General features: G+C 39.2%; 1 protein-coding gene across 1 annotated transcript; it reads right to left on the reverse strand.

The window, feature by feature from the left end:
- Positions 1–86,340: 86,340 nt before the first annotated feature.
- LOC111917128 (uncharacterized) lies at positions 86,341–87,164 on the reverse strand. Its single transcript, XM_023912787.3, has one exon. It carries the CDS (start codon positions 87,147–87,149, stop codon positions 86,481–86,483), a length of 669 nt encoding a protein of 222 aa, XP_023768555.1. The 5' UTR covers positions 87,150–87,164; the 3' UTR covers positions 86,341–86,480.
- Positions 87,165–144,179: the final 57,015 nt, after the last annotated feature.

Consider the following 144,179-nt stretch of genomic DNA (forward strand, 5'->3'; position numbering starts at 1 on the left):
ATAGCTGCCTCTAGAGTAAGTGCCTGACGTACTGGCACCTCGTACTCCCATGGAAGTCCCTTCGCATACCGATCCACCTTTGTCAGCTCGTCTGGAATGATACGCAAGGCAAACTCCATCTTATCGGTGAATTTATTGGTGTACTCATCAACTGACATGCTACCTTTCGTCAATGTCAAAAACTTATTCTCCAACTCCAACAGATTTTGAGCCGAACAAAACTTGCGCTAGAACTACACCAAGAATTCTGCCCATGTCAATTGCAGTGGCTCATTAGGGCTTAAGGTCTTCCCTAGAGTGTTCCACCAACAAACGGCTCCACCTCGGAATTGTCGCACGACATAGATAGTTTGCAACTTACCTCTGCAGCCACAAGTCATGAAGGCTAGCTCTATTTCGGAGATCCAATCCATAACCCCAATTGGATCCTCCTTTCCATTGATGGTCGATGGTTTGCAAGTCAAAAAGTCCTTGTACTTACATCCCATTCCATCATTCCTTCCTTCATGGTTATCTTGCCTAACTATCGGTGGATTGGCTGGACCAACAGACCCACTGAAGTTTCCACCTTCTGAGTGCCCTTCATTTAATTCAGGCTCTTCCACACGAATCGACAGTTCTTCACGATTTTGTTGAAGCAACCGTCTAGTTTCATCCATCTGACGATCCAACATCGTCTGAATCATCAATTGCACACTAGCCATGGTTATTGGCTCAGGTGCTGCTGCTACGACAGGTATTGGCTCAATCGCTGGTGGTTGATTCCTGTTTTCGTCAGCATTTCCAACTCCACTTCTTGTTCTCACCATTTTGATCTACACACCAAATAAGGTGAAATTAGATCCTCAATCATGATGGATATTCAAATCATCCTTATCACTCTGAAACGTTTACATGCTAGTTCTAATATCGTAGACGTACGCTTAGAATCCTACACACATAAGGTTTCTAGATCCGGTCGGCAACAGACCATAGATCCGAACAAATAATATCATATATGGCAACATATAACATTTAGCATATAAAGCATTTTAGGCAACTTTCCAAAAATAAACTAGTGCTCGTGTCTAAATCACAACAGACACACATCTCAAAACTTCACTTAGCATTCTAAGTTTAAGTCTATAAATCCTACAAATTCCTAGTTCGCTTAAACTAATGCTCTGATACCAACTGTGACATCCCCAAAATCTCGGCCAGAAAAGACCGATTTTCATTTATGCTTTTAAATATTTTCAGAGTAAATCCTTTTGATTTGAAAGAGTTGCGGAATTTGTTCCCAAAAACAAAACATGATAAAACATTGTTTACCGAAGCATTTCATAAAAGAAATGTGTTTTCATTATAATCAAAACTCGGGGTGTCATGTTCCAATACAGACCAATAAGCATAAACGAATACATTACAAGTCATATAACAAATATAAACATATGCAGACTTGTAAACAAAAAAAATTGATGGTTCATCCATCTCATGCCCTTCCGCCACTACCTGTAATACAATTTAAAACTGAGTGGGTCAGGCTTGGGAGCCTGGTGAGCATATAGGGTTTTCAACCCACAATAAATATCATATTTAATTTTCACCAACCAACAATAACCCAATTACCCATTCCCGTTATTCTCACTTTAATGTCCCTAAAACAACTAACATAAGGGACCTAGTCTAAGAATATTTCATCGGGGCGACAACACATGCTTCGGGGGTACCTCAGCAATATAAGTCAAATAAGGCAACCATGAGGGGGATGGAGTACAGCGAATGAACACCCAAGTTCATTAACACCTACAGGTGGCGAACCTGCTAATGTTTCCACAAGACTGTCTTGAATAGCCAGTGGTCATCATCTAAACTCCGCTAGATGACTCAATCAAACAACAACGAGGCCTCTCATCTGTTTATTACACACCAACTGTCTACCCATGTTCTACCCAACATATTAGTAGATAAAAATATACATTTGTATACATAGTTTAAAGAAAACCTGTAGAGCATGCTTTAATCAACACATATATCACAAAACAGATGAGGCACACACACACATAACACATATCTCATAAAGAAATAAGCAGATCTATAAGATAGAAGAGAGTGAATACACATTCACACATAACACAACCAAATATATGCACATAGCACGTATTTTTATATAAAACACTTCGTATTATTGTATTAGAAAGAAAATAACTACACACTCACTTGATCAGAAGATGATCCGACAGCACTACGGCTTATAGAAGTAGTAATCCACAGCAGATCTGGAAGATCTTCACAAAAATCGAACTTCTCGCCGGCAGAGCTTCGACTCGGGAACCGCACTTCTCGGGATCTTCGGGGTCTCGGGACTTGCCTCGGGGCTAGAGTATGATACCGGGGCTTCGGGGTATTTCTGGCACGCAAAGCGATGCAAAACGGGAGAGAGAAGAGAAGAAATTGGCAATTGGGTCGGCTGCCTTCGGTTCCTATTTATAGGAAGCTAGAGCCTCGGAGTACGCGGGGCGTACTGCCCAAAACGACATTGCTTACGTATCCGAAGTGCTCGAGTGCGAGTGTCGACATCCCTCGGAGTACGCGGGGCGTACCTCGGATCAGATCGGTGACTCCTTCGGATAATGCTTCCGAATTTTGATTTAAATTTAAATACAAAATGATTAATAAACTTCAGAAATTCATAACTTCTTCATACGAACTCCGTTTTCGACGTTCTTTATATCCACGGAAAGGTGAGACCATGCTCTACGACTTTCGTTTAGACTCCGTCGGCTAATTTTGACTTTATTTTTATTAATTATTTTTAATAGGCCGCGACAGAAACTTTCGTTATAAATTCATAACTTCTTCGTTTGACGTTCGTTCTCGCCTAACTTTTTATCGCTTCGATACCAACAATGAGATCTTCGATTCTCATTTAGATTGCTTCGGCTAACAAACGCTCGATCTCAAATCGAGTAAAACAGGTTGTATACCGCTAAGCCGGAACTTCGATAAATCATAACTTCCTCATACGAAGTCAGATTTGGGAGTTCTATATATATTCGGAAACCTCGTTTCAATTACTACAACATTAGTCAAATATATTAAGTTTATTTTACACTTAAATTTTGACGCTTATTTTTATTCTTTATTAATCAAACCACATAATTAAGCAATTAAGCACAAAACACAAAATACTCAAATAATACAATCTCATTACTTCAAAATGGGTTACAAAGGTCAAGCTAGACTATTACATTGCTACAAATGGCAAGCCCGAAACACAGGCGTTACATTTATCCCAATGTCATTGATCCCAAAACAAATCAGCCTCTTCGATCTATCATGTGGCCCGCAACAAATCAGGTAAAGCAGATTCCTATCCTTCAGAATCATCCAAATGGATCTCTGGAATCCATGTTATATTGGGTGTTTGATGAAACTACAGCTTCTGCTGTCATGAAACTCAAACAAGGATGTATTCGCTTATATGACAAAAGGGATTTGCTACAATTCAGAAAGTGGGATATACATCAACTTTCTATTCATCAGATCAATGTGGTTGAAGAACTTTTTGAGCCAGCTACTAAGGAATACACAAGTTTGGTTGCTGACATTATACAGAAAGAGATGTGGTATGGAGCTATGGGAACGTCAGATGTGCTAGCCCCAAACCAAGGGGAGATTGAAGGACCAATATATTAGTTTGGGCTAGGAATTAATGCATGGATGGATTTGGGTTGTTCTTATTGTGTTTTGGACATCTTATGTGTTTTTATGACTTTTCGGTATAGGTAGGTTTTCGGTCAAGCTTTGAACAAAAACCTATTTTCGGTCTTTGTGTGTTACTATATATAGTTGTCAGGCTGTCAGAGGTGTTCAGTTATTGCAAGTCAGTTTTCTGTCTGTCCAAGTTGTATTCGACATTTCATGTTTTGAATTGTATGCAAGCTTGCTTGTTTAATCTTCTTCTTCTTCTTCATTTCTATTGAAAATTGATTGATCATTAGATTGATCCCATAGATTTGGGACCTAACAATTAGCTTGATATTTCGATTTCAGCATTAAAAGACATGCTTGGGTGAAAAAGGAAGAGGATTGAGTAATTGGATGCTTAGAGATTGAAGATTAAAGAAAGAAGCTGAAAAAAAGAAGGAACTCGACGAGTTAATAGCACAAACTCGACGAGTTGGTTAGAATATTCACAATTTAAGGATGTCTTGCCGTACACGTTGTATACACGAATATTGAAGAAACTCGTCGAGTTATTCTAAAAAACTCGACAAGTTGGATCGGTTTTTGGTAACTATAAATAGATAACTTCTTGGCCCAAAAACCTAACTTTTGCTGGAGGCTAACTGTGACTTTTGAAGATCAGAAGGGTTCTTGGAGCTGTTGTTTTCGATATTTCAACATAAGAGACAATTTCAAAGAGAACTAAAGGCAAACAATCATTCTTCTTTTATTAATCATTGTTTTGAACCATGTTTGAATCATTAGGTTTTGAAATTAGGTTATTATTTGATGTAGATATGAGCTAAAAGATTTTTACTTCTGTTTGGATGAGATAATCTTATGAACATGGTTTGATTGAGTGGTTGAGTAGATATTAATTTGGTTATTCATCTTGTTAAGCTTATTAAAGATCCTTATGTGTGGATGATAAATGTTTTCAGTTAACAAATAAGTGATTGAATTGCATGAATATCTTCTTGATTACTTGATTCATATAGTTTTATGAATACAAGATTGTATGCCTAGGAATAGTGAATATGAAACTAGGGTTAACTAGAAAATGTGTAAATCAATGTGTGAGCATGTGTGATGAACAACCATACATGAGTTGATTGAATTGAACAAATTTGATTAACTATTGCTATAAGTCTTGCTTGATACGAACTGAACACTAGGAAACTTGTTGATTTAATCACTTGATCACTGTTTGAATTAACTTGTCTACTAAAGGATTGGTAATGATGAACATGAACCCAATCACATTAGCAATCGGTAACCATTGACATATTAATTCATTGCACTTGCCACAAAATCAACCATAGGAATAAGTGAATCAAAGCTAAACAGAAGTCTCTTTTATCATTGAATCTGGTTGTCCTTTCTTGTTCTTCTTAGTTGTTAATTGTCTTTGTTTGAGTTTTAAAGTCTTTGTTTAAGTTTCTAGTCTTGCAAAACTAGAGAAAACCCCCCTCTTTTATTAATTGTTTTATTTAGATAATATTAGTATTAATTTTAGCTGTTACCGTTCCCTGTGTTTCATACCCTACTTGCTTGAACTAAACTACTATCGATAGGTACACTGCCTGCGTGTGTTTGTTTAAATTTGAGTTTGTTAGGATTAAAACTAGTTCGATTTACACACATCAGAGCAAAATATTACTATATCTCCTCTTACTGATCAATCCCGCAAACTGACTAACACCAATAAAGATAACTCCTTAATCCACAATCGAAAACCTCCAAGTTTTACCTGAGTTAAAACTGGTCAAAATTTAACAGTAAACATTCAACCATGTCAACAACCACCAAGACATGAAGGCCTCTTGGACACGTCGCGTGTAACACTCGTGTTCCTAGGTATTTTCATTTGCAGCTTAAATTGTAAAAGGGTTTCCTCTTTGGTCCTTACGTAGGGCGTACTCCATGAGTATGCCTAGTGTAATTCATTACAAGGATGGCTAGACCTGTTGGTTGGTGAATTCTTTTGTGTTTTTGGTCTCAAGGATGTGATTCTTGTGAGTATGAGCTATTCCAGAACCTTTAAGCAAAATTTCTATCCATTTCTGAGGTTGTTAAGTCAAAAATCGAATCTTGGGAGTTATTGTCCACCCATGAATGAATTGTTGGCCATTTTGTGAAGTTATGAACCTAAGGTTTGGTTTTGGACTCTATTAAGCCATGTAAAATCCTAAAGTTGTCAACTTTATCAAATAAGATGTTCCTAAGAATTATATCTGTGAATTGGCCATTTAGAGTTTAGGTATTAAGTGCTTAAAATGGATTTTTGGAATAAAGGTGGTACGATGGGCATACCCCTGGGGTACGCATGGCGTAACGGGCTTTGCCTTGTTTCCGCTTTTGCTGAAGCCCAGTAGACATGGCGTAATGGGGAGGTACACATGGCGTACTCCTAGAAACCCTTTTGGGCCATTTTTAGGCGATCATTATGAGTTTTAGGTCTTGCTTAGTTGGGTCTTGCTTGGAGAGGGTAGAATGGTCTTTTATCCATAGTAAGAGAAATTATGTTTTAGAAATTTGATTATGGGTTATTACGCTGATTATTAATTAGAGTTGATTTTTGGATATGTTCAGTGTGAGGAGCAGTGGTAGCAGCAGCTTGAGTGTGTGATTTGTTTATCACTAGATTGAGGTTAGTCTCCTTACAATATTTACGAGTCGAAGGCACCAATTCCGTCCAATTGATTTATGTTTATAGGATACTAGTTGTATGTGTGAATATTGCATGTATTGTATGTGTTTATATGTATACCGGGTGGGGCCCGATGCCAGGTGAGGCCTAATTAATGTGTTGGGCAGGGCCCATCGCATGTTACTGAAAGATCAGTACCGAATACGACTTATTTTATATGTGGTATGTCGTATTTTAGGGGAACTCACTAAGCTTTTTTTCTTTTGGTTTGTGTTTAAAATGTTTTTCAGGTATTTCCGGTTTGAAGGGAATGGCCCAACATGATGACACAACATCCACCCATGTTCTCCATTTTATGATTTTTGGATTGTACTATGATAAATATTTTCTACATCAACATACTTTAATGGTTTATGCAATGAATGGTTGATGGTTTTGGTTGTTTTAAAACAAAAAACTTTAATTACAATTTTACGACGTTACTAGTTGATATCAGAGTCTTCGTTTGAGGGACTTGGGCACACTCTTGGGTGTGTCTGAACTCAAACTGAAGAATTAGTAAGAAGAAAAAGATTTATCGAAAGAGTTTTTAAAATATCAGGGTGTAATGCGTGCAATCGGTCGAGCTCAATGAAGTATTCCCAAAATACCTATACATGTTTATTTGATTCAGCATATGAAAATGTGTATACCATGCTAAATTAGGGCTAAGGATCTGCTCATAATTGTATGTTAAGAGAGATTCCTTTCGATGCATATTGTGTGAGCCTCTAGAACTACATGATAGTATGGATTACAGATGACATGATATGAGGGCGTGTTAGGTAGTGCCCTAGTTAGACCTCGATGCTCAAATGTTGCATGCTTTATGATTTTAGGAACCATTGTTAAAACCAGATAACTATCAAGTCGATATGCTAGGTTACATGTGACATAAATTAGATAATTTTAGAAGGTTAGGTTTAACTCTATTGCAGAACTTTTGTTTGATTCCAACCGTTGTAGTGTGAGAATTTGCAGTCAAAGAATTCTCTAGTGTCTGTTGCATGTAATTATATTTGGAAGTTTGTTAGTGGGTGTTACTAGGGGTTTCTTCTACAACTGATGGCAGATAATGGTGGGAAAGGAATCCTAAGAGAACCTAGGAAGCATGATAGCTTGGCAGATGCAATGTTTAACAGGAATAGAGAATGCTTGGTAGTTAGGTAGTCACTTAGGGTAACCGAGACGATTCTTGAGGAAATTACAGATAGGTGTGGAAGGTAGTATTAGGCTTGTACTATTAGAAGCACTAGGTCAGTACTTGAGTTATAGGGAGCCACGAGGATGCTAACGAATTCGTACGAGTGTGAGATTCTTTGAGTGTTTTTTGATGGTTTGTATTGTTTGTTTTTAGTATGGTGGTTACCCAAGGTTGTTGTTGTCCTAGTGAGGGATCGAGTTCAGGTTATGGAGTCGGGCCCTTCGATGATCATATGCAAGAGTTTTTTTTGTTAGAGATCACTCGCAGCATTCTGGAGCAAACTCCTGTGATCTTTGGTACAATCAAGGAGGGCATTATGGAGGTTTTGGATGAGCGTCTGGGAGCATTCCATACTGAGATGGTGGCTATGGTGGATGCACGCTCTTTGACTTTTTAAGAGTTTTGCGCATGTGAGGCTCATGTGTTCTTTGGGAAGAAGTACCCTAATGTTAAGAGACGATGGTTGGTGGACAACACAAATGCTTTTCCGACTAGCGCATGTTCCGAGGAGGTAAAGGTTAGACTTGCATCCTATCTTCTGAAAGACAGAGCCTAAGATTGCCGAGAGGAGGTAGGCCATGCCTTAGGAGGCGAGGCTGTCAAGAGTTGAGATGATGACTTGAGATGATTTTGTTATGAGGTTCAGGGTTGAGTTTGCACTAGTGATCAAGGTTCAATAGTTGGCGAGGTAGTTTCAGGACCTTCGCTAGACTACTAAGTGTGGGGAGGAGATCACCGCCATGTTCCGTGAGAGGGCTTTGTTGGTTCCACATAAAGTAGTAGATGAGGAGATAGAGTAGGCTAGGTACAAAGATATGTTAAAGGATGAGATATGGGAGTTTGTGAGCATGTCTAGCTACAAGACTTTGGAGGACATGATAACTCGAGCTTGTGAGTGGGTTATTGATCTGTAGACAATGAGGAAAAGGAAGTTGGTTCAGGCCCAGATATAACATGGCTCAACTAAGATGCCCAATGTTTTTGATTATCGATCGAGGGTCCAGAAGGGCTGTCACCACTGTGGCAAATGCGGCAAGACGCATGATGGGGTTTTCAGGGTGGGTGGTTCTAGCTACTTTAGGTGGGGATAAGATGGGTCACTACATTAAGGATTTCACCGCCACCACCACCAACCATGTATTTGATATGATTTGATTTCATTGCAACCAGAAGGGCCATGAAAGGGCCAATTTTTCAAGCTTAGCAGGAAGAGCGGTTGTAGCTCACGCTCCGGCGAGATTGAGGATCACTAACAACTGCTACGGCAAACGGATACACTGGTTGTGAGCAATCGAGCTTTCAAGTTGACAACCGAGGAGGCTCGCCTAGCACCAGATGTGGTTACCAGTATGTATCCTTCCTTTATTTCATTTAATGATTTGATGTTTATGTTTACTTTATATGATGTTGTATAGGGACGTTCCTAGTGAACAATGTACCAAATTTAGTTCTATTTGATTCAGGCGTCACCCAATCGTTCGTATCTCTTGCACTTAGCAAGAGATTTGGTGACACACCAGGGGAGCTTGAGTATCAGTTAGAGGTAGAGATTAATGACGATCGTACAATGTGATTATTAAGGGTTCATCAGGGTTGTGTGATGGAGTTATTTGGTGAACAATATTTGACTAATTTGGTTCTTATACCTCTACGCGAGAGCAAGGTGATCATGGGGATAGAATAGTTGATCCCTAAAGGGGTGATGATTGATTGTGGGAACCAGTCAGTACGGGTTCGAACCCCAAGTAGGGGAGAACTAGTTATTCATGAAGAGGGTGCTCAGCGTGAACCAACTCTCTGTTCAGCTGTGAGAGCTAGGAGATATCTACGACATGGCTGTTTTGATTTTGTGGTTTATGTATTGGATACTAGGGAGGAGATAAAGAGGACGATTGATGATATGCTGGTTGTTCGAGTGTAACGTCCCAAAAAATAAGACTAAAAATTTTGATGTTTAAATTAATAAAACCATTATCCAAAACAACATCATAGAAACCACGGTGAAACATAGTGTATAAATAACATCGAGGTACACCAGAGTAATAAAAATGTGGAACGACGTGTTTTGTGCACTGCAATCATCCCAAGCTCTTCTCTTTCGAACCAGAAGTACCTGCAGCATAAATTGAAAACCGTAAGCACAAAGCTTAGTGAGTTCCCCAAAATACCCATACTATACATATGAAACATATAATGGGCCCCACCCGACATTGAGCCCAGCTCAGAATAGATCTATTAATCATCAGGCCCTGCCTGACATCAGGCCATGCCTGATATGCATAAAACATATAAACACCTGCATAAAAATCACAAAGATAAATATCATATAATATAATCATCAGTCCCCGCCCGACATTGGGCCTCACCCAATAAACATATAATCATATAACACATGCAAGATTCACATAGACAAATAGCATCCTAAACATAATAAACCATGGGCCGACATTAGTGCCTTTGGCCTACTTAACATAATAAGGAAACCCACCTCAAGCTGCAGTATTTCTCAGATAAATCTGAGTCAGCTGGTCTGAAAAATCCCAGCGCTAACATCATCAATAAATATCTAATTAATAATTATATCTCAACCCATAATCAAGAGTCTAAGTTACTTGACTAATAACCAAGGTAAAAGACCATTTTACCCTTTTTCTTACTTGGCCCATAACCAAGGCCCGACCTATTTGCTCAAAAGGCCTAATATCCTAAATGACATTCCAAGGTCTAATATGGCCCAACTCCCCAATTAGGCCCAAAAACTATCATGGACCTAATTCCAAGAAGCCCATAGCCTATCCATTGCCCAAATTCAGAAGTCCATTGGCTCAATAAGGTCCAAATCCTAAAAGCCTAAAATATGGCCCAAGCTCGAGGAAGTCAGCCCAAAAGTCAAACAGCTAAGTATGTTGGGCGTACTCAGACTTACACTTGGCGTACTCCAACCATGGCCCATACGCTAAATGTACGAGCTAGGTACGCCTCGCATGCTCCGCAAACAGCCAACCCAACTCATTAAGCACTTAATTGGTTAAGAAAATATGCCAAATTCTCAGCTCTGATTCTAGGAGGTGACTTAACAAGTAACGTTGGCAACTTTACCCGCATGCGTGACTTAATGGGACCCAAAACTCAAAAAGAAGCTTATTAAGAAGCTTAACACTTTCATAAACCAATATCTCTCATAAAGATTACATATTTATGGACAAGGGACCTCAATGGAGCTAAGATCTAATATCCATGGTTTCTGAAGTAGATCATAAGCTCAACTTTAGCTCAAAAGATCCAAAAATGCATAAATAGCACCCTAAGTTGGATCTACCATAATGAATCATGAAGATTGGAGCTTTTTTTTCCTTAAATGACTTGCTAAGATTAAGATCACTTTGGATCTACAAGATCAAGCAACTCCCAAGCAATATCCAAGTCATCATCATCATCTTCTTCTTCTTCTTCTTCTTCTTCTAAAAACACCACCAAATCCCACATTCAAGCTCAAAACTCACCAAAAACACTTAGGGTTTTTTTTAGGGTAGAGAGTGATGGGGCATGATTAATAGAATGTCCAAAGGTGATATAAGTTTAAATATTGGACAGGCCATGCGTAATCCCACATACACCTAACGTACGTGGGTGCATGCATGATCCGGAAGCGGGCAAGTACACTAAGAGTACTCATAGAGTACGCCCCGTGTACTAGCTAAGGATTATAATGAGATGATTTTTGAATTAAAGGGTAAAAGTAAACATACCAAATTCTCAAGTGTTACATCAAGTTTATTCAGATGTGTTTCTGGAGGACTTGACTGGAGTGCCTTCGGAGAGGCAGGCGGAGTTTTGCATCAATCTGGTTTAAAGTGTAGCTCCAATAGCCAATGCACCTTATCAGTTAGCATATTCAGAGATGTAAGAGTTATCTACATAGATGCATGAATTGTTAGGCAAGGGGTTCATCAGACTGAGTTGTCCAGCCTGGGGAGCGCCGATACTGTTTGTGAAGAAGAAAGATGGCGCTTACAGGATGTACATCGATTATTAGGAGCTGAACAAGTTAACGGTGGAGAACCGTTATCCACTTCTAAGGATTGATGATTTTCTTGACTAGTTAAAAGGTGCGTCTTGGGTCGTTGATTATCTCCATCGATGATATCTTGGTCTATTCTTAGACAAAGGAGCAGCATGAGGATCATCTGTGAAAGGTTGTAGAGACTTTAAGGAGGGAGAGGCTTTATGCCAAATTCTCCAAGTGCAAGTTCTGTGTGAGGTGCAATTTATGGGGAACCTTGTCAAACAGAAGGGTATATTGGTTGATCTGGCCAAGATCGAGGCCGTGATGCAGTGGGAGGTCTCCAACTGAGATTCAATGTTTCATTGGTTTAGTTGAGTATTATCATAGGTTTATTGAGAATATCTCCATGATCGCAGTTTCATTGATCAGGCTGACAAAGAATGTATTTGCTTTTTGTTAGGGCCTGAGCAATAGGAGACATTTGAGACTTTAAGGCAGAAGTTATGTGAGGCTCCGATTTAACACTACCACAGGGTGTGGATGATTTCGTGGTATACTGCAATGCTTCGATTTCAGGATTACGTGCAATATTGATGTGGATGGGTCGTGTGATAGATTATGCTTTGAGGTAGCTAAAGCCTAACGAGCGAATTATACCACCCATGATTTGGAGATGGGGGCGGTGGTTTTTACCGTCAAGATTTGGTGTCATTATTTGTATGGGGTTTGTTGTATCATTTACATGGATCATAAGAGTTTGAGGTACTTGATGGATCAACCATATTTGAACATCAGGCAACACAAGTGGCTCGATGTGGTGAATGATTATGATTGTGAGATCCTTTATCACCCTGGGAAGACCAAAATGATGGTTGATGCTCTTAGCTTCAAGGCGGTCAGTACACCTATTAGGGATTTATTTTTTATGGATTATAATGATTACCCCATTCTCGAAGCACATCCGTGTTGCTCAGGTTGAGCTATAAAAGAGGAGCACTGGAATAGTAAGCACATACTGGGATATGTGTCATCTTTTTAATATGATATCTGGGGATTATTGACCCTGCTAGATTAGGTGTCTAAGCTAATAACTAAATCAGTATAATCTTGAGTTATTAGCAAAGTTCTCTTGTGTTGCCCAAGCCTAATAATTGACAGGATTACTAAATTATTTAGAAATCAAAATAAATGATTTATTAATTTATTATTGGAATAATATATCCATTATAAACTGTATTGTTTAATTAAAAATGAATTAGAAATTAATTGGAATTGACTTAGGGATTAATTGGATTCATTAAAAATGGAAGGACTGAAGGCGAAAATATTCAAAAGTTGAGCATCGACCAGTTCTAGAACCTCTCTAGGAGGGGGGACGAAATTGTTGATGGCTATAGGGTTTCTAGAGCTTTTCTTGGGCTCTAAGGAAAGTTGGATGCCTTAGGGGAAAGCTAAAGGAATAAGACTTACCCAAGGAAAGCTGTCTTATTCTAGCTCCTCTAGTCACCTATATAAACCCTTCTACAGGTTCATAATTTTGTTCATCCCTTCTATAAGAGTTAGAAACAAAAATCCTTCTTCTCCTCCTTTCTCATCTTTACCCTCCAATTTGCTAGGGTTTAGGGGTGAACCATTAGACACACGAGATTTATGGAGCTTGCTTTCTAGAGCTAGATAAAGAAGGAATCAATGTTTAATTACAAAAATAAACATAAGGTATATATTTTTAATAAATCTTTGGTATTTTTTTAAAATAGCAATGTAGTTCTAGGGTTCTTGATATTCAATAGTTTTTTAAAAATCATAGTGGGAGCATAGATCCTTTAGGGTGCATGTGAACTTAGGGTTTATATTTTCCGCCAAAAATAGATTTTTTGTAGCATATAAAACCCATGAGTGGTATCAAAGATTATTGTTCTCGTTGATATTGCACAAATTTGAATAGATCAAAATTAGTGTTTATAGAAACTAAACACTAAGGATGCAATTTTTAGAAATCCATAGGCTTCTTGAAACACTGGCCTCCACCCTTAGTTTTTTTTTTCGATTTTTACAATTTTAGAAACCCTAGCTGCCTCATTATTTTCAATTACTTAGAGAGAAAGTTTGGGTTTCCTTATTTGATAATTATTGTTTTAATTAGTTAAAATAGAATAATTAAAATTGGATAACTCCAGTACCTTTATTTTTCGAAAAATTAGTATGGATTGGATTAGGATTAAATTTAAATTATTTAATTAATAGTTAATAGTAAATAATTATTTAATCTTCATGAGATTTAAATTAATTTAACTAATTGTTAATTAAAAGATAAAAATAAAATCTTAATTGGTTTATTTTTAAATTAAATTAATTTTACATTGATTTTGAAAATTTAAACTTAAACCTAGTATTTTGAAAAGTTTTTAAAATACACCTTACACACACACACACACACACACACACACACATATATATATATATATATATATATATATATATAAAGGTTTAATATATTATATTTATAAGAAAAGTCAGTCAAATTGTTAGTACGCCTCATTCACGAAACCATGCTATAAATATGGTATAAGGAAGCAACCTATTAAATGGTCGTTGAATGGGTGTCCACTCTCACCCATCGCGCTTCTGCATGATGGAGGGTCATTAGCCGAAAGGAGTTGATATGGCATAATCTCTTTAATAAGTATAATGATATAAAGTAACTAAACTATTTTTAAGAATCTCACTCTTAGTTACTTTAGGAAAAATGTGAAAAGTATGCTAACCCATGAAAACACACATCATGCTTTATATGTCGTTAGTGAAGTGTGTGTGGTTAACCGACACACAAATAGGGACTATAAAGAGATATGATGGGCATCTCGAAGATTATCATTTTTGATGGAGCCTGTATGGTTAACCGCCACATCAATATGAGATGGTAAAAGACGTTGAGGTTGCCAAGCAGGTTTGCATGATTATTAACATCTTGTTTGTGATCCTCGGCATCCCATTCATATCATACTACGAGATTAAACATGAGCTTAATAAGAGTCAATGAATCTCAAAATATCTATGGGTTTAATAAGATTGAAATTGGCAAAAGTCTTACCTACCTAAAATAGATTCGAATTTGATTACAACATCCCTCTTCAATGTTCGAATCGAAAATATGGATCCTAGCCTTAATTTAATTTAAATTTACGGGTTAATAATTATGGATTAGCAAAGTCCTTTTGGGTTGCTCTCAAGCCAAGTAATTAACTGGATTGCTATTTGGAGAGAGAGACTAATTTATTAATTTGTTATATGATTAATAAATTAATTAGAAATCAAAATAAATGATTTATTAATATATTATGAGAATTATATATTAATTAGAAATTCTATTGTTTAATTAAAAATTAATCAGAAATTAATTGGAATTAATTTGGGATTAATTGGATTAATTAAATGTGGAAGCACTGAAGGTGACAGCGTTTAAAAGTTGAACATTGACCAATTCTAGAACCTCCCTAGGAGGGGGGAGGGGGACAAAACTCTAGATGGTTATAGGGTTTCAAGAGCTTTTCTTAGGCTCCAAGGAAACTTGGATGCCTTAGGTGGAAAGCAAAATGGCAAGGCTTATCCAATGAAACAAGAAGGAATCAGTGTTTACATACTACAATAAACATAAGGTATGTATTTTCTAATAACCCTTTGGTATTTTTTGAAACTAGCAATGCAGTTCTAGGGTTCTTGATATTCAATAGTTGTTTGCAAATCATAGTAAAACATAGATCATTTAGGGTGCATGTGAACTTAGGGTTTATATTTTCCGCCAAAAATAGATTTTTTGTAACATATAAATCCATTAGACCCTTCATATGAGAGTTTGGGTTCCGTACTTCGAGGTTATGCAGCATATTTTGATGGATGAGGTGCATAAGTCGAAATTTTCTATTCATCCAGGTATGACCAAGATGTATAAAGACCTCCAACTTGATTATTGGTGGCCTTGCAAGAAACGGGACGTGGCCTGGTATGTGGAGAGGTACTTGACTTGTACAAAGTCAAGGTTGAGAATTAGTGACCTTACGATAAGATGGAGCCATTGGGTGTTCCCGTATGGAAATGCGAGGAGCTCATAATGGATTTTATCATGAAGCTACTATGAATAATGCGAGGTGGTGGATTTGATTTGGATCATCGTGGATCGATTGACTAAGAGTGCACATTTCATTATTGTTTAGGAGAGCATCTCTGTGGAGAAATTAATAGATGTATATATCCATGAGGTGGTGGCATGTTATGGGGTCCCAGTCTAAGTGGTTTCTAATCGGGATGTTTGATTCACTTCCAGGTTCTGGAAGAGATTTCATGAGGATTTGGATACGAATCTGCACTTCATTAAGAGTTTTCATCCACAGACTGATGGATAGAGTGAGCGGACCATTTAGACTTTAGAGGACATGCTTTGGGCATGTAAGTTGGATTGTGGCAGTAGCTGGGATACGTATCTTTCTTTGGCCGAGTTTTCTTACAATAACAGCTACCACGCCAGTATTGATCAACCTCTTTTTGAGATGCTCTATGGGAGGAAGTGTCAGATCCTGATTTGTTGGGGTGAGGTCGGTCAGTGAGTTATGGGTAGCATGGGGGTGGTACTCTGGACTACCGAGTTGATCCAGCACGTGTACAGGAGATTACAGATGAGGTAGAACTGGTTGAAGAGTTATACCGATAGACGCCGATCAAATTTTGAGTTTCAGGTCAATGATATGGTACTCCTGAAGGTGTCACCTTGGAAAGGAGTCATACGGTTCAGGAAGCAAGGCAAGCTGGGTCCCAAATATATTGTTCTTTTCAGGGTTATTTCCCGGGTGGTTAGGGTAGCATATCTTTTGGAGCTACCTGAGGAGCTCAGTCAGATTCACAATACTTTTCACATCTCTCAGCTGCAGAAGTGTTTGGTTGATGATTCCGCAATGGTTCCATTAGAGGATATTCAAGTGGACGAGCACTTAAACTACATAGAGAGACTAATGATGATCTTCGATAGGAAGATGAAGACCCTGCGAAACAAGGAAGTTGGTTTAGTGAAGGTGCATTGGCAGCACCAAAAAAGTTTAGATTGGACTTAAGAGCCTGGGGTGGATATAAGGGAGAACTATCCAAAGTTATTTGTAGAGGCGAACTTCGAGGAAGAATTTTGATTCCTATGGAGTAGAATTGTAGTATTCGTGTTCCTAGGTATTCTCATTTTCGGCATAAAATATAAAAAGGTTGCATTTTTGGTCCTTATGTGGAACGTACTCCATGAGTACGCCTAACATAACTCATTAAAAGGATGGCGGGAGTCTTTTGAATACGCAGGGCGTACTCAAGTGGTACGTAGGGCGCACTCATGTAGGTCCCAAACCCGAATTTTTAGGGTTTGGATCCTATTTAAAAGAACCTTAAGTAATTGAGGCATGTCTCATCACTAGCCCCTACTACTGCAAAGCACCATTTCAAAATCCTAGCCAGCTTATGAGGTTCTTGAAGATTTTACAGTGATATATTTGTGTGTTTGTGAAGAATCTGATCTTTAGAGTAGCTCTTGGAGGTCCATTTCTTGTAGATCCAGATTGTGTTGTTCATCTAGCTTCTCCAGAAGGTAAAAAGCTCCTACGTTGATGGTTCATTTGCTAGATCTTGTTTCTTGATGAATTATTATGAGTTTTTGGTCCCATGGCTTTGGTTCTTGTGAATATGAGTTATTACATAACCTTTAAGCATCATTTCTAGCCATTTATGAGGTTGCTAATTCATAAAAATCGGATCTTGAGAGTTATAGTCCACCCATGCATGAATTATTGGTCATTTTGTGAAGTTGTGAACCTAGGGTTTGGTTTTGGGCTCTATGAGTCAATGAAAAAGCTTAAAGTTGTAAAATTTATCAATCAAGACCTTCCCAACAATTAGATCTGTGAATTGGACGTTTAGCTTTAAGTATTAAGCGCTTAAAATGGATTTTTGGCTTTAGGGTGGTACGTTGGGCGTAACCCTAGGTTACGGATGGCGTAACAGGCTTTTCCCTGTTTTCCCTTTCTATTGAAGCGCAATATTTAGGGTGTAATGGGAAGGTATTCATGGTGTACTCCTAAAAGCCCTTTGGGCAATTTTTTTGGCCTTAGTTCGTTATCGGTTTTAGGCCATGCTTAGTTGGGTCTAGCTTGGTGAGGGTGGAATGGTCTTTTACCCTTAGTAAGAGAAAATATGTTGTGGACCTTTGATTATGGTTTATTACCCTGATTATTTATTAGGGTTGATTTTTGGATATATTAAGTGTGAGGAGTAGCAACTCGAGTGTGTGATTTGTGTATCATCAGATTGAGGTGAGTCTCCTCACAGTATTTACGGATCGAAGGCACCAATGCCAATCCAATGATTTATGTTTACATGATGCTAGTTGTTTATGTGATGCATGTATTGTGTGTGTTTGTATGTATACCGCGCGGGGGGGGGGGGGGGATGCCATACAAGGCCTAATGAATGTGTTGGGAGGGTCCCATCGCATTTTACTGACATCTCTGTATTGCGCGGGGCCCATTGTATGTATTGGATGTGGTATTTTAGGTAACTCACTAAGATTTGTGATTACAATTTGTGTTTAAAATGTTTTTTAGGTACTTTCAGTTTGAAGGGGAAGGGACCAACATACAACATTCACTCGTGTTCTGTGTTTTATGATTTTGGATTGTACTTTGATAACTATTTTTGTCACACCCCAAAACCTGAATGGCGGAAACATTCCAGGGTAGAGGACGTCATGTACAGTATCACAACAAAGCATAATAGTAAACAAGCAACAACATCATCCATTGCACTAATAATATAATTTAATGCAAGTGTGTTTTGTATAGTTATAAGACACCAAAAATATGAATCAAAATAAGAGATGAGTCTTGAACGTGCTCCATCTTCACAAAACCTGGCATCGGTACCTGTCTACTAACGACCTGAGAATACAAGTTATTTTGAAAGAGTTTATCAGCTTTAAAGCTGGTGAGTTCATAAGCATTTTAGTTTCATTGTTTGTATAAAAAATTTTGTAAGTGTTTGAAGTATAAGTTTGTAAAAGTTTGTAGTAAATGTTTGTATCTCCTAGAAAATCCTATATTTTCTACTACCTCCGTCCCATATTTATCATTTTTAACTTTTGAAGTCATTATTCTTCAACTTTGACCTTAAATATTTCTGTTTTTGATACATAATATTTGATGCAAAATATATGAATGGATTGTATTTTAAATGTATTTTCATTGTTATAAGTTTCATAAAGTAATATATAGCACAAATAAAAATATTTAAGGTCAAAGTTGACGAATAAAGACTTAAAAAGTCAAAAGTGGACAATAATTATGGGACGGAGGGAGTACTAAAAAGTAGCCTTCTACCAAGGCATCAAATGTTTTGTATGTTTCTTTCTTGTAAAAGTCTGTATTTTTCCCAAGTATGACTATCATTAATAAAATATAGTTTTTACATTACTATTTATGTGAGAAGATCACAATGTGAATGCAATGGGAAATAATAAAGTACTGCAGTGTTGTAGATAGTAACTACTGTTGTACTAACTACGTTAAACCAATTGTTAATTAAGGTATAATGTGATATGATTTTAACCATACTTGATCGACTAGTAAAACACGACGCTCGAAGACGTCGAAATGGTATGACATTCATAACCCGTAGAACTGCCGGTCCCACTGTAGCTAGCAGCAAGGTGTAGGACATTCAGTCCCGTATATATACACAAATTCATGCTCTCTCTCCAGGAGACCCTGGTTACAAAACGAGCCATAGCTGTGATGCCATCCCCCGAAGTAGCGACTCACATTTATATTATAGTATTATTGTATATGTATTGTATGTACTAGTGTAGTGTATGTTCTCTCTGTCTAGTATGTAGTATGTTCTCTTTGTTTCTCATCATAGTATGTTCTCCTGTATAGTGTATGGTATGTAGTGCTTCTCGTTATAGTATTCTCTATCTGTTTCTCTTTATAGTGAGTATTGTTTCTCGTTATAGTATGTATTGACTCATGTTTTCATTGTACTAGAAATAGTGAGTAGTGACTTCCTAAACTATACCTATTATAGTTTACTAGTGGAGTTGTTTGTATAACTAAACATGTTTGTACACCTTTGCTACCCAAAGGTATTGAATTGAGATAAAAGTTTTTATGTCTATACATATATACATAATATATAACTAAGGATCAAACGACACTTGGACAAACAACAGGGTACTCTAAGTCCACAACCAAACAAGGAACAAGAAATAAAGTGAGTTATCAGTCCTAAGTCCTTCCAACCTTACTTGTATAACTATATATGCATTAGACATGGTTTTGACAATATATAAGTTTGAAATAGTTAAAAAAAGGTTTGGCATATAAGAGCAAGTTTGATAAGGAATTTAGTATGTAAAAGGGTTTGATAAATATTTTGAAGTAGTTTGTTTGATAAAATAGTTAAAAGTATAGTAAATCCATTTGTTTGATAGTTGTTAATCACATGTGATTGATATAATAACTATAATGTTTCAACTTGTATTCCCCCCCCCCCCCCCATAAAAGCATTTAAAATGATTTAAAAGGTAGATTAAGGGGTATGAACTCACTTGTGGTGAGTGGTTTTGATGAACAAGTGATATAGGATGCTAAGTGCCAAGTGAAGACTTGAGCACACACATGGATCCTATTTACCATATAATGATACATATATGTATATAATTAGTGTTTAAACAACTAATTATGCAATGAAAGACACCCTAGGTCATAAAAACACTTAGATTCAAGTGCTAGAAGTACTAAGGGTTGCGTATATTGTGTGTATGGCCACACATTAGTGTGTACGGCCAAGAGGTTGTGTTTCATGTGTGTGTACGGGCAGAGTGTATGGCCCAAATGAGTGTACAGCCATACACTCATGGTGAAATACGCCATTGAGTGTTTTAAAGTCCTCTTAAGCATCTAGGTAGTATGTCTTGACCAATACTTAACCTTATTGAAAGTTGAATGCCATTTTCGACCCTAAAAAGGGTGTGTACGACCATACAAGGAGTGTACGTCTGTACACCCTTGATAATCATTTAAAAATGGTCAAAAATGTATTACAAGTCTCTATCTTGTATTCCCTAAGTGTTCTTGATCAAGCGCTAGCATAGAACATGAGTTTTAAGGCCATTTTGCACTAAATAAAGGGGTATACGGCCACATGGAGTGTGTACGGCCATACACTCCTTTATGATCATGTATTGGATGGTTTCTAAGGATTATAGCTAGTAAACAACAAGCACAAGGAGTGGTACTTCCAATAGAGAAGCCTTTAGGGGTGTTTGAGGTCCAAAACTTAGTAGGTGTGCTTAGTGTTCTTGGAAAACACTTGAAGATGTAAACAAATGAGTAATTTCATGGATGAAATGATAGATCCTCACTAGATAGAGACTTGGAATACATGATCATCAAGGATTGTACGGCCGTACTCACACCATGTGGCCGTACACCCCTTTATTTAGTGCAAAATGGCATTAAAACTCATGTTCTATGCTAGCACTTGATCAAGAACACGTAGGGCATACAAGATAGAGACTTTTAATACACTTTTGACCATTTTTACATGATTATTAAGGGTTTACGGCCGTACACTCCTTGTATGGCCGTACACACCCTTTTTAGGGTCCAAATGGCATTCAACTTTCAATAAGGTTAAGTATTGGTCAAGACATACTACCTAGATGCTTAAGAGGACTTTAAAACACTCAAGGGCATGTTTCACCATGAGTGTATGGTTGTACACTCACTTGGGCCATACACTCTGCCCGTACACACACATGAAACACAACCTCTAGGCTGTAAATGCTAATGTGTGGCCATACACCCATTATATGCAACCCTTAGTACTTCTAGCACTTGAATCTAAGTGTTTTCTATGACCTAGGGTGTCTTTCATTGCATAATTAGTTGTTTAAACACTAATTGTATACGCATATGTATCATTATATGGTAAATAGGATCCGTGTTTGTGCTCAAGTCTTCACTTGGCAGTTAGCATCCTATACCACTCGTTCATCCAAACCACTCACTACAAGTGAGTTCATACCCCTTAAACTACATTTTAAATGATTTTATGGGGGGGGGGGAGGAATACAAGTTGAAACATTATAGTTATTATATCAATCACATGTGATTAATAACTATCAAAGAAATGGATTTACTATACTTTTAACTGTTTTATCAAACAAACTACTTCAAAATATTTATCAAATCCTTTTACATACTAAACTCCTTATCAAACTTCTTCTTATATGCCAAACCTTTTCTTGTAACTCTTTCAAACTTATATATTGTCAAAACCATGTGTAATGCATATATAGTTATATAAGTAAGGTTGGAAACACTTAGGACTGATAACTCACTTTATTTCCTGTTCCTTGTTTGGTTGTGGACTTAGAGTACCCTGTTGTTTGTCCGAGTGTCATTTGATCCTTAGTTATATATTATGTATATATGTATAGACATAAAAGCTTTTATCTCAGTTCAATACCTTTGGGTAGCAAAGGTGTACAAACATGTTCAGTTATATAAACAACTCTACTAGTAAACTATAATAGGTATAGTTTAGGAAGTCACTACTCACTATTTCTAGTACAATGAAGCATACAAAGAGTCAGTTCATACATGAGTCAATACATACTATAACGAGAAACAATACTCACTATAAAGAGAAACAGATAGAGAATACTATAACGAGAAACACTACATACCATACACTATACAGGTGAACATACTATGATGAGAAACAAAGAGAACATACTACATACTAGACAGAGAGAACATACACTACACTAGTACATACAATACATATACAATAATACTATAACATAAATGTGAGTCGCTACTTCGGGGGATGGCATCACTGCTATGGCTCGTTTTGTAACCAAGGTCTCCTGGAGAGAGAGCATGAGTTTGTGTATATATACGAGACTGACCGTCCTACACCTTGCTGCTAGCTACAGTGGGACCGGCAGGTCTACGGGTGACGAATGTCATAACATTTCGACGTCTTCGAGCATTGTGTTTTACTAGTCGATCAAGTATGGTTAAAATCATATCACATTATAGCTTAATTAACAATTGGTTTAACGTAGTTAGTACAACAGTAGTTACTATATACAACCCTACAATACTTTATTATTTCCCATTGCATTCACATTGTGATCTTCTCACATAACCGGTAATGTAAAAACTATATTTTGTTAATGATAGTCACACTTGGGAAAAATACACACTTTTACAAGAAACAAACCTACAAAACATTTGATGTCTTCGTAGAAGGCTACTTTTTAGTAGAAAATATAGGATTTCCAGGAGATACAAACATTTACTAAAAACTTATACTTCAAACACTTACAAACATTTTTATACATACAATGACACTAAAATGCTTATAAACTCACCAAATTTAAAGCTGATAAACTCTTTCAAAATAACTTGTATTCCTAGGTCATCAGTAGATAAGTACCGATGCCAGGTTTTGAGAAGATGGAGCACGTTCAAGACTCATCTCTTATTTTGATTCATATTTTTGGTGTCTTATAACTATACAGAACACACTTGTATTAAATTATATTATTAATGCAATGGAAGATGTTGTTGTTTGTTTACTATTATGCTTTGTTGTGATACTATACATGACATCCTCTGCCCTGGAACGTTTCCACGTTCGGGTTTTGGGGTGTCACAATTTTCCACATTGACATACTTTGACGGTTTATGAAATGAATGGTTAATGGTTTTGGTTATTTTAAAACAAATATTTGTACTTAGAATTTTTAGGACATTACAAGTTGGTACCGGAGCCGTGGTTTGAGGGACTCGGTAACACTCCCGTGAGTGTCTGAACTCAAAATAAGGAATTTGTAAGAAGAAAAAGATTTATCTAAATAATTTTTATAAAAATAGGATGTGATGTGTGCAATCGGGCGAGCTCTAGTAAGTATTCCCAAAATACCCATACATGTTTATTTGATTTAGTATGTTAAAATGTGTATATCATGCTAGATTAGGGCTAATGATCTGCTAAAAATTGTATGTTAGGAGAGATGCCTTTGTATACCAAAACTTCAGATATATTCCTTCTCAATGACTTAAGGGATAAAATTTCCAACTTTATCCACTAGGAGCTCACCCCAAAGAAAGATCTACAAACCTAAGTCTAAAATGTCATAAATCCTTCACAAAACATGCATGGCTCCATGGACAAGATCCAGCTGCCAACTTTCGAACAAGAAAAGGTCCAAAAGACAATCCTTAGTACATAGAAGGGGATGGGGTCATCTAAATTCCAAGCACACCACCAAAAAGGGACCAAAAGTATAAAAATGGAGCTTAAGCTAGATCTAACAAACTAATAGTAAACCTTGAAGCTTTATAGTCACAATGGTATAGAAATGAAGTCACTTTGCTTGATCTATACTTGAGCTCTTCACCAAAATACTTTGAAAGCAACTTGATCTCCAAGCTCCACACCAAAACATGATAATTGAGCCTTCAAGTTTCCAAGAAAACCTCAAGAATACTTAATGGGGCTAGGGTTTCGATATAGGAGGGTGGAGGATGAAAAGAATGACCTAACCCTAAAGTTAAGGTCCTTAAATATGTGAGAAACCCTAAGAAATCATGGGCTTAGGATGCAGCAGCCACCATGTCGTGGTAGCCTTCTTGCCACATCGTAGTGCTCATCAGAAATACACGATCATAAAAGCCATGCTACGATGTGGTCATGCTTGCAACACGTCGTGGCGTCATGGTTTTCTCCAAAAACCACATCATTGATCTTATTAAGTCTTTAGTCGGTCCATTCTGGAAAATGTGTGTAACATATCTCCCCCACTTAAATTACATTTCATTTTAAAAATCTGTTGTTACAAATTGTTCTTAAAAGACACTCCAAGCCTACACTCATTAGCACGAGCCGATTCCACTCAGGATGCCAGAACTTGTAACTACTAACACTAGGATTTCCAACATCATATATATAAGCCAAACCTGAGCGAAACCTCCAAAGGTCAATATCACATCTGATGCAGCACTCGAACAATGCTCTATACATACACTTCCTTCAAAAAAAATCTAATTTAATCCTTAGCGAGTAATATGCAAACCAATGAAGAGATGAACACCAATACATCATGACTAAATCACATACAGAAGAACTAATTTTCTTATTCACAATCGAAGAATTCAAGAACGTGCCTAACTTCCAGGGAGATAGAGCCATCCCATACATCAACCATGTTGACCAAAAATGCATGGATCTGACCTAATCAATACCTCCCCAACCTCATTTCGTGCTACTAATAAACTGAAATAACGTAATCCATGATTAGCCATTGGGGCTGATAACCTCTCCCACGGACGCAAAAGAAAAACCCCAACAAAAAGCCTAACATGCATTTGTAAACGGGTCTCGCCCATTAATCTTACCCAAGATAACATATAAATGGGCATCACCCACTGTCTCAACGAAGATAACATATATAAATCACTCTCGACCATAGGTTTCAATCAATAAACATGGGCCTCACCCAACTAAAAAATCAACTCCCTTTGGGGAATAAGGAATCGATCCTAAACGTCTTCCAATCAGTCGCGAGGGTTCCGGGCATGAGAACGCAAGTGTCGGAATCAAACAAAAGGTCCTCGGACGTTCGGACCTTTTGTTTGATTCTGGCACTTGCGTTCTCATGCCCAGAACCCTCGCGACTCATTGGGAGACGTTTAGGATCGATTCCTTATTCCCCAAAGGGAGTTTACACAAGCCTAGACATCAACACAACTCTAACAACCCTTCCACCAGAAAAAAGGAGCGACTAAACAATCAAAAATAGGTCTGACTCAACCCAAGTGAATGTTGTGGTCCTCCCACAATCTTACTATCACCCATGCAATAGCTTATTTCAACCAAGTAAATGATACAAGCCAAATCATAGTCTTACAAAACTCATGCGATTAACATGGGCTCCCAATGGTCTTTCTAACAACCTACGAAAATACCAAGCAAAACTAACACAAGACGGACCCTTAGTCTACTAGACTCTCTCAGGTGTTTGGGTAGTGCTTCGAACCCAAAGCCTAATCAATAACCCTAACTTGTGCACCCAAAGATGCTTCAAGCGTTTAGATGAGATAACCTTGAATGCTCATCATCTGCTCCCTATTCACAAGTAACTACTAAACCGCATTCCTTGCATAAGCTTCATTTCTGATAAGAACCAAAACATGCTATTTTCTTATCCTTGAATATGAAACTCCGGGATGACCTGCACTCTGAAGTCTTTCCATTTGACAAGGTGATTCCCCCCCCCCCCCCCCCATGTGGAATTGACTAAACTTCACTAACTTCATAACCATTTGAACCTCTAAGCTAACCTAATACCTTCACCACATGGTTCCTAACAAACACGCCTAACATCACCAGGCATACAAGAATTTGAATCAATAAAACAACACCAAAGAGCGCTAACATATACCCACTCTTAGTTACATTAGGAAAAATATATATATTTGATGCTAATCCATTAAATTGCACATTTCACCTTATTGGTCATTAGTGGAGAGTGTGTGGTTAACTTGCACACTAATATTTGACTAATATTGTTGGCAATGGGAGAATCGTGAATTATTATTGATTAATGGAGCGTGTGTGGTTAACCGACACATTAATTAGATAATAAATGACATCGAGAGTAGAAAGCTAATTTGCATGGTTATTCACACCTTGATTGTGATCCTCGGTATCCCAGTCACAAATGGAAAGGGCATAATAGAGATTAAACATGCCATTGAAAAGTTCAATGAATCTCAAAAGATCTAGGAATTTCATTTAAAAACCTAATTCTTTCAAATTTTGTTATTCATGGTGAAATTGGTAAATCATCATTTATCTACCTTTAAATAATTTGCAATTGAATTATGGCTTTCCGCTTCTGAATTGTGAATTATTTATTTAGATCCTAGCCTTGATTTAAATTTTGGGTTAATAATCATGGATTAAAATAAACTAACTTGAATTCTCTTTTCCCCTATTATAGATGTCAAATTCTGACATCAATGGTCTTCCTCGTTCTTCTGGAAATGTTTTTCCTTCTAAAGATGATCTTCCACATGTTGATCAATGTGAAATAATGTTACCTTCTTCAAGCAAGGGTGGTACTGGAAATCATGCTTCTCCAACTCTTCCTCCACATCCTCTAATAATTCTCATTGAGCCATTTTTTCTTCGAGCTGAAAAATACATGGTCAATCAAGCTATATTAACAAGCAAACATCAAGATGGAGAGTTTGTGTATGTGTGTTGTTTTCCCAAGGAAACAATCCATTGACTTGGTTCTAGTTTTGCTTCCTAAATCATATAGTCAGTTCATTAAAGACTACTATATGAGGGACTATGGCATGACCCTAATTTATATAAAATATATATTGATTGATGCTAAAGCAAAAATTCATAAAAGCACAAGTCAAGCAAATTTGTTTGAAGGATCTGTCTCCTAAATTTCCATGGATATCGATAACGGCAGCATTGGTAGTTCAGAAAAGGTTTTTTTCCCAATGTAAAGGGATCGGAAAAGGTCAAATTGTTTGTCCATATGGTAAAGAGAAAGGCTAATTCTAAGATACTCCCATGTGCTATTCTTGAGAAATCCGTATGTTTGTATTGCCAATTAAAGGTGCATTGGATGCGAAGCTACCTAGATTACCTAAAAGATCTTAGAGATAGTAAAGTCAAGTAGTGTGACTCTACTTCAGGTATATCCACTATCTAACTCCATTGTTAAGTTCCTATTCATAGATTCACTAATACATGATGTGAGAGTCGCATTTTAATGTTTTGGGGGATCTAAGAGAAAGAAGGAAGCTTAAGGATAGTGAGTTGAATCTGATCGTGAGAGATGAATTTCGATCGCATGGTTCGATGATCAGATTTTAGAAGCTACTCTTGGGAGTTGTGATAGATTAACATATTAGTTAGGAAATATCTATAAATATAGTTTTCATACATTTACATTGTAAGGGCAAAATATTCCGCTTATTATCAATAAAAGTGAATTTACTTTATATTTCCTTGCATTGGCATTTATGAAAATTGGTGGTTATATTTGTATTATTAGCAATGTTAAATATGGATCTGATTCTTAATTATGTCATTTGTGAAAATGTCATAATCAACCAAGTGAAAAGGAATCCTCATCACCCAAGTTTCAATTGGATAGAAACTTGGAATAATACAATTCAAATTGTGTGATGTATGAGAATCTGTATCTTTGGAATATTAAGACTAATTCCTTGATCACATGTTTATGCGAGTTAAGTGAAGGACTAAAGGATCTAGTACACAATGATGTGGACTATTTAGATCTACTACAAAGAACGATAAGTCTATTCTTCATGATTTTCTGATGGTTCAATAATTATGAATACGTTTATAAGATTAAACATAATACTAACACTTTGAAAAAGATTTCAAAGAGTAGTAGAACGAATATTAAAAATCTGTTAGACAGAAAGATAAAAGTATCTCCAATCTAAAGAGAGAGGAGAGTACTTTAGTATCATGTTTGATGATCATCTTAATGATTATTGAACCATGTCACACATTATCCTCATAGAACATCTTAATGCAATTGTTTGACTAAGAAGAGGAATCAAATATTGTTGAAATGGTTTAATCGAAAAACGGGTCATACTTCGCTTCCAAATCAAGTTTTAGAGTCATGCTCTAGTAACTTCAAATCGTATCTTAAAGCTTATTTCAAACTATGTACTTTTATAACACCTCATGAAATGTGGAGTAGTAATGTTTTCTTACTCTAGCACATTTGGAATTGGTAGTTGTAATGTTTTGGTTAAAACAACAAATGAACTAAGACCAATTCCATGAGATGTTTTCTTGGCAAGAATCCACAAAAACTTTTGAGTATTTGTTTTTTCTTCTTGAAGTATGTTCCTTAACATAAAAACTTATATGTCAAGAAGTTAGCGGGAGTCTTGTTAATATTGAAGAGTTTCAAGAGTCAATCGAGAATAAACCTTTTTAGTTATCACTAGCACACGACCTGAGGTTAATGACCAATCGTGTTGACACATTATTGTTTTTGTGCACCTTACAGTTGAGTTTGCAATACTTATGGGTTCTATGGTTCTCATTTGACTGCAAAAGGTAGAACACGTTGGTCAGTGATAGTACATTGATCAATATAAGTGAGTTGTTTAACAACTTGGAAGCATTGGTAGGCCCCTGTGCTACCAGATGGCAAGAAATTAAGAATAAGTAAAGTTCAGTCCATGAAAGGAAAACAAAATTTGATTTTGGTTTGTCCTCAACATTATCTTATGATTGTAGGTTGGAATTGATAAATTCACATGGATAGGAACACATACACCATGAAATCTAGTTGGCAAAAAGTTTAGCTCTAATTCATGAAAATAATTATGAGGAAATATTTCACTAGTAGATTTTAAATCTGGTTAATATCATTATGGTTAGCAATTGTGATAACTGCATTCTCCAATTCGCATATGACTACGACATCCCTTTTCATAGTTCAAATTGTGAGAAATGGTAGGAAATAGTTTAAACATTTAGGACTTACAACTATAAGTTTTGAAAGGGTTTAAACACACACATATGTTATCTAATGAATTTGTATGAGCTTGAGAAGTCTAGATGAAGACTTATCAAAGAACCACGTATCAGATATATGAAATTTAGTAAGAAAGTCAAAAATATTGATTTCTGGAATTCCAGTTGATTTCTTGATACATGTCATAGCTAGTGGGAGCATAATTGCTATACAAGTGGGAGCATAATTGTTAAGCTAACTGTAGCAAGTTGGCAATACTATTTGTAGGAAACAAAGTTTACAAATTTGCAAGTTGAAAAATTTGGAAATTGTTTCGATACAAAAGGATTTAAGGGAGAGGACACTTATACTTCACTTCATATCTAAAAGTTTGGATTCGAAATAACTTAGTCATGCACATATATGAGTATCGTGTTGAAATGATTCAAAATAGGAAATTCTATATATGAAAATATCATAGCAAGAGACTGATAAAGTATCATGTCTTTATGTAAGACATTATGCATCGAATCCCATATGCTTCAGATATATGATTGATTATAGATGCTATAATATTCACTTATTCTAATTTTCTGAATGCCTAGGGTAATAAGAGGGAAAAGGACTAGAACTTGGTATGACTAGAGTTATTGAACAACTGTCAAGAACATTCTAAGGTTATTCCAAAAGATTGGTTGCTTATGGACAGTTTGAAGTATAGTATTTGGATGGACCATATTGACATAATTCTGAGTGGAAGTGACTCTTATTTGTAATTGATTCTTATTCAAAATTGATTGTCTTATGGAAATCTGGAAAGGTTTCCATAGTGGGAGTTGATGACCAGAATTTGTATGTAAGTTAGGAACCTTAATGCAAGAAGGTGTTCAAGGAGTTATCTTGAAATAGAGACTTCTTTACCATTAAATTGTCTGAAGTAACAAAGTTTCAATGGAGCATTTTGTGAGATCGTTGGCCAAGTCTCGGTGACTTTGACGGCACATCATCACAAAATAATATTACATGCAAGGTTAGACTCTAACACATTTAGTGGTGACTAGAATTTAGAATTCTCATACTTGTAATAAGGATTTGGAATTGTGATATGAGTATCTTTGGAATTATGTCCAATTGATCTATTCACAAAGGAAGAACCATAGAGAGACATAGTATGCATGTTTATAACATGGCAAGACTAATGTTTAATTCAAGTATTTAGTTGATTAGTCGAAGCATTATAAAATTAATAAAGTCTAATTAATATGCTGATTAAATAATAAGTGTTTTATTTATATTCAATAGGTTTGAGATAATAGTTAATTAGGTTATTATTGTGTTTCACTTTGCGTGTTTTACTTCCCGAATAATTGGATTATTCAAACATCCACAGTCGGTCATACTTTTGGAAGTAAATAGTGAATCAAGACTGTCATGAATTTAATTGTAGATTATCTATGGAGATTAGACATAGCAATGGTTTTACAGCAATGTTCATGAGTACTTTTGAAATGGGATTTTAAGTATTGGATTAACCCACGCTCAGAGAATTACTTCATGTATTTTATCACGAGTAATTTTGAGACGATAATATCTTATATTATTGAAACGGAGATATATGATTTGTTGTTTACAAGTTGGTTGTGCATTGACAATACATAAACACATTAGTAACTTGATGTTATAATAAGCATTGTTGTGTGTGATTTGATGAGTAAATAGTACAAGCATGTAAGTCAAAGTTTATCCTTTCCTTTTGACCTAAATGGGAAATAGCAATATATATGGGCCCCTCGATGATTTGGTGGTGACATCTAAAGTGCTTGGCCAAGCCTGGACTGAATCGATGTGTTCAATTAGTAGTCTGATATCAGTTGTCATAATTTAGAAATCGGGAAACAAATCTTGGACATAGAGATTGATTATAATCCATGTCTCTTGTCCATATGATATCTTGTAGAATGGAGGAATATTTGATCACTTATCTAAGGACACGTAACTGACTAGGTCAGAGTTCGACAACGGCTTTGAGAGCTACAATTTGCTAGTCAATTTTTGAGGTCATACTTGTAACTATAGTTATTAGAATTATCCAAGTGGGAGACTATTGAACAAGGTGTTTAAGCCCATAACTATAATTGGTATATACTTGAATTGATGGTAACACAGTCCTTTTAGGATGTCTTCAAACCTGGCAATTGAATAGGATGATTGTTAGAGAGAGAATAATGATTTATTAATTTATTGCTTGGTTAATAAATTAATTAGAATAATATACTAATTAGAAATCATATTGTTTAATTAATATTTAATATGAAATTAAATTGGAATTAATTTTAGGATTAAAGGAATTAATTAAAATTATAGGGACTAATGGTGACAATGTTCAATAGTTGAGCATTCGAAAATTCTAGAACCTCCCTAAAGAGGGGGGGGGGGACAAATTCTAGATACTCTTAGGGTTTGCTTGTGTCACCCCTTGAAAACCGAAGGCATAAACATTTTCGGGGTTGACTCCACGTTGAGTATCAAATCCAATGCACATAGTAAGTAAAGTAAAACAACCGTTACATTACATATAGAAAAGTTTACATTTGTTTCAAAAGTAAAGTTATACATGTGATACATAGTATATATGAACAACATGAGACGAGTCTTCTACGCACTCCATTTTCGCCAAAAGAGATCGTCGGGTACCTGTCTAATGTGGACCTGAGAATACAAGCGGTTTGAAAATTAGCATAAAGTTGGTGAGTTCATAAGCGGTTAGTTTTCTGAAAATGTACGAGTTCCTTTGGTTTCCTGAAAAAGTAGTTATCCAAGAAAATCCTATATTTTCTTAAAAGTTGGTTACCAAATCCAAAATGTAATGTAAAAGATGTACACTGAAAACATGATTGTTCTTGTGAATTGTAAAGTTTAGTTATCTAACTTGTTACACATTTCTGGTTACATACTACTATTACCCAGGAAAATCCTATATTTTCCTACATGTGTGTGGGTGTGAACTGTTACCAATTCTGATTATGTTCAATGTTATCCCCAGTAAAATCCCATATTTTCCTGAATGTGTGTATGTGCGAATTCTCCTGAAAGTCTGGTTATCCTTAAATGTACATTAGTTTTATTACGTACATAAAACTAATAATTAAGTGTGAAGTGTTCATAATCTTGATTGCGAGTTCCATAACCATACTTCAGACCAGATATGACTCGAGTCGGGGCCAGTATCCTTTTTATGACTTTCGTCACCCTTGAACCTTTCGGTTCGGCTGTAGCTAGCAGCTAGGTGCGGGATTGTCAGTCCCGTATAGATCTATACACTCAAGTCACGCTCCCTATCTAAGATATTTTGGTTACAGGTGCGGTCCTCCACTCGTATATCTCTGTGGAGTGTTCACCGAGGACATGTCTCCAAATTTTAAGATTTCTCTTTACTCTCGTGTCTAGGGAAGTAGTATCTATGACTAACTAAGTTCTAATGGTGCCTGTCCTTTACACTCGAGCCTAGGTGTTTTGTTAAGGACATTACAAATGTTTTATGTTTTATAATGGTGTCTGACCTTTACACTCGAGCCTAGGGTGTTTTATTACAGACATTACAAAGGTTTTATGATCTCTATCAATATAAGTGTGAATAATCAATTGTGAAACATAACAGTATATAATAAGAATTGAAATCGTTTAAACAAACAACTCTGCAAGCTAAAACAGTTTGGTAGTAGGTTTTCAATTCTTAAAAGTGTGCGAATTATGAAACCATTTAAGTAAAATAATGAATTTAAGTACAAGATATTCTTGTACTTTTGCTTGTATTCCCCCCTGAAAACATTTAAAAACCATTGAAAAAGGGTAGGGGTATGAACTCACCAAACGAGAAAATGCGACGTTCCGGATGCTAAGTGTCGATTCAAGACTTGATAACACGCAAGGTTCCTATGTAATACGAAATGGTATACAAATATATCTAATTAGATTTAAAATTACTAATTAGATATTATATTACACTCCAATGAGCGAAAACACTTCAAAACGAGTGTTTGGAGTGATCCGGGTGACATATACAGACGTGTATCGATGCGTGGGACTTGGGAATTGAGTTTACTCTTCAAAAGTAAACTCCTTATGGAGTTTTCGGCCTCTTATACCATACACACATGATTTCATGGCCGTGAACTCATGTTTGGGTGTTTTATGGTGCTAAAATGGTCAATAACACTTGAGGGATAATTGGGATGAATTTATCTAAGGCTTTGGAAGGAATTAAATCACCAATAATACTAAAAAAGGGAGTTTACGGCCCTAAACAAGGAGTTTACAGCCATAAACTCCTATCCCCCTTAGATTGATGATTTAATGGTCTTAGCTTAATCATATGTGATTCCTATAATTTTTACAAGCCTTGGTATGAATTTAGGGCACCAAATGACTCATATTTAGGAGTTAACGGCCCTGGAACATATTCTTGAGGTGTCATGGCCGTAAACACCTAATTGGAGGGTGTTTGACATGTTTAAGGTCCCCAAACTATTTTTAGATGATTCTAGGATTTATTTCAAGGCTATTGGTGAAGTTATATGGCTTTTTAACACTAGAAAATGAGTTTACTCCCCATGTATGAGGAGTTTACGGCCCAAGCATATTCCTTGGCCGTAAACTCTTATTTTCTCCTCAAAATTCACGTTTAGGGTGTTCTAAGTCCGGATTTGTAAGCCATAAGGTCGTATCTAAGTCCCAATGTTGGTTTGGAGGGGTTAAATTGCTCAAAAACCCATTTATTAAGTGTTTACGGCCCAAGCAGGCTCCTTGGCCGTAAACACATGTTCTAGGTCCAAAATCACATTTTAAACACAGATTTGAAGGCCTAAGAGGTTGAATAACAAGTTAGGGAAGTTACCTCTATGATTTGGAGCCTTAATTCTATGTTTTTGGACCTTAATCTTGGATAAGGAGAGAGGTTAGAGAGAGAGTAGTCAGATGAAGCAAAAGCTTCAAATGGAAGCTTAGAACACTTTAAATAGTGTTCGGTATTTGGACACAGTGGAATTTTACCCGATACCAGCATTAGACGGGGCTTTTGGTCGCACCCGATCAAGTTGCCATAACTCGATATGGTCGATTCTAGAAATGTTCCGATTACTAATATGGGGTGTTAGAATGAGTTCTAAATGTACTAGGACATCCATTAAGTCATTTTAGATAATTTCAATTTAATGACTTAATTAAATTGCCAAATCGGAAACGAATTTGAAAACGGCGATTGGTTGATCGAAATGGATTACGAAATGGGGTACAAGCAATGATACGAAATTTCGGGTTGTTACACCTTGGGCTCTAAGGGTGCCTTCGATTCCTTAGGGAGGAAGTTAAGGGATTAGGTTTATCTTGGATACACCTGCCTTATTCAATACCTTCCTAACACCTATATAAACCCTCCTTAGGTTTAGATTTCATCCATGCACTCCTCCAAAAGGCTTAAAGCTGGAATTTCCCTTCTCCTCTCTCTTTCTATTGTTTTCCTTGGTTGCTAGGTTTGTTTGTGAGCCATTAGAGGTGTGACATTTGTGACACTTGCTCTCAAAGTCAAGATCTTCATAGGAAATCATTTTTATTACTAAATAACAATAGAGGTATGTTTCTAATCCTTCTTATGTTGATTTCGAAAATACTAGGAGTATGCTAGGGTTTTTAGTTTTCGTGTTCAGTGCTTGTATGTCTAATAGTGAAAACATAGATCCTCAAATTAGGGTTACATGCACACATAGCATTGTTTGCTATGTATAAAACCAATTAGTTTTCTAGTTAGATGAAGCTAGCTAGAGCTCTTAAAAGCACAAGGCAAGCAACATTTGAGCATCAAGTAATCCAAGCCAAGCATAACCTTATTAGGCCACCCTATTAGTGACTGATTAGTACTAGCATGCATGTCTATAAGCTCATACAACAGACATACAAAGGCATCTCTCCTAGGTCCTTAGCCCTAATCTAGCATGCGATTCATAATTCACAGTTCAACCATATTATAAACATGTATGGGTATTTTGGGATAACTTACTTGAGCTCGGTTGATTACGCACACCATAAACTTTCTTATTTCACAAAATATTTTCTTAAATATGTTTATCTATTGAAAACTTATCAACTCCTCGGTTTAAGTTCAAACATACCCAAGAGTGTGCCCGGATCCCTCAAACCAAGGCTCTGATACCAACTTGTAACATCCAAAAAGTTATGACCCAAAAATTTCATTTTTGATTAAAGTAAAACAGTTTTCCAAAACATTTTTCATACATCCCAACAGAATAAATATGTCAAATATCATCAAAATCAGAGTATGTCCCATAAACAGAATACACATGGTATGTGCGATATAGTCAACCCGAGCTCTTCCCCTTGGAACCAAAAGTCACTGAAACATAAACTAAAAACCGTAAGCATAAAGCTTAGTGATTTCCCCAAACTACCTCAATAATAGAACGGGCCCCGCCCAACATACATATAACATATATCAAATAATCACGTACGCATGTAATAATCACAGATATATATATATATATATATATATATATATATATATATATATATATATATATATATATATATATATATATATATATATATATATATATATAGCATACAAATGCACATCGGGCCCCGCCCAACATCAGACCCTATCCCGACAAGCATATAAACACATACACATGCAAGAATCATGAAGAAAACTAGCATACTAACATAGCATAAACATGGGCCGAAATCGGTGCCTTCGACCTGCTAAACCCAGTAAGGAAGACTCACCTCAAAAAGCTGAAACAACAAATGATCCCTAACTATTGGTCCTACAACTCCCCAAGCTATCAATTGCCAAATAAAAAATAATTAACATATGGGATCTACATCTTAACTAAAACATCTACTTGGGGTAAAAGAATATTTTACCCCTAACCTAGCTTGGTCCAAGAATGAAACCCATATGTTACACCGTAAATTTTCAAATAAAATTTTAATTTTAAAATCACATAAATCTCGTCAATACACATCAAAAATTTGCCAAAATGTCAAATTATCAAAAACACATGTTCATATTTATTTGAATAAAATCTAGGATCCTCATAAGCTTAACTCCATCTCGTGTGTACAATCGAACCAGCGCCTTCCCGTGATCCTGGGAAGTACCTGAAACACATAACACATAACATGGTAAGCACGCAGCTTAGTAAGTCCCTAAAATACCACACATATCTCATTAGCCTCTCATGGCTATATCTCGAATAAGACCCTACGGTTGTTGTGTCTCTGTGGAACCCTACGGTCCCACAACTCGGGTGGACCCTCTGGTCCTATCTCAACAATGTACATGATAATATACGGTATAAATCATAAGACAGGATGCATGATATCACATATCTCAATATAAGCACATAAGATCAACATATGCACAGAATACTATAACAACATAAGTCACAAAGACAGTATGCACGATAACACACATCAAATTATAAACAAATAAGACCCTCCGGTCAATAAAGTACTAAGACCCTCCGACCTACAATGTACTAAGACCCCCAGTCAATAATGTACTAAGACCCTCCGGTCTACAATGCACTAAGACCCTCCGGTCAATAATGTACTAAGACCCTCCGGTCAATAATATAAATAAGACCCTCCGGTCAATAACACGAATAAGACCCCCCGGTCACACATAAATTACCACACGGGTAAGTATAGTGAGAAGACTCACCTCAGATGGCGAACAAATCCTGTAAACATTGCTTTTGTACTCCGGCCTCTAACACTGAGCCAAACCCACAATTAACCCCATTAGGATCTAAGACCAAACCTTCACATATTAGGTCTAAATATGGTCCACCAACCCGGCCCATAAATAACCCAAGCCCATTGGGCCCACCAAGGCCCAATACCAAATGGGTCCATAAAGGTCCACTAATGGCACAACTATGGCCCAATTTTCCAAATTGGGCCCAAATCCTCATATGGGCCTTACCCTAAAGCCCATATAAATATTCTAGTCCACATGATTGTTCTTGGATGACCCATCAATAGCCCAATTAATCACCAAAGCCCAATAGAAAGGCCCAACTCAAGGCCCAAGTAAAATTAGGGTTTTCACATAAAATGACAATTAGGGTTAAGTGTTTCTCACTTCACCCATTAAGCCTATCACTCCACTAGTCCATTCATACAATGAAGTCGAACATAATTCACAATATCAATTTAACAGTCCAACAGCGGGTCTTGGTAAATACCATTCATGCATCACCCACTACCACCTCGGGTAGTGGTGGTCAGTGGCCACTCACGACGACGGCCACCACCTCACAATGGCGGTGGGTTTTCCTACCACATAAACACACATATAACCTCAAAAATACCGAAAACAGCAAATACACTCGAAAACACACCCATAGACACACCCATAGCCACCTCCCACGGTGGCTGATGGTGGCAGAGCATGGCAGAAGCGACAGCCACCATGGTTGGCTGCCATGGTGGTGCGCCTAAGCTCCGGTCACGATCCTCACGAGCTCCAACAGTATAAGACGACCTAAAACGATCACTCTCAGCCACCCACATGGTGTTTGACACCGTTGAGGTTAACAGAAACGGCGGCAAACACCGATAGCAAAAGCAGCGACCATGTCGCGCACACAAGGAGGTACAAGGAGGCTTACCGGGAGCTCTGGCGTTGGAACGACATGACGGCGGGAAGCGAAGGGGCGGTTAAAGCGGAGAATACTGGTCGCGTCTTCACCGGAGGAGAGCAACAACGACCCACTATTGGCGTCATTGTGCTGCTCATCGTCGCTGGCAGTAGCTTCACAGACAGTTGGCCTCGGTCTCGCCATCCTCGATTTCGCCGACAATGAAGAATGGTGGCGGCAGAAGGAGGACTCCCATATGGTGGCGGCTAAAATGGAATAGTAGGGTTAGGGTTACTCGACGTTACATATTCAAGTGGGAAGGAATGAGCATCGGGTCTAAACCTGTGTTCTTACAAACTTCAATCCAATTTTACAATATTGGCCCCTAGTCCAACAAAACTTCTCAATATAACTCCAAAATTTTAGCATTCAGCCCTCGAAGCCTTCAAATCCTTTCAATTTAAGTCCATTAATTACCAAACACACCCTGACTTCTGAAATCCTTTTTAAATTAAATCCTGAACTTTCTCTTTTAACCCCCAATAACCAGAATTATATCAATTTGCTCCCTAACACTAACATCCCGCTAAATATTATTTACTTAAGACTATTATTCATTTATAAATCTTTATCTACTTATTTATTCAATAAACAATATGTTAGACCATAACCATAATCCAATGGGCCCAAAAGTTAAACAATCCATCAAGGCCTAAAATATGGCCCGATTTCTAATTGGGACTAACTCCTTCACACGGGCCTTAGCCTAAGGCCTAATAACATACTTGGCCTAAAAACTACCAAAATCAGATGGCCCAACTAACCCTAACCTTCCAAGCCTAAACCAAGGCACAAACTAAAAGTCCATTATCGAAATGCCATCAGACTGAGTACGTTGGGTGTACTCAGCTCGTACGCTAAGCTTACTGTATCGAGGGCTTGTATGTTGCTCGTACAAGCTTGTACGCCCAACATACTCAACCAATTCAGCCAACTTAAATATTAAGCTCTTAACCCTTTAAGACTTTGCTTCATAATGTAAATTTGATCCCTTTAAGCTGAAATATCACGTAAAGTTGCTAACTTTATGTCTATGTATGACCATAAGCTCAAAAAGGACCTAATGAACGACTTAATGGATGCATGAAGCCCCTAAACTCCATAAAGTTGGCACCTTTATGCCAAAGGAGTCCATGAAGACCTTCGATCTGAAAGAACAAGCCTTTGGGATGTCCTAATCCCAACATCCATCCAGACCATCGCTAAAAAAAAACTATCTAACCAAAATGGAGTTCAAAACATCTAGCAACTAAGAAAAGAACTTGATACCTCAAACTTCTTGCAAAATGGGTAGAGGTTCTGGATCCAAGACCTCCTCTTCAAGCTAAGCAACTTCTAGCTTCTTCAATTCATTAAAAATGCACAAAAATGAACACCAAAAGCTCTCGAAAAGCTCACACGCACTACAAGGAAAACAACATTTTACGATACAGAAGGCGTGTTATAAAACGCTTAGACGACGCACAAATACGTGTCAATGAAGGCCTTGTCATAACGAAAGACGACACGTAAATGCGTGTCGTCTATTTACGATGCGCTCTTACGACACACAATGCATGTCAAGGAAGGTCATGTCATTTTTGCGTGTCATTAAAGCCCCTGTTATAAAGAAAGACAACACACATTTTTGCATGTCATAAAGTTAAATGTTTTAAAATTATATATTTTGATGGATTTAGTATTTTTCAAATTAAATAAGACATTAAAAATATCATAATACAAAATAAAATACCATAAATAACAAAGAATTCATTTCACTAATATGTCAAATACAAATAATTATTCCAATAGTGAGTAAATGTAATAAAAAAATAAACTCAAGAGAAGCAAAACTTATATACAGTTGCATTGTCTAACTTACTATGTGCCAACAACTCTCTGTGTGTTTGCTTTTGCTTGAGTCTCGTAAGCTTATAGCCATGCCAAAGTATTATATCTTAGGGTTCATGTCCAAATCAAGTAAAACTATGCTAGCTTAAATGCATCAAGTCCTTGGCGTGAAGTCATAGATAAATGCTTAACTGCAATCCCAATCCTTCTAGCAGACCCTAGAGATCATTATTGGCCAGGTAGTAGGATCAATCTGTCAATCCTTCTAGCATACCCTAGAGATCATTATTGCAAAAGTAGTTCTTTAAGTTTTGAGGATTTAAGTGTTGCAACGTGATATTTAAGCTTTAACAAATATCATGTTTCTTTTTTGTTTTGATTTTGTTTGATGTTGATTACAAATAGTTGCCTAAGGGCATCTCCAACCCACCCCCAAACTCCATTTTTTCTTCCATTCTTCTCCAACCCTACCCCATTTTCACCTCCATTTTTAGAGATATGAATAGTATTCCCCCATATATGGGGGAATACTATTCATATCTCCAAAAATGGAGGTGAAGTTTGGTTGTCAACTTTAGTCCCTCTCATTTTTATTTTATACATGTTTAGTTTATTTTATCTACTAATTCTAATTTAAATGCAATATTTAATATTTATAATATCATGTTATATACTAATTTATATTAATTAATCATAAATATAGAGTTTAATTAGTAGAGGGGTGTATTTGACAATATATAGAAGTTATAAAAATGGAATATTCTAGGAATATACTTTTTGGGGTAAAAAATGGGGTAGAAAATAGAGTAGGGTTGGAGATGAAACACTATTTACTACATTTTATACTCCATTTATGGGGGGGGGGGGGGGGGAATGGAGATGGGTTGGAGATGGTCTAATGAAGAGGATGGTGGATGTCGGAGATGCTTCAAGCAAGTCAGAGTGATGCAGGTGGTTGGTGTGGGTGGTCATGGTGGAGAGGAGACCTGTTTAGGGTTTAGGGTTCAATTCTTTTTCTAAAAGCAATAAATAATTATTTTAGATAATAACCAATCAATAAATAATTAATAAATAATAAACAAATACAAAATAAATGAAAAAAGAAAAGAAAATGGAAATATAGTCGTTTTATGTTTGTCAGGAATGAAACGCTCAACTTTTAACGGTGCAAGAGATGGTCCGTGTTAATTTTTAAAAATATAAACTAAACACGGGTTTTGACACCTGCGCAAGAGACGGATCATGAATCATGTTATTTATTTCATTTGTCATTTACATATCTTTAGTTGGGTCATTGTCAATTATTTTTTGTAGGGTGGAGAGTAAAGTTCGTTTCTTTACGTTCGAATATCATTTTCAATTAGGCAAGATGGACATGTCACTAAGTTATAGATCTCAATGCATGACCCTTCAACATTGGAACTCCAACCTCTTTTTCGTCAAACAATCCATCCAAAATGTCTTTTTGAGACCTTGCATGGTGACCTTAAGATCATGTTTACGCTTGTAAACCGACTTAAATTCTACAAATTAAAAGACAACTCATGAGTAGGATTTGTCCAACTTAACTTGTGAATGACTGATAAAAGAGAAAACACAAAAAATACTAAAAACAATCTTCACGTTATGTTTTAAGGCATGAATTTTGAATATGGCATTACCGAAGATTTAAATTCTATATAAAACCACAGGAAAAGACACCTTGGTAGCGAAATTATTACCATTTATTCCATTAATTAACACACCCTCTGTTATGCATTGAATATTACAATAGTATAAAACATACGATGTTCATTGTCTTTAATAAGTCCAATTATTTAGAAAAAAAAAAGCACAATACCCAAATTAATATGTATGTACTAAACTAGCACAACTATAGAATAAATTTCGTGCTAAGACTAAGATCGTTGGTAATCTACGACCTTAAAGATAATTACAATTTTTTTTATTCGTTCATACAGTAACATATACCTTAGGAAATGAACTTACCATCAATGTATGAGAATTCAAACTCAGAATTTGATTAATCCTGAGTCAGACCAAATACTTGGACTTGGACAAACTAAAGCATGAGATCGATCCTTTTTAAACATAACCGTAAGAAGTTTCTATTAGATCTCATATAAAAATCATTAACAATCATAAATACTGATTTTTTTCAAAAGCTAAATGATAATTAATTAAAAAATGTTAGCAAAAAGCTAACATAAACCTATTACAACGGAATAGTTAAAATATGGTTTGAATATCACGATAAGCGACTAATATTTACCTTTTTATTGCTATAAAATAAAAAATGATAAGAATAATTAACCAAACTATCTCTTAACGTATTCGGTATAACTCTTTGATCACTAAAAAGAGTATCATTTCGAATATTTCATAAAAGCCACTACATTTCGCAAACACCAATATATGCTCCTCGTTTCATGTTAGATAAATGAAAAGAATCTAAGTAAGGGAGTGTTTGAATAGGAAAAACATAGGCTACGTATTGCTTATTGCTTAATTCCACAGCAATAAACAAATTTAAGTGTTTGGATAGAGGTCTTTAAAAATCAGCTTATTGCGATAGGAATAAACCAAATAAGTTGATTTTAATAAGCAAGAGGGGAATGTTTATTGTTTATTGGTCAATCTACTCATATAAGCTGTTTTGTTTGCCACACACTTAAAATGTTTATTGTTTATTGCTTATTCCTACCATAATAAGATAATCCAAATACATTTTAAAAAAAAATGTTTATTCTCACTGCAATATGTAAATAAACAATAAGCTAATAAACTAAAAACTATTTATCCAAACACCCCTAAATAATATCGTTTCATGTTAGATAAATGAATAGAACCCTAAGCAGTAATCGCAATCGTAATTTCAATAGCGGTCAGATGCCGCTATTTGAAATCGCGATTATCGCGGTGGTATAGCAGTGATATAGCGGCTTTTTAATATTATGTATAATTTATATTATATATCGATACAAAATTTATATATTAAATTAATACTATATAGAATCAATATCATAAAAAATCATATAAAAACATAACATAATCTATATATAATATTCTAATATAGTTATATGGAAACTAAAAGTGTCAAACTATCATCGCAACTCAAGTCGTTTGTGGTTTCTAAGTAGTTGAACAGATGCAAAAAGGAAGTTGTCATTTAATGCTTTGTAGTTTTGTAATTAATCATATTTATTATTTTGACATATCAAGACAAAAAATAAAGATTTAATATTGAAATAACACACACTCGTATTTTTTTTCTTTATCAAAGTAGCCCAATATGTAGGAAATTGTAAAAGCAGGTGTAGCGTCGTTATAGCGCTGATGAGATTTGCAGAAAATAATGGTCAATAGCGCCGCTAATAGCGTCACCGCTATTCATTAACGCTATTTCAAAATAACGGTTCAGTAACACCGCAAAACGCTATAGCAGTGCTATAACGCGTTATTGATAGCATAGATAGAACCTAACCAATAAAAAATATTTACTTTCCGAAAGAAGCTAATTCACAAGTAATCAATAATATTTTATTTATTTTTTTAGTTAATTAGAAAAATAAGCCTTTCACAATCATTTGCTAAAACAAGCAAACAAATAAAAGTCTGCGTGTACAACAAAAATATGTTACCCAACCCGCAACACAACCAATCGCGAAACGATACAAACAACATTTTCTTATTAATATAAAACTATATATCTCATACACTAACATACCTTTTTTTTTTATGTAATCATTGTATAGTTTTGTATCACAATAACGAGATAGATCGAGTAATATATTATTCATGATTTATAAAATGTTTTTAATATATAACAAAATAGCTATTAGCTAATTAGTGGGTTTTCTTTTGACAATGCCATTGTCTTCGACATGCTTATGTCCTTCACCAGGACTTGGACCCGAGCGTGCAACCACAACTAGGCTTCTACGGAGGCCTCTTGCTCTTGGCGCCGGACTTGAAGTCTCTGAGAGTACTTGAACATTGAGGTCATCTGTCTCTTCTGTTCTTGAGTCAATGAGTCGACAACCTTTAATTGTTGAGAATGTTGCATTAATTAGGAAGAGGATGAAAAGGAGAAAGAGGTAATATTGGTGTTGTCTCGACATATTGTAATGAGGGAAAGTTGAAAGCAGCAATGGGGAAGGGTTTATTGATGGGTTTTGTCATGAGTTGAGCATGTATATATAGGAGCCAAAGGGTGGAAGGGGGTGTTTGATCTGGACAAGCATATAATTGTTGAACAATTAATATTATTTAGTTCAATGTCTTTTTATAAAACAAGTAAACAACCATGGGAATTAATGCATTTTTCTTTCAACCTGTAATGTTTTTATTATTTATTATTATTATTATTATTATTTTATTATTTTTTTAGAGCTTTTTTTTTTTATCTAATATATGATTGATTGTTAAAAAAAATAATGTAAAAACCTATTAAACAAAACCATGTACAGAACCAGTTATTATATTTGATTATATGTTAATATATAATACAATTAATTTGTATGCTAAAAGATTTTGAATATATTATACAAATGATTTCGTATGTTTATGTTACAACACCCTAGAATTTCCAAAGTCATGTGAGATGTGACTGTGTGAGGGCCGCCATCTCTTTGGTCATATTGTTTGGTATAATCCAACATTGTACGTTCCTTAGGAACGTCAATTGCATGAAATTATTAACTTCTTTCTAAATCCTAATATATTTTTAAATTTTAAACGTCAATAGCATGAAAAGATTAATTTCTTTCTAAATCCCAATATATTTTAAAAACTTTTTATTGACAATATAGACAAAATTGCAAAGATGGTCCCTGTGGTATGCATTTTTTTAGGGTTTTAGTCCAAACCACAATTTTTTTGGATTGGTGGTCCTTTTGAGGTAGTTTCGTTGCGTTTTTGGTCCCTTAGTAAACTGAAATGGCTGTAATGCCCTTGGGGTATTTATTTTTCATTTTTCTTTCATTCTTTTAAAATCTAATTGTTTTCTATTTATTTTAATAATTAAAAAAGTGGGGCTCTCTCTCTCTCTCTCACTCACTCACTCTCTCTCTCTCTCTCTCTCTCTGTGTGTGTGTGTGTGTGTGTGTGTGTGTGTGTGTGTTATCATCCCACACTGATGAACCTAAATCTGATGAGGTAGTGTCGAAATCTGATCAAGGAAAAAGCCATGATTCAAAAGACACAAAGATGAACTATTATTCAACATACATACATTGATCACACATATATTGATGGACCCTTAAAAAATGCTAAGTTCTCAGATCCGAAAAACATATTCATCGCACAACACATCGTTCAACAAACTGCACACATCGATTCAACTTGTTATGAGGTTTCACAGACTGGTGAACTTGATTCAACACACACACACACACACACACATAGGGGTGTTCAAAAATATCCGCATCCGAAATATCGGATCCGAAAATCCGAAAATCCGATCCGAAATTATCCGAAATTTCGGATATCCGGATTTTCGGATATCCGAATTTTGGATATCTGATTTTTCGGATTTGGATACGGATAGTGAATTTATAAAGTTTCGGATATCCGATATCCGAAAAAAATAATTTTTCTTTATTTTTTAATATTTTAAAAAGAGAAATTAGAAACATTGACATGCTTATGGACTAATGTCCCCCACCATTTTCAACTTTTTCGTGACCATTCTTTCCAAACTTTTATTACAAACCTTTCCATTTACAATCGTTATATATTTGTTTGTTATAATCCTGGTTCGTTGGCTTATAATCAAAAACTATTAACTAAATGCTACATATATTTATTTGTTGTTATCAATATTCATCTTTGTCGCAAGATTTAACATAGTTGCTATTATTAATTTTAAGAGTTGCGGTGATTTTACGGATCGGATGTTCAGATGTAGATATTTATTTAAAATTAATGAAATTCGGATATCGAATTAAATATCCGAATCCGTATCCGAAATTTCGGATATGGATTCGGATATCAAAAATCAACTATTCGAATTTTCGGATATCCGAAATTCGGATATCCGAATTTTCGGATATCCGGTTTTGAACACCCCTACACACATACATACTGATGAAACCAAATATCAAACACCGGACCGACCTGTTGCACCTATGATCAGACACATCACACCATTCTTTCACCTTCATCTCCCAACAGTTCCCCTCCCCTGTACAAACCACTTTTGGAATTGATTTTTCTAGATACAAAAAGGGGAAACATCATAGGTCTGACCTAAAATCAAAATAAAACCTGTTGTAGAGCCGGTGAGTTCCCCACCCACAGTGGTTAGTCTCCGGTCAAAAAAGCACAATGCTCCAACACCTACACCCATAATGGCGTCATCACGTGCTCCCACCGAATGTCCTGGGTCGAGCATCGATTCTCCTTCTTTGTTCAAGTTCTAAAAAACGTAACAAAAAACTTCTCCAGGTTGCAGTGGATTTGCGGTTTGTTTACAAGAGTCAAGAACACGAACCGGGTTGCGGGAGCTATATTGATGAATTCCATGCAAAAATAGTTGTGCTTTCGATAGTTTGTCATTGGTGCCTGATGGAGAGAAATCAGTGAGTTGATGTGAGGATTTAGGGAAAAGAAGGGAAAGAGCAGGCCTATTGGCGACGATGAGAGAGAAAACGGGTTAGGGCAAAGAAAGGAAGGAGCAGGCGGCGACGATGCGGGAGGAGGAAGTAGATAACAGTCGTGTGGTGAGAGGGGGGGGGGGAGGAAGAATCGTCGACGATGATGGGTTATTCAAGGGTGGAGATCATCAAAAACATTGCGTCTTCAGTGGTTTATTTGAGATGGTAGATTAGAACAAAGAAGGAGAGAGAGAGAGAGAGAGAGAGAGAGAGAGAGAGAGGGAGAGGGAGAGAGAGAGATGTGGGCCCAAATTAATTAATTAATTTCTTTTTCATTTAAATTAGGTAAAAAAACATAAAACAATATATCAGAAGGGCATTTCAGTTATTTCAATTTTACGAGAGACCAAATTTACGTACAAACATGGTCAAAAGGACCATTAATCTAAAAAAGTCGAGGTTTGGACTAAAACTCCAAAAAATTGCATACTACAAGGACCATTTTTGCAATTTTGTCGAGAATATATATACTTTTAAAAGTTTAGAAGTTCGTGAACTTTGTTATTAATATTAAATTGCGATAGAAACAACTTTATTTATAAGATGAAGAACTATAAAAACAAGGTTTAACAATATTTTTAGGAAAAAAAAAAGAATTTTATATGTTTTTAAGCTGTTAACAAACTAATTTTTTCTAAAGTTAACCAATTCATGTTTTGGCTTGAACAAATTAGTTTTTCTTATTTAAATTTAAGTTTTTAGCTTAAATTATAATTTTTGCTGTGAATTTAGTCTAAATATTTATTTTAATACGAATTTGTCTTAAATTTAGTTTAATATACAAATTTATTTTTCTATTATTTTTTAAGAAATTTTAGACTTTTAAAACCTTTTTTTTAATTTTTAAAAAAAAATCTTTTACATCTTTTTATAAAGATATTTACTATTTTTCATACTTATTTACAAATATATTGTAAATTTATTTAACTTTTTATTACAAAGTTTTAAACTTGAGATATAGATTTCTAATTTTTTAAATACTTCCATATAGGTTCAATAAAACTACTTTTAGATAAAAGTATTTTTTTGAGAACTTTATAAAAAGAAAATTACAACTTATTTTATACATTTCAGATAAAATGTTATAAAATTTTTAAATATTTTTTACATTTTATAAGACTTATCTTTAAAAAACGTATTTTTAAATGTTATAAAAAGTATAAAAAAGGATGTCAAAATCTATAAAAAGTTTTAAAAATATTTAGAAAAGTTGTATGAAAGTTATTAATAGTGTACAGTGTTGACGCATACACGTAAATAGACCGACTTAACATGGAACCCCCCAACCAGGCCCGGCCCAAGGGTAGGGCGACCTGGGCTATGGCCCAGGGCAGCAGTGGGCTGAGGGGCATCAGTTTTTCAATAGCTGTAATGGGTATTGGGTACGTACGGGCCAAAAACGATAATCCATTAAACCATTAATCCTATTAGCAACATTAAACATAAGAAACATAAGGCCATAAGGGAAAAAGGGCACGAGATTGGCTGCGACAATAAAAAAAATACGCAGTCATCTTTCTTGGTATTGTAAACTCACATGCTTAAATCAAAATCGAGGAGTCGCGGCACATTAGACGAGTAGAATCACAGGAGATGGCTTATGATTATACGATTATTAATTCGGTTCTCCTTCCTGTTTTCGTAAATTAATCCCAAAATCAAAAATCCCCTTCTCCTTCTATACTTTTTGAGTTCCGAGTTCTCCTTCTCCGTCTCGGGGTTTTGACCGATGAAATATTCCGATAGATTGAAAATTTGTATTATACTTCAAGGAGAGGCATTACTAAATTCTTTGACCAATTGGAACATAATTTCTTGACTTCGTACCCTTATCGCAAGAAAATATGTTGTTTATGACTTAAAATCCTATAGTTGTGGTTATTATTGTGATGTGGTTATGCTTTTGTAAGTTGTAACATGAGTGAAAGATTATATGTTAAACTTTAATCTATCTTGGATTTGGGAAATGAGATCCCTCTCTTGCATATAAATTCTAGAGCGGTTATTTTGTTTATTAACCTTTAACCAAAATCCTTATCATGCTATCAAAACATTATACCTTCTCACTACTGGTGATTTAACTTTTTTGATATTAAGATTAGTATAATCTATTTATTCTGATTAAATGTATTCTATTAGTGTTGAACCAATCTGTTTCAAACCCTATGAACTTAAAATCTAATGGTCCATTCAAATATGCAATTGTGAGCTTGGGTCAAATATCTGTACAAAACAGGAAATATGAGTTCTGATATTTTAATCAACTGATTGACATTGCAGAGGAGTAGAATTTGTAATGTCTCCATCAAGTTAAAAGATCGTAGGTTAAAGGACAGTGGGAAAAGTTCAATAGAAAACTTTTGTGAAAAGAATGATTTGTTAAACAAGTTATTTGAAAACCATGAATTATAAAAGACTTGGAATTTGCAATGGCTATTTTGATTTTGTATGTGATTCTAAGTTGTTATGTGATTAGGTATGATATTTTCAACTTCTTGATGGTTTGTTGATCATAAGGACATTTTTTTATTAAACACACTCATTTACCAACCTTATCAACAAACGTCATTTATATATATATATATATATATATATATATATATATATATATATATATATATATATATATGTGTGTGTGTGTGTGTGTGTGATTTGGTCCATATTACTAGATAGATATAAGGGCATTATTCTATTGTCTAGCCCTGGGCATGAAAAATCAATGGACCGGCACTACCCCCAACCCGGATGGCAACATCAATCGTATCGGATTGTCCAAACCAATTGGTACTACATCTATCCAAAGATGCATCTATTCAAAGACCAACCCCATTAGACATGTCCCAATAAAATATACTTTAATAATACTAAATCAATATCCCGAAAATTCAGGAAAAACTTTATTATACTATACGTAACATCTTCAAACTATGATAAAAAAAATTCATTTTAAAATCAATTGTTTCAATCATCAAATTTTTCCAAAGCATTCACAATGAACAATATCAATATTATTAGAGTAATAATAACCAAAAAGTACGGAGATCATGAGGGGAAGATTTTGTGTCATCACGTGGGGCCCTTCCCTTTCAAATCAGAAGTACCTAAGACCATAAACATAAACCGTAAACACAAAGCTTAGTGAGTTCCCTAAAAGTACCACATACCAACATACAATTGGGCCTACCCTCTGGTATATGTCAACCAAATAAAAAAATTTGGGGCCCGCCCTAGGGTATATTTCAACCCAATAAACAAATACGTCCACCGCCCAGGGGCCTCGCCCTGGGTATGTTTCAACCCGAACATGCCATAGTGGGCCCCGCCATGTGGTGCATTTCAACCTAATAATATGATAGTGGGCCCCTCCATGGGGTGTATTTCAACCCGATCATACAATAGTGGGCCCTATCCTGGCGAGTATTTCAACCCTATCACACAAACAAATATATATCACATAGCAGCTAGCATTCTATATAATTGAATAATGGCCCGACATTGGTGCCATCGACCCATGTATACAGTGAGGAGACTCACCTCACAGATAGACAAAATAGCTATAACAACACACTGCTTCGAAAACCAACTTTACCGGTCACCTTTACAATTAACAGTAACCAAAACTTATACTACAACCCAAAATACCCCTAAGTCAAACTTAGTTAAATCCTGGTTAAAATCAAAAGTTATCTCAGCTAGTCGCCACGTTGTGGCCTTCTTGGGCATGTTGTTGCCGTAAACCGACAAACATGATGGGTCTTGACCAAATCACCACTGATTGGCGACCTCAACCACGTCGTAGTGATGCGTCCGGACAACTTAAACCATTAAATGATTTTATTCAACTACCAAAACTCCAAGGCTCAAATCTAGTCCTTCCCATTCTTTTAATGGGTAAAGTTTCCAACTTTATCCCTCAAACCCTTCCAAAAGCCAAAGTCCCAAACCCAACCACTAATGGTAACTTAGTGCATCAAGATTCTCATTAAGAACCAAATCCTTAGAGTTTCACCTCTAGAGTTTCTAGAAACCTTTCACACTCTAAAATCGCCTTAAAAATCGTGGATTTATGGACTTGCATGTCGAATGCATGCCTAATCCATTTTAGGTCAAAAATAGGGTTTAATGACTAAAATCCCATGCATGACATCAAAACTTGATTATAATTTAGATTCAAGATACTAAATGCTCAATTTGACTTGGAAATTCATAAAGTTGCAAACTTTATGAGATCCTATCACTTAAGTCCATCAAAATCATGGAAAAAGGGAACAAAAACAAGAGATTTAGCAACATCGAAAGAAAAGGTTGAGTCTTTGGCACTCACCAAGGTCCAAGTGATAATCTTAGCCGAAGAAATGATGATTGCCATGTAATCACCTCACCAAGAGCATCCATCGCCTTCAAAAATTACCAAAAAGCACCAAGTATGAGTTCATAACTTCAATGGAGGCTACGGTTAAGGTTTTTGAGGTTGGGAGGAAGATGGAGGCTGAAGCCCAAGCCTTAATGTTCCTTATACTAGGTCCAAAACCTAAAATTTGGGTTTTCATTTATAACACCTGCCACATTGTGTTGCCACATGACCACATTAAGGCGGGTTGTTAAAATCCCACAAATCCAAAGTGTTCCCCCACGTCGTGGTGACACTCCATCACAAAGTGGTCTCCTAATTAGAATGCAAAACATACAAAAATCAATTTATACATGGACTGGATGTTATAATTCTCCATTAATTGAACTAGACTTCATCCTCAAAGTCCGATGTTGCAAATAACTCGGGTTAATGCACCCGCATCTTTGTAATGCCGTGTTTCGGATCATTTCGCATTGTGGGGTAGTGATCAAGGAGTGGGTATTAGTAGACTTAAAACCCTTGAAGAATTTAGTGTGGGCTCATTTTCAGGTGGATGATGTAGTTTGGATGATCTAGGCATTCAATTTGGGTTTTGGAGCCCAATGGTATCGGTAAAGGCGTTGGTTCGGGCCTTTTATAAATTTTGGATTTAATTTCAGTTGTTTTCAGACAAAATAAAGTTTATATAAATGTAGGGCTTCTCTTTATATTTTCATGGATATAAAGAATGTCAAAAATAAATAAGGGATGTAAAAGTTATGACCATTTGAAGTTAGAGGGGTGTTGGGACAAAACGGGTACGCATGGCGTACAAGGGAGGTATGCATGAAATACACGAGAATTTAGATGCCGCATTTTTCAGGCCAGATTAAAACAATAAATTAGGGTCTTGGATCCTATTTAAAGACCGTAACTCACCTCCACCCTTCATTTCCTGCAACCTCCATCCTCTCTAATCCTAGGAATGAAACCCTAGCCTCCATTTGAGTGATTCTTGAGCTTCAAAGTGATTTATGTGTGTTTTTGGTGCTTGAGGAAGAAGAAGGACCATCTTGAAGAGTCATTGCTTGACTCGGAGCTTTTGGATCCAAACTTTGTACACTTAGATTTATCTTTTAGAGGTATAATCTTTCAACCTCGAAATTTTTTTCATGTAGATTTAGCTAAGTGGTATTTTTATGGTTTTGGTCCCTTTGAGGTGGTTCCTATGACTAGAAGTTACCCCATAACCTTTTGAGCTTCATATCTGGTCCTTGTTGAGGTTATGAAGTCATAAAGTTTGAATCTTGATGGGTATAAAACTTACATGCATGATTTGGTAGTCATTTGATGAAGTTTAGGACATAGGGTTTTGATTTGGCTCCCATTGTGTTATCTTAAGTCATAAAGTTAGAAAATCTGATGGGTTTTGAGCATAACTACAACCTATATGATCATGCAACCCTAATTGCTTTGGATCTAAGTTTTTCACTAGTTGAACATGCAAATTGAATACCAAAACAAAAACCCTAAGATCTAGTATATAAATTGAAATTCATAGGGTTTAGAAGTTTACCTTGCTTGTTATGTTGTAATAACAAGAATAACTTGTAGATCTTGACTATTGAAAGATTAGTGCCTTAAATGTTGCACCTCTAATGGGTTACAAACACCACTAGCAAAAGGATGAGAGGAGAGAGAGAGAGAGAGAGAGAGAGAGAGAGAGAAAGAGAGAGAGAGAGGAGGGTATGCACTTATAATCTTGGCTAGGGGTCAAATTAGTAAGCCTAGGCCAAAATCCCTAAGTGGTGGGTTCTTTTTATAGTTGAGGGCTTCTAGGGTTTGCTGGAGGAAACCCTAATTTCCTACTTAAGGCTTAAGCAGTCCATGGAATCTTATTAGGAAGCCTTGGATGAAACCTATAGGGCCTCCCTATAGTTTTCGTCCACTCCTAACTATGGAGTCTAGTAGCACAGTTTCACAATTATCAATGATTTGCAAAATAGCCCATGCTCCTTTAATCAGTTCCTTTAATCCTGAAATTAATTCCAAATTAATTTCCGAATAAATACTAATTAAATAACATGATTTCTAATTAATATATTATTCTCATAATACATTAATAAATCAATTTAGAATTCCAAATAATAAATTCAACCAATCTCTCCAAAAGTCATCATGTCTACTTGCTAGAGTGAAGGCAATCCAAAATGACCATGTTACTATCAAATCAAATGCACAACAATTATAGTTATAGGCATAGACATCGAATCCAATAGTCTCTCACTTGGGTAAGTCTAATAACTATGGTTTTAAGCATGACTTCAAATTTTGACCAGCAATCGTAGCACTCAAAAGCCGTTGTTTAACTCTGAGCTAGTCATTTATAAGTCCAAAGATAAAGAATCATATAATCCTCTGTTCTGCAAGATATAATATGGACAAATGACATGGAATAAAATCATTCTCATTGTCAAACAGTTTGTTTCTTGATTTTTGATTTGTATGACAAGAAACTTAATTAAACATATCAATCTAGTCCTGACCGGGCCCGATACATAAGTCAACAAAAAATCATTGAGGGCCCTAAGATATCGCTTTTACCCATTGGGATAAAAAGAACATATAAACTTTGACTTATATGCTTGTACTTTTTATTTATCAAATCATACACAACAATACGTTTTATAACATCAAGTTACTGATGCGTTTACACATTATCAATGCACAACCAACTCGCAAACAACAACTCATATATCTCGATTTAAAGACTATATGGTATTATCGTCTCATAATTACCCGTGAAAAATTCCATGAAGTAATTCTATGAGCATGGGTTTAATCCAATACTCAAATCCCCATTTCAAAAGTACTCATGAATGTTATAGTAAACCATTGCTATGTCAAAACACTTAGATGCTCTACAAGCTAATTCCTGACAGTCTTAATTCATTATTTACTTTCCAAAGTATGATCGATTGTGGACAACTTGAACAATCCAATTATTCAGGAAGTAAAACATGCAAAAGTGAAACACAATGATAAACAATTGACAAAAGATAGTAAACAATACTTAGAAATAAATCTCAATTATTTAATCATCGAATGTCAATTACATTTTTATTGTTACAAGTTTCTAAATGTCTAATCAACAAAACTAATATCGTCCTTCAGACCAATGCTCCTCACATGCTGAACGTGGTTAATCCTACTTAGACACTTTGTAAGGGGATCTGTAGGATTCTCTTTTGACAATATCCTATTGAAACCGAGGAGCCCTTCTTCTACCCTATGTCTGATGAAATTATATTTTATATCGATATGTATGGACCTTCCATGATCCCTTGGTTCCTTGGTCAAGGCAATCGCTCCTTCATTACCACAAAAAATCTCTGTAGGCTCCTTTATGGTTGGCAGAACTCCAAGGTCTCCAATAAAGTTCTTCAACCATATAGCCTCCTTTGATGCTTCGCTCGCGACTATATACTCTGACTCACATGTGTCATTTAGCCACGGTCTCCTGCTTATAACTTTTCCAAGTCACAACTCCTCCATTAAGGGTAAACACCTAGCCTAACTGAGAGCTGAAGTTATCTTTGTCGGTCAGAAAGCTGGCGTCACTGTACCCTGTAACCCTTAAGTCATCATTGCCACCAAGCACAAGGACCCAGTCCTTAGTCTTTCCCAGATACTTAAGAATGTTTTTAACCGCAATCCAGTGAGCTTTACCCAGGTTCCCTTTCAACTAACCATGCTCAAAGCAAAAGCCACATCAGGGCGAGTGCATGTCATAGCATACATGATCAATCCAACGGCGGAAGCATATGGAACTAGACTCATTTTTTCTATCTCGGCATCGGTACTTAGACTCTGAGTTTTAATCAGTTTGGTGTTGTTCTGGATAGGTAATTCTCCTTTCTTGGAATTCTCCATGCAAAAAGTCTTTAGCACTTTATCCAACTAAGTACTTTGACTAAGTCCAATTATTCTTCTGCTTCAATTTCTTAAAATCCTTATTCCCAGAATATAGGCAGCCTCTCCTAGATTCTTCATCGTGAAACACATTCCAAGAGAGGACTTAACCTCATGGAAGGTTGGAACATTGTTTCTTGTGAGTAGTATGTCATCAACATACAATACTAGAAAGCTAACTATACTCCCACTAGCTTTTACATATATATAGGACTCATCCTTACTCTTAGAGAATCCAAACTATCTGACCGTCTCATCAAAGAAAAGATTCCATATACGAGAAGCATGCTCCAATCCATAGATTGATTTCTCAAGCTTACACACTCTATTGGGGGTACTTAGCATCCATAAAACCCTCGAGCTGACTCATGTAAACATCTTAAAAAAACTTTCCATTAAGGAAAGCAGTTTTTTAACATCCATCTTCCATATTTCATAATTATGAAACACAGATATGGCTAGCATAACCCTAATAGATTTGATTTTAGCCACCGGTGAGAGGGTCTCATCATAGTCAACACCCGGGGTTTGAGTAAATAACATCGCAACTAGCCGTGCCTTGAACTTGTGTACCTTTCCATCAATGTCGGTCTTCTTCTTGAAGATCCATTCACACCCAACTATCTTATGACATGGTATATTGTCAACCAAGTTCCAAACATGATTGTCATACTGGATCTTGCTGTCCATTGCCTCTTTCCATTTTGCAAACTCAGGGCCCGCCATGGCTTCCTTGTAGTTAGAAGGCTCATCCAAATTTACCAGTGTAATATCACTGATAAACGTATCACCATCCTCGGTAATATGAAAACCATAAAACTCTGGTGTCATTCTAAGTCGAGTGGAAGGCGTAAGAGGTAACAACTTGTCAATCGGTTCAACACAGATTTCTTCCTCAGGTTGAGCGCTAATATTAGAGGTTCTTTCATCGCCTGACTCTTGAATTTCTTCAATATCAATTATACTCCCACTATCCTCTTTGCATATGAGTTCCCTCTCGTGGAAGACTCATCTTCGTGCTACGAAGACCACATTCTCACTAGGTCTGTAGAACAAGTATCCAAATGACTTTTGTGGGTAGCCGATGGAAATACATCGCTTGCTTTGAGGTTAAAGCTTATCATGAGTCTCTCGTCTAATGAAAGCTTCACAACCCCAAACCATGATATGTGCCAAAGAGGGAACCTTCCCTGTCCACATTTCGTGATGTGTTTTGGCAACCTTCTTTGTTGGGACTATATTAAAGATATGGGTGGTAGTCTCCAAGGCATACCCCCAGAACGATATCGGTAGCGAAGCTCGCCTCATCATGGAATGAACCATGTCTAACAACATTCGATTAAGCCTCTTTGCACACCATTAAGTTTGGTGTTCTAGGAGGAGTCGGTTGTGAAACAATCCCACATTCATTGAGGTAGTCATGGAACTCGATACTAAGATAATCAGATCTGAGCATCTTGATCTTCCTGTCCAATTGATTTTTAACTTCAAGTTTAAGCTCTTTGAACTTTTTAAAAGGTTTTTGACCTATTCTTGATTAAGTAGATATATCCATATCTACTACACTCATCGGTAAAAGTCACATAAAACCGAATTTTATCCTTTATGGCGGATCTGAAGGGCCCATACACATCGGTGTGTATGAGATCTAACAATCCATCACCTATTTCACATGAACATGTGAAAGTTGATTTAGTTATCTTTTCAAGCAAACAAAATTCACATGTATCATCCGACCTTAGGCCAAATGATTCCAATACTCCATCCTTTTGGAGTTGGGCAATGCGCTTCTTGTTGACATGTCCAAGATGACAATGCCATAAGCATGCTTTGTCTAAACCATTAGATGAATCAATATGCAACACACTATTTCCTAAATTGTCTACAACCATCACAGTTTCATATACACCATCACAAGGCAATGCTTCAAAATAAAATACACCATTACCATAAGCATTAATAGATCCATTCTCATTATTAATGAATATCTAAAACCTTGTTTATACAAACCATGAAAAGAAATTATATTCCTTGTCATTTGTAATGAGTAGCAACAATTATTCGAGTCTAAACACAACCCAGTACTAAGCATAAAAGAATAAACACCAATCTTGGTAACAGGTGATGATCTCTTATTGCCCATTATCAGGTTCATCTTCCCAAGCTCCACATTCTTACTTTCTCTTTGTCCCTGCAAGTCAGAGCAAATGTGAAAACCACATCCTATATCAAGGAACCAAGAATTAGAATGCGATGAGTTTTCAGACAAAATAGTGTAAATACATGCTGATGTAGGCTTAATCTTGCCATCCTTAATGTCATGTAGGTACTTGGGGCAGCTTCTCTTCCAATACCCCTTGTCTTGGGAGTAGAAGCACATTGCCTCTTTTGGATCTGAAGCAGGGGGAGCAGAACTGGATTTTCCTTTGGGTCCAATAGAAGACCCTTCATGATAATTTCCCTTCCAGCTATGCTTAGAGGGAGCTTTCCTCTTTTTCCCCTTTCCTTGTCTAGTAGCCACGACAGAAGTAGCAGCAGTAGTAGAAGGAGTGGATTCAATGGCTTTTCCTTTCAAGCTAGTTTCAGTGGTTCTCAACAATCCTTGAAGTTTAATCAATATGACTTCCTCTTTGCTCAAATGATAAGTCATCTTGAACTTATCATAGCAAGAACATAAAGAGTGCAAGACTATGTCAATAACCAACTCTTCATCAAAGTTCACATCAAGCTTCAAGAGGCGATCTACATAGTGCTACATGCATTTCAGGTGGGTAATGATGGACTCTCCATCCTTCATCTTGGTGGTAATGATTAACCTGACTATCTCATACCTTTCTTGGTGTGCTCTTTGATGGAACTTCTCCATTAAGTCCTTGCACATCTCGTAAGGACAATAGTCCTCATAGAACCATTGTTGCTCAGGTGTTATGGTGGCAACCGTAATGTAGGATACTTTGGTAACATCTTTGTAGTGCGCCCTATACTTAGCTATTTCTTCCATACTAGATTGGGACTCATCTATCTTGTTCAGCTCTTTTTCAAGGACATATTCCTTATCCTCAAAATCACAAAGCCATTCGGATATTACGGATCCAATCATTGAACTTGGAACCATCAAATCTCACCTCGGTATAGATGTTCAAGAGCGAGAAAGTGTTTGAGGAGTTGTTGTTGGAGGAGCCGGAAGCATTGTGGGAAGTTGACATTTGCGAAAGAAGAAGGACAAATTTTTGATTAGATAAAGAATCGTTAATATGACACTCAAAATGAAATATGAAGTCTAGGACCCAACACAATAATTCACAATTCAGAAGAGGGATGCCATAATCCAATTAATTATTTGAAGTTAGGTAAATGACGATTTACCAATTCTATCATGAAAACGGAATTTGAATTGAATTAGGTTTTAAATGAAATTCCTAGATCTTTTAAGATTCATCGAACCATTCAATGGCATGTTTAATCTCAATTATGCACTTTCCATTTGTGACTGGGATATCAAGGATCACAAATATGGTGTGAATAACCATAAAAATTAGCTTGGAACTCTCGATGTCATTACCACCAAATCAATGTGTCGGTTAACCACACACGCTCTGTTGATCTATGATAGTTTATGAGCTACTCATTGCCACCCTTTAAAAGTCCATATTAGTGTGTCGGTTAACCACACACGCTCCACTAACGACTTTCATAAAGTGCAACATGCAATTTCATGGATTAGCATCAAATTCAAATTTTCCTAAAATAACTTAGATTGGGATTTTTATCAAAACATTCAGTTGCTTTATATTTTCATTATACTTATTAATGATAGATTAATGTCCTATCCTACCCATTTGGCTAACGAGCCTCCACCAATCAAGGAAGCGATGGGTGAGTGTGGACACTCATTCAACTACCATTTTATAGGCAGTTTCCTTATACCCCCACTATAGATCGGCTTCGTGAATTAGGCCCACTAACGGTAAGACTGACCTTTTCTTACACACATACACACACGCATATGCATATATATATATATATATATATATATATATATATATATATATATATACTAAAGTTTTTATTTTATAATAGTATAAAGTGTATTTTAAACTTTTAAAATACTAGGGTTCTAAAATTTAAGATTTCAAAATTAAACTATTTAATCAAATTTTAAACTATAAAACCACAGGGTGTGTTTTTAAAACTTTTCAAAAATACTAGATCAAATTTTAAATTATTAAATTAACCAATTAATTTTCTCTTTGTCTTAAAATTAACCAAATCTTTTATTTTGGTAAGGTTATACATTTATGTTTTTAGAAAATTCAATTTTAAACAGTTAAAGTGAATTAAGGTAATTATCGTAATCAAATCAAAATATAAAAATCACAAAAATTAGGCATATGATGAGTCAACTCGTCGAATCAGGCAATAAACTCGTCGAGTTCCTCTATGAACTTGTCAAGTTTGTAGAAAAGATTGAAGAATCTGCTCCCTTCTCCTTTGGGCAATTCACTATTGCATCAAATTCAACTGAAAAACATCCTAGGCTCTGATACCAATGATAGGTTTTGAGCATAATTACAACCTATATGATCATGCAACCCTAATTGCTTTGAATCTAAGTTTTTCACTAGTTGAACATGTAAATTGTATACTAAAGAAAAAACCCTAGGATCTAGTATATAAATCAAAATTCAAAGGGTTTAGAAGTTTACCTTAGTTTTTGTGTTGTAATAACAAGAACACCTTGTAGATCTTGACTCTTCAAAGCTTAGTTCCTTAAATGTTGCACCCCCAATGGATTACACACACTAGTAGCAAAAGGATGAGAAGATAGAGGAGGGAATTTACTTAGAATTTTAGCTAGGGTTCGAATTAGTAAGCATTGGCCGAAATCCCTAAGTGGTGGGGTCTTTATATATCTGAGGGCTGCTAGGGTTTGCTGGAGGAAACCCTAATTTCCTGCTTAAGGCTTAAGCAGTCCATGAACTCTTATTAGGAAGCCTTGGAAGAAACCTATAGGGAATCCATATAGTTTTCATCCACTGCTAAATAAGGAGCCTAGTAGCCCAGTTTCACAACTATCAACGATTTGCAAAACATCCCATGTTCCTTTAATCAATACCTTTAACCTCAAAATTAATCCTGAAATTAATTTCTGATTAAATACTAATTAAATAACACATTTTCTAATTAATATAGTGTTCTCTTAACACATTAATAAATCAATTTACTATTCTAAATAATAAATTAAACCTCTCTATCCAAACGTCATCCTGTCAAGTTGCTAGAATGAAGGCAACCTAAAAGGACCATGGTACAATCAAATCAAGTACACACATATTATAGTTATGGGCTTAGTCACCTAATCCAACATTTATCACATAAGAAGTCCCTTGAAATCAGATCTGGAAGTTTGGATTGAGGTCTTAAGGTATAAAGAAGTTTTTAAGACTTTTTGGGGTGATTTTGACCCTTTGGCTTCATCTTTGGTGTTGAGGTTCATTAAGTCACGCAAAGACTTAAAGCCTTTGAATTTTCAGATCATGTCACTTATATTTAGTTATTCTGAGGTTTTGTACGTTTGGCTTAAGGATTAAGTCATTAGAATGACTTTTGGGTGGCCATCGGGAACGCCACGCGTTCCAGCTTTGATGCCCGTTTTTGGACCGACGACGTAAGCTTTGCGTATAAGCCAGGTATGCCATGCGTACGTCTGATGTGATGATAATTGGGATTTTTGTACTTAGACTCTTTTGGTATGGGCTTCGGTTGGGCTAAGTTGTTTCTTTTGGGCTTAATTGACTTGGGCCCTATTGGGCCATCAGGTTTTGGGCTGATAATTATTTTAAGAAGGCCTACAATGGGTTTGGGCCTAATTTGGAAAATTGGGGCACGGGTTAGGCCTTGGATGGTTATTAGTATTTAGGCATTTTGGATTATTAGGTTTGGGATTAAGTCTTAGTCCAACCTAGGTAAGGGTTAAATTGGTCATTTACCCTAGTAATGGATTTATGGTTATCGATTAGAACCTAATTGTTGATTGGGTGTTGTTTTGACTTTCTTAGTTCGGGGATCTGTTAGCCAGCAACCAAGGATTTTCTATTTAATTCCGCAGTGTGAGGTGAGTCTTCGTACTATAACCATGTGTCGAAGGCACCAATGCTTTCCCATTACGTGTTATGTGGTATGCTAGTTGTCTTTGTGATACTTGCATGGAATACCTCGGGGGAGCATGTGGAACTTGGATATCAGACCATGTGGGGGAGAACATGACATTCCAGGTAAAGACCATGGAGGGGGAGCCCGTGGTACTCGCAAATCAGACCATGTGGGGGAGCCCATCACATTCAAGGTCAAGATCATAGGGGAGCCCTTAGCAACTGTATGTATGTTGCATGATATTCTTTGATTGTATGTTATATGGTATTTTGGGGAACTCACTAAGCTTTGTTATTAAGATTTTCAGTTTATGTTTCATGTACTCTAGTTTTCAATTGGAAGAGCTCTGGACGATTGCAGGGCACACGCCACATGTTTTTGTATTCTGCGTATTACTCTGATTTGATGATGTCATGTTAAAGTTTTATTACCTTGGTTTTTGGGGAAAATATGTATTAAGAATTTATTAATCTAAAATCAAAAATATTTATGTCACTATTTTTGGGATGTTACAAGTTGGTATCAGAGCCTTGATTTTAGGGATTTGGATATACTCTCGGGTGTGTCTGAACTCAAACTGAGGAATTGGTAAAGTTTTCAAAAAGAAAACTATTTTAATAAAAGAGTTTTCTAACATAAGAAAGCTCAAGTAATTTTTCCCAAAATACCCATATGTGTTATTTGATATGACTTGATTTATGAATCTATGAATCGTATACTAGTTAGGGCTAAGGATCTGCTCAGTTTTTGCAAGATAGAATGCTAGGAGAGATGCCTTGTATGTCTATTATATGAGGTAGTAGACTTGCATGATAGAGATGATTAGTCGGTGATAGATTTGCCTGATATGTGATGCCTTGTAACCTTGGGAGTATTGAATGCTATGCTGAAATGGGGATGTCTATTGGTACAGTAAATGCTAAGTTTATGCTTTAAAAAGTGTATATGGTTAGGATCTTATAGCCCTAGAATAATTGATTTGGCCTTATTTTTTATTCCTTGTCTGGTTGTGGTACTAGGGTAGAGTCTTTTATTCGACAGTCTACATGATCTTGTTTTGTGTATAATTTGCATGCATAAGGCAACCGACAGTAAGGGTGGAATTCTAGCATGAGTTGTGGTATGTGGCTTGCACGCCATATGATCGTTCTATAAATTAGAGTGTAACTGGTCGAATGATGATCGCTTTGTGCTTTATGGAACTCTTAGGTAATGAGAGTTAACTACTAAGTGAATAGGAATTTATTCATGAGGTAGGTGACTGGCATTATAGGGAGTTCTTTAGCAACTGATGGCAGGGTGATGTTAGGAATATAGGAAAGACTAGGGATTGCTTTAGTGGGTTCTGTTGTGCTCTTTAGTGAGTTTTTGGGTGGATCAGATTGAGAAGGTGACTTAGAGGATTCAGGATGATTCTTGAGGAAAGTATGGATAGGTGTGGAAGGTAGTATTGGGCCCGTAATACTAAAAGCACAAGGTCTATAATCGAATCAGGGAGAGTCTTGGAGAATCTAAGAAGCTTGTGGGAAGAGGATTCTTAAGAATGTTATGATCTTTTGCATATTGTATTTCAGTTTGGTGATGATCTCCCAGGAAGGAGGTTTAGGCTGTGGTCCCGGCTAGGGTGAGGGTACTGAGCTGATTAGGGAGCAAATGCGGGAATTCATATCTTCAGATACTACCTGTAGTATTTTGGAGTAGACTCGTACGATCTTTGGTTCAGTTAAAGAAGAGATTCTAGAGATCTTGGATGGGCACTGGGCACAATTCATGTTGAGGGTATGGGTATCATTAGAGCTCGCACTCTATTATTTTCAGAGCAAGAGATCTATTTGGAGCACCTAGGAAAGAGGGGGCCAAATTAGGTGCATGAAAGGGAGGGTCACAGGAAAATACACAATACATCGGATCAACGATTGGGAGGCCAACAGGGATGGAGTTAGTGTGGCATGTGTGGAAAACTGCATGATGGAGCTTTCTGTTTCAGGGCTATAGGTTGCTGCAAGTGTAGCAGGATTGATCATGTCTATAGGGATTTTACTTAGGGGGCAAGCTCATTATATTTTCTCTACTACCAAGTAGGCCACAAGAGGGTCGTCTGTCCAACGAGGAGAGGATGAGTAGTAAGTGCACCTGCTCGGGCTATTTTATAGATCTCTAATAGTAATGAGGATATGGCAGGAGACCCAACAGAGAGGAGCTAATCGTTTCAGTGTCAGGCAGGGGAGGCTCGTGCTCCAGTAGGTGATTTTATGGGTATGTCATCTTTTGCGTTGTCTTGAATTGTTATCAGTATTTATGTGCTTAGAATTCTATATTGTTTTGGGTAAGCGTTATCTTTGGTTTATTTCTATTTTACTCGTGGGTTATATCCTTGATGAATTGTTATATGCCTTTTTCATGCTGTGATCATTAGTGGTTTATTGAGGGGTTATATCTCGTGTAGTAAGTCCTAATGTGTTTAGTTGTTATTATGTTTTCGGTCGAAATCGCTTCAGGGTTATTGTGGAGAAGGTGTGTGGTCAGGTTTCACTGGGTTAGTTCTCCGTTGTCGATTGTGTTCAGTGATTTTAGTAATCGTTTGGATAGGAGTGGCAGTTGCCTATGGAAAATTGTTGGGTTCAAGCACTACAATTTCTATGAGAGGAAAGGTAGGAAGAAGATGGTGGTGTCAGTTGCATGAGTTATTTGGTCATCAGAATGATAGGGGAGTTTCAAATTTGCTCAGGTTATAGTCGATTAGGATTTAGGGATTCTTCGAGAATGGGATTTAGGATGAAGATTCGTCGGTTCAAGGAAAGGGTTATGGTTTGTAGTCACCAACATAAGAACTTAGGGAAGTAGTATGGTATCATGGGAGGTGATTTGGATTATCAGACTGGCTAAGCTTTCAATAGTATTCTTCAGGATTTTAGGAATTGGGTGATCATTGACATTGGCTAGAAATGGAACGCTAGTATTGTTTAGCTTTGGTTATGAGAGCTTCATGCTAGTTGAGGGAGATGGGTCGGGGATCCATAGGGATCAAGAGGTGAGAGAGATTCGTTGAGTCCAAGTGGGGGAGAATTAAATGGCTGTTCAGATTGAGGTTGTTTTCGTGGGAATTTAGGAAACTTCCAACCACATGTCGCTATCTCCATTCTGATACATAGTAGGCTATGGGATTCAAATGTGTGACTCAAAATCCTGACTGGTTGCAAGATTCATCTCATGATGCATAGTATTGTGATGGTTTAAGTGTGGTAAGTTTAAAGGTGGTAACCATGGTTGGTATGAAGTGTTGTAAGACTGCGACCAGATCATAACATTCATCAGTTCAAGGTAGACTATTATTAGGGATGGTCACGAGCATGGAAGAGGAATCAGTTCGTTCCTTGGAAACGTCGGCTAGGTTTGTCGAGGAATTAGTCTCTATTCTAGGTTGAGGACTATTGGGGTCCAAGGCGGAGCCGGGTTTGAGTGGCTCTTGATGGTTTGGGCTTGTGTGATTTTGGCAATTCAAGTGGGTCTCGGTAGAGACCTTTGGGTCAGGGTTTCGATTTTGAGTTGCAACATCAAGTGGGAGGTCAATGTGATGTAGAAGGTTTATAGGCTGGATACCCTTGTTATTTGGTCTCTTGGGAACCTTGTGTTTGGACTAGGTGTGAAATTGGTAGTCTCAGAGATGGCATGGGAATATTATTTATCGGTCAAGTGAGGGCTCTTCGCGAATCAGATGGTTGTGATGTAAAATGCAAGTGCATATTCATGGGTCTTGGGTTATAAGTTGTGTATCTAATTGTTTTTAGCTAAGATCTCGAGTCGGGTATCGCGCATGTTTTGTGCAAGATTCTTCTTTGATCGGGATAAGTATTAGGATATCTATATGCCAAGGGCATCAATCGCAGGGTTTAAGGTTAATGAATGAGTTCAGATTTGATGACAAATCAAGCAATTACGTTGTGTCTTGGCATGGTTCTATCTGTAGGAGGGCCACCCCATGTTTGGGAATTAGGAGAAGGTAGGTCATTGGGGACCGGGTATGATATGAGACTATAGTTGGTCTTATGGTATTCTTTTAGTAGTAGGTTTGATGGCAAGGTGGTTTGGGTAATTATCAATGTAACATCCCGTTTGTTAAATTGATAAATAAATAAAATTTGGTGAACGAATAGTAGCACTAAAATCCATAATATTTAGTGGGGTGTTGGCTTTGGGGAGGCAAATGTTATAACTTGGATTATTCGGGGGTTAAAGTCTAATTTCGGGATTTATTTTGTGAAAATTTTAGAAGTCAGGGGTGTTTGGTAAGTTTTGGACTTGATTTGAAAGGGATTTCAGAAGGCAAGGGCTAAATGGTAAATTTTGTACTTAAATTGAGAAGATTATGAAGGGGAGGGACTAGAGTTGCCAAATTAGTTAATAGTTTGAATGAAGTCACGGGACTTAAACCCGTGCCTTCCATTCCCAGTGGACGGTCTATCATTAAGCAAATCTAACCCTAATAGTAATCCTCTAGGCGCCACCTTCCATATGGGATCTTTCAACTGCCACCTCCCTACCTCATCTTTTCGATCAACTCCAAATGTCGGAGATGTTACTGCAACCATAGGAGCTGCCAAAGACAGATGCAGAATGCTATGAGCGTCATCGTTGCGTTGGCCATGAACGAGTGCTTTTCCGACTCATGACTCCTCCTCCATTTCTTACTGCCGATACGCCAATGTCGTCGTGGTTACTGCTGATCAAGGACGGAACGATCACCATGCGTCCGCTGCCGTCGTCATTCATTGCGGCTGTTCCTTGGTGCAGGTTACTTTCTGGTCATGGTTGCCGCCAAGATGGTGGTTGTGGGCGTGTTTCTAGTGATATCCCGTGTTATGGCGTGTATGTGTGTGTTGCATCCTTATTTTGCGTTGTTTTGTGTGGTTGCTTCACCAGGAACCCAAAAGTGAAGCTATCACCACCACCGTGAGGTGGTGGCTACCATCATGTACCAGCATCGGCCACCACAAGGGTGGCTATGTGTGTGTGTTTATGTTAGTGTGTGTGCGTGTTATTGGTATTTGTGTTGTAAATTGTAATCGGTATTAGTAAAATTAAAAGAAAACTCTTAACCACCACCGTGAGGTGGTGGTTGCCGCCTTCTGCCGCCACCATCCGCCGTGTTGGGTGCCGGTGTGCTTTTTCTTGTGTAGAGTTGCGTTTGGGATGCTTGGAAAAAATAGACTAGAACCATAACTACCACTGTGAGGTGGTGGCCGCCGCCGTGAGCGGCCGTTGACCACCACTACCCCAGGTGGTAGTGGGTGGTGCCCGACTTAAAAAAACCCTAATTGACCTAATGAGGCCTTAATAGGCCTAAGGACTTAGCTTTTTGTCCTAATTGGATTGTGATGGATTGGAAACCCTAATTAGGGTTTACAAAACCTAATTTTGGATATATGAGCTTTAGACTGCCAAGACCTGCATTTTTTTTAGATGACTAGATTGGAATTATGTATTAAGCCCGGCCACATTATATGATTGACCAAAATAGATTGATGGACTTAATGGATTAAGTCCTTAATGGGTTAAGTAATAAACACTTAACCCTAATCATCATTTTGTGTGAAAACCCTAATCTTGCTTGGGCCTTAAATTGGGCCTTTCTATTGGGTTTTGGTGATTGGGCTATTGATGGGTCATCCAAGAATAATCCTATGGACTAAGAATATATAGATGGGCCTTAGGGTAAGGCACATGTGAGGTTTTGGGCCCAATTTGGAAAATTGGGCCATAAGTGGGTCATAACTAGGCCTTGATGATTATGAGAGGTCAGACCAATGGAATACCAAATGGTTGGACTGGACTAAATGGTTGGGCCTTAAGATGAGCCCATGTAGAGGTTTGGGCTTAATTTGGAAAATTGGGCGATGTGTTGGGCTTTGGTCTATAGTTTGAATTTTAGGCCTTTGGATTAGGCCTTGGACTAAATAAAGCTAAGTTAGGGGTATAGTAGTCTTTTTACCCCAAGCATGGACTTATGGGTACGTATTGGAACCCAATTATTGAATGGGTTTTGTTTAGATGTTGACAGTTCGGGATCCTGTCAACCAACAGCTAGAGTTTTATCCGCAGAACTTCAGCCGTGCGAGGTGAGTTTCCTTACCATACCAATGGGTCAAAGGCACCAAGGCCGGCCCATTTATGAAGGATCCAATTTATGGTTTGGTCTAGGCTTTAATGTATTTTGGTTAAGTATGAGTCTGTAATTGTGTTTAAGGGTTGTTTGTTAGGTTGTTGGAACTTTTTGGGTGTTTATGACCGTAAACTGAGTTTACGACCGTAAATTGAGTTTACGGCCGTAAACTCAGTTTACGGTAGCAAACTATGTTTATGATTCATGTCTAGTATATATAGTGGAGGTGTTAGTCATTTGAAGGTTGTTGATGCCATAGAGTCCTATCAAGTTGTACCAGATGATTTTCTGAATACAATCGTGTACAAGCTTGATTTCTTTCATCTTATTCTTCTTCTTGTGATTGATTGTTGTTTAACTACTGGTAAAGATCCTTATTTGGACCTAACAAGTGGTATCAGAGCAAGAACCGGTGTTAAAGCTTCTTTCAATCAACTTTTGGGCTATTTTTGGGGTATTTTAACCGTTTCATTTGAAGATCGAACCTGCTATGAGTGTTTTCAAGGTGAAGGGAAAGTGACTCTACTGAGAAATCGTGTTTCTGAGGATTTCTATGAGCTTACGGTGAACCGTAATCTCCATTTACGGTTGTTGAATCAGGAACATCATAAACTGTAAACCTTAAATATTCATAGACCGTAAAAAAAACCTTCAAGGACCGCAAACGCATAAACCGGAATCTCTCAAACCGTAAATTTTGAACTTGATTTGCTTAATTTCAAAAGGATTCTCAAAGTCAAACTCAGTTTCAAGAACTTGATGCTGTTATGGGCACAACTACACATATTCCAAGATTGATGTCTGCTGAAGGTTTTCCAGAATGGAAGTACAGAATAGAGAAATATATTAAAATGAAAGATTTCAAGATCTGGAGAAGCATTCTTAGAGATCCTGTCAGAATTACTCTGGCTGTTGGAGGTCAATTGGTTGACAAATCTATTAAAAACTACACTGATGAGGATTTTGAATTGAAATATTAGACTAAAATCTAGTGGTAATAATACTAGGTTTCGTCGAAGGAAATTATTTTAAAGTAAACGAAGTGCTGTCCGAGTACCGAGTCACCATCTTATCAAGTGAGTGCATGGTCCATTTCATCTTACACATAGATATGAAGTATTTTATATAAACTACGTGCTTTGTGAGCAAATTATCTGTATAATTACTATCTATGCTGGATGAATGATTTTATACAAGTTTTATATGATTTAAACTGTATATGTATTTATATCTACATAATATGTTGGGTAAAACATGGGTAGGTGAAATATGAGTTGGATAATGAGTTGAGAGGTGATATCGACCATGAGGTAAGGGTGAGAGGTGGACGATGTGAGAAGCCTTTCTCCCAAATGTTGGCCCCATCATCTACCAGAGTATGGATGACAACCACGGGCTATTCTATACAGTCCAGTGGAACATTAGCAGGCTCGCAACCTGTAGGTGTTGTGAAGGATGTGTTCACCCGGTGTACTCTAAACCTTGGCGATCATGCAAACTTGATGCCTAAACCCTGGTGACTATGCAAACTTAGTGCCTAAACCTTGGCGATCATGCAGACTTGATGCCTAAACCCTGGTGACCATGCATACTTGGTGCCTAAACCCTAGCGACTATGCAGACTTAGTGCCTGTTGTGTAAACTGTGGTAACGAAGGACCTCGTGCTGATTCCTTAGGATGATCCTTAGGAATAAATGAACGAGGAATAGATAATTCTTAGGGTAGATCCTTAAGAGTAAAGAAGATAATTGGGTTGTGTAATTTGTAACATCCTGAGTTCAGGAGTGCAAGTTCAGGGTTCAAAGTGTAAATGTGAAAGGGCGACTTGGCGAGTCCATGGGTGGACTTGGCGAGTAGGGTCGCGACTCTGGTCGCGTGTTAAGTGGCCAACTCGGCGAGTCGGCGGCTGGACTCGGCGAGTTGGTGTTGAGTGGAGAAAACCCTAATTTCGGAGGATGAGCCCTATTTAAAGGACATTATACCCTCTCCCCAGCCTCTTTACCCTCTCTTCAAGTCCAGAAAATCCCTAAGGCACGTTTGTGAGTGGTTTAAGAGCTTTTGAACCTTAGAGAAGAGATTTTGGAGGAGATTTTGGATAGCTAAGAGGCTTGGAGCAAGGGGCTTTGCAAGGATTTGGATTTATCTTCTTTGGAGCTTTCCTTTGAGGTATTATTTCGTTGCTTGGGCTATTATTCATCATTTTGGAGTTTTTGGAAAAGATAGCATGTGGTGTTTTGAGTTTGGAGGTTAGATCTGAGGTTGCTACCTCAGATCTGGAATGGAGAAGGTCTAAAGTAAATTAAAGTCCCTGTTCTTGAGTGATTCATGAAGCCATCTTGTTGCTGTTCAGAGTATGTGTGGTGCATGGGATAGCGGTTATGCTACAAGGAAATGGTGTAGTATTGGGCGATCACCGTGGCACTTGTGGTAGTGTCAAGACAACCAAGTGGTTTTCCTTGGTAAGGAAAGGGAAAAGAATGTAGCTCCGAGAGGGAGTGTAAGTTCGCAGAAGTGAAAGCAGTAGTGCGGAGTTATGATTGGGGTGCTCCAAATATGGTCATTGAGCAGCGTGTTTGCGGCAGTGGTATGGAATCACATCCGGATTGGATGTCTGCGGAGGTCACGGAAGGAATTTCGAGGGTGTAGAGCCAAGAGGCTCGTAAGGGATGCAGGGATGGAGTCTTGGATTCCCAGCTTGATTTTGATCAATGAATTGTGTATGTAGTAGTAATTCATCCTGGGGGATGTTTGGAGGTGTCATCAGTGTGTTGGGTCTTCCCAACCCGAGGATGCTAGAGCTAGTTCAGCATGTGTATGTGATTGCGGCGGAGAACTCATGGGAGTTGCTATGAAGCCGAAGGATGTGTCATCCTGTCAGCATGGAGTGGATAAAGTTGGGCTCAGATCGGGATTCCGGTGGTTCAGGGTTATTCTAGCTCGTATGAGTCAAGTGAATGTTGTGATTTGGAACGAGTGAAGTATCATGGAGTGGTACTTGGCTGTTAAGTGTGGTTATCTGAGGATGAGGCCGGTGGCCGGCTTGAGGCGGTGGTCAGAACGCCGCAGGGGAAGAGTTGGGTTTCGATGGTTGTGTTTTGAGGAACTTGGTCTGTTTAATGCCAGGCGGTGCATTGTGAGAGTAATTTTGGAGTTGTGTTGCCGCAGGCTTCGAGGACGAAGCCTAATTTAAGTGGGGGAGAATTGTAACCTCCCGAGTTCAGGAGTGCAAGTTCAGGGTTCAAAGTGTAAATGTGAAAAGGCAACTCGGCGAGTCCATTGGTGGACTCGGCTAGTAGGATCGTGACTCTGGTCGTGTGTTAAGTGGCCAACTCGGTGAGTCGGCGGTTGGACTCTGCGAGTTGGTGCTGAGTGGAGAAAACCCTCATTTCAGAGGATGAGCCCTATTTAAAGGACATTATACCCTCTCCCCAGCCTCTTTACCCTCTCTTGAAGTCCAAAAAATCCCTAAGGCGTGTTTGTGAGTGGTTTAAGAGCTTTTGAACCTTAGAGAAGAGATTTTGGAGGAGATTTTGGATAGCTAAGAGGCTTGGAGCAAGGGGCTTTGCAAGGATTTGGATTTCTCTTCTGTTGGAGCTTTCCTTTGAGGTATTATTTCATTGCTTGGGCTATTATTCATCATTTTGGCGTTTTTGGAAAAGATAGCATGTGGTGTTTTGAGTTTGGAGGTTAGTTTTGAGGTTGCTACCTCAGATCTGAAATGGAGAAGGTCTAGAGTGCATTAAAGTCCCTGTTCTTGAGTGATTGGTGACGCCATCTTGTCCCAAACCCTAACCCTAGAGTGTATTATGCTTAGATCTCTTTGGATTCACGTAAAGTTTGCCACTTTACGTGATGGATGGGTTGCAGAAGGGTAGATCTGTGGTTTGGATCTTTTGCATGCCTGGAAAGTTTCTGTATGGATTAAGATCTAGAGGTACTCGGCGAATCACAAAGGTGTACTCGGCGAGTTGCTTGAATATGGGCAGGAACTCGGCGAGTTGGAAGAACAACTCGGCGAGTTGGTTGAAGATAGCCTTGGACTCGGCGAGTCTGTTCTTGGACTCGGCGAGTCTAGTCGTAAGGTCCTAACCTTCTTCTGGTTGAACCGTGAATCGGTGAGTCAAGGGAGGAATCGGTGAGTTGAGTGTGAGGGGACTCAAAGTTATGGGATTCAGCGAGTCTCGGGGTGACTTGGCGAGTTGAGTCGCGGATGGGGGAGGTTCTGAGCATGGGGACTCGGCGAGTCATCGGGTTGACTCGGCGAGTAGAGTCAGTCAGGAGATTGAATTTGACCAAGGGTTGACCAGTTGACTTCCAGGGGCATTTTGGTAATTGTTGGCTTTTTTGAGTTCAGTGTTGGTGTCAGCTAGTGGTGGAGATCGTGTCAGTGGTCGGAGCATCTTGGTCTTATCTTTTCAGTCGGCAGTTGCGAGGTGAGTTATCCTCACTATATCGACAGGGTCTACGGCACTAAGGCCGACCCTTTATCGGATTGTGATCCGGGTATCGTTGTTATGTTATTTGCTTTGTTATGTTGCATCCTGGTAGTTAGGATGGTTTATGCTAGTGACTAGTTAGGTCGGTATCCTGGTTAGGATGATTTTATGCTATGTGATCTGCTAGATCGGTTTGATTGGATGTGAATTGTTATATGATTGAATATTTATGTGCACATGGTTGTTGGACTGGAGTTGGGTTGAGGCGGGTCCTGCTTTGTGCTGTAGGCTAACATACCCAGGGCTGACCGGTTATCCCGAAGGCCCAGCGAGCAGTCCGGATAGGCTATAGGCCCCAAGAGGGCAGACCAGACGTGTCGAGGCTCAGAGAGTGGACCAGGCTGACTGAAGGCCCAGTGCGGGTGGACCAATCATACTGTAGACTCAGATAGTGGACCAGGTGGATTAAAGGCCCAGTGCGGGCAGACCAATCACACTGTAGACTCGATGTATATGGTTAGACTCGGAGGGTGGACCAGTTGGACTGAAGGCCGGGGCGGCGGACCAGCCGCACAGTAGACCCGAAGTGCATGGTTGTTCTGTGTTCTGTTATGATATGGTATGTTGTGCATGTATGGCATATGTGGTTGGTATTTTGGGGGTATCTCACTAAGATTTCGGGCTTACAGTTGTGGTTTAATGTTTCTCATGTTCTTCAGGAGACCGTAGCAAGGCAAAGGCGTGATCGTACCGCTCCTCATGATTATGTTTTATGATGTGGTTCTGGGAACACTCTGATAATAATTGTATTGAAAACCTTTTTGTAATAACTTAATGAAACGGGGTTGTTTTTGAAAAGTTTAAATTGGTTGAAATTTTTAGAGCGTTACATAAGTGGTTGGACTGTTTGATGATTAAACGTAATAATTATATTATTGTAGGTTGAAAACCATGTGTACTCACCAGGTTTCCTAACCTGACCCACTCAGTTTATTTAGATCACAGGTGCTGATATGAAGTCACATTACACTGAGAGATTAAGGAGATATAAATCACTAGTGATAATGAATGTAAGTTCTGTTTATGCTTATGTTTCTGTATTGACGATGACATCCCAAATGTTTTAAAATGAATAAAAATACTTTTCTTCGGAAATGCTTTGATAACGTATTTATCATGTTTTACTAAGAACAAATTCCGCAACATTTTTATTAAAAGAGGTACTCTAATTTTTATAAAACATAAACAAAATCGGTCTTTTCTGGCCGTGAAAATGGGGATGTCACAGTATGTGTATGTATGCATGTATATATGTATGTATGTATGTATGTATGTATGTATGTATGTATGTATGTATGTATGTATGTATGTGTGTATGTAGGTATACGTATATGTATGTGTGTATGTGTGTATATGTATTTGTATATTTGTATTTCAATGTGTATGTGTATGTGTATGTTTATGTGTGGATGTGTATGTATATGTATGTGTTTATGCATGTATGTGTGTATGTGTACATATTTAGAAGAAACAAAGTAGCTTGTTAGTGAAAGTGTAAGCATTAAAAATTTAAACAATGAAACGAGTAATGGAACCCGACGGTGACATGCCTGTATGAACGAGACTAATTGCTACAAGTTGGTGAAAGTATAGATAATAAAGTATAATATATGTGTGAAAAAACAAAGCGGAAAAGAACGACGTTTGGTGCCTGAAAATACGAAAATAAGAAAAATTCATAGCTAATTTGTAGGTAATTACCTACGAATTGGTGACGGAAAGTTGACGGAAAGCATTTTCTGTAGCTATTCCGTAGGTAAGGGTACGTCGGGCGTACTAGGCACGCCCTAGTACGTTGGGCGTACTAATGTATGGAGCAAACCATAATATTTTGGGTTTGGGGACTATATAAACACCATTATGGATCATTTCCTCTGATTATCCTCAGCCTCCACAGCCTACATTCGTCCTCCCTAAACCCTAGCTCTTCTTTGTTGGTGTAAGCTTGATTGGTGTGTGTTTTGGAGTGTTTTAAGAGAAGAACATTGCATCCAAGTGTTGGAGTAGAGGATCAAGTTCATAGATCTGAAGTTAGTTTGTGATCAAGAAGCTCCTAAAGGTATAAAGTTCTAAACTTTATGCATATACGCTTAGATCTAATCATTTTACATTATTATAAGCATCTCTTGTCCCAAAAGCCATAAAGTGGTGTATTTTGTGTTATGGACGTAAAGAGCTGTCCTTCCAGGCTCTTGAAGGGACTTTGAGTGATAAAAATCAGGTCCCATTAGTTGTAAGTGCCCCATGCAAGAGAAATTAGGTCTTAAAGGATTAAGACCAAGCATTTCGAACTTTATGGACGTCCAAAGTGATAAAGGTCGTAACTTTATGGACCCTGGGCATGTTAGGCCTCTAGATCTGAGACTATGACTTAAGTGCGTAAGTCATTAAGCACTTAATAAGGTTTTGTCAAGAGATGGAATACGCCCAACGTAAATTCGGTACGCCCAGTGTAATGGGTCAACGACCAGGATGGTGGTCAACCTCTGGTCGAGTACGCCCCATGTACGACCTCTGTTGGGCCATTGACATTTGGGCTTCGGGTTTTGGTTGTTTTATGGACTAAAGGGGTTTGGGCCTTTGTTGGGCTTAATAAATAAGATGATATGGGCCATTTAGTGGTAGTGGATCATGGATTTAGGCCCAATAAGTAGATTAGGCCCAATTCAGTAAATTGGGCCAATAGTGGGCTTAAGTGTTGGGCCTTCAAGATAAGGACTTGGTATGGGACTTTGACCCATTAAAAAGATTGGTTTAATGAATTTTAAAGACACTTGGTCAAGGAGGGGGCAATGCTGGGTATTAACCTAGTATTTATTCTTATGTGAGAGTTCGGCATTCCTAGTAAGATCGTAGTCAGAGACTTGCAGTATTTCAACACTATTTGAGAGGTGAGTTATCCTCACAATATCAACAGGGTCTAAGGCACAAAGTTCGGCCCTTTATGGATTGTATTCAGATTATTATCATGATATACCTACTGATTTACATCCTGGTAGTTAGGATTCTATTTTAGTGACCTGTTAGGTCGGTGTCCTGGTGATAGGATCATTGTTATGCTTGTGATCTGTTATATCGGTTTGACTGTTATATGCATGATATTGTTTGTATGTTATCCATGTGCACATGAGTGTTTGTTTGGAGGTTGGGTTGAGGCGGTCCCGCTTCGTGTTGTAGGCCAACATACTCAGGGCGGTTCGGATAGGCTGTAGGCCCTGAGGAGGCGGTCCAGTCATGTCGAAGGCCCGACGAGCGGTCCGGATAGACTGTAGACCCTGAGGAGGCGGTCCAGTTATGTCGAAGGCTCGGGAGCGGTCCACATAGGCTGTAGGCGCTTGGGAGGCGGTCCAATCATGCTGAAGGTTCATTATACAAGTTGTTTGTTATTATTTTGTTGTGTGATATATGTTGGTATTTTGTGGGTAACTCACTAAGCCTTCGAGCATACATTTATTGTTTTTTTTTTCAGGTAATTCAGGTGACTATAGCAAGGCGAATGCGTGACGTACACATCCTGACATTTTATGATTTTGAATTTCTGGGAACTTTGATATGAAATCATTTTGAAATAATTTGTGAATTATGTTGATGTTTGAACAAGTTTTGATTACTCGGATTGGTTTTGAAAAGTTTAAAAATTTAGTAAAATCTTGTGTTGTTACAAAATGCAATACGCAAGTGTTATAAAATTCTGATGTCATTCATAGGTTCGAGTGCAAGTGTGATTATTTCTCTGTCTTTTTTCTACATCTCGATGATCTCTATTTATTTTTGTCTCATTTTCTCTCTTAAAAATAGATGATTGTTTTGATGGAAAATTTTTTTGTTTATTCCCTTTTAATTTGTATTTACTAAACAAGAAAAAATAAATCAATTATTTTTCATTGGTTTTATTTCATGTAACAATATTTTATTTCGTGCAACAATAGTATTTACCAAATACAATAGTTTTATTTATGTAACAACCAAATAAGAGAAAATAAATAATGAACGAAAATGAATCAGTTCTATTTCCCTCTGATAGAAAGGATTAGAGTAGGAGATTAGTACCTTATATTAAACAATCACTTTTGATTTAAACATTAAGCGAGAGTGAATCTCATCGTTTGAATCTACAAATTTCAATATTGACGTTCTATGCAGCCCAAAAATAAAACTTTGTTTCTACAAATTTTAGTATTGATGTTCTATATGTGCAGTCCAAAAATAAATGATAAGATCATTTCATTTTGTGAATCCTTTTGTGAAAGACCCCAACTTTCATATTTATGAAAGACCCAAACTTTCATACTATTCCAACATTATTCTTAAGTTACTTCCTCAAAACATGCTACATGCATATTTATAAAACAATATTTTATATTGATAAAGTGATTACAAAGGATTGGATACAAACCGACTAAGTTTTATTATATTTCATATCTACCCAGGAATCTACTATTCATATACATACATGAACATTAATATACCGAGAAATAGTATTGACTATTCTAAATCTTTCAGCAGAATAAAACTATATTGGATACTCATCACCTGCAATTGTTAAATATTGAGAGGAATAAGCGATAATGTAACATCCCGAAATATCAAGAGTAGAGTTGAAGGGCTAAAAGAGTAAATTAGGTAAGAACGACTCGGCGAGTAGAGTCGCTACTTGGTCGCGTGTTAAGTAGCCGACTCGGAGAGTCAGTAAAATGGACTCGGCGAGTAGGCGCTGAGTGGAGAAAACCCTAATTCTCGGGGTTGAGCCCTATATAAAGAACATTATGTTTCCTCCCCAGTCTCCTTATCATCCCTTGAGTACCAGAAACCCTAATTTCGTGGAGAAACCCCATTGTTGAGCAAATTGGAGCTTGGAGAGGTGGTTGTTGAAGAGATCTTAAAGAAGAAGAGGCTTGGATCAAAGGGCTTTGCAAGGATTCAGGATAATCTTCTCTTGGAGCTTTCTTTTGATGTATCTTTCCATTGTTTGAGCTGCTATTGTCTAGATTCTTCATTTTGGGGGTGTTAGAGATCATATCTTTTGGTGTTTTGGAGTTTAGAGGTTAGATCTGAGGTTGCTACCTCAGATCTGGAATGGAGAAGGGTTGGAATGCCTGAAAGTCCCTGTGTTTGAGTGTGTAGTGAAGCCACCATGTCCCAAACCCTAGCCTAAAGTGTAAAAGGCCTAGATCTCCTTGGATTCACGTAAAGTTTGCCACTTTACGTGATGGATGGGTTGTAGGAGGCTAGATCTATGTTTTGGATCAATTGCATGGCCTGGAATGCTTCTGTTTGGATTCAGACCCGTGGTACTCGGCGAGTCACATGGGTGGACTCGACAAGTTGCTTGAAGATGAGCTGAGACTCGACGAGTTAGAAGAACAACTCGGCGAGTTGGATGAAGATGGCCTGGAACTCGGCGAGTTGTATAAACAACTCGGCGAGTAGGTTGAAGATAGCCTTAGACTCGGCGAGTCTGTTCTTGGACTCGGCGAGTCTTGTCGAAGAGTCCTAATATTTTCTGGTTGAGTCGAGAATCGGCGAGTCACGGGATGACTCGGTGAGTTGTGGGCGAGTGGAATCAGAGTTGTTGGACTCGACGAGCCTCGGGGTGACTCGGCGAGTTAGGTCGCGGATTGAGTGATGTTCTGAGTATGGGGACTCGGCGAGTCATCGGGTTGACTCGGCGAGTAGAGTCAGTTAGGGGTTGACTTTGACCTTGTCCAAAGGTTGACCAGTTGTCTTTCAGGGGTATTGTGGTAATTAAGGGTATTTATTGAGTTGAGTGTGTTGGTGTTCAGTGGAGGAGTTCGTGTCGGAGCTTGGAGCAGCGGGATCTTATCCTTTCAGTCGGCAGTTTCGAGGCGAGTTCTCCTCACTATATCAACAGGGTCTAAGGCACCAAGGCCGGACCTTATCGGATTGAGATCCGGGTAGTTGTTGTTATTTTGTTGCTGTGATATGCTTGCATTCTGAGAGCTAGGATGGTATATATTAGAGACCTGATTGAGATCGGTATCCTGAGAGATAAGGAGATGCTATGCTAGTGACCTGTTTGGTCGGTATCCTGGTTAGGATGATGATATGTTATGTGATCTATTTGATCTGCGTGTTGACTGTGAATTGCTATATGATTGTATGTATATGTGCACATGGTTGTTTGGACTGGAGTTGGGTTGAGGCGGGTCCTGCTTTGTGCTATAGGCCAAGATATTCCGAAGGCCCAGCGAGTGGTCCGGATAGGCTGTAGGCCCCAAGAGGGTAGACCAGACGTGCTGAAGGCTCGGAGAGTGGACTAGACAGACTGAAGGCCCGGTGTGGGCGGACCAGTCATACTGTAGACTCAGAGAGTGGACCAGGTGGATTGAAGGCCCGGTGCAGGCGGACCAATCACACTATAGACTCGAGGTTTATGGCTAGACTCAGAGGATGGACCAGGTGGATTGTAGGCCGGTGCGGCGGACCAGTCACATAGTAGACCCGAGGTGCATGGCTGTTCTGTGATCGGATATGTTATGGCATGTTATGCGTGTATGGTATATGTGGTTGGTATTTTGGGGATATCTCACTAAGCTTTCGGGCTTACAGTTGTGGTTTTATGTTTTTCAGGTTCTTCAGGAGATCGTGGCAAGGCGAAGGCGTGATCGTACCGCTCCTCATGATTTTGTAGTAATGTGATTCTGGGAATACGTTAAATGTTTTGTATTGGAAACCTTTTTGTAAAGATTTAATGGAATCGAGCTGTTTTTGAAAAATTTAAAAATTGGTTGTATTTTTCGGTCGTTACAAGTTGGTATCAGAGCCTTGGTTTGAGTGAATTGGAGGAACATTCGTGTGACTCCAGTCTCAAATCGAGGAGAGTTTTCAAAAGAGTATTTAAGATGGTTTTCAAAATGAGTAAGGGAGGACGCGTAGGTACAATCAGTCGGAGCCAGTAAGTAACCCCAAAATACCATACATGAGATTTGTGTTTTTTTTTAGCTTTATTAGAACAGCATGCTAGTGATAGGCTAGGGATCTTTAGGATTTCATGATAATGTTGCCTGATTTGTGATGCCTGTAGCATAGGCTCCCTTATGGGAGATTTTCAGTGTTCCTCTAGTGGTGAGGGTTGAGCGTTGTTATGCATGTTTCTCTAAGGTGTTGTGGTAGTACTTCATACAAATATAGGTAGGTGTGGAAGGTAGTATGGGCCCGTACTACTGAAAGCACAGGACCCATACGCGTATCAGGGAAACCATGATCTCTAGGGCTGGGTTGAGAGAGTTGGATCCCAGGATAGTGGGAAGAGTCTGAGATTTTGTGTGGTGTTTTTCAGTATGGAGATTCCGAGGCATGATGAGAGTGGACCCGGATCAGGATCGGGAGCAGGAGAGAGAGTTCCGGGCGGATCGGTACTACCCGAGGTTATCGGTCAGATGAGCACGTGCGAGTTGGATGCGAGGATTCATGAGATCCTGCGTGATGAGGTTGCTGAGTTGTTCTGGGCTGAGTTGCCGGAGCTGTTTGGGTCGATCAAGACCGCCATGGTTGAGTATTTTGATGAGCGCTATGCGGCTCTCGCGGAGACGGCTGCCGCGGCGGCTACAGCGGCTGTAGTAGCGGCAGGGGGAGGAGCCGGTCGGGGTTTTCAGTATCGGGACTTCGATAATACGAAGCCTCCCACCTTCAATGGAGTTCAGGACCCGATCGTCGCTATGAGATGGTTATCAGACGTGGAGGGGTGTTTCTTCACGTGTTCATGCCCTGCTGATCAGAGGGTGAGGTGTGCTCTGAACCTATTGAGGCTCGGGGCGAAGGATTGGTGGAGATTGACCATGGGGTCATATTCGGATGCGCAGAGGGCTGCGGTTTCATGGGATCAGTTCAGAGAAATGTTCAGCACTCGTTATGTTCCGCAAGTTGAGAAGGAGAGATTGGCTCAGGAGTTCCTTGAGCTGAAGCAGGGTTCGGAGTCGGTGACTGAGATCACCAGGATGTTCACTGAGAGGGCGATGTTTTGCCCTAAGTTCGCTTTGGAGCAGGCTCAGATGTCCCGATATCTGAGTATGCTCAAGAGGGACATCAGACATTTTGTGTCTGCACAAAGGTGCGGGACATTGTTGGAGTTGCAGGAGGCCGCTAAGCGGCACGAGTTAGAGATTGAGTTGCAGTTGCGTGAGCTGAGGCAGGCTCCGGTGCAGTCGCAGCCGGCGCCGAAACGGTCCAAGACCGTTGATGTTAGAGTAGGGGATCTGAGCAGCCACAATTGTGGGAAGTGTGGGAGGGGTCACACCGGAGTTTGTAGGTCCGGTGGTGCATGCCGCAAGTGCGGAAAGGAGGGGCACTATGCGAGGGATTGTCGGCAGTCAGCGCCGTTTCGGGATTTGAGGATTTGTTATCATTGTCATCAGATTGGACATTTGAGGGTCAACTGTCCACAACTTGTTGCAGGTTCGGTGCAGGCTCCAGCACTGGCCACTTTGAGGATTTCAGGTGGAGGTCAGGGTGGAGCGGAGCCCCCAAGGGCTCAGGGTCGTGCTTTTTAGCTTGTAGCAGAGGAGGTCAGGGCAGTGCCAGATGCAGCTGCATGTATGTTTCTTTCTTGATATCTTGTTATCTTGTGATTATTGTGGTGTATTGTTTTTATGCTGGTATCTTTGTGTGGTTTTCGATGCGGTATTCGTCGTTTTGCAGGTTGTGGTTTGGTTATGGGTTATTGTTTTGGGAATTCTGTTGGTTATCATCCATGAGAGTTATTAGTGGGAACCTGGCATTGGTTTGAAGGTCGGGTAGCATCTGCTTTCTGAGGAGTGGTTAGATGCAGATTGAGTTTCTTTCGAGCGGGTTAATCGGTGTTGATGTGAGATCTCGTTAAGGTTGTTTATGCTTGTGGGAAGCAGTCCGCGTGTAAGTGTTTTCTTTGTGCAGAGTTGTTCTGGGAGGTCGGTGATGGCGACCGGTGGTTGTTAATCAGTGCTACAAGTGGGGGAGAATTGGAGAATTCTCCGGGAGATCGATGAGTATTTGAGGGTGCTTAGCTGTTGGGATTCAGTAGTGTTCTGTCAGCCCAGAGGATAGGCTGATAGGAGCAAGTGTCGGGTATGCGGGGCGGGATACAGACCTAGGGCATTTGATTATGGAAGGCCTGGGAGTAGGCCGGGATCGAGCATGTGTGATTGAGATAGATTTCGGAACCCTTAAAGGGCTAGAACAGTACGCATAGGAGGATTTCCGGGAGTGATAGCTCGGAATGATGGATGCTAGTTGAGTGGTCCGGATAGACTGAAGGCCGGTAGGCATACCAGTCAGGCCGAAGGCTCGGAGAACGGTCCAGCCAAACTGAAGGCAATGAGAGCGGTCCAGATTGGCTGAAGGTTCTGAGAATGGTCCAGATGGGCTGAAGGCCTGGTGAGGCGGTCCAGTCATGCTGAAGACTCTGCATGTATTGTTGGATCGGTCTGAGGATATGGATTGTGTATGTTGCAGTGTGATTGCATTAGAAGGTCTGGCCCCGGATAGTGATCTTGATTAGTTGAGATAGTGCATGGGCTTGAGAGTCCCTGCGATGAGAGTCAGAGTATGTGTGTTGGATGGATAGCGGATACGCTATAAAAGGGTGGTGTAGCGTTGGGCGAGCACCGTGACACTTGTCGGAGTGACAATGTGGCCAAGTGGATTCCTTAGTAAAGGAAGAGAAAGAGGTGTGTAACTCCGAGAGGGAGTGCAAGTTCACGGAAGTGAAAGCGGCAGAGCGGAGTTATGATTAGAGTAATTCGAGCATGGTTGTTGAGCAGCGTGTTTGCGGCAGTGGAATAGAAGCTCATCCGGTTTGGGATGTCTGCTGAGGTCGCGGAGGGAATTCCGCAGGTGTAGAGCCAAGAGGCTCGGAAGTGATGCAGGGAGAGAGTCTTGGGCTCTCCGTGTGATTCTGATCAGGGTATTGGATATGTATTAGTGGTTCATCCTGGGGGATGTTTGAGGATATCATCAGTGTGTCGGGTTTTCCTAATCTGAGGGTGCTAGAGCTAGTTCAGCATGTATATGTGATTGCAGGAGGAGAACTCGTGGGAGTTGCTCTGAGGTTGAAGAATGGGTCTTTCCGTCAACATGGAATGGATAGAGTGGGATTCGGATCGGGGATCCGATGGTTCATGGTTTTCTAGCCCATATGAATCGAGTGATTGTTGAGATTTGGAGCAGTGATGCATCATGGGTAATTCTTGGTTGTTGAGTGTGATTATCAGAGGGTACAGCCGGTGCCCGGCTTGAGACGGTGGGCAGGACACCGCAAGGAAAGAGAAAGTGAGTTCGAGTTTCGATGGGTATGCCTTGAGGGACCTGGTCCGGTTAAGGCCAGGTGGTGCGTTGTGGGAGTATTTCTGGAGTTGAGTTGCCGTAGGTTTCGAGGACGAAGCCTTGTTTAAGTGGGGGAGAATTGTAACATCCCGAAATATCAAGAGTAGAGTTGAAGGGCTAAAAGAGTAAATTGGGTAAGAACGACTCGGCGAGTCCATGGGTGGACTCGGCGAGTAGAGTCGCGACTTGGTTGCGTGTCAAGTAGCCGACTCGGCGAGTCAGTAAGATGGACTCGACGAGTAGGCACTGAGTGGAGAAAAACCTAATTCTTGGGGTTGAGCTTTATATAAAGAACATTATGTTTCCTCCCCAGTCTCCTTATCATCCCTTGAGTAGCAGAAACCCTAATTTCGTGGAGAAACCCCATTGTTGAGCAAATTGGAGCTTGGAGAGGTGGTTGTTGAAGAGATCTTAAAGAAGAAGAGGCTTGGATCAAAGGGCTTTGCAAGGATTCGGGATAATCTTCTCTTGGAGCTTTCTTTTGAGGTATCTTTCCATTGTTTGAGCTGCTATTGTCTAGATTCTTCATTTTGGGGGTGTTAGAGATCATATCTTTTGGTGTTTTGGAGTTTAGAGGTTAGATCTAAGGTTGCTACCTCAGATCTGGAATGGAGAAGGGTTGGAATGCCTGAAAGTCCCTGTGTTTGAGTGTGTAGTGAAGCCACCATGTCCCAAACCCTAGCCTAATGTGTAAAAGGCCTAGATCTCCTTGGATTCACGTAAAGTTTGCCACTTTACGTGATTGATGGGTTGTAGGAGGCTAGATCTATGTTTTGGATCAATTGCATGGCCTAGAATGCTTCTGTTTGGATTCAGACCCGTGGTACTCGGCGAGTCACATGGGTGGACTCGACGAGTTGCTTGAAGATGAGCTGAGACTCAACGAGTTGGAAGAACAACTCGGCGAGTTGGATGAAGATGGCTTGGAACTCGGCGAGTTGTATGAACAACTCGGCGAGTAGGTTGAAGATAGCCTTAGACTCGGCGAGTCTGTTCTTGGACTCGGCGAGTCTTGTCGAAGAGTCCCAATATTTTCTGGTTGAGTCGAGAATCGGCGAGTCACGGGATGACTCGGTTAGTTGTGGGCGAGTGGACTCAGAGTTGTTGGACTCGACGAGCCTTGGGGTGACTCGGCGAGTTAGGTCGCGGATTGAGTGATGTTCTGAGTATGGGGACTCGGCGAGTCATCGGGTTGACTCGGCGAGTAGAGTCAGTCAGGGGTTGACTTTGATCTTGTCCAAAGGTTGACCAGTTGTCTTTCAGGGGTATTTTGGTAATTAAGGGTATTTATTGAGTTTAGTGTGTTGGTGTTCAGTGGAGGAGTTCGTGTCGGAGCTTAGAGCAGCGGGATCTTATCCTTTCAGTCGGCAGTTTCGAGTCGAGTTCTCCTCACTATATCAACAGGGTCTAAGGCACCAAGGCCGGACCTTATCGGATTGAGATCCGGGTAGTTGTTGTTATTTTGTTGCTGTGATATGCTTGCATTCTGAGAGCTAGGATGGTATATGTTAGAGACCTGATTGAGATCGGTATCCTGAGAGATAGGGAGATGCTATGCTAGTGACCTGTTAGGTCGGTATCCTGGTTAGGATGATGATATGTTATGTGATCTATTTGATCTGCGTGTTGACTGTGAATTGCTATATGATTGTATGTATATGTGCACATGGTTGTTTAGACTGGAGTTGGGTTGAGGCGGGTCCTGCTTTGTGCTGTAGGCCAAGATACCCAGGGCGGATCGGTTGTTCCGAGGGCCCAGCGAGTGGTCCGGATAGGCTGTAGGCCCCAAGAGGGCAGACTAGACGTGCTGAAGGCTCGGAGAGTGGATCAGACAGACTGAAGGCCCGGTGTGGGCGGACCAGTCATACTGTAGACTCAGAGAGTGGACCAGGTGGATTGAAGGCCCGGTGCGGGCGGACCAATCACACTGTAGACTCGAGGTTTATGGCTAGACTTAGAGGATGGACCAGGTGGACTGTAGGCCGGTGCGGCGGATCAGTTACACAGTAGACCCGAAGTGCATGGCTGTTCTGTGATCGGATATGTTATGGCATGTTATGCGTGTATGGTATATGTGGTTGGTATTTTGGGGATATCTCATTAAGCTTTTGGGATTACAGTTGTGGTTTTATGTTTTTCAGGTTCTTCAGGAGATCGTGGCAAGGCGAAGGCGTGATCGTACCGCTCCTCATGATTTTGTAGTAATGTGATTCTAGGAATACGTTAAATGTTTTGTATTGGAAACCTTTTTGTAAAGATTTAATGGAATCGAGCTGTTTTTGAAAAAATTAAAAATTGGTTGTATTTTTTGGTCGTTACAGATAACGCTTAGTGAATTCAATAAATAGATACAATATAATCTTATGCCTTATATATACCAATATGACAGAAGCAAAGGGAACAAGACATATGTGAGATCATGTGACAAGCGTTCTTATCAATCAAAGACTTTATTCAAAGATATACTTTTCAATTCTTGATATGCATCAATAAAGCTTTGGCCCAAATGGCACAGAAGACATATAATTTCTGATTAACATTTTCGTAGATTTCAGGCTTATAGCCCTGTCTAACCATTTGCCAATACCATAGAATAGAGTTCATTCTCTTACGGAGTCATTCTCTACATGGTCAGAGGCTACATACCATTCATTTCTAACCTTTTTCCAATGCCATAGAATAGAAGTCATTCTCTTACGAGACATGTTCTACATGGCCGGAGGCTACATACCAGTACCACCATGAATCTAAGTCCTTTCACTGATCACATGGTCAAAGGTATAACTTTGCTATTAAAAATAGCGAATAAAAATAACACGGGAAAATAACTCAGAATAATAACACTGAAAAGCACATAGCGCATATAACACATAACATACAATTGTTCCTATATATTGAACTCACCTTAAATTAACTGGGGGTTAAAATAGTAATTTGGACATCACTTCGGCTTTAAATATGACTTTATATGTTGAAAATCGGGAGCTTAATTGAAAACTGGGCTCTGCGAAGGTAGGGCTTCAAAACCGAAAAGATAAAATTTCTGGGCTTCTCGGGGGTCTCGGGACGTGTTTTCGGGTGCTAAAGTTGATACTGGGGCTTTGGGAAAAGTCAAAATAGTGAAAATATAGATTTAGGGGTGAAAATGGCAAAATTCTAATTTTAGCCGGGAGGGTTCGCAGGTCTCTATTTATAGGGCCGAGGTTCGGAGGTGCGCTGGCAGAAGGGACACGCGGCTGCTGGAGCGAAGGCTACGAAGCGAGAGGAGGGGAGCTGGCACGCATGTGAGGCTCGGACAGGAAGCAACGAAGCAGCTCGGTGGCATCAGCAGCGAGGGACAGCGTGGCTCGAATGCGAGGCTAGTAGGCGAGACGTGGCTCACCTCGGACACGCCACGTATGTGACACTCCGAAGGCTTCGGTTGGACCTCCCTTCGGTCCTATCACAATCCGACACGCGTTGCTTCTCAAATTGGGCCACGACCTCAGTGAGGCAGCAACTTCGTGCGAGGTGACGTGGCCTCACCTTATCCATGCGAATTTCTCGAAAATTGCACCCAAACTTCTAAAATCCATAACTTTCGCATATGAGCTCCTTTTTTGACGTTCTTTATATGAACGCGTAGCTAAAATTACGCTCTACAACTTTCATTTAGACTTCGTCGGCTAATTTTGACTTTATTTTTAATATTATTATTTTTAACAGACCGGGACAGGAAAATCTGTTAAAAATTCATAACTTCTTCATCCGACATCCGTTTTCGTCAGAATTTTTACCGTTGTACTACAAATGACGAGACCTTCAATTCTCGTTTAGGTTGTGTCGGCTAAAAATCACTCGATCTAAAATTCGAGTTTTTAGCTGTCTACCGCTAAACTGAAATTTCGAAAAATCATAACTTGCTCATACGAAGTCAGATTTTGGCGTTCTTTTTATCGAACTTCTCAGTTTAATGAATACTAAAACTTTCATTTAGATTACTAAGGCTAAAAAGTAGTTTATCAAAAACTCACTTTTTATGTCATTCGGCGCTGTGCCGGTTTTGTCGCGAATATTCGATTAGTCATAACTTCTTCGTTATAACTCGGATTTCGACGAGGTTTTCGCCTAAATGTTTCTAACAAGATTATCTACAACTTTCAATAATAAAATTTTACTTATTTCAAGTTTTATATTTTCGCTAAATTTTCATTATTTAGCTATTAATTGGAATCTCATAAGACTTCCAATATTTTATGAGTGATTCTAAACATAGTTTACTTTATTTCTGGTAAAAACTATCTGTTAGAACTCAACACTCAATTTTATTCAGTTTTAATAATAACAATACACAATTTTGTATATTACATTTTGTGCGTTAAGCTTCCAAAATAAACTTAAAGTCAAGCCGTTTATGACATATGGAATAAGTCAATCGTTTGTTTAAAGACGCTCATATTAAATTTTGATTTACACATATGTAAGGAATAATAACTTGTTTATTTTTATTTAACTTTGTATGCATCTGATAGTTTTACCATGCAATCGTTTAATTACAATGCATAGAGCGATAGACTTTTGGTAATTAATTTATAATGATGTTCAATGCTGGCACCCTTAATTAAGCTTTGTATTCCGCCCACAGTTGATCAACCGTCTTCCCTAGCAAGTCGACGAAATAACCATGGTTATAGCCATTCCTCATCTTGTTGTTAAGTTCAGCCACGAACCCATCTCTAAGACCATTACAATAGTCTAGGAACCGAGCTGTCACATCGTACCCTTGGTCCCATCTGTCACCTTGTCCGGGCTGAACCCAGTGGCTAGGTGCATACCCGGCCTTCAGCCTTACGTAATCCGCAATCCCCTCTATCAATCCTCCTGGAGCTTCACCGTTGCCATTCCATTGCCATACGTGTGTCATCTCGTGATAAAGTACTCCGGTAATCTCAGTCTTGACATCACCGGAATACCCCTGGATGTAATTTGCGCTAACATGGATCTCATCGTTGGAAGTATATGCAACACCATCCATGTCGTCAATGAACACGCTTACACGAGCAATATTCTTTCTGTCAGCATCTGTGTTTTGGTTGAACGTGGTCCATATGAAACTTGTGGCGGAGCGAAGAGTTTGAATGGTGTATTCCGCCCCTATATCGTTATTAAACTTAACACCGCCGGGGGTGGCTGCTGCTGAGTTGGTGAGGGTGTAGTCGACGGCTGCGGTAGGTTGCATGGCTGCTAAGATTACAAGGGATGAGAGAAAGAAGGAGATATTGTTAGCCATTTTGTAGATATGGTTGGGTTGTTTACGGGGTTGGGCTTATATAGGTAATAGAGGTGGCAGGTGGTGAACCATGAGGCTTATGGTGGGACAGTGACCGAGTCTACACGGCGCAGCCAACAATAAAAATTTAATTGTGACCGACTTGGACCTATTCGTCTCCTCAATGTCTTTTTAATTATTTCTTTGATATGTGTTGAATATTCAGGAACAAATGGGTGTTGACGGTTTCTCATCTTAATTACTATTTATTTGTAGTTACAAAATATGTTTTGATAATACGAAGGTAGATGTGTATTGATAGAATTATATTCCATCTTCTTATCATATTATACAATGTATACAATCTTTGCCTTATCTTAAAAAAAAATAAAGAGAAAAACACTAATTTACTCATAAATTAATAATAAATAATATTCTCTATATCCCAGTGTGACTTAAACCCCCAATCTGACTGATGAAGAGTATCACACTCTAATGCTAGGCCAAAATCTTTATTGATCATGTCATTGCTTTTATTTACGTCTTTTATCCACGTACGTGTGGACATATATTGCTTCTATATTAGACCTCATTTCATCTACTTCTTTTTATGCTTCTTTGTTTTCGCAATTACATACCTTTTTTCTACACTCAATAAGCATGGGCTTCTATTCCTTTGGCTTACACACGGATGAGGAACCGATATAGAGCAAACAATCGACCATTTAGATGAGTAAGATGGGCTATTGGCCTTCTAATATTTATTTCTTATACTTGCATTGACTTCTCCCATCTATACCTATTCTTCTATTTGTAAATGTTGGTTTGATGATTCGATGATTCGATTTATATGTAATACAGGCGTCATCTTGTTCTTTGGTTTGTTAGGATGCAAACAAGTTGTTTGTTATCTTTATTCATGTTTATTTAGCAGTTATTTTATATTATCTTACCTCCTAATCCTTTAATTTATAGTCCACAAAAACGTTTCATGGGCCTCAGCCTATGCCAGAAGATCATGAGAAACAAAAGGCACCCGAGATGCATGAAGAGTGGTGGAGAAATTTTCAAGTGAAGCACCGAGACCACATAAGAACCAATGAGTTTTGTCATTTTCATCGACTGAGTGACTGATGGCGGTGAGTTGATCACAAGTCCCCTTAAATTATCTTCTGAAATCTGAAGCGCTGGATGTACTTTTCGTTAGATGGTGTAACTAGTCATAGATTTTACAATCAGTCAATGGATGAGTTAATATGTGCTCGTTTCAGTCCAAGCCAAATCTCTCACGTGGTAGACAGACCTACAATCTCCAGGAAAGCCTCTTCAATTAGCGAGGCCTAAATAAGGATTATTACATGTTGATCTGCTGACATCCATGTGGAATAATCTAGATTTAATTGGATCCATCTTATCATCAACAATGAACATAAGGGTAGGAAGGGTAGATGACCCATCAACATGATCAAGCAGGTTCTGGTAGCAAAAAAGAGGAGAGATTTGATTTTTCTATAATAGGTAATTAGTGGAGGATAGTTTGATAGTGAAGAGATGAAGGATGGAATTCATGGTGATGGTCGAATTAGAAAAAGATGAGGAAGAAGAAGAAATGGGGAGGAGAGGAGATTAAATCTGAAGTTGGACGTTAAGTCTTAGATCATTAAGACCTTAATAGAAGGTCTAGATCTCTGAAGAGTTCGTTGGGCGTAACCATGGGTACATTGCATGTATTGGATCGTTGCCTCATAACCCTTCTGCATCAAAGGTTGTATGTGGGGCGTAATGGGTAATACACAGGGTGTACTACCAGGAAATCCTCTTGTAAGGGTTGTGGACCATGTCTGGTTGGGTCATAAATGGGAAGGGCAAAATGGTCTTTTTCTATAAGATAGATAAATTATAAATTAAACCTTTGTTTATTGTTTAATCCAAATTATTAATTAGGATTTTTATTGGGTTATGTTTAGTTTGAGGAGTTGTGTTAGCAGGAACTCGAGTGTGCGATTCAATTATGTTCAGTTAGAGGGGAGTCTACTTACCACACTAGTGGGTCGAAGGCACCAAGGGCAACCTACTGATTTGTATGTGTACGATGTATGTCATTATGTCACTATTACTTATGTGATTGTGTGATATAGGCATAGAGCCAATTTGGAGTCGGAGTCATTATTAACTCGATGTTTATACGGACCTAGGGGTTGATACAAATCTGACACAACTCTTTGTTGTTACATTGGGTTAATACAGACCGAGAGTTGTTACAAACCTGCCATAGCCATGTGTTGTTATATTTATGTGTATGGTGTATGTGGTATTTTAGGGAAGCTCACTAAGCTTTGTGCTTATAAATAAGTTTATTGGTTTTAGGTACTACCAATATAAAAGCAAAGTGCCCAGTGTGATGGCACAACATGGTCCCGCTCATGATTTCTGCATTTTATGATCTTTGTTACTCTGATAATTTGTGATAGTTTGTATTTTGGATGTTTACAGTACATGTGATTTTTGGATTGATAAATTGAAAAATGAAATTTTTACTTATGGATTTTGGCCTTTAGAAGTTGGTATCAGAGCATTGGTTTGAGGGATTCAGGTACACTTTTGGGTGTGTCAGAACTTAAATTAAGGAAATGATAATTTTCTCAATAAAAAACTTAATTTCTAAAAAGATTTCATGAAGTATAAGGGGGGGGGGGGGTGCGATGCGTGCAATCATCCGAGCTCAAGTAATTACTTCCCAAAAAAACCAATACCTTTGTGTTACGATCAGTGTATCTGATATATGAATTGTATGCTAACATAAGGATAAGGATACCCTTAGAAATTATATGATAGAATTGCTTGATTTGTGTGATGCCATAAAGCCTAAGGGAATTGGATGTCATACATTACTTGGAGTTGATATCATCTAAGTTAATTGCTAAGTGTAGGCTTTTAAATTTGTATACGATTAGGATCATATAGCCCTAGAATGATCGATTTAGCCTTATTTCATGTTTCTTGTTTTGTTGTGGTTTTAGGGTAGAATCATCATTTAACAGTCTATGTGATCCCATTTTGTGTATAACTTTCATGTATAATGCAACTGACAGTGTTGATTGAGATTCTTTGAATGGTAGAGGCGACTAGATAGAGAATTCCTATGAGATCCTAGGTAATGCCATAATAGATTTTGTATGACGTATAGCATAGGATTGGTATATAGAATAAGTGTGGTGACTTAGAGGAATCGTGACGGCTCTTGAGGAGGGCACATGTAGGTGTAGAAGGTAGTATTAGGCCTATACTACTTGAAGCACAAAATTTGTACTCAAGACAAGGAAGAACCTGGGGATTCTAATGAGACCTATATAGTGAGAGTTCCCTCGATTTTTACGTTGATTGTTTATGTGTTTGCATTTCAATTTGAGTATGGGGGTGATCACTTGAGGATGAGGTTTATGGATCTGGTTCTAGTTTTGGTTTTGGATAGAGCATAAAACCGACTAATGAGAGGTTACGCGACTTCATTGCGGCCGAGGTCTGTTGTGGATGCTATTGTTATGATGTTTGTTACCATCAAGAAGAGGATTATAGAGCTTATGGACGACCGGCTCAGGTCCATTCGAGCCGAGATTGGAGCAGGTCAGTTAGGAGGACGAACTCCGTCATTTCGGGAGTTCAAGGCTTGTGGAGCTCCAAAGTTATTCGGGGATATGGACCTATCGCTAGCCGATATTGGATCACTGACATGGAGAATGCGTAGCAAACAAGTTTTTTCTCGGAGTGAGAAAAGGTAGGGTTTGCATCCTGTCTGCTGAAGGACCAATCATGTGACTGGTGGGATGAGGTCGGCCAAGCTGTAAGGATAGCGGTAGTGGAAACCATGACTTGGGATGAGTTTGTTATGAGGTTCCGTAGGGAGTTTTCACCAGCGATCAAGGTGAAATAGCTAGCGAGGGAGTTTCAGGACCATTTCCAGACTACTGAAACTGTGGCGGAGATCACCATCAAGTTTCAGGAGAGGGCTCTTTTCATTCCACAGTATGCTGCAGAAGAGGATATGAAGAAGCTGAGATATCATGACATGTTGGCAGTTGACATCAAGGAGTTTGTGTTTTTTTTGGGGTGCCAAACCAAGAATGATATGATTGAGAGGGCCCGCAAATGGGAGATTTAGCGGGAGCTTCAGAAGAAACACATACCAAAGCAGGTGCAGACTGTCGTAGGCCGGGCTAAAAGGTCCAAGACTTCTAATTCACATTCTAGGGCCAGTAGGGTCGGGGACGCTGCAACAAGTGTAACAAGCAACACAATACGACATTTCGAATAGCAAGTTTGGGTTGTTACAAATGTGGTCAGTCTGGTAATATGAGTAGGGATTTCCCCCATAGTGCAATGATTTATTTTTGCTGCATCCAGCCAGGCTGTTAAAAGGTCGGTTCTCTGAGTGTAAGGAGAGGCAATGGTGGCGCCTGTACCAGTCACCTTGAGGATTACTGATAGCTACCAGGGCAAGGCAGAGGCATCTGTTGTGAGGAACAAGACATTTTAACTGACTACCGATGAGGCTCGAGCAGTACCAAATGTGGTTACCGGTATGTAATTTTATTATATCTTTTTTTCTTTCTTTATTATGCTTATATTGTATTTGGTCATGTATAAAGACTTTCTTAGTCAATGGTATGACTGCTCATGTTCTGTTTGATTTAGGTGCTACTGGATCCTTCGTGTCTCTTGCACTCAACAATAAGTTTAGTGATGCTCCTTGGATAATAGATTATCTGTTGGAGGTCCAGATTGTTGATGATCATTCTGTGAGTACTTCGAGGGTTCATCGTTGGTGTGTCCTGAACCTGTTTAGCAAGAAGTACTCTGTTGATTTGGTGCTGATTCCTTTACGAAGGTCGAAGGTTATTATTAGGATTGACTGGTTGGGTCCCAATTGGGCCACGATTAATTATGAGCGCCAGCTAGTAAGAGTTGAAACCCTAGGTGGGGGTGAACTGGTTACCCCTGGCAAGGAAGCTTTGCATGGGTCATCTCTTTGTTCAGCTGCGAGGGCCATGAGATATCTTTATCAGGATTATTCTGGGTTTTTGGCTTATTTGGGAGATACTCAGGTTAGGTCCGCGAAGACGTTGAGTGAGGTGCCCATTATTTAGGATTTCCCTGCTGTGTTTCCTGCGGATTTTCTAGGAGTCCCTCTCAAGAGCCAAGTCAAGTTTCAGATTGATTTAGTTCCTGGTATGGCTCTAATATCCAAGGCACCGGATTGCTTGGCACCATCGGATATGCACAAGCTGCTAGACAAGGGATTTATTCGACCAAGTAGATCACCTTGGGGACCACCAATCCTACTCGTGAAGAAGAAGGACGACTCACACAAGATGTGTACTGACTATCGGGAGTTCAATAACCTAACAGTGAAGAACCATTACCCACTTGTGAGGATCTACAAATTATTTGCCCATCTTTAGGGTGCATCTTAGTTTTCAAATATTGATTTGTGATTAGGTTACCATCAGATGAAGGTTAAAGATGAGGATGTGTAGAAAAAGGACTTTAGAATTCTTTATGTTCATTAAAAGTTCGTAGTGACTCCATTTGGGATGAACAACGTGCTAGTAGCATTCATGGATCTCATGAACCGGGTATGTAGGCCGACGCTGCAGGAGTCAGTGATTATGTTTATTGATGATCTTCTGGTCTACTCGAAGACTAATAAGCAGCACGAGGATCATTTGGGGGAGGTATTGGAGAGTCTAAGGTCGGAGAGGTTGCATATCAATTTCTCTAAATGCAAGTTCTGGTTGTACGAGGAGCATTTATTGTGGCACATTGTCAACAAGAATGGTATATTGATCGGTCCGACTAAGATCGAGGTTGTGGTGTGATGGGAAATTCCGAGAACCTTGGCTGAGATTCAGAGTTTCATGGGTCTTGCATAATATTATCAGAGAATTATCCAGGATTTCTCCAAGATTGTTGTGTCATTTACCCGCTTGACAAAAAAGAATGTTACTTTTTAGTGGGGACCCAATCAACAGTTTGCTTTTAAGACACTAAGGCGAAGATTATGCAAGGCCCTTATTCTCGTGCTTCCTGAGGGTATTGATGATTTTGTGGTTCATTGTGATGTCTCTATATCGGGTTTGGGAACTGTTCTTATACCTACGGGTCATGTGATTGCTTACGCTTTCGAGGCAGCTAAAGCCTTATGAGGCGAATTACCTTATGCATGATTTGGAGTTGAGGGTTGTGGTTTTTTCCCTTAAGAATTAGAGGTACTATTTGTATAGGGTTAGGTGTACTATCTACATTGACCACAATAGCTTGAGGTACCTGATGGATCATCTCGACTAGAATATGCGGCAGTGGAGGTGGATAGATGTAATTAAAGATTATGATTCCGAGATTCTGTACCATCCTAGGAAGGTCAATGTGGTGGTCGATGCTCTAAATCATAAGGCTATTAGTGTACTTATCATGGATATGTGTCTGAGGATGCATATCATTTATCCTTTATTAGATTTGATCAAGTAGGCTCAGTGTGGTAGAGTTTGGGTTCCAACTACTGGTGGGGTGAGCCACATAATTCTAAAAGAGGCTCATAAGTCAAATTTTTCAATCCATTTGGGGGCCACAAAGATGTATAAGGATTTAAAGTTGAGTTATGAGTGGCCTTGTATGAAAAGGTAGATAGAATGGCTTGTAGAGTGGTGCCTGACTTGACTAAAAGTCAAGGTCAAACAACAGAGACACCATGTTAAGATGCATCCATTATCCAGTCCCATGTGGAAATGGGAGGAGATCACCATGGATTTTATCACGAAACTTCAAAGGAAGACGCGTGGAGTTGACTCGATCTGGGTCATTGTTGATAGATTAACCAAGAGTGCACAGTTCATAAAAATTGCCGAGAGCATATTTGTTGAGAATCTAGCCGACATTTACATTTGGGAGGTGGTGGTTTGGAACGGGGTTCCAGTTTTGGTGGTTTCGGACCAAGATGTTCACTTCACCTCCAGGTTTTAGAGGAAGTTTCATGAGGAGTCAGGTACTCAGCTGTATTTTATTACATACTACCCCCAAAACGATGGATAAGGTGAGCCGATGATTCAGATGCTCGAAGATATACTCCGGGCATGCATGTTAGACATTGGAGGGAGTTGGGACACATACCTTCCACTGGTCGAGTTATCTTACAACAACAATTATCATGCCCGTATAGACTAACCACATTTTGAGATGTTGTATGGGAAAAGGTGCAGGACCCTGGTTTGCTACGGTGAGGTCGGGCATCGGGCGATAAGGAGTATAGAAGTGGTTCTTAAGACCACTGATTTGATTCAGTAGGTGCGTGACAGGTTGTGAGTCATTCACAGCCAACAAAAGTGTTATGTAGACTGGTGACGTTTGGACCTCGAGATTTAGGTGCGGAATTGGTGCGTTTGAAGGTATCACCTTGAAAATATGTCATCTGGTTTCGGAAGTGGGGAAATTTGGCCCCCGGTTTATTGGTCCATTCATGATTTCTTTATGAGTTGGAAAGGTTACATATCGGTTGGATTTTCTCAATAAGCTGAGTAAGATCCATAACATTTCCATTTCTCTTAGTTGCGGAAGTATGTAGCCAATGATTCGGCGGTGATTTCTTTGGATGATTATGTGAAGAGGCCGATTTCAATTCTTGACAAGAAGACCAAGGCTCTGTGCAACAAGGTGGTAAACATAGTGAAGGTACAATGGCAACACCGAAAACGCTCCAAACGGACGTCGGAGCCAGAGGATGAGATGAGGGAGCACTACACAGATTTGTTTACGGCAATGGACTACGAGGATGAAGTCTAATTCATGTGGGGGAGATTTGTAACATTCAGTATCAGGTACATTTCAAATTTTAGCTAAAACTAAAAATATTTGCATTTCCAGCCCCCATGCTCAACGTATTTTAGAGTTACGCCCCACACAACTCATTTAATTTTGGTCGCAACTTTAGGCTTGTATGTTGGGTGTACGTGTAGATACGTCGTCCGTACTGTTGTAAGGTTCAAACCCTAATTATTAGGGTTTGCGCCCTTTTTAAAGGACTTTATGGCCTAAAACCTTTCCATACCTCCAGCCTCCATGCCTCTTAACCCTCATCTCGAAACCCTAATCCCTGTGTGCAAGTTTTGAAGCTCTTGCGTGTTATTTTAATGTTCTTGTTGGTGAAGAAAGATCCTTGAAGGGTTGGTGTTGTACTCAAGCTTTTGGATATAGATTCTTCTCATCCGTGTGCATCTTCAGAAGGCATAATGTTCAAATCTTGATGCTTGCCTTGCTAGATCTAGTTACGGTGAACGTTTTGGCCTTTTGTCCCAAATGCGTTGATCTCTTGAGTATTGTTCATTCTAGACCTTTTGAGCTGTCCTATCAAGCATTGTAGAGTGCTTATTGTCGTAAAAGTGTTAGCATGGTCCTTAGTTTTCTTCCATGCAAGAGATTTGGAATTTTAGATGATAAGGTAAGTTAAGGTTTTTGTTTTTGAGCTTCCTTTATTCCATGCAAAGGCATAAAGGTTACAACATTATTATTTTAGACATTTATTCCATTTAAACATGAAGTTGGACGTTAAGTCTTAAAGAATTAAGACCTTAATAGAAGGTCCAAATCTCTGAAAAGCACATCAGGCATAACCATGGGTACACTGCACGTATTGGATTATTGACATGTAACCCTTCTACATCAAATGTTCTACGCATGGGTGTAATGAGTAGTATGCACGGGGTACTACCAGGAAACACTCTTGGGTCGTTAGTGTTTTGGGCCTTGTCTCGTTGGGTCATAAATGGGAAGGGCAAAATGGTTTTTTTTACCTTAGATAGATAAAGGACGAATTAGACCTTCATATATGGATAAATACCGATTATTAATAAGGATTATTATTGGGTTATGTTAGTGTGAGGACAGATGTTAGCAACAGCTCGAGTGTGCGATTAAGTTATCTTCAGTTAGAGGTGAGTCTTCTTACCATATTAGAGGGTCGAAGGCAACAAGGTTGGCCCACTGATTTGTATGTGTAGGATCTGTTCCATTATGTGAATATTACTTATGTAATTGTATGATATATACATGGAGGCAATTTTGGCTTGGACTCATTATGGAGTCGCGATTAATACGGACCCGAAACAACTATTTTCTGTTACATAGGGTTAACATGGACTACGGGGTTGTTATGGACCTAACACAACCACATGCTATTATATTTATGTGTATGGTGTGTGGTATTTTGGGGAAGCGCACAAAGCTTTGTGCTTACGGATATGTATTTGGTTTTAGATACCTCCGGTACAAAAGGGAAGGGCCCAGCGTGATGGCACAACACCGCCTCGCTCCTCATGATTTCCGCATTTTATAATCTATGTTACTATGATATTTTGTGATCGTTTGTATTTTGGATGTTTTTGAGACATGTGTGTCTGGATTGACGAATTGAAAAATGAAATTTTTACTTATGAATTTTGGGTCCTTACAAATCATTTGGTTTCAAATTACACTTATGGACGATGATATTAAGGTAACTAAAGCCCTAATTTATTTGTAACAAAATAGTAATGCAAATAACTTAAAAGGAAGCATTTAAGTGAAGGGGTCTTTCCATGTATGATAAAATTCGTATCAATTTAGTACTACAACAATCATCCTACTTATCAAAAACTTCATACTTAAACAAGTCACAAAAATCAATCAAACTGTGACATCTCAAAAATCAAGGTAAAATTTTTGTTTTTCAAAACCACCTAAAAACCATAAATATTTACAAAACAAAGTTTCCTAAAAGACAAATCACAAATTAGAGTATCCAAAAATCAAATCTCATAAAAACTAAAGGATGTGCATTATTAAGCCTTTGCCTTGCCTCGGTCATCAGAAGTGCCAGAAACATAACACTTAAACTGTAAGCCAAAGCTAGTGAGTTCCCCAAAATATCCCATTTAATACATCATATAGAAACGTGCATGTTAGGTCCACAATCATTAGACATGATTACCCTAGGGTCCACAACCATCGGGCTCAATTAAGCCCAACGCACATTCATCAGAGTGGATTGTCTTGGCCTAATCAGTCATCTGACTAGAATGTCCCAATCCGTAGGCTTATGCATATAGTAGTAAAGCTTTGTCACACCCCGAACCGGAGAAATGGCGGAAAGGTCCGAGAGTTGGGCGACTTCATCTTGTAATATCATCACAGTATATATAATTGAAATGAGACAACATCATCATCACATATACAATATTACACTAGTACTGGGTTTACATCATTGTACTTGTTTATAAACGTTACATCCTAAAAATATAAAGTGTATGATAGCAACAAAAATCCACATGTTCCTGATTTTCACCTGCTTAATGATTTCCTGAGAATACAAGTTATTTTAGAAACATCAACATATATAATGTTGGTGATTTCATAAGCATGCTTGAATAAAAGGTTTTGTATAATTTAATAAACACCAGAAAATCCGATATTTTCTGTAAAATGGTTTGAAAGTTTTGTATCAAATCTTGTGTAAAGCATGTGTCTTTCTGTTTTGAACGTGTATACAAAGAGTATTCCAGAAAATCTCATATTTTCTGTTGTAAGTAGAAGATACTGGATAATTGTATGTTTTCCTAGAAAATCTGATGTCTTCTGTTTATAAAAAAAGTGTTGTGGTCTTAAAACCCTAAGACCGGATACCAGTGTATATATGTATGTTTTTGTGTCATCAAAATAGTATATGTATTCCATAAATTTATAATGGAGTTAATCTCTATGTGATTCCTTATAACCATACTTGATAATGACTGATCCGCCTGCCATGACATTTTTAAAACCCTGACTTGTTTAAGGTAAGGTTTGTCATCCTAGACTGGCCTAGTCTAACTGTAGCGAACAGCTCAGGTGTGGAGGAGTCAACCCCGTATAGATCTATATATAAACTCACGCTCTCCCTCCAGGAGACTCTGGTTATAACTACATGCTTAAGGTTGTACACTAGATAGGTATGAATGAGTGAAATGTTTCACAAGAGCCTTAACTGAATTTACGCAAATATTGTATTACACTATGTAACGCAGTAAATAGTGTTTGCAAGTATGTTTTAAGTTTACTAGGCCCAACAAGCATGTAAATGGACCACAAAGGCCCAATAAACATGTAATGTATATTCCAGGCCCAATAACAATGTAAATGGACCATAAAGCCCCAATAAACATGTGGTGTATATTCCAGGCACAATATGCATGTAAGTGGACCACTAAGGCTCAATAAAAATGTAAGGTATATTCCAGGCCCAATTAAAATTGCAAATGACGTATTTGTTCTATTTGTTATTACGTTGATTGTTTTAAGCTCAATTGTTTACCAAAATGACATAAAAGGCCCACTTTTTGTAAAAATGAACTTTTGGTCCATAAAAACCAAAATTTACAATTAAGGCACACTTTTGGTGAAAATGACACTATAGTTCCATTAAGACCAAATTAGTGTTTTTAGCCTTGTAGCACCTGGTTCCTGGTATGAAAATTTTATCTAAGTATTTTGCATTTTTAGCCTTGGACTCGGCGAGTTGTAGGCCCGACTCGCCGAGTAGAGTCAGGATATGAGCACGTTTAAGTTGGAGACTCGGCGAGTCCATATTCTGGACTCGGTAAGTCCCCGCTATCTGATGAAACCCTAATTTCAAGGGTTTGCACCCTATTTAAACCATCATATGCACCCCTAAGCTCGCCCCCTTCACCCTCAGAGCTCCCTATATCGTACTAACCTCGTTCCTTGTGATATTGAAGTGTTTTGGTGTGATTTCTTGAAGATTTTGAGAGAAAAGGAAGAGTAGATCAAGAGGAGAAGAAGGAGGCCAAGCATGTTGGTGTTATTTCAGATATTCCTTGAGGTATAACTCAGTTTCCTTCTGTTTTCATGCTAAGAGTCCCTTAGAGCTCCATTAAAGTCCTTCTTGAGCCATTTCCAATCTTGATTATGAATTAGGGTTCGTGATAAGTTGATTAACCTTTAGATCTAGGCATGATTGAGCTCCAGGAGGTCGGATCTACTGCCTTTATGGAGCCATATTGCATGAAAGCCCAAGATCTACTCTTTTAGTACATTTTGAGCCCTAAAACCTTCATTGGTGTTTATTTACACGTAAAGTTGGAAACTTTACGTGTTAATCGAGCCCTAAGAACTCAGATCTATGTATGGCATGAGCTGGGTTCAAGCAAAATCAAGTATATAGTAACTGCATGTGAATGACTCGGCGAGTCGAGTCGCGAGTCCCCGAGTTTCGAGTCGAGTCGTGAGTCCCCGAGTTTTCCCCTTTTCGTGTTTACTGAGTGGGGTCGTGAGTCATGGGGGGTGACTCATTGAGTTGGAAGCCAGACTCACTCATGGAGGAACTCGGCAAGTCAATGCCCTGATTCGGCGAGTCCAAGGCAATCTTCTTGCCTCAAGAATAGACTCGGCGAGTTGTTCATACAACTCGGCGAGTCTTAGCATAGAATGTTCTTCGGATGAAGATGAACTCGACGAGTTGTTCATACAACTCGGCGAGTAGGATGAAGGACTGTTGGACATCAATTTAGAAGGAAAACTCATCGAGTAAGTGCCTAAATCGACGAGTAGAGAGGGGATTATGGTCAATCGAATGGATAGGGACTCGACGAGTTGGCGAGCCAACTCGGCGAGTCGAGTCAACTGGAAGTTGACTTTGACTTTGACTCTTGGCTTGGTTAGGGGTAGATGGTCATTTTACCCTGAGGCCGTTTAGCAGTATTTGACTAAGTGTTTTATGGGAATTATAGTCGGAGGATTTCCGGGGCAGCAGCAGCTTAAGGCAGACAGTTCCCACGCAGAACAGCAGCTACTTTGAGGTGTGTTACCATCCAGTAGCGGTGGGTCTATGGCCACAATGCCGGACCACTAGTAGGGGTTGTATGATAGATGATTGTCTCTGTGATATTCATCTAGGGTTGCTACTACCTATGATGTGTTTATGTGCTAGTGCGATATGATGCTATGTGCTAGTGACAGTAAGGGAGATAGTCCCCAGATTACCGGTCGATAGGGCCGAAGGGGCGGTCATGCCCAACCATGCAAGATAGATTATTTGATATGTGTTTTGTGGTAGTAGTATGGGGGTGAAATAGTCCCCAACATCCGGTCGAGAGGACCGAAGGGGAGACCAGCACCCAGATATGCAAGTCAGCATCCGGTCGAGAGGACCGAAGGGGAGGCCAACACCCAGATATGCTACACAATATCCGGTCGAGAGGACCGAAGGGGTAGGTCGGGCACCCAGTTATGCCTGACAATATATGTATGTTATGTGGTTATATGGTATGTGTTACAGTGGGGGAACTCACTAAGATTCGTGCTTACGGGTTACAGTGTTGGTTTCAGGTACCTCTTCTTTGAAGGGGAAGGAGATGGCGCGGTAGCGGCACATCACATACATGCTTTATACTCAGACATTATTATGTTTTATAAAATGGTTTCCAGACACACAACATCTTTTATGAAATGATTTGATCGATGAATGATTTATTTCTAATGTTTTCCAAAGTATATGTTTTAAAAATGAAATTTTTGGCTCGTATTTTTGGGATGTTACAAGTTGGTATCAGAGCCCTGGTTTGAGGGATTCAGACACACCTTCGGGGGTGTCTGAACTCAAATCGAGGGATTAAAATATTTGAAAAAGAAAATGTTTTCTAAAAGGCTAAGTAAAGAGTTTTAAGAAAGAACAAAGTGTGTGATGTGCGTGACCGGCCGAGCTTAAGTAAGTATTCCTCAAAGTACCCATACAAGCTTATGTTATGTTTATCAGTTTTAGTAGATCAGCATGCTAGAATAGGACTAAGGATCTAGGAGTGATGCCTTATGTGCCTGCTTTATGTGCTTCAGTGTATGAAAAACTGCATGCTAGAATGGAGTAGACAACAGTAGGATAGCCTGTTTTGGTTATGCCTGATAGTATGAGTTTAGCATTGTATGCTAGTTCAGTTTCTCCCTATGAGGACAGATTTGCTTGAGATTGTTCCCTTTTGTCTGAATGATGCTTGCTTTGTGCTTCGTGGGACTCCGAGTGATGAGAGTTAGACATTAGGTGAATACGTCAAGTCACATGTGATCAGGGTTGAATAATCTTAGAGTGTTGGATTTGGCCCTATTGCGCAACTATCGTCGGAGTCTAACCGTTGTAGAGCTTAGTTTGTTACTCGAAGGATTATCTAAGCCTCACCACATATGATGGTATTCAGGTAATGGCTAATTGACATTACAAGGAGGCCTTCAGTAGCTGAGGACCGGGTAGCGTGGAGTTAGAGATTTCCCTAGGGAAAGCCTAGGATGAGTATAGCAATGATCATCGGTAGTAAAAGGGATATGGTGGAGTCAAGGAAGTCCTTGGAGAAGGTACAGATAGATGTGGAAGGTAGTATGGGCTCGTACTACTAGAAGCAGAGGATCCGTACCCGAACCAAGGAAGGCCAAGATAAGACCAGGGAACTTGTATTAGACGTGATCCCTCAAGAAGTATCAGTATCGCTAACGGTTGTTATTTATGTATTCCAAAATGGTGGTACTACGCTCGAGGCCAGCAGTTGGCAGTTCAGAAGAGGGATCGGATTCGGGATCAGGTTCCGAGCCAGTAGATGAGAGGCTACGCGAGTTCATCGCGTCAGAGATCACCAGGGGCATCCTTGAGTCGACCCCTATTATCTTTGAGTCGATCAAGGAAGGGATAGTCGAGTTGATGGAGGATCGCCTCAGGGCATTCAGAGGCGACATGGCATCTGGCCAGTCGGGATCTCGCACATTGTCCTTTAAGAACTTCAGGGGCAGTGGTGCGCTAGATTTTCATGGGGCGAAGGACCCCATTGCTGCCAGGCGATGGATTATAGACATTGAGTTTGCACAGTTGACTAGCTTCTTCCCTGTGGGGTCGAAGGTGAGTGTTGGGTTGAAGATTCGTTCAAGGATTGCATCATTGGGCTCGGCTGTTAGTCCATTTATTTTGTGCTCCGGTTTGGGCCTGTCCAACCGTGAGCTTGCTAGGTTTACTATATAAGTATATGCTTGCATGCATATTAGGTTAACGATTTAGAGTATAACGATTATTACGATAGCTTTGCAGATTTCTTTATCGTTCTTGTAAACCTCCAACCCTCTACAGTTGATGTTCTTGATTGAGCTCTTCTGAGGGTTATTTTATAATCATTCGACTCGTTTGATTCATTCTTGAGTTGTTCATTGTTTTTACGTTCTTGCTGTTTGATCTTTATTTACCTGTTTAAGATCTAATCGATCTTCTAGATTAAGCTTTAATCTCATCAATTGGTATCAGAGCAGGAGGCTGTGTAATCGATACACTTCTTTTGTGTGAAAAGGTTTCAATTAGGGTTTTTCCGCAATTACTGATATTTATTGAGCCGTCATCTCATTATTGACGTATCTTGATATTTATTGTTTTGCCCTAATCTGATTTATTACAAGTCTGATCTTTGAACAGGTTATTCGATCATTATGGACGAGACGCAATCGAATCCCATCAATATTTCCAACAGCATTGGTTCAACCACGAAGATTCCCATCCTATACACCCATGATTATGAAGTCTGGGCGCATCACTTCGAAGACTATGTTATAGGGTCTGAGGATAATGGATACCTCATATGGGAAGCAATTATCAATGGACCGTTTTCTCACTCTGCAACGTCGAGGATTATTAAAACTCAAAAGGAGTATAATGATCTACTGAAGGATGTTAAAGATATTGCGCAAGATGAAAAGGATAAATTCTAGTGCAATATCAAGGCGTTAAGGTTGATCAGATTCGCCCTTCAGTCTGACACTTTCAGGTTGGTAAGCTCATACACGACGGCAAAGGAAGTTTGGGATAGGCTTCATGAACTGTACTCTACAGACGAGGATCTTGAACATTCTATCCAAACCTTGCTCTTATCTGAGTTTGGAGAATTCAGGCAAGGAGCCGAAGAAACTGTGACCCAAACGTTCGATCGCTTCAATCATCTTCTTAGCAAGATGATCAAACATGACATCGAAAGGAAGCTTATCGAGCAGAAGGTTACATTTCTTAATGGTCTAAGGTCAGAGTGGAGAGCAGTGGTGTCTACAGTTAAAGCCCATGAGCAGTTTAAATCATATTCTTTGGCGAAACTGGTGGGTATTCTCAAGTCTCAGGAGAAGATTGTGCTGCAGGAAAAGAATGTTGTCTCAAGCCTTGGTTCGCTAGACCTCCTGTCAAAAAGTAAAGCTGTGATGGAGGACGAAGACCTCAACTTGGAGGAGTATGACCACACGTCTGAGGATTATGCTATGATGGTGTCTAACCCCAAGAAGTTCATTAAGAAGAGATTCCCCAACAACAAAAACCGAAACTGGCAGGGGAGTTATAGTTCAGAAAAGGTTAACAATGAACTGAAGGTTGAAGAGTCCAAGAAGGAACCGAAGGCAGATGGTGATTCTGGAGTAAGCTGTTACTACTGTGGAGGGAAAAACCACTATGCTAAGGATTGTGTCCTCAAAAAGATGGCCGAAAAGGATGAGGAAGCTTTGCTGCAGAAGAAGCTTGATGAGATGAGGAAGAAGAAATCTACCGCTAACCCTTCTATGAATGCTCTAATTGTGCAGGGTTCGGTTGCTGACGAGTTCGGTGGAGTGGAAGTTTGGTCAACCGACTTTGAAGACGATGACGTGAGGAAGCCTTCTCATGGAAAGGCTTGTGTGGCAAAGGTGGAGAGCAGTGGAGGAAGGTGCTTCATGGTGTCCGATGTATCTCAGATGAGGGGATACAACACTGATGGTGGAAGCAATGAACCGAAGGAGCAGCAGGATTTGTGCTTTACGGCCAAACCGCTCAGCGTGCAGTTCAACGAGCTCGATGAACTGATCAAGAAGGTACAATCGGTTTTTGTTGCATTTAAAGTACCACAATCCTCATATGAAAAAGAACTAAAAAGTGTTAATTCACGAATTTCTCATCTAGATAGTAGCTTAACTCAAACTCGAATCACAAATTCTAACCTAACTGATCAATTAAGCAGGGTGTCTTCGAAGAGTGAGGAGCGGCGCATGTGGATCGAGTTGAAGGAGTCAGAATTAGTTAAAATAAAAGATGAAAACATTTATATTCAAAGAGACAATTTAAAGTTGTTAAAACAGCGAAATGTTTTTTGTTTGATTGCAAAACGTCTTTATACTAATATTACTCAGCTTCACTTGGATTGTGAAATAGGCCAAAAGATTCATCGCATGATTTTGCCCTTCCTTGAGTTTAAGGAGGATGAAATTGATGCTGAAGCTTACAATTGTGAGAGTGTGATATCATCTGATGACGTCAATCCGACCTATATGTATGGACTGGACAAAATAGAATCTTTCATTAAATCCAAGGACCATAAGGACATGCTTAAAAACCTTTTGGATGAAAATGATAGACTTAAACTGAGAACCGAAACCATACAAAAATTTGACTCTTTAAACGCCAACTTGAGCTTAGAAAACAAAATTGATGTTGAAAATGCATCTGAGCTTAATGAGGATGACAACATGAGTGAAATGTCTGTAGAGGACACGGTTGACTGCTCAGAATTTGTGAAAAGCGAACCTGAAAACGACAAGAATCTAATTTCAGAAAATTCAGTGGAGTTCGCTCGATTGTCCCAACAAAAGCCCCCGATCTTAGCAGAGAAAGTTGTTGTATATCAAAAGGTCAGGACCACTCCAAATCAAGTGTACAAGGTCACAGGAGTAACCGAACATCAGACTACTGAACTCATAGCTATTGTTAACGAAGACAATCCTGATGGCTGCGATGAGTTCTTCTGGTCAGCTCCAATCGACAATGCAGATGAAACGGTAGGCTTATCAGAAAGGTTCTCATGGATAAGTAAAGGTAGATACATACCAGAACCCTTGAACAAGCCAGATAATTTCGATGTGCCAAGTACCAGTGGTACGAAAGACATTCTTCAAGAAAATGTAAGTTCGGCAAAAGAAGAAGTTCCCTCTAGTTCCTCAGTTCAAAGTGAACCAGCCAAAGAGAAACCGAAAATGAAAGCCAATATCCATCATCGACCGAAGCAGATGAGGAATCAGAAACGTGAAAGGAACCAGAGATACAGGAAGAATCTCTCTGAAAGGAAACAATTCTGGCAATCCCAGAATGCATATTTCTCACATCAAGACAAGAATCTGAAGTTTGAGAATAATCCTGTTAAAAAGCACGAGAGCCACATCAACCGAAAGCCAAGGTTCGATTCGAAAAACAATACCAACCGAAAGCAAATGTTCGGTTCTGAGAATGACTCCAAACGAAAGCAGAAGTTCGGTTCAGAGGACGAAACCAACCGAAAGCAAAGGTTCGGTTCCAAAATCAAAAGAGATCAAAACTCTAAGGTCAGTCCCACCAATGATCAGAAGCAAAAGGGTCACCTAGAGTCTCCAGCCAAGAAATCATCTCAATCTAAGCCCTCTCAATCTCACTCATCTAATTCTTCTAATTCTTCCAATTCATTTCCATCTCACTCAAAAGCTCATTCTGTTCGTTCTAAAAAATCTCATTCGTCAGCTGAACAAAAGGGCAAACAGAAGGTTAATGCATCCAAACCAGAGTCTAAACCGAACACACCTAATCCTAATAAAATCAAAGTATTTACCATTAAAAAGAAAGATGAAACAACACTTATAAAACGAACATATCTTGTTGACATCTCTCTTACTATTCCTGTTCCTGTGAAAGGCTCACGAGGACCCAAGAAACTTTGGGTTCCTAAATCTGCTTAATTTTTGCAGGTTATAAGTGACGAGCAGTTTGACGAAGAATGGTACATCGATAGTGGTTTCTCGCGTCACATGATAGGGAGGAAAGAAGAGCTCAGGGAATACAGATCTCTTTCAAATGGTGGCAACGTCAAGTTTGGAAACAACTCCTTCGGCACCATAAAGGGATACGGAATGATTACCAATGGTGATTTCACTATAAGGAAGGTGGCATACGTGGAAGGACTACAACACAACCTCATCAGTGTATCTCAGCTTGTTGGAGGTACAGGTCTCAAAGTCTCATTCGACGATGAAGGTTCAGAAATTATTGAGAAGAAGACGAAGAAAGTAATTCTCAAATCTGAGCGTAAGGGTGAAATGTTTCCTCTAAACCTCAAACCCATCCAAGGAAACCCAACTATATGCCTGTTATGAAAAGCACAATCTGACGAAAGCTAGTTGTGGCACCGAAGACTCTCTCATCTCAACTTTAAAGATATCAACAAACTTGTCACTGGAGGTCATGTTCGAGGTCTTCCATTGCTCAAGTTCGACAGAGATCATTTGTGTGCTGCATGCGAAATGGGGAAGCAGAGTCGTCAAAGTCATCCATCGATAATTAACACGAAAGTTGTTGAACCACTCGAATTACTTCATATCGATTTATGTGGTCCATCATCTATCGAAAGCATCGGTGGTAGCAAGTATATACTTGTTATTGTTGATGACTTTTCGCGGTTTACATGGGTGTTCTTTCTTAAGCTCAAATTTGAAGCGACTCATAAGCTGAAAGTGTTCATCAAGCAAATTGAAGTACAGCTCAAGAAGGTCGTTCGCAACATCAGGAGCGACAATGGTCTGGAATTCAAAAACAGAGAATTTGAAGAATTTATGGCAGAAAAGGGAATAAGTCACAACTTCTCAGCTCCCTACACACCTTAACAGAACGGAATTGTCGAAAGACGAAACCGATCTTTGTGTGAAGCTGCCCAAACAATGTTAATTTTCGCTTCCTTACCTCTTTATTTTTGGGCTGATGCTATTTCTGCTGCTTGTTTTACACAGAACAGGTCATATCTCAACAAGCGATTCACGCTCACACCTTATGAGATTCTCAACAACAGGAAGCCCAATGTGAAATTTTTCCACGTGTTCGGCTCACGGTGTTTTATCTTTAACTCTAAAGAACACCGCAACAAGTTCGATGTCAAAGCCGACGAGGGAATCTTTCTGGGCTACTCTCTCACTTCCAAAGCATACAGAGTTCTAAACAAGCGTTCGAGAAAATCGAAGAGACCTATTACGTGACTTTCGACGATAGCTATGTCAAAAAGCTACAGGCCAAAGAAGACACAGCTGGGGAAATATTTCCTCAAACTGGCCAAGTCACAGTCTCGATCGCTAATCTATTCGAGAAGTTTACGGAGCTATTTGACGAACCAGAGAAGGCTACTCTCTCGGAAGCAAGCGCAGCAGACAACAAGGTAGACCATATGAAGCAAATTGTCGAAGAAGCTACCAGGAGAATGAACGAAGGAGGATCGAATTTTGATGAACCTCCATCAAACGATGTTTCAATCGAGGGGGAGGATCAATCGTCATCACCTCAGCCGACTTCACATGTTGAGGGGGAGCCAAGCTCTCCAACTGCTACCGAAAGTACTTCTTCAACCGAAAGTACTTCACCATCTGAAGGTGCATCAACGCCTGAAAGCCCAGCACCACAAGAAACCTCTGATCCTCAAGTTTCTCAAAGCATTCCAGAAAGCTCATCTATCGAGGGGGAGCAAGCTGATATGTCACTCGACTACGAAAGCCAATCCGAGCCAGAAGAAATGATCAATGCTGAACTGGACCCAACCTTTGATCCAAACTACCCTCCTCTCACCAAATGGACCAGAGATCATCCTATCTCTCAAGTGGTTGGTGATGTCTCTGAAAAGGTTCTAAGGAACAAAGTTCGTTTGGTTGTAAAAGGATATTGTCAGGAGGAAGGGATTGATTATGAAGAGACTTTCGCTCCTGTAGCTAGGCTGGAATCTGTAAGAATATTTCTTGCCTATGCTGCCCACAAAAACTTTGTAGTTTTCCAAATGCACGTCAAGTGTGCATTTCTTAATGGAGAACTTGAAGAAATAGTGTATGTGGAGCAACCTCCTGGGTTCGTGAACGAAAAATATCCAAATCATTGCTACATTTTGGATAAAGCTGTGTATGGACTCAAACAAGCTCCGAGAGCCTGGTATGAAACGCTAACTAAATTCTTAAAGATGTCCAAATTCAAACAAGGTTCGGTTGACCCAACCTTGTTTCGCAAAAAGGAAGGTAACCACCTTATGATCGTTCAAATTTACGTCGATGATATTATCTTTGGCTCAATGAATCCCAGCCTAACAGCTGAATTCAGAAAGCTGATGGAGACTAAATTTGAAATGAGCTCAATGGGTCCTACTAACTTTTTCCTTGGTTTAAATATTAGATAGGGACCCGAAGGCATCTTTATCAATCAGGAAGCTTACACGAAGACTCTCCTAGCAAAGTTTGGTATGATGGGAGATTCCAAAGTCAAAGTCCCAATGGCATTCGGCACCAAGCTAACTCCATCCCTAGACAAACCAGCTGTTGATATCACGCTCTATCGTCAAATGATCAGCTCACTGATGTATCTTACTGCTAGCAGGCCTGACATCATGTTTTCTGTGTGTTACTGTGCTAGATTTCAGGCAAACCCACGTGAACCTCACATGCTTGCAGTGAAGAACATTCTACGCTATCTCAAGCGAACCACCTCTTTAGGTCTATGGTATCCTTCCAACTCAGGCTTCTTTGTTCAAGCCTACTCAGATGCAGACCTTGGAGGATGACTCGACAGAAAAAGCACCACAGGTGGCTGTCAATTCCTTGACGGGAAGTTGGTAAGCTGGCAATCAAAGAAACAAATGTGCGTGTCGTTGTCTACTGCTGAAGCTGAATACATAGCTGCTGCATCCTGCACCTCCCAAGTGATTTGGATCCAGAGTCAACTTCGAGACTATGGACTCAATATGAAGAAGATCCCTCTATATTGTGACTCTGAAAGTGCAATTAGGATCTGTCATAACCCAATGCAACACTCTAAAACCAAACACATAGCATTGAGGTATCACTTCATCAAAGATCATGTGGAAGATGGAAACGTTGAAGTACACTTTGTTCGCACCACTGATCAACTGGCTGACGTCTTTACCAAAGCTCTTCCTGAAGCATCATTCAACAGAATTTTACAAGGGCTAGGTATGATGGAATCAGAGTCAGTACCTCAAACTATCTCTCAACCTCAAACGTAAGAAGCGAAATTGACCGAACGTTCAGGTTCGGTTAAATCATCTGACTTGCTCATCACTACAAAGGTAGTTTTCTTGGTTGTATATTTCTTTTACAAAGTTGTTTATCTTATTGTCAAAAGTATTTTCTGATTGCATGCATCAATTCCTTGGTTTTCTAAAATTTTCCAAAACTGAAACCTACCGAAGGTTCGGGTTCGGTTTCTCAAAATTTTCCAAAACCGAAACCTACCGAAGGTTCGGGTTTGGTTTCTCAAAATTTTCCAAAACCGAAACCTACCGAAGGTTCGGGTTCGGTTTCTCAAAATTTTCTTCAACCGAAACCAACCGAACGCTCGGGTTCGGTTTTTCAAATTTTTCTCAACCGAAACCAACCGAACGTTCGGGTTCGGTTACCAAATTTTCCCAACGTTTTTTTTTACTCTTCCTAAGTCTATTTTTTATTATTTTCTTTTCTTTTATTTTTTTTATATATATCAAAAACTCCAAAAATATTTTCTTATTTTAATTTATGTGTTCGTTCGTTTATGGGGATATAATTGTCGGATTACTTAAGTGTCCCTAGAAACATGCTACTGTATGTGTCTCAAGCCTCATAAGATTATGAATAATAGCCTTAATGACTTGGTATAAACAAACCTTGTCTTCCCAATTAGGCTTTCATATTTATTCTAATCGTGCGCTACCTCACTCTCTTCTCACATGAGATAAGAGTTGTTCTGCTTGGTCCTTATTTTCGCAGCAGAGGTACTTTAATTTCTTACACCATCTCCATTACATTTGTTTCATCAACATAACCCTTGAGACTCTCAGAAATTCCCACTGAGGTTTATGGTTACACAACATCTGTGTTTATGATCTCAGTTTCGTGCCACTACGAGCTGAGTGAAACCCAAAATTCAACACCAAATCTGAATTGACGGTGAACAATAAATTTGCTCAAGTTTTCACCAAAGAATTGACGGATGTATCTTACTGACATCTCAAATTTTTATTTTTGTGTGATTCCTATGAAATTGTTAGACACCATAACATTTCTTCCCTTGGGATCCAGTTTTTATTTTTTTTGAGATTTTATTTTTTCCAAGGCAATTTAAAATTGATTCCTACCAACTTGTTCAACAGACTACACCGGTCTCACAAGTACTTTGTTCACTTTCTTTTTTATTTCAAGATTAGAATTGCTGAATCAAAGCGAAAGCCACCCTTACTTAGCCTAATTAAAAGAAGCCTTTCAACATTTATTAATAAGTGTTTGATCGTCATTTAACGGGAAACCACATTAACACTTTAAGGTCTCTCTTGATCTTGAAGGAAGATATTCGTGCCCGGGATCATTTGTTTCGTGTCATTATTGACATCACAGTTAATTCCTAAAAAAAGTTGCTTTATTTCTTTTCTTTTTACACTCTTAGCACGAAAATCTTTGATTTTCCAAAAATCTGGTACTAATAAATTACAGGCTGTATTATTGCTTTGGTGGTTCATTATCAAGTTGTGGTCAAAAATCATCCACGTGGGAGATTAATTCAAAAGATGCCATTTTCAAAGATAAGATGAAGGGTTGCTGACTTAGGCGGGAGATCAAAGGATTAAAATTTCAAACGACGGTTAAAACGGGGACGCGTGTGAATTTGAAACGCCCACTCTTTTACTGACATAATGGATGCGTGTGCGAATTTCAAGCGACTCCTCTCTGGCACTTAAAGGCGCGTGTGGATTTGAAACGGTTTCTTCTGAAACGGTGCTTGTTGGGCGGCGTGTTCCTAGGAATCTGACACTCTCTGTCCTACGTGATCATCGGATGCCTTAACTGTCACGCATCTGTCATTCCGGAAAACCTTTTCGTATTTCCATAGAAGATTTGAACCGATTTTTCTCTCTCCTTTCACCCACTATAAAAGGCAGTTCACACTCCCATTTACCTCTTTACTGCATCCGAATTTTCAAGAGAGCAAAAATTCCCAAAAGCTTTACTGTTCATCTTCTTCTTCGAACCTTCAACAATGGCATAATCATCCTCAGTCCATGCCACCTCACACATACTTCCTATTCGCCCTCACCAGTGTTTGGTGATTGACCTTAACCCTCTAGCGTATGATTCTTATATGTCGCCGATCATCGAGTGCCTGAAGTACTCACAAATTGCTCCAACTCTTTCTAGGGTTGAGTCTGTACCCATGGAAATTCTATCGCAGGTGTATGCGACTGTCCACTACGACAAAGCAGTCGAGAGGGTGTTCTTCGAGGTTGCTGATCACAAGACCTCCATTTCTAGACGACGATTTTGCACACTGCTTGGGTTGGCTGCTAATCCTACAAGAATCAATCCGGAGACGATTCCGATTGGGCATCTTTACAACATGTTTTATAACATGGGGTACACGGAGGCGCTCACCTCCGTCGCAAAGTTTAAGAAATCCTGCTTGCCGCCACAGTGGAACGGCATGTTTACAATCCTCTTCAAGGGCTTATCTGAACGGAGCTCAGGATCCAACGGTTCTAGTCGACTGTTCTTGTCGATTATGTATGGCATCTACAACGGGGTCAATCTTGACTATGGGTTTGTTCTCTGGCAACAACTCATCCAGAGCCTCTCTTCATCTTCACGACATTCGGAGGTGTCGTATGCCCGGTTCTGGATTCTCATTACCAAATGGGCGATGGATAAATTTGATGTCCCAACTGCTGCTGGTGCATCGATGTCTTCGATTGGTACTTTTCATACCACGAAGATCATCGTCTCTGATGCATCCAAGTTTTCGTTCATTGGCTCTATTCCGGAGACAATGTATGGCGATGTTCCATCTGACAGCCGACTCATCCGGACGATTAAGGAGTTCAAGGCGACTGGACCTAGGCAACTCACACCGGAAATGCTAAAGTCCGTCCACGATGCTGACAAGCCTGTTAATTGGGGCAAAAAGGCGGATAAAGGGAAGCAAGTGACCGGAGCTCCTAAAGGTCCTTCTCCCAGGAAGAGGAAACCAACCAAACCTGCACAGTCCCCGTAGCCGAAGAGAAGGAAGACTCAACCGAAGCGAAAGCTTCTCATCGCTTCCTCTTCGAATGACTTAGAAGGCGAGCGTTCGGGTTCGGATGGCTCTCAAAGAGACGAAACCCCTCCCAGAGGCAACACCCCACCCCGATCACCTACCCCAGACATGGAAATTCATGTCTCACCCATTCCTTCTCCTAATCAAACAATCCCTACTTCCATTCCCACCATAAACCCCACTACCACCATCCCTAAAACCTCTTTCCCTATACCACCACCCATTTTCACAGATACCACTACAACAACTGCAAAGGTTACAACCAACGTATCTGATACGGGGGTTCATACCGATGCAACCAAAACACCACCTGTAACCGAACCACCTTAAACCGAAACCCAGCATACAACCGAACCTACCCACACTCAACCACCACCCGAAACTACCCCAACCAACACTCAACCTGAACCTACACAAACCACCACACCCCCAGCTTCCCCACCCCCAACATCTCCAGATCATGCCTCTGATGGAGATAATCCTTTCCTTGGAGGGGAAAACATGACCTTCGATTCGGTCTATTTTAGTCCGTTTCAGGTTCAAAGTGACGACGAGGACGATGCTCCAGTGACAAAGAAGCATCTTAAGGAGCTAAACGAAAAGGTTGATTTGCTCCTTGCTTCATCTTCCAACACTCAGTCCTCTCTCTCTCTGAAGCCGCTCTTCAGAAGATTGTTGATGCCTTCTCCAAAGCTCAGCATGATTCTGTCGCCTCCGCCACTGCAGCAATAGACGCCTCCACAAAAGCATGTGAGGCTGCGACCGCAAAAGTCGATAAACTATTCACTGACGCCTCTTCCCTGTTGAAGTCCTTACAGGAGAGCGCTGATTCTACAAAGACAACTTTGGAACCAATCGTTCAACAATTGGCCAAGTTCGTCTCAACGGAGTTACAGTCGTTCGCTTCCCTTCGCCAATCCATCAGCGACGACAACTCGGCCCTTCGTGCCTCCATTGGTGAGCGCCTCGCTAAACTACAAGAGGATCTCGCTGCCGAAAACTCATTAATGGACGTTTTGGAAAGCAAAACCACCGCCCTCAAGGTCAAGAGCACTCAGCTTTCAAACTCACAGCAACAGATTGAAGCTCTTCGATCCGAACGGGAGGTTATAAAAACTTGTGTTTCGGATGTACACGCTGCCCTATCCAACATCCTGGAAGCACACGATCCGATTCTCAATCATTCAGTGAGGCGAACCCTTGCTGAAAAACTTACTCCTGCCATGGACCTTCTAAGCAAAATTGAAGGCTTACCGAGTTTCGTGTCCAATTCGAAACAAGGGGGAGAAGGGAAGTCCGGGTCGAAACCACCTCCTTCCTCAACAGCTGCTCACACAACCGAACCACCTCCGACTGGTCAAGCTTCGGGTTCGGGTGTGAAGGATAAAGGAAAGAACATAGCTGAGGAAGAAGATGAAGACGATAAGGAAACCATTGCTGACTTGCTTAAACGCAAAAACAGTCGCAATGTGGAAAATGATAATGTTCGTGTGGCGCGAGAGGCTGAAGAAGCCGAACGCAAGAAGAAAGAAGCCCACGATCTCCTCGAGAGCAGGAAGACTCTTTTCCCTGCCTGGACTCGGGAGAGAATGATAATGGAGGCCATAGATACTCCTAGCATCCTATGGCTCGAACCGGTGATCTCCTTCGACTGCTATAATTTTGTAGATTCGCAGTTCGATATGTCGTTGACTCGAAAGGCGTTTATCTTCCACGCCTTCTCCAACATTTTTGAAGTCCCTCATCCTAATCCTGAGGTTGATAGGGAGCTGATCGAATTCTATCTGAAGGCTGCTCAACCAGAGTACCAAACATGGAGCGCTCAGAAGATAGTGAATGTTCGGGTTTTGAAGCCTTATACCGAAGGGAGATTCATCAATGTTCGGTTCAGGGTGATTCGAGGGTCTGCAAGAACCGAACATCTTATATCCTTGGCAGATCTACCGAACCTAAACCCTCATGATTGGATCGTTTTGCATAACATCCTTTTGACGAATGAAGCCGAATATAGTCCAATTATAGACCATCTCAAAAGGATGTTAGTCTGTTACATCATGGAGGTCGCCTTAATGGACCAGGAGGTAGCCACAGTCTTCAAGAAGAAACCGAAGATATCTCCTGTGGGATCGGTCAGTGATCTCAATCAAATGCAGATGGGCAAGATCGACCCGAAGCGTAATTCGGTCATGTTCACTAGAGCAGAAGGACAGAAATGTCTCTTTGCTTTAGCGGATAAACATCTTTACACCACTGCTTGTCTAGAGCATGTTCTATCGATCATCCGTCGGTGTAAAGAGAATGCAGCAGATGATGTCAAGTACTTCCACGACATGATCCAATGGTACATCAGATTCATACAGACGATACTTGCTCTTATCTCTCGTCTGTTTCAGACCGTGAAGAAGAAGGTACCTGCCGCTGCTGCTGGCCCAAGTAACAAGTGAAGATCTCGCTCCAATTGACGCAAAGGAGGAGATTGTTGGGTTAAAGATTCGTTCAAGGATTGCGTCATTGGGCTCGGCTGTTAGTCCATTTATTTTGTGCTCCGGTTTGGGCCTGTCCAACCGTGAGCTTGCTAGGTTTACTATATAAGTATATGCTTGCATGCATATTAGGTTAACGATTTAGAGTATAACGATTATTACGATAGCTTTGCAGATTTCTTTATCGTTCTTGTAAACCTCCAACCCTCTACAGTTGATGTTTTTGATCAAGCTCTTCTGAGGGTTATTTTATAATCATTCGACTCGTTTGATTCATTCTTGAGTTGTTCATTGTTTTTACGTTCTTGCTGTTTGATCATTATTTACCTGTTTAAGATCTAATCGATCTTCTAGATTAAGCTTTAATCTCATCAGTGAGGTTTGCCGCAGGATGTCTGAGAGATCGAGCTAGGGATTGGTGGGAGTCCGTTGGTGACTCGTTGGGATCCTCGGCTGTCGAGGCTATGACCTGGTCGGACTTCGTGACCAGGTTCAGGGCAGAGTTTGCGTCGGCTGTCGAGCTTCAGCAGCTCGCCAGGGAGTTCCTAGATATGAGACAGACGACGGATACTGTGGCAGAGATCACTGCCAAGTTCCGGGAGAGGGCGTTGTTGGTGCCCCAGTACGCGGGTGACGAGGATATGAGGAGGACCCGCTATCATGACATCCTACGAGCTGATATTCGGGAGCATGTCAGTTTTTCAGCTTGCCCTACCCTGGACTCTATGATTGCCAGGGCAAGGGAGAGGGAGATAGATCTGGAGCACATCTGGAAGAGGAAGGCGGAAGAGGGGCATGTTACGAGGGCTTCGGGGAAGAAGCCCAAGGGACCAGATGCGGGACCAAAAGGCCAAAAGGGGCGGGGCCGCTGCAGGAAATGTGACAAGACGCACGAGGTAGCGTTGAAGTTGGGATCTTCAGGCTGATACAAGTGTGGAAAGTTAGGGCACTTCAACAGGTATTGTACCGCCCCTGCACCTGTGATACAGACGTCTGAGTTGCTGTGTTTCCATTGTAACCCGAGGGGCCACAAGAAGGCCAATTGCCCCCAGTTGTCGGCATCAGTGCCAGTAAAGGCGCCAACTCCAGCTACCCTGCGGATTAATGATGGCCTGCAGGTCAAGGAAGAGGCTCCAGTGGTGAGGAGCCGGACATTTCAGCTAACTACCGAGGAGGCACGCGCCGCACCCGATGTGGTGACGGGTATGATTCTTTCCCTCTATTTTATTTTTATGATGTTATGATATTGATATGTGCTCTGTGTATATGCGTTAGGATCGTTCCATGTGAACGGTATCCTTATTCAGGTGTTGTTTGACTCTGGTGCCACCCGATCATTTGTTTCTCTTGCGCTTAGCAAGAAGTTTACTGAGTCCTCAGGCATGTTGGATTGCCCTTTAGAAGTTGAGATTGCTGATGATCGATCGGTGCAGGCCTCATCGGTGTTCAAAGATTGTGTCCTGAGGTTATTTGAGGAGCGCTACTTGGTGGATTTGGTTCCCATTCCGTTGCGAGGGAACAAAGTGATTATAGGCATGGATTGGTTGAGCCCTAATGGGGAGGTGATAGATTTTGCAAAGGAGCTAGTGCGAATCAGGACCCCGAGTGGGGGAGAGTTCGTGATCCACGGTGAGAGGCCACAACATGGACCCACAGTATGTTCAGCAGCAAGAGCTAGGCGCTACCTTCAGTAGGGTTGCACGGCATATGTCGCGTACGTTATGGATACTCGGGAGGCGGTTAAGGCGACGGTGAGCGAGGTTCCAGTGGTGTGAGACTACGCTGATGTGTTCCCGGAGGAGCTTCCTGGAATACCTCCGGAGCATCAGGTAGAGTTCAGGATCGACCTAGTTCCTGGTGCGACTCCGATAGCCAAGGCACCCTATAGGTTGGCTCCTCCCGAGATGCAGGAGTTGTCTACGCAGCTGCAGGAGCTGCTGGACAAGGGATTTATTCGACCGAGCAGTTCACCCTGGGGAGCCCCGATCCTGTTTGTAAAGAAGAAGGACAGGTCGCATCAGATGTGTATAGATTACCGAGAGCTAAATAAGGTAACGGTGAAGAACCGTTACCCACTCCCGAGGATTGATGACCTCTTTGATCAGTTACAGGGAGCATCTTGGTTCTCCAAGATCGATTTGCATTCAGGTTATCATCAGATGAGGGTCAGAGAGGAGGATGTGTAGAAGACCACGTTTCGGACGCGTTATGGCCATTATGAGTTCGTGGTGATGTCGTTTGGGCTGACCAATGCTCCTACCACGTTCATGGACCTCATGAACCGCATGTGTAGACTGATGCTGGATCGGTCTGTGATAGTTTTCATTGATGACATCTTGCTTTATTCCAAGACGCAGGAGGAGCACGAGGAGCACCTGAGAGAGGTTTTGGAGACCTTGAGGAGGAAGAGCTTGTACACCAATTTCTCCAAAAGTGTGTTTTGGTTGCGCGAGGTGCAGTTTCTTGGGCACCTCGTCAACCAGAACGGGATTTCAGTACACCCAGCCAAGGTGGAGGCCGTGATGAGATGGGAGGTTCTGAAGTCTCCATCCGAGATTCGAAGTTTCCTAGGATTAGCAGGCTACTATAAGAGATTCATTCAGGATTTCTCCAAGGTAGTCGTACCCCTGACCTGGTTGACTAGGAAAGTCGTGGTCTTTCGATGGGGGCCTGAGCAGCAGGCAGCGTTCGAGATTCTGAGGTGGAGATTGTGCGAGGCGTCAATCTTAGCCCTGACCGAGGGCGTAGAGGATTTTGTGGTATCCAGTGATGCGTCTATCTCAGGCTTAGGCGCAATATTAATGCAGAGGAGGCATGTCATTGCTTATGCCTCGAGGCAGCTGAAGCCTCATGAGGCGAACTACCCGACGCATGATTTAGAGTTGGGGGCGGTGGTCTTCACCCTCAATATTTGGCGGCATTACCTCTACGGGGTTCGATGTACCATTTTCACAGACCACAAGAGTTTGAGGTACCTCATGGATCAGCCGAGTCTGAACATGAGGCAGCGTCGGTGGTTGGACGTGTGAAGGATTATGATTGCAAGATCCTTTATCACCCCGGGGAAGGCCAATGTGGTGGCCGATGCGCTTAGCCGTAAGGCAGCACTGATTAGGGATGTGTGTATGAGGATGACAGCGGTGACTCCACTGTTAGAGCAGATTCAGGAAGCTCAGCAGGAGGCTATGAAGGAGGAACATCGGAAGAGCGAGCGAATACTGGGTCAAGTCATCTCCTTCGATTATGATAGCCGAGGATTATTGACACTACACCGTAGGGTGTGGGTGCCGTATCACAGAGGCGTGCGCCAGATCTAGATGGAGGAGGTGCACAAATCCCGATTCTCTACTCATGCAGGGGCGACGAAGATGTATAGGGATCTTCGTCTAGACTATTGGTGGCCCTGCATGAAGCGGGCTGTGGCTTGGTACGTCGAGCGATGTTTGACTTGCAGTAAGGTCAAGCCCGAACATCAGAGACCGCATGACAAGATGCAGCCGTTGGATATCCCATTTTGGAAAGTAGGAAGATATTACGATGTATTTTATCACAAAGATTCTCAGGATTACGCATGGAGTAGATTCGATTTGGGTCATCGTGGATCGATTGATCAAGAGCGCCCGTTTTATTCCGATCCAGGAGAGTATCTCGGCCAAAAAGTTGGCTGATATCTATATTAGGGAGATAGTAGCGCGACACGGGGTGCCGGTGTCAGTGATTTCAGATAGGGATGTGCGTTTCACTTCCGGGTTTTGGGCACTCGTCTGCATTTTAGAACCGCCTTTCATCCGCAGACGGATGGTCAGAGCAAGCAGACAATCCAGGCTTTGGAGGATATACTGCGGGCGTGCATGTTAGACTTTGGTGGTAGCTGGGATACCTATCTTCCCTTGGCTGAGTTCTTATACAACAACAGCTACCACGCAAGTATTGACCGTCCTCCATTCGAAATGTTGTACGGACGGAGGTGCAGGACCCCGATATGTTGGGGTGAAGTTGGCCAGAGGGTCATGGGGAGCACAGAGGTGGTGCTCAAGACGACCGAGAGAATCCAGCAGGTTCGAAGCAGGCTTCAGACTGCGCAGAGTCGGCATAAAAGTTACGCGACAAGCGCCGATCAGACCTAGTGTTCGAAGGGCGTTATTCGATTCAGGAAGCGGGGCAAGTTGGGCCTGAGATACATTGGTCCGTTCAGGGTTGTAGCCTGGGTGGGCAAGGTGGCATATAGGATGGATCTGCCAGTCGAACTCAGTTAGATCCACAGCACCTTCCATGTCTCCCAGCTGCGGAAGTGCCTAGTGGATGATTCAGCGGTGGTGCCGTTAGAGGATATCCAGGTTGATGACAGCCTGAATTACATTGAGCGCCTAGTAGAAATCCTCGATCGGAAGCCGAAGGATCTGAGGAACAAGAGGGTGGAATTAGTGAAGATGCAATGGCAGCACCGGAAGGGTTCAGAGTGGACTTGGGAACCGGTGGAAGAAATGATGGAGCATTACCCCGAGCTGTTTCAGGATCGAGCAGCAGACTTCGAGGACGAAGTCTAAAATAAGTGGGGGAGATTTGTAGCACCTGGTTCCTAGTATGAAAATTTTATCTAAGTATTTTGCATTTTTAGCCTTGGACTCGGCGAGTTGTAGGCCCGACTCGCCGACTAGAGCCGGGATATGAGCATGTTTAAGTTGGAGACTCGGCGAGCCCATATTCTGGACTCGGCGAGTCCCCGTTGTCTGATGAAACCCTAATTTCAAGGGTTTTCACCCTATTTAAACCATCACATTCCCCCCAAGCTCGCCCCCTTCACCCTCAGAGCTCCCTATATCGTCCTAACCTCGTTCCTTGTGAGATTGAAGTGTTTTGGTGTGATTTCTTGAAGATTTTGAGAGAAAAAGAAGAGTAGATCAAGAGGAGAAGAAGGAGGCCAAGCATCTTGGTGTTATTTCAGAGATTCCTTGAGGTATAACTCAGTTTCCTTCTGTTTTCATGCTAAGAGTCCCTTAGAGCTCCATTAAAGTCCTTCTTGATCCATTTCCAAGCTTGATTATGAATTAGCGTTCGTGATAAGTTGATTAATCTTTAGATCTAGGCATGGTTGAGCTCCAGGAGGTCGGATCTACCGCTTTTATGGAGCAATATATTGCATGAAAGCCCTAGATCTACTCTTTTAGTGCATTTTGAGCCCTAAAACCTTCATTGGTGTTTATTTACATGTTAAGTTGGAAACTTTATGTGTTAATCGAGCTCTAAGAACTCAGATCTATGTATGGCATGAGCTGGGTTCAAGCAAAATCGAGTATCCAGTAATTGCATGTGAATAACTCGGCGAGTCGTTCATCGGACTCAGCGAGTCGAGTCGCGAGTCCCAGAGTTTTACCCTTTTCGTGTTTACTGAGTGGGGTCCTGAGTCATGGGGGGGGGGACTCAGTGAGTCGAAAGCCAGACTCACTCATGGAGGAACTCGGCGAGTCAATGCCCTGATTCAGCAAGTCCAAGGCAATCTTCTTGCCTCAAGAACAGACTCGGCGAGTTGTTCATCGGACTCGGCGAGTCGAGTCGCGAGTCCCCGAGTTTTCCCCTTTTCGTGTTCACTAAGTGGGGTCGTGAGTCATGGGGGGTGACTCAGTGAGTCGGAAGCCTGACTCACTTATGGAGGAACTCAGCTAGTCAATGCCCTGATTCGGCGAGTCCAAGGCAATCTTCTTGCCTCAAGAATAGACTCGGCGAGTTGTTCATACAACTCGGCGAGTCTTAGCATAGAATGTTCTTCGGATGAAGATGAACTCGACGAGTTGTTCATACAACTCGGCGAGTAGGATGAAGGACTATTGGACATCAGTTTAGAAGGAAAACTCGTCGAGTTAATGCCTAACTCGATGAGTAGAGACGGGATTATGGTCAATCGAATGGATAGGGACTCGACGAGTTGGCGAGCCAGCTCGGCGAGTCGGGTCAACTGGAAGTTGACTTTGACTTTGACTCTTGGCTTGGTTAGGGGTAGATGGTCACTTTACTCTGTGGTCGGTTAGCAGTATTTGACTAAGTGTTTTGTGGGAATTATAGCCGGAGCATTTCCGGGGCAACCGTAGCAGAAGGCCGACAGTTCCCACGCAGATCAGCAGCTATTTTGAGGTGAGTTACCTTCCAGTAGCGGTGGGTCTATGGCCACAATGCCGGCCCACCAGTAAGGGTTGTATGATAGATGATTGTCTCTATGATATTCATCTAGGGTTGCTACTACTTGTGATGTGTTTATGTGCTAGTGTGATATGATGCTATGTGCTAGTGACAGTAAGGGGAGATAGTCCCCAGATTACCGGTCGATAGGGCCGAAGGGGCGGTCATGCCCAGCCATGCTAGATAGATTATGTGATGTGTGTTATGTGGTAGTAGTAGGGGGTGAAATAGTCCCTAGCATCCGGTCGAGAGGACCGAAGGGGAGACCAGCACCCAGATATGCAAGTCAGCATCCGGTCGAGAGGCCCAAAGGGGAGGCCAGCACCCAGATATGCTAGTCAGTATCCGGTCGAGAGGACCAAAGGGGTAGGTCGAGCACCCAGTTATGCCTGACAATATATGTATGTTATGTGGTTATATGGTATGTGGTACAGTGGGGGAACTCACTAAGTTTCGTACTTACGGGTTACAGTTTTGGTTTCAGGTACCTCTTCTTCGAAGGGGAAGGAGCTAGCGCGGTAGCGGTACATCACATACATGCTTTGTTTTCCGCACTATGAGATCTTCCTGGGGATTTTAGTCTGACATTATTATGTTTTATAAAATGGTTTCCAGACACGCGACATCTTTTATGAAATGATATGATCGGTGAATGGTTTATGTCTAATGTTTTGCAAAGTAGATGTTTTAAAAATGAAATTTTTGGCTCGTATTTTTGGAATGTTACAAGCCTACTTTTTGTTAGAATTACATTTTCGGCCCAATTTGATGAAAATTGACATTTGCGGCCCAAATGTATAGAAACTTAACCTTTTCTTCCCAAATTTAATAAAATTTACATTTTCAGCCCATATGACCGAAAATTTACATTTTTGGCTCAAGTTTATTTTGAATGAAAATTTAACCCACAAAGATCAAAAGTTTATAAATTTAGCCCATGAAACCGTGAAGGCCCAATGTTAAGCCCATTTTGTGAAAATTAACACTTTTGGTCCTTTTAAAACCATAAGTATCTTTAACAACCATTTTTATATAAAAATTACTCTTTTGGTCCTTGGAAAACCATGAGTGCCCTAATGGCTTCACCTTTTTGTTTATTTGCCAAAAATGGCCCCTTAAATGATTTTACTTAGTTTCAAACATCCATAACATGTTTAATCCTTCATCTTCATGATAAGTTGCATAAGGTGTTTTGGTTTACAAATATCACCAAATTTTGGTAGATCTTTCGAAATTTATGAAGATTTAACACTTAGTTACATGGAAAACCACATACACATGCATAAACACATAGATCTAACACAAAGCAACTTGTATCCTCCCCCAAAACATAGTAAAACCCGAAAATAAGGGGTATGAACTCACTTTGGGGTGTTAGATTCGGTTTTGGTGAAGAGTTTGAAGGATTTTTCGGCCTAGCTTACTCCTTGATGAGATCTTCGAATTCTAGGAGTTCCAAGAGCATGAATCACGATTTAGAGTGTTAATGAGTGAAATATTTGTCTTATGATGAAGTTAAACACTTGAACAGAGAGTATCTTACCGAAAATGTGAAGCTTGATGTGATCTTCTTGAGCTAAATCATACACAAACTCACAAAATTTGATGGAATGGATGAAGGAGTTTTCATGTGCTAGAGAGGAGGAGTGTTTGAAGAAGTTTGAAGTGAAGATGGTGGTGGGGAGGTGGCTTCGACCGAGGATGAGAAGATGAGAGAAGATAGAAATGTGAAACATATTGCATGGATGCATGAGATTGGCTAGATACTTGTTTGGTAAAATGCATGGATAACCTCTAGTCTAAAATGAGGTGTCATCAATTAATCCCATGCAAATTTTCCTTTTATTTAACATACATATGTATGGGTCGACAATTAGATAGGGAATGGTGAGAATTTTTGGATGTATGGGTTAGTATTGAATATACCCAAATTTATGTGGTTCAATAAGGAGTTTTTCAGCCCATTGGGCCCATATTGGTGCTTACAGCCCAATATAAAAAAGGAAACGAGTTTTTGGCCCATTATGATCAGAAGAGGTGGTTTTCGGCCAAACAAGGTCCATGAAAACCAAATGAGACATTTTAGGTCCAATGAGGCGCATAAAAAGTCTTATGGCCTAACAAGTTATACTTAGTGAATGTGGGTCCATTTAGGGCCCAGATGAGGATTCTTAGCCCAAAATAATCAAGTTGTGGGTTTATTGGCTCATTGGGCCCAATAAATGTGTCACACCCCCGAACCAGATGGCGGAAACGTCCGAGGGCTCGCGTGACATAAATTGAATATCATCACAATGAATATACATGAATCATAACATAAACATCACCATGCATCAATATATGACAATTGGAATTGTTCACATCAAGTACATTGTTTTAACATTACAAATCCGTATATAAATTGTTTGATAGTTTTCATAATCAAAACACCTTAACATACTTGGTACTTATTCATCGGCTTACCTATTACCTGAGAATACAAGTTATTTTGAAAAACGGTCAACATATGGAATATTGGTGAGTTAATAAGTATGTTGTGATAAAATGATTTGTGTAGTTTGTAAAACCCAAAAAATCCGATATTTTCTGAAAAGGCCATTGTTTATAAAAAGGTGTGAAGATCCGTACAATATGCATGATGATTTCAAAACATGTATAATTGGAGAACTTAGTATTAAACGTACAAGTGAAAATGTTGAACTTCCCCGGAAAACCCGATGTTTTCCAAATAAATAAGATACAGTGATTTCTCAAATTTTTATACCGCCACAATGAATGATTTTGATTACTCTTCCATGATTACTCGGGTGGTGTTGGATTAATTAAGGTTTGTGAGTTGTTATAATCATGCATTAGTAATGACTAGTTATAACTACAGTTTACGAACGATCCTTAGAGGCGTCGCCCGTTATAACTCACTTAATCCAACCACCTTGATTACTCTCGATTATCAACCTGAATTTGTTTACATTGATTACTCATAAGCCTAGCAAATGAGGAAATGAGGAGTACAAGTCCTGCTACTTCCCGTGAGTTTACTTTAGGCCGTCGGGGATGCGAAAGACTCGTTGGCCCATCTCGCATTTGATTACTTTGACCTTACTGGCAATACTATTGGATCACTAGGGCCCAAAAGCACTTGAGAGCCATTGAAGGTCCCTTTATATGGAATTGGGCCGTAGAAGGCCCAATAACATATAAACATTATCCCTTGGGCCCAAAAATCATGTTAATGGACTTGCAAGTTCCAACAAGCATGATTTGAAACTTTCAAGTCCAAGTGTCGAATGTTTACTTGTCTTAGGTATCGCATATCTACTGGAGAGTTTGATTTAACGATTATTGTTTGGTATCGACTCGAGACCGATCGATTTGTTTGTAACGATATTTGGAGTTATGCGTGTATTTGTCTTTCGATCTTTTTGTAAACCGTAGAGTAGTATTTTTTTGACTCAATATTCTGTAGATAACATAATTGGTTTAGAAATGGTGGTTTGACCTTTTCAGTCCCTTTCTTTTGTAAAATAACAAATTTAGTCCTTAATATAAAAGAAAAGTCACTTTAGGTCCTTAAAATATTTTCTTGACACTTTTGCATCATAGATTTATTGAAATGATATTTTTAACTCGAAACTTATTTTGTTAACAATTTCAGCCCTTACAGAATGATATTTTTCGGTGAAAACCCAACTTTTTGCAATTTTTACACTTTTAGCCCAAAATTCAAAAACATTACACTTTTTATCCTTTTTGGAAATAAAAAGCATTTTCAATCCTTAAAATAGTTTTGTTACACTTTTCCCTCTGTATTAAAGAAATTTTCATTTCAGCCCCCTTCAAATGTCATTTTTCGCAATTTTTTGGCTTATTGGGTCGAAAAGCCCAAAATCAGCCCGTTTAGCTAAAGATTTACATTTCAAGTCCTTTGAAAATTTTAATGTTCATAAAAAAACCTATTTTAACTGTTTTGAATCTTTAACCCTTAAGAAACCGTGATTTGGCACCCTTTAACCCGAATTTTGTATTTTTGACAATTTAAGCCCAAAAATGGGTTTTGTGGTGAATTATGTTTATCACAATCTTACAATTTATTATTCTTGACTAGTTTAGTGTAAGATAACTTAGATCATGTTTGATTTCTTTCTTATGTCATAGATCTCAAGATTTCACCCCTTTTTGATTACATGTTCATCACAAAAACACAAAATCATACATACATGCATAAAATCACACATAGCATACACATACACATAGATCTACACATTTTCTTTTATTGACCCCCATAAAACATATGAAAACCTAAATCAGAGGGGTATGAAACTCACCTTGAGTTGTGGTTTCAGTTTTTGAAGGAAGAGATGAAGAAGACTTGGTCCTAGCAAGCCTTCTTGGAAGATCTCGAACTTAGATGTTTCTAAGATGGGAATCATGAGTTTGAATAGATTTAGGAGGAGATTTTGATAAAAAAAAAAAAAGAATCTAGATCATAGATCCAAGCATGATCTTACCTTAGATGATGAATTTGTGGTATAAACTCCTTGAAAAGCTCTAAGTCTTGAAATTTTTGAAGAATCAGTGCAAGTGTTCTTGAGAGGATTTGGAAAGAGTTGGAGTGAGTTTTGTGAGTGTGTGTGTGTTTTTCCCCCTTGGCCGGGAGTAATACGAAGAGAAGAAGAAGAGAGAGAGTTGCATGGATGTATGATATGTTGCATGGGAATCCACAAGGTAATAAGGAGATGGCTAACCCTCCTTATTTCACTAGTTTTTTTCCTCTTCCTGGGCCGAGAAAAGAGAAAAAAGAGAAGAAGATTTTGGGCCTTGCATGCTTAAGCCCATATGATGACCCAATTAGATGATTTTTGGTCCAATTGGTCTTGGGAGAGGGTTCACGGCCCAAATAAATCAAGTATAAGTATTTATGGCCCATTAGGGCTAATTAGGTTAGTTATGGCCCAATAAGGTCCATTAAGGTATTTTATTTCATTCTAGGCCCAATATGGAACAAAATATTAAAATAATGGAAGCGGATCCAATTAGATCCCATTTAAGAGTTCTAAGCCCAAGATAGTCAAATTGGAAGCTTATTGGCCCATTGGGCCCAATAAGGGAATCCTACTCCACAATGGACTTAAACCGGGATTTCTAGGGTTTCCAATTCTTTGTTGACTATTTGCAGTTCTCGTATGAAGTGTTTGATTTAAGTTTGTTGTTATTGAATAAGCATCATACATACTTTCACATTGTTGCTTTAAAGTTGGTATAATTGTTGTTGTTACAAACATTCAAATTCCTAGTTGTGACAAAATGATTCATGGCTTAATAAATGTTTGAACTGGAAATTTAGGGTTACAACCCCAAGTAGAGTGTATGAAATGTATAGAATTAGGTTTTGGGCTCCACAAGTGAGTTTTTGATTTGAATAGTTGTTTTTGAATGAGTAATATCTATAACCTTAAACTTGAAGTTACAAGATACATCAAGTAATGATTACATACAGATAGAATTTCCTAGCCAAAATGCTAGTTGTGACATCATCCCCCCGTTAAACGGAATCTCGTCCCGAAATTCTTTTGAAGGTTGTTCTTAGAAACTAGAGAAAAGGTGAGGGCACTTTTGCTTCATTTAGTCTTCGCGTTCCCATGTAAATTATAGTCCACGCTTAGCGTTGTATCGAACCTTCACAATCGGAATACGGCTTTGTTTTGTATGGTCCACTTCCCTGTCTATTATCTCAACCGGCTCTTTGAGGAACATGAGATTCTCATTTACTTCGATCACATCCACAGGAACGATGAGGGTTTCATCTGATAAGCACTTTTTCAGATTCGACACATGGAACACGGGGTGTACGTTGCTGAGCTTCGCAGGTAGCTGCAGCTTATAAGCCATCGGACCAATACAGGCAGGAATATCGAATGGCTCGATGTATCGCGGGTTTAGTATTCCCCGCTTCCTAAACCAGATCATTCCTTTCCAGGGGGAGACCTTCAATAGCACCCGATCTCTGACTTGCAATTCCATAGGTTTTCGCCATTTATCAGCATAAGTCTTTTTTCTGTCTTGTGATGCTTGGAGTCGTTCCTTGATGTGAATTATTTTCTCCGTCGCTTTCTGAATGATCTTGGGTCCTGTAAGAGGGATGTTAGGTGTTTTCCCTCTTTCCAACTGGGTGTCTCCCACCTCATCCCATCAAAGAGGTGACCTACATTTACGACCATACAAAGCCTCAAAAGGATCAACCTTAATGCTCGTGTGATAGCTGTTATTGTATGAGAACTCAATTAGGGGCTTGTGGCTATCCCACGCCCTTCTGAAATGAATCACACAGGCACGAAGCATATCTTCAAGTGTTTGAATGGTTCGCTTGCTTTGGCCGTCGGTTTGAGGGTGGTAAGCAGTGCTCATGTCTAGCTGTGTTCCCATTGCCTTCTGGAGTGACTACCAGAATCGTGAAGTAAATCTACTATATCTGTCCGAGATAATAGATATCGGCACCCCATGGAGTCTTACAATTTCTTTTATATAAATTCATGTTATGTGACAACCCGGATTTTCATTTGTTCAAACTTTAAAGTCAAGCACTTAATTTAAATTTCAATTACATTCCTAATAATTGTTAGCTAGTTTAAAGTCCGTTTGAGTGTTTTTAGTATTTATTCTTCAAAAGAACAGATGAAACGAAGTACCGTCTTGAGTCTTGGAGTTGCAAAACCGCACATACCACCTTAATAAGGAGTTTACGGCCAAAATTTTAGAGTTTGGTCCGTAAAATCCCTAGTGGTTATGAAATCATGCCTTAGGCATGAGTTTACTCCTTAAACTCCTCACTTTTCACTTCCATTCTCAAGAACACCCTCTATTCTGTCTCAACTATGAACCTGTTCTTCACCCGATCTTCCGAAAACGTAAGTGATTCTTGACTTGAATTGTTGTTATAACTTAATAACTAGTGTTTATACATCATTTCATCCATTCAATTTTGTGTTTTACTTAGATCTTCAAAACACCAAGAACACCAAGAACACACACTAGTGTTCTTGGGCCTTAAACACAAAATCAAGCTTGTATCTTGTAAGTACACTTTCCCTAGCTTCTTGGGTGCTTAATATGAACTTGATAACACTTGAAAATCATCAAATAACACTAGAACAAAGGAGTTTACGGCCAAGGATGTTCTTGGGCTGTAAACCCCTTTTTAAGTGGTAAAATGGACATTAGTCTCTTCCTAAGCCTTGGATGCTAACCTTGAACCTTTCTAGAAGTGTTTAAGACCTTAAACAACAATCAAAACATGTCCCTAAGAGATTTTACAGCCGTGAACACATAATAATATGGTCATTTAGCCGTAAACTCCACAAGGTGGTCTTATTATGCCCCTAATGCTTTCCTACGGCTTGGACTTGATCATTTGATGCCCAATCATGACTTGTAAGACCTCAAAACAGAATTTGGGACTTAGTACCATGCGTTTACGGCCCTAAACTCATGGGTAAATGGTCATGGGCTGTAAACTCCATAAAGGGGTGGTTCATGGGCCATAAACTCCAATGTCATGTCATACAACCCTTAGGTGCAACCCTTTGGTACCTATAGCACTTGAATCAAAGTGTTTCCATGACTTAGGGTGTGTTAACTTGATCAATTAGTTATTAATTGACTAATTAGATTACATATACATATATATATATATACATATATATATATATATATATATTTATTATATGACAACTAGGACCATTGTGTGTGTTCAAGTCCTCACTTGACACCTAGCACCTTGTTCGACACTTCCGAAGAAACCACTCACTGCAGGTGAGTTCATACCACTTCATTAACCTTTTAAATGTTTTTAAATGTTGATAATTGCTTTATGGGGGGGGATACAAGTTGAATGATGTTTAGTTATTATATCAATCACATGTGATTAATAACTAGCATGCAAATGGATTTACTATACATTAACTGTTTTACCAAACAGATTTCTTCAAATGACTTTCTTAAACGTTTTTACAAGTTTAAAACTCTTTATCAAACTATCTTACATACGGTGAGCTTCCTTTCAAACTCTATTACAAATGTGTTTCAAACAAAGGTTTTCCTTATATTTAAATTGTCTTATCAAATAAAACACTTTCAATCGTTTTATAAACTGGCATCAAGTCATCGTTTCTTAGTATTAAACTTTCAAAGGTTTTACAAAACTTATTTTATGCTTTTATATTGTCAAATGCATGCCTAGATATGTATAGTTATATAAATAATATTTAAAGGACTTAGGACGGTTAGCACGCTTTATTTCCTTTTCCTCGTTGGGATGTGGCCTTAGGGCATCGGCTGCTCGTCCGAATGTCGTCTAAATATTGGTTATATATCATGTATACATATATAGACATAAAAGTTCCTCCAGTCAGTTCAGTACCTTTAGGTAGCAAAGGCATACTTTCGGTTATACACGTACATTACTAATAACTATAATAGGTATAGTTAGGAGATATTACTTACCATTCCAAGTCCATGGAATCACACAAGAGTCAGTTCATTCATGAGTCTATACTAATACATTACATATGAATAGATATGCTTACATGAATCCTCTTACATGGATACTTTTACCTAGATTCTATATGATGAGATACTATTACATATTATACATGTAGATTAGATCTGTCTACCCTAGTACAAAAGGATACTTTGCGGGACTAACCATTCCTATAACCTCTTTTAGCTACAGAGGTAAATACGCATCTACAGATCTCTATGTTGATACCATTATAGGTATACTTTAAGGGACTAACTATTCCTAAACCCAGCTGTTAGCAACAGAGGTAAATGTACATCTACGGATGTCTATGGTTAATACCATTCAGTTATTTCTATGTCGTGTTTATCCTAGTACCAAAGGATAATACTTAAGTTATAAGCTCATTTCCTTTACTTTGTGATATATTCACATAAACGAAGAGGTAGACTAATACTTATATAATTATATTATTACCTCTATTTTGTGACACTTTTACATAATTGATGAGGATACTTTTATAATAATAGTTAAACAGGGAAAAACCGTCACATTTACAGTGATGCGTACTTTCAAAACAGTCTAGTCTTAGTAGAAGACTACTTTCAAAACAAATAGGTCTTGGTAGAAGACTACTCTTTATACTAATAGAAATCATAGGGATTTGCTAGGGTATCAAACGTTTTCAACTACTTTCAAATAGTTCATACTTATACAAACTTTTTCCAAATGTTTACAAGTCTTTACTTTCCAGTTTTACAAATCAAAGACACATTAATACTTATGAATTCACCAGCTTTATTGCTGATACTCGCTATCAAAATACTTGTATTCTCAGGTCACAAATAGACAGGTACGACGACCAGGTTTTGTGAAGTCGGAGAAATCAAGACTCCTATTTTATTTTGATTAATCATTATGTTGTCTTATACTATGAAAGAACACACTTGTAATTAAAATTATACTATAAATGCAATGGATGATGTTGTTGCTTGTTTACTACTTTGCATTGTTGTGATACATTACATGACGTCCTCCGCCCCAGAACGTTTCAGTCGTTCTCGGTTTTGGGATCTGACATGTTAGCCTCTCCATTTTGTACGTCTCCCTTATTGATAAGAAATAGACAGATTTAGTTAGCCTATCGGCAATCACCTAGATAACATCCAATCCGGATCCTGTCTTGGGAAATTTGGTTATGAAATCCATGGTATTCTTTCCTATTCAGGACATTGGCTAGCACATTATCCTTGCATGGGTGGTACCTGATCAAACATTCATAATCATTTTGCAGTTCAACCCACCTTCGATCCCTCATGTTCAACTCTTTTTGATTTAGAATGTACCTGAGGCTTTTATGGTCCGTGAAGTTGGTGCACTTTGTGCCATAAAGGTAGTGCCTCCTAATCTTTAGGGCGAAAACCACGGCTCCCAGCTCAAGATCATCAGTAGTGTAATTTACTACATGTGTCTTCAATTGTTTGGATGCATACGCTATCCCTTTTCCACGCTGATTAATAACACAGCCTAACCCTTGATTCGAAGCGTTGCAATATACTACGACGTCTTCGGTTCCCTCTGATAGAGATAACAATGGAGCACTACAGAGAGCTCCCTTCAAGGTTTGGAAAGCAGCTTCTTGTTTGTCCGTCCAGTTAAAGTGTATGCCCTTTTGTGTTAGAGTGGTGAGGGGCTTGGATATCTTGGAGAAGTTCTAAATAAACCTTCGGTAGTAGCCCGCAAGACTCAAGAATTCCCGGATTTTTGTTGGTGTCTTCAGAATTGTCCAGCCTTCGATATCCTTGTTCTTGGAAGGATCCACATGGATCGCCTCCTCACTAACTGCATGACCCAAGAAGTTTACACTGAGAATCCATAACTCGCATTTGGAGAGTTTTGCATATAGCTTTTCAGCTCTCAGAGTTTCCATGATCTGGCGTAGGTTCTGACCGTGCTCCTCCTTACTTCGAGAGTATATGAGTATATCATCAATAAAGAAGATTACAAAATTATCGAGGAATGGGCGGCAGACTCGATTCATGAGGTCCATAAATGATACGGGGGCATTTTTCAGACCGAAGGGCATAACAACAAATTCATATTGGCCGTATCGGGTTCAGAAAGCAGTTTTTAGAATATCCTCTTCCCGGACTCGGAGCTGATGATAATTGGATCTTAGATCTATTTTAGACAAATAACTAGCTCCTTGAAGCTGGTGGAATAAATCATCAATTCGTGGAAGTGGGTATCGGTTTTTTATAGTGAGTTTGTTCAACTCTCGATAGTCGATGCACATTCTGAAGGATCCGACCTTCTTCTTGACAAACAAGACCACATCCCCAGAGTGAGAAGCTTGGCCTGATGAATCTTCTGTTCAGAATTTCGCTTAATTGACTGGATAACTCCTGCATTTCGGCGGGAGCTAACCTGTAGGGTGATTTGGAAATTGATGTGGATCCCGATATTAGGTCGATTCGAAATTCAACCTGTCTTTCTGGGGGTATTCCCGTAAGGTCTTCAGGGAACACATCTGAAAAGTCGCATGGCACTGGGATATCTTTGATGTTTATTTCCTCTTTTGTCTTATCCACTACGTGGGTAAGGAAGCCATAATTTTTCTTGTGCAGGTATTTTTTTTGCCTTCATGCACGAGATAAGATGGAGATTGGTGCCAGGATTATCACCGTAGATTATTGGGGTTTCGTGGTTGGGGAGGTGAAGGCAAACAACCTTCTCGTGGCACATAATATCAGCATGGTGGGGGCTTAACCAATCTATGCTGATTATCACATCAAAATTCCTAAATTTACTGGCATCAAATCTATTTGACATGAGTGGTTGTTTAATGATAATGTACACCCTACATAAACGTCTTTGGTTGTTTCGGTTTTTCCATTAGCCATCTCCACCATGAAGGCTTCGCTTAGCTTCTAGGGTTGTTGGTTTACTAAGTGTTTGAATTTATTACTCACAAAACTCCACTCATCTCCACTGTCAAATAGAATGCATGCGTAAGTGCTGTTGAGGAGGAACATACCAGTGACAACCGTCGGATCTTGAACTGCCTCTCCTTGACCAAAGGCCAAGACCCTGCCCGATCCTCCTGCTCCTTGGTTGTTAGCTTTGGGGAAATTACGCCTAAAATGGCCAGTTCCTCCACATCCATAACAAGTGCGGATGGCTTCGGCGTTGTTGTTGTTGTTGTTGTTTTTGTTGTTGTTGTTGTTGTTGTTGTTGTTGTTGTTTGGTTGTTGGTTCTTTTGGGGTTGAGATCTGCAGTACCGGGCGGTGTACCCCTTGTGGTTACAGTTGGTACACTGTATTTCTCTGCACTCGCCGTGGTAGTGTTAGCTGCAATTGTTATATTTTAGTAAAGTTCCTAAGTATTGCCTGGCAATGGTTTGCATAGTTGAGGCTGGAGTAGTTGGTGCTGGCGTAACTTGAGCGGTAGCAGCATGGACATCTACGGTTTGTTGCTTTTTGGAGGATCCCTTGTTCTTTCGTCCCTTTCGATTGTTTTCGTTGTTTTTCTTGTTATCCCATTCCTTCCTGGTCTCAATCAACAATTTTGGCTCCATTCTTGTTGACATGGTCGTAAAGCTTCTAAGCTTGCCTTTTTGCACTGTCAAAAGTTTCTTGATTTACCACAATCGAGTTTCCTTGGATTGGAGTAGTTAATCCCCAAATGAACAACTCAATCTTCTTCCCTTCTAATCTAATCATGCCCGGGCACAGAAGGGCTAGTTCACGGAACCTTGAGATGTAAGCCTCGATGTCTGAGTTTTGTACGGTGAGGTTCCATAACTCCTGCTCCAATTTATGTATCTCCCCATCGCGACAGTACTCTTCCATCGACATTTCCTTGAGCTCCTCCAATGGCATGACATTTACCAATAGGAGTGTCTTACCCTCCACATGAACGTTCCACCACGAAATCGCTTGGTTGATATATGTGCAAGCTGCGAATTTCTCCTTGCATTCCTCAGGACATCCGTAGATCTCAAAGACTAAATCGATCTTTTCCATCCATCGCTTTAAAGTTATCATGCCTCCCATTCTATTTAACGTTCGTGGTTTGGTATTTTAAAAGTCTTTGTAGATGGAGACTTTTGTAGGACCTTGGTTCATTCCTTGGTTCGAACTTCCAGTTCCATGACCATGACCGACACCATTGTTTCCGTTATGAATATGTGCCAATGTTGCGGTGACCGCAGTCGATACTGCAGCCGATGCCACAACTAGCATTTTGGCTAGGAAATTTTGTTTGTATGTAATCAATTCTTGATGTATCTTGTAACTTCAAGTTTAAGGTTATACATATTACTGATTCAAAAACAACAATTCAAATAAAAAAGTCACTCGTGGTGCCCAAAACCTAATTCTATACATTTCATACAATCTACTTAGGGTTGTAACCCTAATTTCTAGATTCAAACATTTATTGGGCCAGGAATCATTTATTGGGCCTAATGGGCTAACAAACCTACAACTTGATTATTTTAGGCTAAGAATCCTCATGTGGGCCTAAATGGACCCATATTCATTAAACTATAACTTGTTGGGCCATAAGACTTTTTATGGGCGTTAGTGGTCCTAAAATGTCTCATTTGGTTTTCATGGGCCTTGTTGGGCCGGAAACCATCTCTTCTGATCATAATGGGCCAAAACTCATTTGCTTTTTTTATATTGGACCATAAACACCAATGTGGGCCCAATGGGCCGAAAACTTCCTTACTGGACCACATAATTTCGGGTATATTCAATACTAGCCCAAACATCCAAAAATTCTGACCATTGCCTATCCAATTCTCGGCTCATCCATATGTATGATACCTCATTTTAGACTAGAGGTTATAAATGCATTTTACCCAACAAGTATCTAGACAATCTTATGCATCCATGCAATATCTTTCACACTTTTCTCTTCTCTATTCTGCTTATCCTCAACCGAAGCCACCTCCCTAGCACCATCTTCACTTCAAACTTCTTAAAACACTCATCCTCTCTAGCACATGAAAACTCCTTAATCCATTCCATCAAATTTTGTGAGTTTGTGTGTGGGTTAGCTCACGAAGATCACTTCAAGCCTCACATTTTTGGTAAGATACTCTCTATTCAAGTGTTTAACTTCATCATAAGACAAATCTTTCACTCATTAACACTCAAAATTGTGATTCAGGCTCTTGGAATCTCCTAGAATTCGAAGATCTCATCAAGGAGTAAGCTTGGTCGAAAACTCCTTCAAACTCTTCACCAAAACCGAATCCAACACCACCAAAGTGAGTTCATACACCTTATTTTAGGGTTTTACAATGTTTTGGGGTAGGATACAAGTTGCTTTGTGTTAGATCTATGTGTTTATTCATGTGTATGTGGTTTTCCATATTATATGTTGTGACTAAGTGTTAAATCTTTATAAATTTTGAAACACTTTATGCAACTTGTCATGAAGATGAAAGGATTAAACATGTTATGGATGTTTGAAACTAAGTAAAATCATTTTAGGGGCCATTTTTGACAAATAAACAATAAGGTGAAGCTTTTAGGGCATTCACGGTTTTACAAGGACCAAAAGAGTAATTTTTATATAAAAATAGGTCTTAAAAATATTTATGGTTTTAAAAGGACCAAAGGTGTTAGTTTTCATAAAATGGGCTTAACATTGAGCCTTCATGGTTTCATGGGCTAAATTTATAAACTTTTGACTTTTGAAGGTTAAATTTTCATTTTCAAATAGATTTGAACCAAAAATGTAAATTTTCGGTCATATGGTCTGAGAATGTAAATTTTATTAACTTTGGGCCAAAAAGGTTAAGTTTCTATACATTTCGGCCATAAATGTCAATTTTCATCAAATTAGGCCAAAAATGTAATTTCTAACAAAAAGCGGGCTAAAATGCTATTTTATTTAAAATAAGCCCTTAAATGCAAACGTTTGGTCTTAATGGACCTAAATTCTGATTTTTACCAAAAATGTGCCTTAATTGTAAATTTTTGGTTTTTATGGACCAAAAGTTCATTTTTACAAAAAGTGGGCCTTTTATGTCATTTTGGTAAACAATTGATCTTAAAATGATCAACGTAATAGCAAACAGAACAAATATGTCATTTACACTTTTAATTGGGCCTGCAATATACCTTACATGTTTATTGGGCCATAGTGGTCCATTTACATGCTTATTAAGCATTGAATATACATTACATGTTTATTGGGCCTTTTTGGTCCATTTACATGCTTATTGGGCCTGTAATATTCATTACATGTTTATAGGGCATTTGTGGTCCATTTACATGCTTATTGGGCCTATAATATACATTATGTTTATTGGGCTGTTGTAGTCCATTTACATGCTTGTTAGGCCTAGTAAACTTAAAACAAAGTCGGAAACTCTATTTACTGCGTTACATAGTGTAATACAATATTCGTGTAAATTCAGTTAAGGATCTTGTGAGATATTTCACTCATTCATACCTATCTAGTGTACAACCTTAAGCCTGTAATTATAACTAGAGTCTCCTGGAGGGAGAGCGAGAGTTTGTGTATAGATTTATATGGGGTTGACTCCCCCACACCTGGGTTGTTCGTTACAGTTAGAATAGGCCAGTCTAGGGTGACAAACCATACCTTAAACAAGTCGGCGTCTGAAAAACGTCATCACAGGCGGATCAGTCATCATGAATTATGGTTATAACGACTCTTATAGACATTAACTCCATTATAAATTTACGGAATACATATACTATTTTGAAGATACAAAAACATACATTCATACACTAGTATCCGATCTTAGGGTTTTAAGACCACAACACTTCTATAAACAGAAGATATCGGATTTTCTGGGAAAACATACAATTATACAGTACCTTCTACTTACAAAAAAAATATGGGATTTTCTGGAATACTCTTTGTATACACGTTCAAAACAGAAACACACATGCTTTACACAATATTTGATACAAAACTTTCAAACCATTTTACTGAAAATATCGGATTTTCTGGTGTTTACTAAATGATACAAAAACCTTTCATTCAAACGTGCTTATGAACTCACCAACATTATATATGTTGACGTTTCCAAAATAACTTGTATTCTCAAGAAATCGTTAAGCAGGTGGACATCTAGAACATGTGGATTTTTGTTGCAATTTGTTGCTATCGTACACTTTATATTTTTGGGATGTAACTTTTATAAACAAGTACGATGATGTAAACCCAATACTGCTTTAATATTGTATGTGTGATGATGATGTTGTCTCGTTTCAATTATATACACTATGATGATATTACAAGACGAAGTCACCCAACCCCCCGGACGTTTCCGCTGTTTCTCCAGTTCGGGGGTGTGATAGATTGGTATCAGAGCAATGTTTATAGTGAAATGGCATATCTAATCATACTAGATATGCAACTATAAATACATTGGGTCTAAACAACTATGAAAAAAATAATTAAAATCCATACCTATGTGTGCATTTTAGGGTATTGTCACAACAAGAAACAGTAAAAGTCTTTAGTGGATTTGAACATCGTGATTAAACCCGTACATTTATGCAGTTGTATTGAGGATAAATATAGCCTGATCAACTATATTCATTCAAAATACGACCAACATGTGTTTGGGAGTGATCATGGTGGGCAATGAATCTAGAAACTTACCTCACAATCAAAAAGTTTTAAGGAACTCGAACAAAACAATTAAAATGCTATATGAGTATTTTAGAATGCTATCTATATACACCCCATACATGCTTCTCACACCTCCACTTCTCGCGCAGACATCTTGGCCGAGCACCAGCAATGTTACCTCTACTATCAGGCCTTAGTGGACAATGGATGGGTTGAAGAAGAACCAGAAATGGTAACAAAGCTGGGGAACGGGTTGATGTGTTCGACAGGGATGTCAAACCCTATAATGGGGGGTGAAGGTGGGTTGCACCTGATCTCACATCGGCTTCGAAGGAAAACGAAACATTTCCTTATATAGGGTATGGATACCTTCCTTGTCACAACGTGTTTAAAAGCCGTGAGGGAAGCAGATTCTATAAGAACATTGTAGTAAAGCGTGCTTGGGCGGGAGTAGTACCAAGATGGGTTACCCCTGGGAAGTCCTCATGCCAAGTGGCCCAAAGCGGACAAAATTGTGATACGTGCCACATGGGGATGTTACAAGCGTCAACCTAAATTTTACTATGCCGACATATGCAATAGATAAAACATATAATAGTAAACACATAATTATGCAAATCTTAACAGATTACTACAACATCGCAACCTCCTATACTAGGAAAACAATCTACCGGACTGGCATTAGTGCCTTTGACCTAAAAGTACAATGAGGAAACTCACCTCACAGTCTGAAAAGATAGTTGAACAAATCACTGCTCCAAATACCACCACTGATCACCTACACAAATAATTGGGCGTTAAACTCTAACTACCACTCAAAATACCCAAAACTGCCTTAGGTCAATCTTGGAAAAACCACCGTCTAAAGTTCAAAGTTAGAAAGTCAAAAAGTTAAGAAAAGTCAAAAAAGACTGAATACGTCCCACGTACTAAGTCACTAAGCTGGGTGTAGTCGCAATGCTCCCAATTCATGGGGTCTCAGGCCAGTACATGTAGCGTACCTCTTATTATCCCCAATGTATGCCTCCTAGACCATTTTCCCTTGAAAATGTGATTATTCATTAAATACTTTACATATAAACTCAGATCTAGGTCCAAAACATCATTCTACTTTATTTCCATGGCTAGAAATGCTCCAAAAGCTACAACTCTAACTAAATATTCCACTAAAACATATAAACTCTTGCATGGAGTGGATATAAGTGTTGAGCATTCTGCCCTCCAGGACAAGTCATTCGATTGCGACACTCCAGGACATCGTGCGAGGACTTGGTTGATGCCATTTCTAACCCCCAACAACCCCCCCTCCCCCTCAGAAAATGCTCCCTGAGAGAATCGAACCCTCTCCACTAACTCTGATACCACTTGTTGAGCATCAGCACTACCGGTTGATCTAAAACCAATTGGTGTTAGAAAGGTCACAACTTTACATATATTGCGCATTCAGCCCTCCAGGAGCAATCATTCGATTGCAACACTCCATGCCATTGTGCGAGGACTTGGTAAAGGTCATTTATGACCCCAACAAGAAGGATCAAGATCACATTTTTATGGTTCTAAGAACCTAAAAACTTCTGAAACGACGTCTCATATTTATTAGTGTAAGCCATACTCATGAACACCAAAATTATGGTACTAAAAACCATAAAACCTAGGAACGAACAAGATCTAAAGAAAACACGCATCAAGTTCCAAGCATTATACCTTTAAATGATGCTTAAGGGTGAGATACTTCTGGATCTAGGTTGCCTTGAGCTTCCAATACGATTCCAGTTCCTTCTCCTTCTTTCAAGAACACCAAAAATACACTCTCAAGCTCTAAAAGGATCACATAATGAATTAGGGTTATTAGGGGGAGATTTGGGAGATGGAGGATAATGAGGGAAACGGTTTTGGAGAGATAAGGATGTTTAAAAAATGCTCAAACCCTAAAAATTAGGGTTTTCTTATTTGTCACATACGCGCTGTGTACTCGTGAATAAGCCCGACTTACTCACATACATGCACGCCTTTCATTGAATGGACTATGTGTTGGATAAGGTGTCTAAGTCCATAGCTATTTTTGGTATGTACTTGACCCGGTTTGGCATGGTCCATTTGGGTTGCTTGGCATCATGCATTTGGATAAACTAAAATGAGAGAAATAACACTTAAGGTTTATTAATATACCATAAGTTCTAATATATTAATAATATTATTTACTTAGTATTGATCAAGAATTAATTTTGAATTAATTAAGTGATGAAAAGGAGACTAATTAAATATATGGTTTGATTGTGTAAATCATCCATACTTATATAGTGGGCTAATCCTTCATGGATTATCAAGTTGGGCTAAACCCATGGGATGCTCCATGGATGCTCCATGGTGTGTATAGAACCCATGGGTCATGGAATGGAAAAGTCATGACAATTAGGGTTTACATGGTGTAACCCTAATTGTAACACACTATATAAGCTTCATGTTCTTCATTAAAATTGGCCATTAAGATATACAAGTGAGGGCTAGCCGATTTCTAATTGTTCTTCATTTCTCTCTAAGTTATTCCAGGTGCATTTGGTGTTGTGTGAGACATTTGAGGCATCAAACTTAAGGTGCTAGGCTTACAAGGTTTTCAAGGAATCTAAACAACTATAAGGTATGTATTTCTTACTAACTTTTATGACAAAAGTTCCCCTTGTATGCTAGATAGGATATGAACCTTGGAAAATCAATTTTGCATGTATCATAGTAAAACATAGATCCAAGGTTTCTAGGGTTGCATGTACACCTTAGGAGTGTTAGAATGCTCAAAAGCCTACAGTGGTATTAGATCCTAGGCTTGTTTGTGTGATACATGATACAAAATTGTGAAAAAAGTTGGAAAACTTGATGTCTGGATAGTGGACTCGTCGAGTCCATGGGGGGACTCAACGAGTCCAAGCACAAATGCATCCTACTCGTCGAGTAGGTTATTGCACTCGACGAGTAGGAGCCTCTGACTGCAGATTTTCGACTTTTGCTGCTGGAAATGGATTAGAAACATTACCCTAATTAAACTGTTTTGGTGTTTTAGAACTGGTTTTAGATGGTGTAATGGTTATGCCAAACCATTTTCATTAGCTATTATCAAAATTTCAAGTTTTATATGGTTATTGTTATGATTCTTGAAATTGTTGATATGCATGTTTATGAACTTATGTGTTTAGAAGATCATAGGAATTATTTGTAACTTGCATGTTAGTTTAATTCTTGGTCATTATGTGTTTTAATGGAATCCATAATTTTTCCTCAAGTTATGGATTACCAAAAGTCACACTTTCAAAAGTCCATTATTAAACACATAGGTTACATGAAATGAAAAGTCACTCATTTTATTAACCCAGTAACTCATAAATTATGAAAGATGAAAAGTTTTGAAAGTTACAAAACTTGCCCTCAAGTTTTTCAACATGTAAAGTCACTTTAAAAACTTTAGTTCCAATCCCTAGAATTAAGTTAAAATTCAATCCTTATACTTTATAATATTATAAGTCAATAATATATATATATATATATATATATATATATACATATGTGTATAAGAACAAAAGTCCTTTTACCGTTAGTATGCCTCATTCACGAAGCCGGTCTTTAAGGGGGGTATAAGGTTGTTGCCTATAAAATGGCAGCTTAATGGGTGTCCACTCTCACCCACCGCCTCCTTGATTGGTCGAGGGTCATTAACCGAATGGGTAGGACAATGACTTTAATCCTCATTAAAATTTTAATGATACTAAAGTTACTAAATGTTTTTATATACTCCCAATCTTATTTACTTTAGGAAAATGTGAATAAGGTGCTAGCCCATGAAATTTCACTTGGCACTTTGTTTAAGTCGTTAGTGGAGCGTGTGTGGTTAACTGGCACACTAACTTGGAGTTAACAATGTAGGCAAATGGTAACATAATGTTTATCATAGTATCGATGGAGCGTGTGTGGTTAACCGTCACATCGATTGAGGGCTAAATATTAAGGGTACCAAGTAATTTGCATGGTTACTTCACACCTTGTTTTGTGATCCTCGGCATCCCAGTCACAAAACTTGAAGGGCACACTCAAGATTGAAACATGCCATTGAAAAGTTCAATGAATCTCAAAGAATCCAAGAGTTTCAAAACCAATTAAAACCTAATAATTTATTTTGTTTTTCATGGTGGAAATTGGTGAATCTTCATTCACCTACCTTCAAATATTTTATAGCTTGGATTATGACATCCCTGTTCTAAGTTATAAAATATTGTGTTGGGTCCTAGCCTTAATATTACATTTGGGTGTTTTATTAAGGACTATCTTTATATCTAATCTAAACTTGTCTTTCTTTCTTTTAGATGTCTTCAAACAATGCTGCTTCTGGCTCAAACTCTACCGACTCCTTCTCTCTCGTGAAACTTTGTGAGAGAGTCTTCTTCGATGGTTCAAAATTTATGAATTGGATCCGGAGCATTAGGATAGTTACTTGTTACGAGGACAAGGAATATGTCCTCAACAAGGAGCTGAAGGAACTTGATGAGTTGATTGCTACTCTTGAGGAGATTGCTGAATTCCGGACTCATGAAAGAGATGCCACTAAAGTGGCATGTATCATGTTGGCCATTATGACAACTGAGCTCCAAAATTCCTATGAGGACTATTACCCTTTTGAGATGCACCAGGACTTGATGGACCGCTACCATCAGAGTGCTCGCCAAGAGAGGTATGACATCATCTGCTCCATGATAACAACCCGTGTGAAGGATGGTGAACCCATCACCCGCCACTTGCAGAAAATGCAAAGGTATGTGGACCGGTTGCTGAAGCTAAATGTGAACTTCCCAGAGGAGTTGGCCATTGACATCATTTTGCACTCCTTACCTTATTGTTTTGATCAATTCCGAATGGCATACCACATGAACAAGGAGGAAGTTACACTCAGCAAACTTCAAGGACTCTTGAAGACTTCCGAAATTGGTCTTAAGGGTAAGCCGGTTGTTACCACTCCTACTCCTACCGCAGACACGGTCTTGGCAATTGGGAAAGGCAAAGGGAAGAAGAGGAAGAGCCCTTCGAAGGGTACCAAGGGGAAGTCCCTTGATGGCTCCTTTTCAAATGGAACCAAGAAAGGTTCCATCACTGGAAGCGAAAGGTCACATTGGAAGCGAAACTGCCTAAAGTATCTACAAGATGTGAAGGATGGGAAAGTGAAACCCAACCATGCAGGTGTTTACACTATATTGTCTAATAACTCACCCCATTCAAATTCTTGGGTCCTTGATACCGGTTGTGGTATTCTTATTTGTTCTGACTTGCAGGGACTAAGAAGAAGTGAGGATGTGGAGCATGGGAAGATAAGCTTGATCATGGGGAATAGGAAAGAATCACCTGTCACCAAGATTGGAGTTTATACTCTATTTCTAAGTAGAGAGTTAACTTTAGATTTGAATAAATATTGTTACTCGTTTGAAATGGCAAGTAATATTATTTCTTTTCATGCTTTGTACAAACAAGGGTTTACATTTTCTTTTGATAATGAATATGATAGTATTATTGCTTTCTTTAATAATGTTTTTTATTTTAAAGCATTACCTTGTGATGGTGTGTATGAAGTTGTGGCTATTGTAGATATTTTAGGAAATAATGTATTGTGTATTGATTCTTCCACTAACTTGGACAAAGCATCATTATGGCATTGTCGTCTTAGACATGTAAGCAAGAAACGCATAGGCCAACTCATAAAGGATGGAGTCTTGGAGTCATTTGACCTAAAGTCAGATGATAGTTGTGAATCTTGTCTACTTGGAAAGATGACAAAATCACCCTTCATTGGTTATTGCGCTATGGGTGAAGGTTTGTTGGATCTGGTACACACTGATGTGTGTGGACCCTTCAGAACTGCCACTAGGGATGCTAGCCACTTCTATGTGACTTTTACTAATTATTTTAGTAGATATGGATATGTCTAGTTAATCAAGCATAAGTCAGAAACTTTTGAAAATTTCAAAGAGCTCAAGCAGGAAGTGGAGAATCAGTGAACATTAAGATGCTTCGATCCGATCGAGGTGGTGAGTATCTTAGTACAGAGTTCTGTGACTATCTTAAGGAATGTTGGATTGTCTCACAATAGACACCTCCCAGGACACTGCAACTTAATGGTGTGGATGAGAGGCGTAATCGAACCTTGTTGGACATGGTTCATTCCATGATGAGTCAAGATTCGCTACCACTCTCATTCTGGGGGTATGCCTTAGAGACTGTCGCCCATATTCTTAATCTAGTCCATACCAAAAAGGTTGCCAAAACACCTCATGAGATGTAGACTGGAAAAGTTCCAAATCTGGACCACATCAAGATTTGGGGTTGCGAGGCTTTCATGAGGTGCGAGACTCTTGTTAAGCTCGAACCCCAAAGTGAGGTGTATTTTCATCGGCTGCCCACAAAAATCCTTTGGTTACCTCTTCTAAAGACCCAATGATAATGTGGTCTTTGTAGCAAGGAGGGGAGTCTTTCGAGAAAGAGAGTTCATAAGCCAAGGAAACAGTTAGAGGCAAATTGACCTTGAAGAAATTCAAGAGTCAAGTGATGAAGGAACCTCAAATCCTAGCAATCAACCTGAGGAGGAAACTCCTGTTGATCCAACTAATGAGTCTGTACCTCTGAGGCATTCCACGAGAGTTAGGAAAGCACCTGAGCATTACTATGTTTTCCATATTATTGCGGAAGGTGATACACTTATCAGTGATAACACACTGATTGGTCTGAATGAACCTAACAGCTACAAGGAAGCCATGCAGGCCCTGAGGCTGCTAAATGGAAAGGGGCTATGGACAGCGAGATACAGTCCATGTATGACAATCAAGTTTGGAACTTGGTTGACAATGTACCAGGTCGTAACATAGTTGGGTGCAAATGGATCTTCAAGAAGAAGACCGACATGGATGGTAATGTACACAATTATAAGGCTAAACTAGTTGCAAATGGCTTTTCTCAAACTTCGAGAGTTAATTATGATGAGACTTCACTAGTAGCAAAGATTAAGTCTATTAGGGGTATGTTAGCCATTGTTGCATTTCATGATTATGAAATT

This window comes from Lactuca sativa, chromosome 9 (genome assembly GCF_002870075.4).
Source record: "Lactuca sativa cultivar Salinas chromosome 9, Lsat_Salinas_v11, whole genome shotgun sequence".
In the NCBI taxonomy this organism is placed as follows: domain Eukaryota; kingdom Viridiplantae; phylum Streptophyta; class Magnoliopsida; order Asterales; family Asteraceae; genus Lactuca; species Lactuca sativa.

Bases quoted from the DNA above. Each gene is read 5' to 3' on its own strand.
- LOC111917128 (XM_023912787.3), bottom strand. From the start codon at position 87,149: ATGGCTAACAATATCTCCTTCTTTCTCTCATCCCTTGTAATCTTAGCA.